This window comes from Melozone crissalis, unplaced genomic scaffold (genome assembly GCF_028551555.1).
Source record: "Melozone crissalis strain CALT ecotype California unplaced genomic scaffold, PUWL_Pcris_2 ptg000033l_1, whole genome shotgun sequence".
Lineage (NCBI taxonomy): Eukaryota > Metazoa > Chordata > Aves > Passeriformes > Passerellidae > Melozone > Melozone crissalis.
This window is the reverse complement of record NW_026535811.1, coordinates 7,820,269-7,964,447: the sequence shown is the minus strand read 5'-3', so window position 1 is coordinate 7,964,447 and position 144,179 is coordinate 7,820,269. Positions and strand designations below refer to the sequence as shown.

The following is a 144,179-nucleotide window of genomic DNA, read 5'->3' as shown; positions in this document are numbered from 1 at the left end:
AAAGATACACTGAATTATGATAGTTTTTCCCCTCGTTTTTAATAACTAGATGGGGCCACTTAGCTATCACTGTCAACTTACCTCTATTTGCATCCTTCCATACCATGATTTCAGTAAGTAGCTTTAAATTTCCTAATACAGGAAAAGGGAGAAAGTAGGAAAATCAAATGCTAGATCAGGTGCAAGTGGGCTATCAATTTGTACTCAAGCACATGGCTGCACCAAAACCAGAGAACCAAGAGCAAGAGTCATGAGCAGCCTGTCACAGGTGAATTTTGCACAGGAGGAAAATTCAAAATTCAAATCCACGATCAAAGTCTGCAGATTTCATCCCTGGCACCTCCAGGGCTCTGGCACAGCTGGGTCACACCACATCTCTTCAGGAAAATGTGGGATCAGAAGCCGGGAAAAGGAGGCAAACTGTCCATATTGAGTGCAAAACCCCCCCAAAAGAATGGTCTGTACAATACAGTGTTTAAATAAGAAAGGAAAGACAGACCTGTGAAATGGATGGTGTTTTAACTTTAGGCTCATCTTTCATATTTAGCCCAGGCTGCTGGTGATTGAAGCTTGTTGCCAGGGTTTATCTTTTACATTTAGGCTACTTCTTAATAACTACATAGCCCCTCCAGAGGAGCATTGCTGCCTTTCATCAGTATACAGCCTCAAAATGGCAATGGTGGCAGCTATTTTCAGAAGGCACCAGGCTAATTAGAATACATTCAGTAGTCCAGAAGCTCCTAAGTCCATAAATAATGACTTGTGCTGGGTAAGGGACAGAATTTGTCCCTTCTGCTGTTGACAAACAGGCTGGGTAACTCAGTTTTGGTCTCTCATTCACAACAGGTTCAGATGGTGAATGTGGAGGGGAGGATGGAGTGGCTGCCTTTCACTGCCTGCCAGTAACACAGACAGACACATCTAATTGGCCTGTTGTCACTCTGCAGAGCTTTCTAGGTCTGGTGTCATGTCTCATGACAGTTTTTGGCTGATGCTTCATGTTCTTGTAAGATGTCAAGCTACATTAGATCATTAATCTTGTGTAACATGGTATTGGACAATGCCACTGAATGAATACAGAGTAGAAGTATTTGCAGTTGTTCTTTTTCCCAGGGAACTCCACCTGGCACTTGGCTTTCTAAAAAATACATTGTGTTGAGACATTGTAAGGTAGAAAGGAGAGTAAGAACCACAATTATGCAAAAATGTTCAGAAACATCAATGACTTGCAAAAAGATTTACTTCAGGATTTGCAGCCTACCCAGGAAATTCTGCATGAAACACCACACTACTCAGGACATGTATTTTAGTTGCTGGGTGAAGGTCATAGGTGCAAGCCAAACTGCTGAAAGAGCAGCTGCAGTGGTGTTACCACAATGATATGCAAGCCACAAATCCTGTTGTTGAAAAAGGTTATTCATAAACTGCTCCTATGATAATCTGTCTATGAAGTTAACTAGGCTTTGGGGGGAGAAAAAAGAACATCTGATACTCATTTCTACCTTCCCAGCATTAACTCACTGACATAAAATGAGATATTTATTATCCTTGTGTTTTTTCCATTTAAAACCTGCCCATATTTGCCATCAGTTCACAGCCATTCTTTATGGATGGTGCTGTAAAGCAGCCATCCCCTCTCTGACGCTGCCTGAGCATTCAGGTGCCTTTTGGTGGGGGTGAATCACAGAGGATCAGCCCTGTTCCAGAGAATATTTCAGGTTGGGAGGAGCCCAAGTCCAGCCTCCTGCTGCATTTGGGGACAGCTATGTGGTCACACCAGCTTGCTCAGGGCTTCACCCAGCTGGGCTTTGACATTTTCTGAGCAAGGAGGCTGCACAGCCTGAGTCCACCTCATCCATGGCCTTCTGTAAAGAACTGGGGGTTCATCTCTCCAGAGAGGCCACCAGCAGTGGCTGAGGGCCACAGGTGACACCATGGCTTTGGCAGGTTTGAGAACCAAAACTGGAAATTTGTACCTTCACTCAGGTGAATAAATTCAGTGCCTGAACTGTTTGTGTGCCCCGGGACAGGAGTGACTGTGCCATGACCACCTTCACTGGCACTGCCTAGCCTGGGACAACTAAAACCCTTCCAAATATAGCCTGGCCGCGTCTGGCAGCTCTAACACCTGACAATTTGCATGCAAACACCCTGGGGCTTACTAATGTAGATATTGGCTATTCCCAGGGCCCTGAGCCCAGGAGGCTCCCAAGCACCTTTGATCAGCTGATATATATTGAGCCTTTTTCTTTTTCCTGATTCAGGACTTTGTTCTGATCAATTCGTGCCTTCTCCACCTGTGAAGATTTAAAAATTAGGAATTAGTTGCTTGATACAGCACTTCTTTTTGACCAATCTCCTGTGTGCATTTATGAAGATGAAAGTTAGTCTGTAGATAATTTTCCAGGGAAGCTTGTAAAACAGTTGGTGTGATATACAGTTTTGTCACAGGCATGGATAAGCACCATCATGTAGCATTTCTTTCCTTATCTGAACAGTATCATTAAACTGATGACACCCAGGGCCATCCAGAGTTCGATTCCTCCCTCATTAGGATTATGATGTTCTCACAGAAGGTGTGAAAAAATGTGATGAAAGAACTGGCTGCTAAGACAGAGAAAAGTGACTTTCTCTGGTCAGACTTTTCAGAGGCACAGGAGACACCCATCTCCCATTAAGGATCAATGCCAATCAGCCAGGAATCCTCATACAACAGCCTGCAAGCTCTGCAAAAGGAGATTCTGCATTCCTGTGAAGATAAAGCTCCATGAGGATGTGTCAATTGCAGGGCCCAACAGGTTTCCCTCCTCTGGTTTGCAGACTTACTTGTTCCTGCAGCTGACCAGGACACCTAAATGCCATTGTCATGATGAAGACATCCCAAATATCTTCATCAGGTTAGTCCTCTCCCCATGAGGTAGCAGGGCAGGGAACAGCCTGGAGCTGAAACCTACCTTGAGGAATAATTGAAGCATAATATCCAGAGATATTATGAGAGAAAGCCACATTGAGATCAGAGTTTTTTGTATTGCATTAGTTTTGTTGATATCTAAACAATTCCACAGATGTGCTCAACCATGAAACACATAAATATGCAAGAGGAAAGACACACTTTGTCAGTAAACTTTATGTAAATGTAGCACAAATATCAGTAACGGGATAAAGGCTTTTTTGTGGATAAAACAGCCAGTTTAGTGTAATACAAGACTTTTGTATTAAATTAGTAGTTTTTAATTATGCCAATCAATTTTATTTCTTTGAAGACTGGTGAAATATTTTTCATATGACATGAAATGAAATATTTTTCATATTTTTCATGACATGAGGAAGAGGAGAGAATTCCTAGCTTTCAGTCAGCACTTGGTGTGCCACAGGAGACGTGCAGTGAAATTGTGGGATGCAGATCCTCCCGTCTCCCTTGCTCAGGGGAGGAGCACCATGGGCAGCAGCAGAGCCCAGCTGCACCCAAAGAGACACAGCATTCTGCAGGAACAGGCAGGATGGCTCTGCTTGCTCCAGGCCAGCTGGGCGCTGAGCCCAGGAGACAACCAGGGAACAGCAACTGCCTACAAAGACATTTTCTGTTGGTTTTTTGTTTGGGTTTTTTTTTTTTCTTTCCCTGCAACAGATCAGTCAGGTTTGCATTATAGTGCCTGTTTCCATGGCAGAAAGCTCAGATTGGGAAAAGCCTGTCCTCCAGGTTTTTAATCATTCTCCTTGTGATCCCAGACAGGGATCCCTGTGTGCCAGGACAGATGTTTTTGCAACCTTCATGATGGACAAAATCACATGTGTTGCAGGAGGGCTGAGACTTCAGCTAAGCCTTGTCAGAAAAGTTTCTAGGGCTGAACAAGATACTGATTTCATACTGAGATAAACGGTTTTGTACAAACACAGCAGCAGTTTCATCTCTTCTCAGTAAACCAAGCACTCCTTGGGGTCTGTGACCCTCAAGTTGCAGCTCTCCCTCAGAGGGAAACTGCAGGATGGGACATAGGGGGAAAGTTGATCAACTGGACACAGGACAAAAAAGACAACTGTTAACTCTCTGCATTAACAGCAGTGCAGCTTTTGAGTCAGTGATGCAAAAGCCCAGAAGAGAAGCAGAACACTGAATACCTCATTAATGTGGCCAAAACAAAGTTTCAGCTATGTTAACTGTAGATATTCCTAAATCCTTACTGTAACAGTTGGTTTTAAACAGAACATCCAGTCACACAAAGCCCAGAGAGGTGCCTGCCACTTTCCCTGAATTTTATTTGTTTCTGCTGTACATATTTTTTTGCTGGAGTTCCAAAAGATTTATTCTTCTGGCTACACAAAACCCACTGACTTCACTTTGCACTGGCAAAACAGAAGAGAAGACAAACAAGGCCAGGAAAGAGCACCTAATTCTATTCTTCAAGTTTTGTCAGGACACCATTTAAAATAACCTTTACATTTGTATACATGCATACCCATTTGTTTACTTGCAAAGGGGTACAGAAAAACATGAGACAGAAGTGTCTTTGTCCTTCCATCAACTACAAAGGGAGTTTAGATGGTGAGATCATCTGTCAGCATCTCTCCCATAAATGTTTAAATATGGACAGACGAGAGTGTCATTGATTATCTGGTTCCTTTATTCTGTAGATTGCAGAGTAGATGAAGAGTGGTTTACCAGGAGCAGCAGTGAGCTCTCAGTGCAGGGCTGGAAAACTCCTCACGCTCACTCAGCCTGGAGCAGGGAACACAGAGGTTGGTTTTGCTGGACACAGTTTCCTTCCCTTTCCACCCTGAATTGCATATTCTTTGTGTGTGTTGAGTCCCCTGAATTTTGGACCCATATAAATGACAAGTAATTAAAACAAAAGGAGCACAAAAAAAGAACATGCTCTAAAACTCGTAGAGGCCAGTGTGCAGATCTCAATGTCTTCAGAGAGCTCTGGAGCAGGCTCCTATGCCTTCAGTGCTGTTTGAAGTGAGAAAATAAATGTGAAGTGATTTACCAAAAAAAAAAAAGCTTCCTCTGCCAATGAAAAAAAAATTCCAACATGTGCCAGCTCAGGAAGTTCAGCTCTTTATGGAGGGAAAGAGCAACTTCTTTCCCTGAGATAAAACTGAACAGAAACTTCTCATGGAAGACTTTCCAACTATTTATTAAAAGCATACAGAACTGATATAATATTATTCAGCTCCCAATCATTGTTTCACCAGACTTCCACACTTTTTGGTTCTGTTTTGTTTCCAGGACTGGGCTTTTCCTTGCTTTTTTCTTGCGGTGGTATCTTTTCCAGGCCAGTTTCCTTCCTGCTGTAGCACTACACGCTGCCCTCTGGAACATCAGGTCTCAGAAAATCCATTTTAATCTCCACTGGAGAATGACAGCACTCTTCATGGAATTTACACTCTTTGGAAACATCCAGAGTGATGCTGGACACGCCTATGAAGGATACTGACACTAGGGATGAGGTTCATATCTTCATCACATAAGGTCAATATTCACTGTTTTCAAGGGATTTCTCAGGATCAGGATTTCTCAGTCTCAGGATCAGGACTACAAATAGGTTGGCAGAATATCTGTGCTGTCTTGGAGTTTTATGGCAGCATTGTCCCCCTGTAAACCTACAGACCAGAATGTGCAAGTTTGAGCATTCAGGCTGCTTCTATTAAGGCTTCAGCTTAAACCTTGTTCATTCTCAGTTTGCCCATCTGGAACAAAATGCCTGAGAATAAAGAAATTGGGAATTTATTCTGTGGGGATATTTTATGTACAGAACCCCTAACTATGAAACAATCCAGTTTTTCTTTTATAATATGTGCTTTCACATACCCTCCACCTTCTTGAACTCCATCTATATAACAGATTTTACCACATCAGAAAATACTTTTAAAATGGTGATTAAAAAAAAAAAAAAAAAAAAAAGAAAGAAAAAAAAAGAAAGAAAGAAAAAAAGAAAAAAAGGGCAGTTTTGTTCAATACAGTTGTTCTGGCCACCACAGAAAGAGCAATTTTTCTGTTAGTACTTCCACTGCATTCCCCCCTCCGCCCCCAAAACCCACAGTGGGATCAATGCATTCTTAAATATGGTGTAGCTTATAAAGCACAGACACAGAACAAGCAAAGGCAAAGAAAAAAGGGAGTGAGGATCTGTTTGAGGAGAGGGAAATCATAAAATCATTGGCTCTGCAGCTCAGAGACACAGCAACAGGTTTTGCTGCAGCAACCCATAGCTCCCAGCAGACCTGGAGTACCTGGAGTCTGCGTGGAATGATGCTGATTACTGCTAATTTTTGTGTTCCTGAAAAGGATACCACACAGGAATGATGCATTGCTACCAAGCTGATCAAGGTATTGTTACTTTATATAAATATGCTATATAAGAATTTCTTAAATAAGTCGTTAATATTATTAAAAATCAGTATTTCACTATTCTAATCCTTAGAATTTACAAAAATCACATGCTTCTCTGGAAGGAAAAATAATATTTGAAACTTTGAGATTCTTTTAAAAAAGCATTGGAATCTTTTTATGCTCTCTTTTTTCAGATGTAAGATTTCATATTTCCAGCTTCTCTCTATTGTCAAGAATGGTTAAGTTATAAAAGCTGCAATTCTGCTTCCAGAACAAATTCTGCTTTCTTTCACAGGATATGCAGAAAACCATCAAATGTAAGATCATAAGGACCAAAAGCACTGAATATTTTTGGCTGCTTTTTTCAAGTGTTCATTGTAGTGTTTTCAATTTTTATTGCATTTTGTTTTTGCCAACCTCTAAAATGTTCCTGAAATGCATGCCATTGTTTTCTCCTCTCTATATTTTTAACCAGAAAGCTGATTTCTCTTTGGGTTTTACTGAGGAAGGGCAGGTGCCTCTAGGAAACAGCTGATTTGTGGAGAGTTGTATGGGAATTGTATAATTGTACAAGGGATGGGAAGAAAGTGCACAAATCTGCTTCTCTGCACTCATAGTTTTGTCAAAAGTCAGCAAAGGGACCAATTTCAAATTGCCACCTCTCTCTGTCACTACCCCTGCCTCAGGAGCAGATCAAAGACTGCCTGCTGAGGAGAATATCCAGCAAAAGGGTTAACCCCACTAATATGATTACTAATAATAAATAATTCATTGCTCCTGTAATGCAAAGTGAAAGAGGCTAAAACCAGAGCAGCACATGGCAATCCCACTGCTTGGAATTTGGCTTGCCCAGGAAGTCACAAGGCTGAAACCCAGAGCAGAAGGCTGAGATGTCACTGCCAATGGACCCCAGCCACCAAAGCCACTGCTGAGCATCTTCATTAGCACATTCCCAAAAGGTGAGATAATTCTACCTGCTCAGAATTAACCATCTTTTGCTGTGCGTGAGGTCACACACTCATTGGCAGAAGCTTGCAATATAAATCTTAGGTAGTTAACTAAATGACAATTGCTATGTATGAAGGATTTTTTAAAAATAAAATCCACATTTAGAAAAGTAAATATAATAGGAGGTGCTTAAAGTTAAGCAAGCTTTAAGAAGGAAATAATCATGGCTCCAGTCTTCCTGCCCATAGAATTGGGGTAACATTACACAGCCATTTTCTAAATTACTACAGGATGTTAAGATGGGAGTCTCCACATTAGGGCATGATAGTGTTATTTTCAATCTCTTTCCACACAATATTAAGTGCAATGCTTCTAAAAACCTGCCCCATCTACACTGCTGCAGAGTCAGGTCTGTTTAAAAAAAAAATAAAGGAGAGTGAGCGATCAAGCACACATTACAGCTGCACCACTGGGTCAGTAAGTGAGAAGTTAAAATAAGAAGTTCATTCAATAAAATATTGATTCTGGAAACAGATTACAGGAAATCATACCATACCACTAACTTAATTTATGAGTATTTATATTGCAGGAATTATACCAATATATCAAACACAATGCCTTCAACCTTAGTTCAAAAGAGAATTTTATCTCTAAGCTTTAACAACAGGGCTGAAAATAATTCAGATTATATGGGCAGCATTTTAGCAGCCCATTTTCATCTTCTTTAAAAGCAACATTCTAATGCATGATGGTTAAGGATCAAGTTGGGATTATGAGGAGAATGTTAAACATATACCAAGTAATACATCTGTTTTGAATAAAAGATGTTGTATAGAGTTCCAGTTCATTTTTTTTTCCAGCTCTTTGCTGTACGTGTTGTAGCTGCTAAGTGAAACCATGCATCAGATAAATACATCACTTCAGCAACAGATTGCTAATCAATTGTCTGACATGTTCTGAAATATGTGGATTAAAAATACTTGGGGCAGAGGCTTTTCTAGTTTGGAAAAGTGTTTCACGTTCTGTTGTGGTTCACTCTTCCACCTCTGAGCTTCTAGGGTGTGCTGCTCTCTCCAGGCTGGTGCTAGACCATTCCCTCCATGGAAATGGAGAAGGAAAGGCATGGTGTAAGGCATGTTCCCTGCCCATTTCCAAGCACCACTGTGAGGGAAAGGCATGGTTGCTGGCCTGTCAGTCTCTGGCCAACAAACAGGTTGCTCCCAACAAGAGAATCGCTAAAATATTCTGTTTGATTGCTGTATCTTATGATTTGGATTACAATATCCAAATCATAAGATACAGCAATCAAACAGAAGGGTTTGATTGCTGTATCTTAGCAAGGTTTAATAGTAGGGTTTGAAGCAACTGATTTTTCAGAAGGTTAATTTACAAATTCTGATAAAAGGATTGTTTTCAGTTTTTTCTTCAATTGGAATGGGAAACTGGAAGCTTGCTGTAAAAAAATTACTCTGTTTGACTCACTAACACTTTCATTTCAATCATGTCAGAAACTTCACATTTCTATGGGTTTTAAATAGCCACCTTATCAAATCTGTTTGATAACAACAACTAGCATGACTAGTTCCTAATATTCAACCAAAAATATGTTGAATATTTCAATACAAGGGAAAATGGGTGCATGTGGGCTCCACTTGTGCTAGGCTGCAGCTACAGTTCCTCCAGAATTCTGGAAGCAGTTGTCCCCTCTTCCCATTTTTGGTATCCTCACTGTCTGCAGCCTCACCTTCTCTTCAGAGCAGCTCTTTGTCAGCTTCCTCATGGGGCAGAGAAGGAGGGCATTGAGGTTTTTATTTCCTGATGAGGGGAAAATAACAGTAGGAACAGCTGCCATACAAAGGCCAAGTGTTTAAGATCAGTGCTCTGGTACTTGTCTCATCCAGACTCAAACACCTCTACTCAGGAACCAGAGATATTTCCCAAGTATTGAGTAATTTAAACTCTATTTGATGCCCTCTACTTCTCATACTGCAGAAAAAAGTGAACAATCACTCCCTCTTCAGCTTCTTCTCTCCACTAACTCCTATTGTGCCATTGTCCAGTGATGTTTTTTTCATGCTAAAGGGCTTTGGTCAATTAATTTTGGTCAAAGACCATCACAGTCACATTTCTTTGTCTGCCACTGCTGCAACCCATCCAAGCTTTCTCACATTCATCTGAGGAAGAAAGAGTAATCAAACAAGTCCTCATACACTAAAGAGTCCTGAAGCTGCTGGCCCCCATGAACCCAACCATTCCTACGCCAACAGGTATCAGGGACAGAAAGCTTAATAAAAACACAATCATCACCTGTCACTCAGACTGATCCTGGGCTCATCTTTGAATATTTCCTCACTGCTGTAATTCTCTGTGGTTTTCTGATAACCTAAGGCAGATGCATGTGATGACAGAAGAAACACTTTGAACCTGATACAGTGTTGGGTTATGGTTTTGTGCAGTCCTCTTGCTGTGACTGTGAAGCAGGCAGAGAGTTCTTACTGTAGAATCTGCTAAGAACCAGAGGAACTCACAAGATCTGGCTGAAGACCCAATTCCTTTCTACTACACAGAGCAATCCTCCTGGGTCAGATTCTTCACCACTTAGCTGCCAGTGCAAGGGCAATAAATACTCAGTGGTTTTGAGGCAAAGAAAATCAAGTCACATCAGCAGATGTTCCTGCACCCAGGGGCAGGAACTGGCACATATAGGAAATGTATCTCCCAGGGGGAAAAGATGGATTTATGGAGTGGGAAGTTTTCAAAGGGGCTCCCACAGTCCAAAGGGACATCTGATAACAGACCTGGCAATGACTCTGGGTGTCTTTGTGTCCCCTTTGCTGTCCCACCAGGGCTGTGTCTGCAGGTGCAGTCCCTGTGAGCACTACAGAGCCACAACAGCAGAGCTCTGCAACAGAATCCAACGTTTGCCAGCTGAAAGAGAAGATTTTATGCCATCCTAGTTACACCAGGCTCTAAACCCAACAGGTTAATCTGGCAGCAGCCTTTTCCTGGCAGCACAGCTGTGTCCACACCGGGAACTTGGCTGGCTGAGCTCCACGGGGCGGGTGGGATTTATTTTATTTTCAGATCCAGGCTAACATCAGTGTGTGAGAAGTTTCTGATGTAGGCCTGTAAGAAACATCTCTGATGTAAAAGCTCCATTACCTCTGCACATAGCAATGAGCTGTCTTGTCCCTCAACTCCAACTACAAAAAAACTTAATTTGTGTCCTCCAAAAAAGGAGGTGGGAAAACTGGTGATGCTGATGGATCACAAGAATGGCAGAAATGTTTATGAGTTTTCTGTGAAAGATGCAGTTGATTTATTCACTAACAAGGCAACTGGTGAATCTTCTTGTTACTGCTGGTATGTGAGAGACATGGCATTGGGACACATTACAGCAGAATCAACTTCAGCTTCGGAAAACAGAAATAGGACCACTGCCATGCAAAGGGGTTTTGGTTTTGTTTTTTTGTTTGGTTTTTTTGTTTTTGTTTTTGTTTGTTTGTTTGTTTGTTTTGGGGGTTTGTTTGGTTTTTGTTGTTGTTGTTTTGGTTTTTTCTTTTTAAATAAAGGTTTAATTACTGGTCTTATAGATGTCATACTTTCAATTCCAGTACAGGGATGGGAAAGTTGCACAAAATTAATATGCATTTAGAAAGGAATCAAGACATCAAGCATTTATGCCAGATTAGGTGTTTACTTGTTAATATTGGGTATCTTTTTGACATAGGCATTAACCTTGCTGAACCAAAAAAACCTCTTGGTATGAAGATCCAGTGTAAGCTGGAGGTCTTACTCCATATGAACTGTTGTCACCAAGTGCAATTTCCACTATCCTTAAGGACCTTTTAGCCTTTTACAGGTACTTTTTTTCTGATTCACTTGATTTAAAAACAAACATCTTTACTGAGAGAAATTCTGTCCCCAATATTACAGATACCTTGAATCAAGATTAGTCCAATATCCTCAGTCAAATATAAAAAACTCCAATACAATATTAACAATATGCCAGTACAATATTAACACTGGGCATTTTAAAAATTTGGAGACTTGAAACATAAAAGGAGACTCTATATTTAGATGGTGCAATAGATATCTTTGATAACCAGATACTTGCACTGATCTGATTTGTATTTTAAATGAAATGTAATGAACTGTACAGGATATGTAGAGCATAAAGTCACATGCCTGTAAAAAGCCTGTTGCATTCCCCAATTTAAAAAAACCCCAACATTTGAAAACTTGATTACTTCATAAAAGCTGCAATATGATACAATAATAATAACTCAGTGTTATGTAAAGCTAAAATCTGCTGCCAAACCATGAAGGCTGCCAAGTTAACATTGACTTGCAGATAACCATTATCACGATGGAAAGCTTTTCCTGAATAAGAACATATTCACCAAAAATGCAGTTTTCACAAATCAAAGCAGCCCTTAACTCATGTAAAATCTGGCAAACACATCTGAACATTTTTTTTCAGTGATGAAAATCCTTTGGCTTTATTAATCAAGTACATGAAGAGCATTCAAGAGCATGACCCCACAGGGAAAAGGCTAAATCATAAGTTGGGATATCTATTTTGCAGTTTCTGATCCAAATTCTCTTAAGAGGAGTTTTTGTCTTTTAGTTCTCCCTCATTGGGCTGCTAGTAAAAGCAGGGAAAAGGAAGAATGATGAAAATTACCATCTGCTCCTATTTATCCAGATATATCAGTGTCTTTTTTCTTTCATGAAAAGTAGCCAGAAATATTTTGCCAAAGAAAGCTATGTTAATGTGCCATTATTAAAATGTTTGAGTTTGATTTTACCTGAACCCATACGCAAAATATTATCTTGGCTGCCAAAACCAAAACACCATTTATTCACCTGTTTTTTTAGATCAGTACCTTTAGTAATGCATTTTCCAGGACTCTCTTCCTTTAGAAAAACCTGTGTTGCACATCCAAAAAAATAGAACGGGATTAAATACAGCAGGATGTAAAATCTCACTGCTGTGCAGGGACAGGAAGAAGAAACTATATTAACAATCAATAACTAGGAGAAATATCACAGAGCCTGGCTTTTACCAAAAAGAACAGGCTGAAGATGCTGAAGCCAACATATTCATTGCATAGAAATGCAGATTTTGATCCTTTAGAAGCTTCACGTCCATATGTAATACCAAAAACCACAGTTAGACTCTGAACTGCCTGGACCAGGCAATAGAATGGACCTTGACCAGCCACTTTTGCTGCAATCAGCATCTCTCAGTGCTCCTTCCTCAACTGCATTTAGCATTAATCCCACCTGATCCACATTAGAGTGAGCTGAAATCCAGAGTAGATACCACTCCCACTTAAAATATAAACCAAAGCAAATGATATTGATATATTTCAGAGACTTTTAGAACACTATTTTATTTAACTAAATGCTCATTGAGAAATCACAGCAAGTAACAAAGAAGAGACACAGATGGAAACCTGTTTTTCCAGAGTTATAGATGCCTTATTCATTTTACTATTTTATTTTCTTTCACGAGTTTCCTGTTTCAGACCTCTTAAGAAAAAGCTGTATTTAAGATGTCAAAAAATCTTCTTAAGAACCAGCAATATTCTCTCTAGGGGTTGTTTTAGGCAATTATAGTTTTACAGTTTCCTCTTCACATTGGATAAAGATCTTGGATAATGTCAGATATTTGGTATGTGGACATGATCTTGGCCCCTGGATATGAAGTTGTTATAGCTACTCTGGATGGTTTCTAAACATGACCAAATCCTCCACAGGATCCTTCCCAAGTTTCATGGTCTGTCTGCAAAGAGCTTCCCTTTAAAAGACAACAGTTTGCAAGACTGTGTGTGTAATGCAGTTTTTCAGGTAGAGTTTGGCATTTTCTTTTGAAAAGAAATATTTTTTAAAATTATAAAATAGGGAAAGGGTGAGAAAGAGATACTATAGCTCAACTAAGAGAAAGCTCATCATCTAACATCACAGGAAGAAGATCCAATTCTTTCATGCAAACTATACAATAAATTCTGGTTTGGTCACAGCAGCGTAGAACTGGAATAAATTCATCAACACTGGAGAAGCTGAGCTTGAATTATACCAGAACAGCTGAGAGTAAAGCCAGGCCTTAAGGGTTCATATTTTGTTCAGCTCTTCTATAACTTACAAAGAATCATAAATCAGCAGCTCATCATCTCTGGAAATATATCGAAAACAATTTTCTTTTGGGCCTAAAAACAAAAGAATGGTTTAATAACCTTTAGATTTAAGGAATTAACCTTGAAGTATGGTCATACTTCAGAATATGGTTTTATAATCTTTATAACATGGAAGAAGGAACATTTTCCAAACTGCATTTCACCCTAGATACTCAGATTAGACTCTGTTCTTTTCCAATGCAAGAGGCAAGAGCAGAATAAATAATGAACAGGGACTGTTGATTCCAAAGGGAACTACAGGGTAGGTTCACAGAGAAGACAAAAAATGAAATTTAGTAAATGGAAAGTGGTTTAGAACAAGCTCTTCAGCAAGAACTACTGCCACTGGGGTTATTACCAAAAAAAAAAGAAAAAATTAAGAAAGGAAGGAAGAAAGAAAACCAACTCATCTTAATAGGTTAGGTCTGCTCTGAGTAGGAGGTTGGCCCAGATGACTTCCAAAGTCCCTTGCAATCTAAATCATTGCATGATTCTAAACAAACTGGACTTTTCTTGTAAACATATTTGTTCAAGAGACTAAAAGAGATTTAAAAATCAAGATTGATTGGATAGGTACTTATTATTACAGCAAAAATTACAAACAGTCACTTACAAGTAGCAAAAATATTACTTCCTCAGAAATACAAAAAATAATGACCCTATCATTTGAGCATTTAAGTAAAGTCTGGTCAGAAAAAAATATAATCTATAACATTTTCGTCATTTTCCCTAAGCTTTCGCACTGATGGAACACAACCTTTTGGTCATGTACATCACTGTTTCTCCCTCAACCACAGCCCTCTTGTTGGATTCTAAAAGGCTCAAGGAAATGATGTTGTTGAGTACAAAATTTTATGAATGTCCTAATGGAAAATGTTTTGCTGTATAACTTCTAGGAAATTTAACCTTACTATGGGATCACTTATAAACTGGGCACTTAATTTTTATTGCCTTGTTGGTTAAGTTAATTACATTATGACTGCTAGCAATTTTTCATCAAAACAAGAGGCTGTTTTACCATATCTTTTACGTTTTGCTTCTCTAGAGTGCACTGGAAAGTATCACAAATTTAGACAGAGGACTGTTGTTAAGTGGTGGCATTTGTGTTTGTAAGTTTAATCCAAAATAAATTTGCCATAAACCAACAATAAAATGGAATATAAGACTGACATTAAATGAGTGAGTTTTGCCACGGTGAATTAGTGAAAAGAGGAATCTTAGAGGTATATTGGGTGAAAACCAGGTAATATGTAAAGTTTAATGTATAGAGTCTCCTATTGCACAAGTGTTACTTGACAGTGCTTTGGGGTTCCTGCAAACACAAACATGGTCAGACTAAACAAAAGTAACAATGAAATAGGCACAGAGACTCTGCTGATGCCAATGTGTGTGTACAGACCCTGCTTCCCTACCCAACCATCCCACTGAGGCCTCTGCTTTTATCACTCTATTCACTCTTTTATCACACTATTCACTCTAACCACAGGCAGAACCCCTTGTTATTTTCAAGGAAGATATTAAGAGTCAAAACAGACCATATTGCACTAATTTGAAGAATAACTACAATAATTCTTCCTAGTGCAGTTAGAATATGCCCAACAAGCTCTGCTGGTTTATGTTGGCACTTTGATGCTTGCATTTCTGTGCAGAGCTGTAACCCTGGGAGCTATTCTGGTATTCACCATGTCCATCTCTGTGCTTTCCCAGTGTTTTGATGTGAAGCTGTTTTTAGATCTGCTTGCAAGTCTCTGGATCAGCAGCACAAGGGAATGAACTGCTTTCGGTGATTAAAGGCAAATATCACTAAACACTTTCAGGATATTATTACAGAGCATTTTCACTCCTCTGCTGCTATTGGCTTAAAGGAGTTTGAGTTTCTGCTGATAGTTATCCTCTAACAGCTGGGGCCACTTTTGACCCAAACACATGGATCTGATCTGTGTGGTACCACCATGGTCCTCAGAGATATTTAGTTAAGATGTTCTTCAAGATCAGGCCCAAAGCATGAAGGAAAGGTCACTCAACTGTTATGAAATGTACAAGTACCACTGTAGAACTGTTTTCTGTTTTCTCTATTTTTATCATGAATTTGTTGGTAGTATTTATAATTTTTTTACTCCTCTGAAAAGACCACAGTTTAAAGCTCTGCCCCAAAGATATATTTCCTTCCAATGGGTTTATAACTTGACATTTTTGCCTTTATTCCCCTTGCAATACACCTTCAAGCATTAAAATATTTTTATGCTGTGTGCATCTTACAAGGACCCACAGGTATTTCCTGAGACAAAGAAAGTGCAGAGACAACAAAAGTCTCTTTTTTCTCCACAGGATATATGCACCCTCACCCTTATTTTTTCTCTTGTTAATCATTATCTACTTCAAAACATGAATTTAAAAGATCAGTCTGTCTTTCTTCAGATGAGGGCATCTTATCACTCAGTAATTGCAAGCTTGGGCCACTACACAAGATGCTAAAAAGACACAAGCTATAAAGACAGTTCTTCCCTTGAAAAGCTTACTGTAAGACATCACACACCCAGAAAAAGACAACACACCCAGAAAAAGAAAGAAAACTGAGACTTGTGTGGTATTTGGCAAAAAATCAGGTAAATTTTCACTTGGACAATACCCGCCTGTTAGGAGGTCACTAGTAAGATGTGTAAGACTACATGAATGCTGCTCAGTTGTACTTATTTGTTTATGCTGAGGGAAAACAAAGCTAATCCATGGAAGTTGTATTCCTGAATGAGAAGACATGGTGCTGGGCAGGGTATCACAGCAGCTCAGGATTTAGATTTGAACCCTGGAGCCCCCATGGATCTGGAGAAGGCAGCCTCTCTGGCCTTCCAACAGTGTAGTATTTTGTGGGTTTTTTCTGCAACTGTTCTCTCAATCCTTTTTAAACCACTGACAATGAGGGAAGAAGTTACAAAGATGAGAATTTAACAGTTCTCCAAGATCCCACAGGTGTGGACTTAGAACATTTGGAGAAGAAGACTGTTTCCTCCTTCTGTGTCCCTCTTCCCTCTTCCCACCCCTGCCTTTGCACACAGTCCCTCCACACTTATGGAAAAATTAGATTTGAGCTTAGCTGTAACCAAACTCTACACTCCAGTAAGGCTCAGCTAAGAGACCTGATGAGGAGATGCTGCTGCTGAGAAACATCTGGGCTTTGTTTGATGCACCCAAAGAGTTAAAATTATTGTCAGAAATACCATAATGTATAAAAGCTGCAAACACCCAACCGTAGTAGTGCCAGACTGCCAAATCGTACAAATGTATTTGTCTCTCTTATTTGTAAATGTTTTTTGAACAGAAATGGCACATTGTAACCACCTAACAAGAAGCAGTCTTTCTGATGACGTTTGAGACTTCTTTGCTCCACTGTATGGACATATTTAAGACTTAAAAGATTTATATTACAAAATAGCATTTTAAATGGCTCAGTCCTGTTCCCAGTAAAGTCAAAGAGGGGGTTACTCTCAGCTTCAATGAAAGTGGCATAAGGGCCAAGATGAATTTAACATGATTTTTTTTCTGCTTTGTTCCAAGAGTCAAGAAGTCTCTCCAAGAATTCTACTCCTTAAAAAGAAGAAGAAGAAAAAAAATCGAGCAAGTTCTCAAGCATCCATCAGTGCCATGGCCAGGCATGAACATCCATCGAGACCTCTGAATGTCAGAGTTCCACCACACACAGTATGTTGGGCACAGAGAAACACAGTGTATTTCCAGGTTTAGGATTGGAAGGCATCGTTGCCTTTAAAAATATTTTCTCACAATATCCAACACACCGTCCCATTTGCTCTGAGACAAAGATTCTCATCTTATGCACATACTTCAAAGATAAAAATCAACACTAACAAGTAAGTGATACAGTCTGATCCTTTAAAGGGATTGGAGTTTGAGGAAAGTCAGCAACCTTTGATTCATTTTCTTTTTTATGATTGACAGATGCTAAATTAAGTTATACAAATGAACAAACAGGCCCATAAATTTTTATATCTATATTTCAATTTAAATAGCGCAAGGCCAAACATTTTTTATCAACTGACCTTTCCCACCAGCCTCCAGAATGAAAATGTTTTTCTTTGTTGGTTTTTATGTTTTATGCTCAGATTTTTTTTTATAATTATTTGGATCATGCATTTTGCATTTCTGCTGATCCTCAGATGTGAATAGCAAAATCATATGTAGCTTCTTGATAAAAGTTTACAGGAAATGTGGAAATGACATATCTTAATATTTACATTATTATTTCTTCTTCTCTTCCTTATTGTTTCTCTTCATTTTTAGTAATTTATTTAGAATCATAAGCTCTGTTGGAGACCTCATCACACTGTTTCTCCTCTAGTGCCATGTTTTGCTATTCTGCTTGAAGAGCCCTGAGTGACCCTTTAAGCTCAAACATAGCCAGACAATTTTCATCCCAGAAATTTATGAGGGACAGCACGGTAATGTCACACAAAGGTGATCCAGTGACTTCATTAGGATCAAGTCAGCATAGACAGAGTAAAGCTGTTCATCTCCTGAGAGTCCTGGTGACTGCTGCAGTAGGGTGAAGGCCTGGAAGAGCTGGGAAAGGGAACTACGAGGACAGGGGGAAAAACCTTACAAACCCAAACCAGAACAAACCAACACGCATTCTATAAGGAAAAAAAAAAAAAAGTTGGAATCCAGCCGTATATTTTAAAAGGGAAAGGTTAGAAAAACATTCAGGGAGAGCGCCCAAAAAGTTAATTTCCAGCAGCGCTTGCGGCAGCAAAGCCTGGGAAGGCTCCTGGCGCCCTCTGGTGTGAGGCGGCAGCAGGAGTGGAAATTTCCTCTGGAAAACACCTTTGTCCGAAAGTTCAGGCAGATAAAATGACTCTCAAGCGTCCCGATGGGAAGAGGGGCAATTTGATCCCCCAGGAGAAGCGTGGCTTGGGGCACAGCTTCGTTTTGGGGTGACGGGGAGGAAAGGCGGGAGGCTGCTTTCTATTTTTATTCTTATTATTTTTACTTGGTTTTCATTTCTTCTCCGGAGTCTCAAGTTGGGCCGGCTGCAATATGAAGAAAGGAGCCCTGAAAGCCGGTGAATGAAAAGCTCGCAGGATCCTCGGGATAATGGCTGCAGCATGGCAAACATTTTTATAAAACAGCAAAACCTCCCAAATCATGCACGCCTGTTTCCCTCCCGTCTGGAGTTTCCAAGGGAGAGAGAGCCTAAACGAGCACGGAGAAGAAATGTTTTCTTCAACACGATTTAAATACTAAAAAGGAAAAGCCTTCGGGGGAAAAGAAAAAAAAAAAAAAGACAGAAAAGGGGGGGGGGGGGGAAGCGCAAACAAACAACAAAACAGAAAAGGTATTCTTGACTTCAAGCACCTTTCCCTTAAAATTGAAGGATGCTCCCTAACCCAAATCGACACCCTTATTTTAATTGCCAGGAGAGTGAGAAGCACCCTCTGCTAGCAGGCTATGAATTCACATTTTTTAACATCTCTTTTTTTACATTTTTACAATCATTAACAGCGATAAGAGCTTCTTGTGAGAAACAAATGCACAAAAGCCCATTTGTAAATGCAAAGGGACCGACAGACGGTAGAGCAAACATCAGGGTTCTTCCTTTAGGTACCTGCTGAGGAAATATACTCTGATTTTAACCCCTAAAATTAAAAGGGGGGTGAGGCGCGGTGTTTATGCCGATTGGAGACAAATACACAGAGCTTTCCAGCTTATCTTCACCAGCTGTTTTTCCTTCATTCCTAGCATCTTCCAGCAAATGTATTTCTCCCAGCCCCTCCCAGGAGACGGGATTTTTGGATTTTTGGCAGGAGCGGCTTTTTGAGAGGGGGTGGTCCCGCGGTGGGGGGGTCTCGGCTGCAGGTGCAGCCACCCCCGGGGTGCCCGGGTGGGACAATGTCCCCATCGCGGGGATGGTGGTGGGGATTCAGCCGGCCCTGCACTGCAGCTCTTCCTCCCGGCACCCTCTCCTTGCGGGCAGCAGCCGCTGGGCTTCTCCCTCAGCTGAGCACAAATTTACCTTAAAAACAAATAATAGGTCTGTTTTATTACCTTTTCTTAAAAAAAAAAAAAAATTCGTTTGTTTTTGAGTGTTTATTTAGTGTTTTTTTTTTTTTTTCTCTTTTTAAAAGGAAGCTTCTTATACAAGTGATTTCACGTCCTGGTCTGACAACGCTTGACAAAGTTCGGGGATATTAGCGGCAAGTCCCTGACTGCCGCTCTGCTCTTTGCATACCAACCACAACACACTTCCATGGGAGAAAAAATGCTAAACTAAACACAATTTATTTAGTAAAAGCCAGCAGATTTCTGTCACGATGCAGGCAAGGCTCGGCATCTATCTTGGTTTGTAGGTATACACGCGTGGTGCTCTTCCACCCCAAGCTCTCCATCGAAGTGCTGTGAAAGAGAAAAATATTCGTATTTTTTTAATTAAAGGACCCATTTTAAAGGCGGCGATAAGTCAAAGCAAACTGTAGCCGAATTCTTGTAGGAAGGGTCATGCGCGGGCGGATTTGTCCTATTAATAGGACACAGGAAGAGCCGGGAGAGCAAACGCCTGCCCTGAACACAGCGTGGGATGTTATTTGAGGTAATAGATTGAGAGCAGACACGAAATCAGCGCTTCGTGGATGTTCAAACGATTCGTTATTTAGCGTTAAATAACATCTTACAGGCGCTCCCCCGGGTTTTCTGCTGGAAAGATGCGGGATTATTTGGAAGCATTTAAAATGGAGAGCAAAAAAAAAAAAAAAAATAAACTGTATCCAGACGACAGCTCCCCGTGGGAAGCTAATCAACATTATAGACAGTAAACATTCTACTGTTAAGGGCTACTTTGCCGCAATTGGTTTTAAATCGTAAACATATAAATACAGGAAATAATTCTGAGACCACATCGGAGTTTACCGGGAAATGACGGGAAAGCAACAGAGTATTCCCGAAACTGTCAGTACCTTTCAGGGAAGCCTGTTGATGCTGAAAGACTGATAGTGGGCAGAAAAAAAAAAAAACCAAACAAAAATCCCGAAACCAACAAACTTAAAAAAAACCCCACACACAACAAACAAACAAAATCTAGGACACCTCCCGAGCCCCAGTGTCCCCGCGTTTAGGAGGAAATATAGAATCTGTTTCTAAAAATCCCGTTCGCTTAATTGTTGCTATTGTAGTTAAAATATTGGCTGACGCCGCACTAAAGATCTCAGTAAGTTACAGACGATCTCAGCGGTTACAGACGTACGGAGCATTTAAAACATGACCCTGCCGATTTAAGAACTAAGCATTTTAGGTAAAAAGGACTCTGATAGCGATTCATTTTCCCTAATTAGGAATTAATGGGTTTTTTAAAGATTTTTTTACAACAGAGACTTCACAAAATAAGATTCCAGTATTTTTGCTTGTATTGACCTTCCTCTTCACAAGCAGTAAAAATGTAGAGTTCAGGAGGTGCTGGATTTTTGGCTGGTTGTATATTATTTTATTATTTTATTTTATGTTAAGCTTTTATTGTTGTTTTGTTTTTCAGTATCCACTTTGTATCCATGTTTATTACATTAGTCCATTACTAAAAAATTCCAGAAGAAACAAAAACAAACCCAAAACTATGGAGGCGACGAGTAGGGCCTACTGTACATTTTTAATTAACGGAAAGACAAAATTTCTATTGACTTAGGGTGGAAGGGAACGAGGCCCTGTGAGATTCACGACAGGAGTCAGGTGTATTTTCCTTTCTCTCCTCAGCCTCAGAGACGAGGGGACAACGCCGCAACCCCGCCCATCCCGGGGCCGGGCTGCTCCGGCCCAAGGGGCACGGAGAGCCTCCCGAAACTCTCCGGGATCCCTCCCCACGTCCCCACCGATCCCTGCCTTTGCACAGGGAGGGCACACGAGTGCCAGGCGGCTGCTGCCCTGCTCCAAGGATCGGCGCGGCAGCGGGAGCCAGAACCAAGCCGGGGGCTTGGCAAATATTCCCTTCCAAAGAGCAGCGAAAAGGGGTTACACTGAATTATCCAGTACAATATTTTGCTTCCATTCACGCTTCAAAAAAAAAAAAAAAAAAAACTTTAATAATCCACTAACTGCTATTATGACCAGTTTGACTTATTCATCACTGCTCCGTGAAAGTTATTATTTATTTGAAAATTCTTTGCGATTTCCAGTTGCTCTCCACATAGCATGCACTACTCGAAGAAAGCAAGAGGGTTCTCAAACAGAAAAATGCAGAGTTAGTCCCTCATTTTGCAAGACGGAGACGCCACTGGGGCTCCTAGTTTCATTTTTAATACAAAGAAAATTATTTTCCTCCGTGCTGAGCACCTTTTTTTTTTTATTTTCCTCCTTATTTTTACCGTGGATTTCCCTGGCAGCTGCTGGGTGCCTTAGGAGAAAACAGGCTACCTTTTGACAAAGGCCTAACTATGGACTTAAAAAGCAATAAACCCTACGATGTCGTTTCAATCCCAAATTCACTGCACCACGCTCAAAGGATGCCGTAAACAATGTGAGCAGTACAGAAACATTGTGGAAAACAGGAATTAAAAAAAAAATTTTTTTTTTTTTTTTAAAAGGGCCTCATAACCGAAAAATACTTTTAGGATATGTGACAGTCCGGAGCAGGACTCGCCTGCTCCGTGGGGAAGCAGAGCCAGCGCGCTCCGACCGCCGGGCTGTGACCGCCGCTGCCCCGGCTCCCACCCGCGGGGGATGCTGAGAACCAAAATCGCCACGGGGGAGAGCCGAGCGTGTCCCCGAGTCCCACCAGTTATTTTTATCCACGTCCGGCCTTTCCAAGCCATCAGATATTCGCTGCGATAGAAAAGCACCCTCGGAACCCAGCCGGGCTCGCAGGGACACACGGAGCCCGCCACCGGGAGCGAGCTGGGCTGTGACATCGGGCCGCACGCTGCCTGCCCTGACCGTAAATTAGCAACAGAAAGAGTTAACTACCTAAACCCGAAATATTGCCGAGATCTCAGTAAAGCAAAGAAAGAAAATTTAAAAGTAACAAAAATATACCCCCAAATACCAGCTTAGGACAGGCGGGCAGCAGCACAGCACTGCTGGCTCCCGGAGACCGAGCTGCTGCTGCTCGGATTACCCTCCGGACGCTCCAACCACGAATGGAAGGAACCTTCCTTCTTTTTTTGTTGTTTTGGATCTTTTTGTTGTTGTTGATTTGGGTTTTTAGTTTGTTTTCTGTTTATTTGATTGTTTTCCCCCCTTCAATGTCCCTTCTTTTTTCTGTACGAAGCAGCAACCCCGACCCTGCGCACTAGGCCTTGCAGAATCTCCCAAAACAGTTTAATAAACGGTAAACCCGGGATTCAGATATTCTGATTGGCATTTATTTATAAAATATATAAAGTACATATTATGTGTTTATATGCGCATGTACAAATATATATCTAAGCTCCCCCCGGCCTTTTTCAATACATCGGGAAAAAGAGTTGAGGTAATGCAAAGTCAGTAACAGGAGCAGCTTTTCCCCGGCTCTGTCTGACAGGCTTTGTCTCTATGTCTGCGTCAGACAGCGCTCAGTCTAAACCAGCCGGATTAATCAGGACGATCCCCGGGCGATCCCGAGCAGCGTGACAAACCGCAGTGCTAAAATTGCTAAAATATGCCCGTGCCACTCTCTGCGGACACCTCGGGGCTGTTTTACGGTGCCACATCCCCGGTTATCCCTCTGCTCGTGAAAGCCGGCCGGGGCACTGGATGCGGGAATTAAAATCCACCATCGCACCCGGGGAAAGTTTTAAATGCCAGGATTCACTGTCCTCTTCACGAACTAAAAAAAAAAAAAAAAAAAAAAAAAAAAAAAAAAAAATCAGGTGTAGTGATACGGTCACGGTCTCATGTTAAAATTGTGAACAATCGGTATGGTTTTCTTAAAAGGGCTAGTATGATTTCAGCAACCTTGTCTTTAGAATACACTTCGGGGGCCCGGAATGTGACGTGCTCGGTTACTCGGGAGGGAAAGGACAGACCGGGACGCTGTGGATGTTCTATTTCGGGGAATTTTTGCTCGATCCAAGGACAGGAGCCCCGGGGGGCAGCAGGCGGTCCCTGCACACAGCACCACGCACACAGTCTCGCCATTTGACACAGCCACCGCTCCTGCGCATTAAACGGGACAGCGCCCGACGGGCTGGGATCACATCCAGGCGCCGCAAAAGCCTTAATCCGGGGCCGCGGAGGAGCCAGGAAACCCCCGGAGGGATATGCGAGCAGACGGAGCCCTGCGCCCACCGTGCCCCTTCAGCGCTGCTTCCAGAGAGCCCAAGATTTTAAGAAACGGAGGAGAGCCGGCGAACTCTTCCAGTTTGTGTTTCCACGCACGGCCCTCCATGCGAACACGAAGGGGCGATCGAAAGGAAGATGTGTGAGGGTGCTGCCCCTCACGGCGGAGACGGCGCTGCGCCTCGCCAGCCGGGGTCCCGCTGCCCGGCACCCGTCCCGCGCCCTCCCAGCCGTGCCAGCCCGCTCGGCCCGCAGGGAAGGGCGGGCTGAGGGCGGCGGGGGCGGTGGCTCAGGACGGCTGCCTGCGGGGGGAGCCTAGAGAAAATGGAGGCAGGCGGGATCGTAGCGCTGAGTGGTTGCATGGCGGCAGCGGGGCGGTCCGAGCTTCATGCTGAGGCGGGAGCGAGTGAGCTTCCCCCCGCCCGTCTGGGCTTAACCGGGACACGACAGCGACACGCCGCCCGATCCTCCCCGGGCTCCGGACATGGCCTCTCACGGCTCGGCCCCTCTGGGGCTGTTCCAGAACGTTCCCCGCGCGCGTGCCTTGCCAGCCCGGCATGGCGGGCCGAGGCCGCCCCCTGCTGCCCTCATGCAGCGGTGGCGGCCCTCAGGGCTGCCGGGACAGTTAAACATGTAAAAATTAGTAATTCTGTGGGGAAAATGTCATCTTTAACGCTTGCAGCATATACGCCTACCCCCGCCTCCTCCCCCCCCCTCCTTCTCCGCCCACCTGCTGAGTGTATAATTTGTGTCAGGATTTTGTCAATTTTTTAATTCAGCAATGTAAATTGAAAGTGCAGAGTGGCCAAGTAAAATGAAGGTTGAGTTAAACTCAGCTGACCGGTGCAATGCAGTTTCTTTTCCCATTTTTTTCCTTTAAAAGTATGTGCCCATTTTATCCCCCCTTTATGGTGGTTTATGGTTCCTTTAAATGGCCCTGAATATCAGATCGCAAATGCTGAAAATGTAAATCCGGTTTGTCTAATCTGGAGTTTAAAATATTCTTGTGATGTCAGAAAGTGATGGCTTGTAAAATATTTTCATTTAATTAGGAAGTGCTAAGAGGATTTCTGCAAGGAAAGAAAATAAAGGCAAGGAAGCTCAGTTTGAATTATTTATGTGCTATGAACTATCATGATTGCTGCTGCAGCTTTTCAAGTACAAAAATGCAGGATTTGCTCGCTTTTCATTTTTAGAACATAATTCTTTAATTATTCAGGCATGCAAATGACTGTGAAGAGGGATTAATTATGCAGGTAATCAAGGTTTTGTTCTACGTTTACTTTTGAAAAGCAGATTGGCTGATACTATGTACAGCGTCGCTGACTTTAGGCTGGTGCACTGAAATACTCCTGTAAGGTATGATAGCAGTTTGGGATTTCATGGAAGCAAAAGGGGTAGGGATGAATTTGTGCCTTGCATAAGCTAAGGAACACAATTCTTGCCATATGTCTAGCTATCCTGCGAGAGAGAATGATCTCCTTCCTCAGGACCAAGTGTTCATCATCCCCTTTCTTCTCACAGAATCATAGAATATTCAAAGTTGAAAGGGACCCACAAGAATCATCAAGTCCAACCTCTTGCCCTGCACAGATGCCCTGACAATCCCTGCACAGGCACCCTGACAATCCCTGCACAGACACCCCGACAATCCCTGCACAGACACCCTGACAATCCCTGCACAGACACCCCAACAATCCCTGCACAGACACCCCGACAATCCCTGCACAGAAACCCCTCAATCCCCCCTGTGCATCCCTGAGAGCGGTGTCCAAACGCTCCCACAGCTCTGGCAGCCTTGGGGCCGTGACCATTCCCGACACCCTCTGGGGGAAGAACCTTTCCCTGATCTCCAGCCTGACCCTGCCCTGACCCAGCTCCAGCTGTTTCAAGGGTCTCTTACAAGCTGTTGATCACTTCAGTGCTTCTGGCTTTAAGGCATGTCAAGTTTGAAAGCCAAGATTTGCAGATTGGCCTGCTTTGGATGTTGCTTAATTATGAGTCCCTTTTGATCAGTTATGGAAACAAAGCCACACTCTACACAAGGCTTTTTTGGTGTTGGAGAAAGGGGCATGTTGTGTACCTCTGTCAAAACAGCTGGATCTCTGGAAGTAAGAAGTAATATTATCTTACTTGTTGCCCAAGGAGAATTATCTTATTCAGAAAATGAGACTGTTTTTTATATGTCAGAGGAACATTTTAAAATGTTAAGGTGAGAGTTAAAGGTCCGTGGAACGGGGCAGCCTGAGTCCTTTGGAGGCCTCATGACTCATTTCATCTTCCTCCCTCCCCAAAACTCCCGTTCCATTGCAGTTGTTTGAGGCATCTTCTGGGCAGCAGGGAGGAGTCCACACCATAAAAAAGGTTATTTTACTTCAGACTGACAAAAATGTGCTACAGTGTCCACCTCATACACACAGCAGCTAACAAAACTTTTTAGCTTCTCCCTGCCAAAATAGTTTCTCTTCAGGCAGCTTTCAATAGCCACTCCTTAAAGCAGGAGGGAAAAAAGCCTCAAACACTAATCCCCACCGACTACACTGCTGGCAGATAGCCAAAAGGAGAAATGGACCTCTTACTTGCTTTGAAGTTTTACTTTTTTTGACTCACTGATGAGAGTGGTAGTTAAGCAGCAGCCGTGTAGTGGCTGTGACAATGTCAGAAGGAGAAGATGGGGTTGGAGGGGAAAAGTCTGCATGTTTGATAACCAGTTACATTCAGTTAGATGAATATCACAATGCAATTAATTACATGGAAAATGCTACAGAAGCTATTTATAGCAAATATAAATTTACTCCTTGCATATAGGAGTAACCTTCTCAAAGAATGGAAATAGTAGTGCTCATATTGATCACTATTGGCGTTAGCATTGGGATAGTGGGGTTTAGCCAGCTAGGAGGAAGACACCTTGTTATGAAAAAAACATACAAGTTCAAGCTCATTCTTTGTTCTGGAGATAAATTCTGCAATGTAAGAAAAAAAATGCTGAGCAAAGAAACATGAATAAAAGAAGTCATGACTATAGAATGTGCAAACTTACGTATTCTGGTGACATGCACTTAAGGAAGAAAAAGGTGGGCAGAAAAAAAGAGAGAAATTAAACTCACAAAAAATAAAAAGAAATCTGATTCAGCCCCTTATTTTGTCCTATGATTAAATGTGAACATGGAGAAAAAGCCCATGCACACAAAGGACACAAGCATCAGTGCTTAATAATGGGATTATGACGCTAAGGTATCATATAATGTCCAGCTTTCAGGGCAGTTTACAGGTGATTTACAGAGTGCTCACCCTCAGGACATGCCAGCCATGGGGTTGGATGCTTCACTGTACTGACACTGATGAACCCATCATGGTGCAAACCCTGTGTAGGTTCCCTGGTGTTGGTGGGACTGCTGCAGAAACTTCCTGCCTAGGAACAGGGTGGGGGGATCAGACATCTCATCATTGCCCTTAGTTCAGTTTCTCAAAGCATTTTTTGCCACTTCCAGCTTTAGGTGAATGGAAAAAGAAAGGGCAAGGAGCTGATCCTCATTGTATAGAGTGAACAGCAACAGATGGAAAAGTAGGAGGCAAATTAATTTTCCCTTCCCTTTCTGGATATCTGTCTGTATTTAATTATCCTGGGATTTTATAGCTGTCAACTGATGGATGCACAGCCTACCAGTGCCTGCTGGCTAATCCACTTTGGGGCTATATTAGATTGGTTGAAAATGACTGGATTAGAATAATATTCTGCTGTAACATTAAACAATAATGGGATAATGAGGAAGTTTACGGAAAAAATATTATTGGTGTCAATAGAAGAAACTGAGTGTCAATTTCTAAGATGTAGATCTGAGTTTCAGTAACATTAGTGCAACAACAGAGAGAGTTAGGCTTGTTCATATGAGACTGAGAATTACATAAAAGGAAAACAAAGACTGAAAAATGAGAAAATAAATAGGATATATGGTCTGGTGGCTTGGTAGGAAACCAAAGACAGGATATTAAATTATGTGTGGTCAGTAGCATCTTGTAGACCCAGATGCAGGACATAAAGAGTGATAAAACAATAAGAATTGGAAGAAGAGAAGTAGAAATTCACAGACCTCTCAAAAGAAATACAAGGGAGTTCCTTTCAATGAGTCCATGAGGTTTACACAGATGAAGATATGCCTTAAGTCATGAGAATTCTTACTGTGTGTGAAGTTATTTAATGATTCATGCTCAAACCAAAACTCAGAATGGTCCATAAAACTGAGAGTGTTTTGACACTGTGTGTCCAGCTCCTTGCTCTTACTTGTGAATAAAGGTTTACTCTTAAAGCACTGATTTGGAATGGAGTAAAATGAGAGATTCTCTGTATATGTTAGCGTATAAGGAAGCTTGTTTTTATGTGTGTGGCTTTTTACTTTTTTGTACTTAGTGCAACAAACACACAGTGGGCCTTTTGGCAGAAGTGTGAAAATTGTTTCTGCACCAGCACTATGCTTTTATCATCCTGAATTCTTTCCTTCAATATATGTCTACATGTCAGTATCACCATTATCTTGTTTGAATTGAGCATGATGCATTTTCTCTAACTGGGAAAGAAAAGTATTTTTTTCATCCAAACTGTTTGCAAACTGAGAAAACGAATAGAATAGAATAGAATAGAATAGAATAGAATAGAATATTTTCCATTGGAAAGGAGCTACAAAAATCATCTAGTCTAACTAACTGACTGCTTCAGGGCTGGCCAAAAGTTAAAACATGTTATCATTGTCCAAATGTCTTAAGGTCTGACTTTGATCATTGATCATCTCTCTAGGAAGGGTTTTCCAGTGTTTTTGGAAACTTCAATGCTTTTAGGAATGATAGGTAAATAATTTTTTTAGTATCTTAAGGGAATGGAAGTAGCCACAGAAATCAGAGTCCCTGAACTTCTGAAAAGCTCCCTGAACAAACCAAGAATGATTCAGGAGTATCAGGAGATCTCATAAAATACATGTGGTGTCTTCAATAAGGTAAGCCTGATCTCCTGACTGGTTTCTCCCCGTGGGAGGAAGAGGTAATTTTCCCTTGTTTCATCCATATTAGTAATTAAACAGATAATTTATGGAAGCCCTCTTAGGTGAGAATATCAACAGCTTAATTGCCTGTAATGAGCCACAACTGATGCAGTCACTGGCATTCACAGATGCTTTCTGAAGCAGTGCCTTCATTACAAATTGTGCTGAAGTGACCAATACCCTGCCCTTTATGTAGAAAAGTGTTAACAATTTTCTCAGTAAAAACATCAAAACATTGATGTTGCTTTTTGCAAGCCATGAATGCAAAGGCCTAGGTCACAGGTTTGGTGTTTGGCAAAACTAGCTCACACATCCAAAGACTGTGGAATATTTATATCTTTTGGCTTTATTATCACTTCTGTCATATCGGCCAAACCTAGTGCCACCTGTTTAGCTTTCCCCAATATTGATACCCCTGCTGATATCCTGCTTTTCTAGCTCAGATTCTTCATTCCTTCAAGCCTGTAGAGAGGGAACTGGCAGGAAAGTCCTCATCTCCTTGCTGAGGCAGGAGGCGATGTGATGGAAGTGACTTTCAATCATTAGTAATGCAGTGATTCAGTGCAGACTGTGACTCAGGCATGTCAAATTCAGCATCCTCAGCCTTCCTGAAGTCATGACAAACCACAGGAACAATGATGAGCTGAAGTAATCTGTGACAAAGAATCAGAAGGCAGAAGGCACCCACTTGCCTGTTGTTTGATTTCTATGGTTGTGTTGTTTTACTGCAGTATCAGCAGTGTGACTTGACAGACTAACAATGTAATACACTTTAAATGGCTGAGCTGGAGCTGAAATGCATTGATCTGTCAGCATCTAAAAGGAAGACCAGAAAAGCCAGTTGAAGGAGAGGTAGTATTTAAAAAAGGGAGCTCTAGCCATGGAAATTGTGAAAGGAAAGGCATCTTGTGGATTCTAGAAATACTACATTTTCTGTCAGATTACACTCTTGAACCCAGATTTCATTTCTAGTGTCAAAATATAGTTATAGATTTACAACAAATTCTTAGAAATACTAAAGAAATGCTGTATTTCCTGTATATTTTTAATAAAATTATTCATTTTATAGAAGTACTTGAATGTTTTTGGTTCCAGAATATTTCTTTCCTGTACTCCTATTTAATTTAATTCTTATTTCCTTCAGTCCTCTTTCCTCTATTTGCTGATTCTCTTCTGCACACCATTTTTCTTTTATATCACCGTTCTTCAATTCTACCTTCCATTTTCTGTTCTCTTGCAGACCCTGTTTCTTGGCCAGTATGTAAGCAGAAATAATAGCCACCCTTAAAGCACTCTAAATATTTATTGTCCTAATCTGATTCTTCCAAAACATATAATTATGCTACATATTGAAAATAGATTGTTCTGTGTTATGACAGGAATAAAAGTAAGATTTTTTTAACAGGGCAAGCTTTCCAAGACCTGACACAGTGCTGTTCTAAAAAAGACAAGTTTTGATTTTCACATTACAAAGGAGAAGTACCCATACAGAAATATGGTAGTTGGAAGGAAACTTCTAGGAAATTGCTTTTCTTAGTTCTTAATTGCCAAAAGTCAGGGGATGCCTTAAGCCAAAAGAGATTTTATATGTATGGGTTTGTTTTTTTTTTCTCCCTACATTCATGCCTCATGGTTGTGGAAGATGCTGTCCATGGGCCATTGCCCATGAATCAATCCAAGTTAAGACTTTTGAAAAGAAGAAGAAATGTAGTGAAAAGATATGATAAAAAGCCAAGAGACTGTATTTAATCAAGGCAATAAATATGTTCTCACTTTATGGCTCACGGAGGCTCCATAGACAATTCCTAACAATCAACTGGAGTTTGAAAGATCCCAAATAGCAAAGGGCAAAAGATTATTTTAGCTGTGGCATGCACATGAACAAGTCCAGAATGACTCTGTGAATAAAGCTTTTGGTCACTTTAGAGGGAATAATTAACCCAGTATAAAATAATTTGTTCAGTATAAAATTCCCCTGCACCTACAGACCCCATGGACAATGTGAACTACTGAGGAACATTCCCAAGAGTGATATTGGGTTGGAGCTATGCTCTGCATTTGGAAGAATGTTGGGAATTAATAATTTACATTCAGTAATCAGAAATTTTAGTTCAGTTATGTGAAACACACAAAGCTAGGCTCCAATTTGCTAACCCTCATACGAACTTGTAGCAAAAAGTCATTGTCTGCGCCCAAAGAATGAAAGAATTTAATTAACACCCTGGGGTGAGACACGTTCATCCTACAGGAACTGTTTGTACTTCCTCAAAGATTCTTCAATTCTTCCCTTTTCTGAAAGCACAGGTAGGGGTGTGCAGGTACAAGCACAGTAGCACCTATTCTCAGTTCCCCCCTTCTTTTAAAAAAGCAGAAAGATAAATTGATTCTAGAAACCACAGACAACTGAAGACTTGCTATGGCAAGGCCATGGCTGAAGACGCTCCATAACTGGTCTCAGCTCTATGCTGGACTTGTTTTGCTCTCAGGAGTGGTGGGTATGGCAGAGCCAGCACCTGCCAGCCCAGTGTCCTACAGGACTGCTTTGGGATGCTCCCTTAGGTGACCTGGCAGCTCTCAGGGAGATACTCGGTGGGGGGAGAGGGTGGCCACACAATGATTTCAGATAAACACGGGATTGTGGAATAGTTTGGATTAGAAGGGACCTTTAAAGGTGACCTAGCCCAACCCCAGACCAAGACTGCAGGTTTCATGCCAGAAAGGTTTAATGAGGGCCCTCCTGTTTTGGGCCCTTGCTCAGGGAGCCTGTATGTGGAATCCCACCTGTGCTTGGTTTGGAAAGCATTTTTTAATGATTTTTATAACACATGTGATGCATGTTAGGGCTGCATCCAAACAATCTGCAGAGAACTTTCAGCCCCAAAGGAGGTGATGAAAGAGGAGAGGCTGTCAACACCCTGTGAGATTTAAACCCTGGTCTCAAAAGATATCTTGTACTGAGTTTAAGGAGACACTGGAGTCAAGCAAAGAGTTAAATCTGTAAAGAGAAGTATGCACTTCTAAACATTTCATAAATTTCTTGTAACTGCACAAAATACCGCAGGGTGCATGTGAGCACCCCCACATGAAGCTGAATTGCAGCCAGATAAAATATCCTGCAGCTTTTGCTGATAATCCTGATGAAAGAGAGGTTTATTGTAATAGAAAGAAAATGTAGCAAAGATGTGTAGATAAGTGACCATTCTAAGTCAGTGACCTGGGGGAGGACATGATGCAGACATTATTTGATGAGTCATTGGAAGCTGTAAAGGGAAGAGTGGCAAACCTTTTCAGATAATTTGCAAAGTCTGGCCATTACATATATATATTTATAAAGTAAATATATCTGATTCTGCTTTGTCATAGAACTGCAGCATGACAACACAGCTAGGTGTACCAAACCCTGATACACAGAGGCAATGATTAAAATATCCATGTAAAAGAGACAAATGTTCTGGAAAACAGATGAAGGTTGAATGAAGAGTAAACTTCATTGGGCGCATCCTTATAAAACTACTCCCTAGAAGTCATCTTCACCTGAGAACCTCTTTACTGGGGCATTTATTCTTGATTTAGGACACTAGAAATATTTCTAACTCCTAAGTAGCCTATGAATGAACATTTATTTCCATTGACTTTACTGTAGCTGTAAATAAATTGCAGACTCTACTCAGTAAGAGTAGTAGATGTTTTTAAATAGTGGCTGGTGGAAAAGACAGCAAGCTAAACAAACCAATGTTCTCATGTTTAGGTTGGCAGCATTAATATCATCAATCCTGTGCTTTCAAAAATAATGTCTGGACTCTCCCTCCCCCCACTTCCATTATTAGATTTACTTTAAAAATCAGGATAATTTTAAATATTGCAATTCTAGATATGCTTGTTTTTCTTAGAAGGCCATAGTTTCTGTGAGCAGTGGAAAAAAAATCCCATTTAGGAGTTTTTCTTGGCATCTCACATGTATGGAATAAAATAATCCAGAGGGTTTCGTTTGTCATTTTAAAACGTCAAGCATTGGAAGGCATGTGATTAGCTTTTGAAATCTAGAAATAATGTACTGTCAGATGTATATAAATACAGATCATCAGAGTAATTTTTAAAAACAACCATGAATAAAATCGAGAGATGATATTTTTATTCCAAACAGGAGCGTTCGTATTCACACAGATTTATCTCAAAATAGTAAGCAGTATACAATACAACAAATTAATAATTTCAATATGAATAAAGCCCATAAAGTCCTTTATTTTTATGAAGAGATGGTTATCAAGTCTGTTAATGAGTTATTCTCAGGAGAAAAATGAGTGTTTAAAGGCACAATTACAAGATAACGAATATGACCTAAGCATAGGTCTGCAATTATGAAGTTTCTTACTGGTTGCTGAAACAAATGGGATATTTTCTTGATATGAGAGGGAAAAAATATACTCTTACATCTGCACTATTTGCTTTTCAGGATGTTTCCCTGACAGGAGACTGCACCAGGTAGCAAGACACAAATAGGCATTTTGACTCTAAACCTGAGATTTCTGGGAAGTGTAGTTTAAAAATCAGAAAAAAACCCCCCAAAAAACCAAAAAAACAAAAACCAGGGTTTTTTTTTTTTTTTCTCTTTTGTAGATGGTTATTTGCAATTATTGGAATGACAAGGTTTTTGGTTTTGCAAGTAATGAAGCTTCAAGGTTTTGTATTTGCATGTAGTGAAAATGCAAGATTTTTGTGTGGCTACATGCAGTGATGCTGTTCTGGTCTGGGGGCAATCACATTTCTTCTCATGACAGAAATGCATTTAAGCATATATCTGAGAGATTATAAGCAATGCCTTTGAAGGCAGTAAGATGAATTGCTAAAGGAGATTCACATGATTAAGCTGTATCACCAGTGATGTAATGACAAATGAAAAAAGAGGTAAGCTCATCCATGTTGTGGTCAAGTGGGAAGTGAGTAATTTCCACAGTGCTCAAATTAGAAGCAAGTACATTTTCTCTCAGTGTGTGGCAATGAAGCCAGAACATGAATGGATGGAGATGAGGCAGTGTAAGTGGAAACCTCCTGATACCTTGGAGCTCCAAATGTTGATGTCTGGCTTGACTGGAAGGGAGAACCATTGTCACATTTTATTTGTCAATTAATGCTCCTTCCCCCTTATATTTCTCTTGCTTACTCTTACTAAGGTGTCCTGTCTTACAATGAAAAGTTCATCTCTGGAGGGTTTCCTGAGGAAGGACTCCAAAGGACTCTGCAACTCTAGACTCACAATCTCTCTACATACAATATCAAAACCAGGATCTGGTAAGGGGACAGCTGCAGGGGTGAAAAACCTACAACAGGACCTGGTATCTTGTATTTACAGGGTTCCCAGACAAGGGAAGGAATGATGAATCTGACTCCATGTTCTTAGAAGGAGAATAAAAATAATTTATTATTAAATAAATTATTATTTATAATAATTTATTAAAGATACTATATTATATTACAGAATACTATACTATACTAAAGAATACAGAAAGGGTACTTACAGAAGGCTAAAAAGATACTAAAGAAAAACTTGTGACTCTTTCCAGAGCCTTGACACAGCTTGGCACTGATTGGCCAATGAGTGAAAACAACTCACACCAGAAACCAATGAAACAATCATCTGTTGGATAAAAAATCTCCAAACACATTCCAAAGCAGCAAAACACAGGAGAAGCAAATGAGATAATATTGTTTTCCTTTTTCTCTGAGGCTTCTCAGCTTCCCAGGAGAAGAATCCTGGGCAAGGGGATTTTTCCAGAAATATGATGGCGACACTGGTAGACTTTTCTCTTTGTCGATTAAAGGGTAGGAAGGTTTCTGACATAATTCTGCTAAGAAGCAATCTTCCCTTGATAGAAGCATTGATAGAAGAGTGCCATGCTCGATATCTTCAAGCTCATCTCCACATTTGGCACTGTGGCCACTTTGGCCTCACACTGAGATACTGCCCTGGTGACAAACACTCTGTGGGTCTCACTGTGTCTGAGCCAAGGGGAATATGTTGCTTGCCTCAATGAGATTTCCAGGTCTAAATAGGAATAAAGGAATAAACATGCCTGTTTATTCATAATATTTCTCTTTTTTTGCAACCATATGTTATTGCTCACCTTCCTTTTTAACTTCCCAGCCTTCTTCTGCAGAGAATTTTTCAAAGTAATGCAGTCAACAAAGAATCCTGTGATGCAAATTGTAGTTCTTAGATGTGTTTGAGATCTACAGTGATGCAATTTCACTGGGACAGAACATCAGGCCAAACACACAGAAGAGTTAGAGCTGTAGTCTTCTCAGGCTGAGTATCAATGCTTATTGGTTTGCAACTCAGAAGCTAAAAGGCATTTTGCCCTGGATAGAGAAGATCAGTTAGGAAGAAAAAACATCTTAACAATGTGCAGCTTTCCTTGTAATATTTACAAAAATTGCAGCACTCAATAGGCAGGCAAAACAAAATTAGTATATAACACAAAACTATTTAGTCCCTTAGCTTTTGTGATTTTAAAGGTTAAGTGTAATCTAATCCCACCATGGTATTTTTTGTATTCATCTTTCAAAACCACAGATAACTAAAAATGTGTTTGCCCATCTAGACATGCCTGAGAATATAATAAGAAAATAGAAATGAGTATGTAGATCACAGCAAAAATCACTTCTGAGTACTGATTTTTCCTTTTGTTGCATCATATGTAGGGCTTACAGGCTTGCTGATTATAGATTAAATTACTAATCTAAAATCATTTTATCTAGAAATCTTGCTAAACTCAGTATTTAGTTTGCATTCATTTGGTATAAGGCTTCTTTAGTAGGTCTACCTTAGGCATGTCATGGAGTTGGGTTCAATGATGATGTCTCACTGTATTGTCTGAAGCATGGAATAAAAGTTGTTCACAAAACTTCTGAATCTACAGTCTCAAACTTTAAGTCTCTGAATTGCTGCCTTGATTAGAAATGTGCAAATGCTCCTTTCATTAGACATTTGCTTCATGGGGACCGGGGAGAACGTTTGTTTCTGCAAGATAGGATGAAAGGACTTGCTTCATGAAATACAGCCAAGAGATAACTGCTCTGGGTGTCCTCTAAACTCCTGGATGCAAACTCCATCTCCTCTGGTCAAACTATGCTTTTTGAAGGTGAAAGGAATTTTGACAGCACAGTGGTTGAAAGCAGAGTCACAGAATCAAAGGCCTCATGCCTAAAAGGAGCCTGGATGTTTGTAGCCTGTGGTAGGATCCTGTACTACTAAATGTCTGTAGATGATTATTTAACCTGATCTTAAATATTGGCAATATTTGCCATTAATGGCAATATTTGCCATTAATTTTGTGTAAATGCTGCTCAAATCCATTTATCACAAGTACAACAATTCCTTACCTTGCTGTCTTTGCAATGTGTTTTTGCACATTTGAAGACTATTGCACTCTACCTGCTCAGTTTGTGTTTCTGTAAAATAAAGCAACACAACCTTTCCTCATGGATCATGTATTTCATTGTTGTAGTGGATCATCTTCCTGTTGTTCACCTCTGGGTCATTTCTAGCTGGTCTGTGTACTTACTGAATTCACTGGCCAGAAGACATTTTCATACATGAATCTGGACATCCTACTGCTGCAGAGTAACAGAACATGTCATGTTCATTCCCATACAACATGCCTGCTTATTCATAATATTTCTCCTTTTTTGCAACATATCTTATTGCTCAAATTCCTTTTTAACTGCCCAACTTTCTTCTGCAGAGAATTTTTCAAAGTAATGCCGTCAACAATGTAAGAAATCAGTTCATGAAGAACAGAAGAAAGAATCTAAAATCATATTAAATCCAGTGCAACAAAGCCAGGAAAGCTTCAGTTATCAAGGGAGGAGTTTGTGAAAAAGTCTGTAAATTCCATTTCATGCTGCTATAAAGACGCGTACAGTACCTCTGCTTGAACACTGACTCTGAGCTTGGATGAGACAAGTAAACAGAAATTTTCAAGCCAGAATTTACCTGTAAATATGAAACACCTGAAACAACTGAGCATGGACAACTCTGTTACTTATTAATCAAATTAGCTGTCTGCTAAACTGGTGGAGGCTTAACAGGCTTGGGAATAACAGGAAGACTGATGGCTTGAGAAAGTGTAACATATTCCAGGTAATGAGATGTAAAAGAGAGGAAAAGAAAAGAGGGAGAGAAAGAGGGAAGAACTGAGATGAAAGCCAGTGGTGATCAAAGATGTGACCAGATGCTGTTTTGCATAATACCAAGTGAGAGAAGAACTAAGAGGGCAGTGGACAGGTCAGTTACTATGTAAGACCAGATTCAAACCTGGACTATGGTGAAGGTTTTACTGACATTAAGTCATTACCATGCCTGATGCACATGCCAAAAGCATAATCTTTTACCAGTTTGGTACTCTTCTGCTGAATCAAAGCTCAAAGACCAGATAACTGAGAACGCATCTCAGCATCAGAATCTCACTGAAGGACATCCCAAGCCAGAAAAAACTCTGGCATCAGAGAGTGGGTTTGGCAGTCTCTTAGAAAGAAGGGATATCTTAGACATAGGAAGCAGGTGGGTAAATGCAGATTTAAGAAAAGATTTCATGTACAAAAACATGGTAACATATGTACAAAATATTAAAGATACTAGTATGTGCATATGCTTAATGTGTACATTTGTTAAGAATGTGCATGAATTGTGTGTAAAATCCTGATCAGATGCAAGATACCTATCTTTGTGTACTTCTCTTTTTTTCATTTTTCTTCTTTTAGTTCTTTTTCTCTCTTTCTTTTTTAGCCCCATATTCTCTGGGTGTTTCCCCTGAGGAACGCTTTTGTGCAATTGTTTTGCTAGTGGTAGATGGGGCCTTCATCGACAACTGCAATAGTGGAGCAACAGTGCCAGAGAGTGGCTGGCTGGGATAAATGCAGCTGGATTTGCCTTGTAGTTAAGCCTTTGGGACTTAGAACAAGGACACAGAATCAGAGAATATACTGAACTGGAAGGGAACACAAGGATCATCGAAGTCCAGCTCCTGGTCCAGTGGTTGATCTGGGCAGTACAGAAAGAAGAGGAAGGCATATAAAGTGTCCTGTCACAGAGTAATCATCTCTTCTGTCTGCATTCCCTAGAAATTTCATGTGATTTACTCTGATTTTGTACACTATTCTTGGAAAAATGCTGGGAAAGATGATATGAGCTCTGACCAACAGTTCCTTTCCCATTTGGTCCTGCTTGCTCAGATTTCCATTTACAGAGCTGTACGGCTGCAAGCTGTTCCCATACTGTGGAGATTGCTTCTCCTTCTAGGGCAGAGATCCCTGTTCATGAAAACATGTAAGCCCCAGGTCAGACAAACAGCACTGCATCTCTTGTGGCACATCCTGGAATAAATGGGACCCATGCCTGGGCCAGTGGCTCTGATTCCCATCAACTTCATGTTCTAAAGAGATGCACACCTAAGCTGCCCTCGAGTACCTGCACCTGATAGTTACCTCCTGTTGTCCAAGCTTTCACAGCCTAACAGGAGACTTCTGAAGGTCACTTGGATTCTCCTCCCTAGATGAAGGAAAAGGCTCTCCAGTTGGAGTGGGGGTAAATGCATTTCTGATGCATTGGGAAAGCTGAAGCTCAATAGGGCTTTGAAATATTTTACCACAGGAGCAACTTTATCAAAAGGCTGTAGGGAGGTGTGGGAAAGGTGTAGTGACCAGCAGCAGTGTGTGTAGGTGACCTTTGCTTTGGCAGGTTTTGGAGGTGTGAATGTTGAGCTTTGTCAGCAGAAAGTCAGTGCAGGAGAAACTGAATTACTGGATTTTTATTGACTATATCCCCTGTTATGCCAGTTATTTTGGATGAGTAATGAATAAGAATTGTGTACTAGAAGACCATTCAGCAAATGATTTCAACCCACATCTACCAATGCTTTTCTATTTAGGAATATTACCTTGCATCCAGAAAGTATTTTAGCATTATTAAGGTGGTATTTGTTTAAAGTGATTCAACAGGCTTTATATATTTTGCACATAAAGTAATCAGGTGAATCTCTGAATACTAATGTGAGAATTAAGCATTTTAATATTCTACCAAGGTTTTTTCCTTAAATCACAGAATTATTAAGTTTTATTAAATCTTATCCTCAGCCTAAGTTTTCAGGAATAGTCCAACTGATATTTGAAGGTAAGGAAACATCATTTTCCCCCAGTCCAGGATCTTCAAATCAATTAGCTGAAGATAGCAGCGGAGTAAGGGTCCAAAATACAGAAAAATTTTGCCCTCTAAACGATGCTACAACCTAGTCTAGTTTCTGTTGTTGAAACTTCTTGAGTTTGCATGAAGTTTTTGCAGAAGCGAATGGGGTATGCTAGCCTGATTGTCATTGAGGAGACGGAGACAATGTGAGTTGTATTTCCATATCCGTGGGATTTGTGACAAAACAGGCACGAGGGGTCTGTAGAGGACACCTGTGACAACAAATAGCTGCGATGCGGAGCCCCTCGCTCCTCCTAACCTCCCTGGGCAGTGAATGCCCGGCTCCTGCTCATGGCCTCACACACGGCCAGGCGTGGGTGCGGAACAGACCTGAAAGAGCAGGCTGGATTTGTGCTCGGGTGCGGGGGCAAAGGGAAGCAGCTCACGGGCAGCTCCCGGGCGCGGCGCTCCTGCAGACCGGGGGGACCGGGCTGTGCATCCCGGCAGTGCCGGGGCTCCTGAGCGCATCCCGGCCCCACGGGATGGAGCCGCCCCGCGCACCCCGGGCCCAGAGCACCGCCGCAGGGTGGCGCTGTGACCCCGCGGGACCGCCCGGGGCCGCCTCCGCCGGGCCGGGGCAGCGCTCCGGACCGACAGACGGGACACATCCCCGGGACAGCGCTCCGGACACACAGACAGACGGGACACATCCCCGGGGCAGCGCTCCGGACAGACAGACGGGCATCGCTCCGGACAGACAGACGGGACAGCGCTCCGGACAGACAGATGGGCAGCGCTCCGGACAGACAGACGGGACAGCGCTCCGGACAGACAGACGGGACAGCGCTCCGGACAGACCGACAGACGAGGCACATCCCCGGGGCAGCGCATCCCCACACAGATCTCCGGGGCACATTCCCAGGGCAGCGCTCCGGACAGACAGACTGCGCCCCAAGGCGCATGCCGTGGCACCCTCCCCTTGCCACCGTTCGGGTCCGCTGCCGCCCTCGGCATCGCTGCCCGCCTCGTCCCGCCCCGCAGGAAACATCTCTCTGTACCCCGCTCCTCCCGCCACCGCATCCCCGCGACTCCCGCGAGAGACACATAACACTTCGTTTCCAAAAAGTTTTCAAAACCAGAATAAAGATTCACAGGTGGCGGGTGGTGGTGGTGGGGTTGTGAATGAGTTTTTGGTGTTGGTGCAAGAGTTGGGGAGGCAGCTGTGGGTGAAGTTAGGAGGCTGTCCGAGACGTGGTTCTGCAAAAGCAAAACATAGAATCAAAGTGTGATGGAATATTCTGAGTTGGAAGGGCCCCACGAGGATCCTCAAAGTCCAACCCATGGACCTGCACAGGACAGTCCCAAGAATCACACCATGTGCCTGGGATTCCTGTGATTCTGTGAAACACGGCCTCATCTTACAAAAAAATTGCTTAAAAAATAATGGGGATGAAGAACAAAATAATCTTTATGTTGGGTCCGGAAAAAAAAAAAAGAATAATAAATGACATTTAAATAGAAGGAAATGGGTGTGAAGGGAAGACTCGGCATTTTTTGAGGACAAATTGTCTGTAGTTGAGTATTGATGACAGTGTAGCCGAGCGGACTGGAGGAGAGCTGGCTGCGTCCGAGAGCCGGAGTGCTGATTATTAAAGAATGAGACTGAGGAATGCGGGGGAAAAGAGCCAAACCGATCCGCAGCAGAGGAATCGGAGCTGGCGGTGCACTGGGAAGTCTCGGCCGCCTTCGTCGCTACTGGGGGACTTGCCCTGAGCCCCCCATTCCCAGCACGGCCCTTCTCTGCCCCGCTTCGCTCCCAGGGACCGGCCTGGGGTCCCTGCCCTGTTCCTGTGGGCACAGTGGGTGATGGCAAGTTGCGGGCAGCCTTTACTGTGGCGGTCTGAACGTGACCTGCGATTTCACACTGCGCCTCTTCAACCACGGCAGCCTGGCTGGCCTTTAAAAAAAATCCTTTGTTTTCTCCGTCAGGATAGATACTTTACCGTGAAGTTCTATGTTCAGCGTCTTCTGCTTGCTTGTCACTGCCTGCTTTCCTTTCAGGCTTTCCTGGTGTGTGTTTAGCCGATTCTCTGTGAGAGATGCCTAGAGCCATCTGTGCTGAGTGTTGCTACACGTATATGAATGTGTGTGTAGGAGAGGGCAGAGGTGCACGAGTTTTTCCGTATCTGTGTAGCTCCCTACAGCCCACAGACTTGCATCGGAGCGCTATTTAAGCGTGCATATGCATGCAGATCTGTGCCTCCGGACAGGCACACATTGTGTAGTAGACTGGAACAGATAATTCCACAGAATGCAGGAATAAACGGAGCAGCTCAGAAATCAGCGAGGAAGAAAAACCGAAAAAACAGAGAGAAAGAAATGAAGGGGAAAAAAACCACAAAAAAAAAATCAGAAAGAAAAGGAAGCCTTGCTTTATTGTTAGTGTCTGAACACAAAGTGAGGTTTTGTCCCACCGATTAATCTCTCTAGGAGCAGCAAACTGACTATCCTGAGCTAGTGTTACAAGCTAAGTGTATCAGTTGCTCAAAGGAGGAAGCATATTCTCTTACTGCGGAAAATCATATCAGAAAATCATATCAAATTTGGTGGCAGACGTTGGTGTCCAGCAGGGTCAAATGGCCGAAGAAGTAGTCTGGACACATGTTGCTTTTTGGGATACAGCTGCCAGCAAGTGGGGATTAACGCCTGCCTCTGTTTGTTTAGAAAGGAAAAAAAAAAAAAAAAAAAAAAAAAAAAAAGGAGAAGAAAAAAATTAGAAAAGTTTAACAGTTTCTTTTGTGAAGTCCGTACATTGCAAACCCAGCCGCGTTACCATACTAAAGGAAATGAAAAAATGCTTCGGTTTGAGAGGACGACTCCTTTATTTCCCTTATTGGATACGTTTCATGTGTTTTCCCCAACACCCCGGCTTAAGGACATGCCTTTTGAAACACAAACACACGCACAGCTCGCACACGCACACGCAGATAAGATATGTATTAGATCCTGACACATGCGGGGTGGAGGGAAGAGCGGGAGAGAGAGAGAGAGAGAGAGAGAGAGAGAAAGAGAAAGAGAGATCCTCCTACCTGGAGCCATAGATTGCAAGATACGTAGTGTTACCTGAGGAAGTCAGAACAAGTAAAAACAGATTGAACTTCAGGGCTCTATGAGGCAGTTGATCAAGATCAGTGCTTGCTCATTCTCTCCCTCAGACTGTCTGTCTTGGGGTTTTGTTTTACTGTTTTGAGCAGCCCTTTCCGTTTTTTCTTCCTCTTTAGCTTTAATATCGGAGCCGGTTTCGGTCACCATGGCTCTGGGAAGAGCTGCCTGTCTGCGCGGAGTTGACTTTTTGCAGCTCGGCCGGCTTTGCTCCTGGGTAGCTTCAGCAACGCTCTTGACTGGGATTTAATCGACAAGATCAGTTCGGCTTTTTGTGCAATTTTTATGGCTCAGTCCATTTTCTAGATCATGCACAGAAACTTTCGCAAGTGGATTTTCTACGTGTTTCTATGCTTTGGAGTCATCTATGTCAAACTAGGGTAAGTCCTTCTGCACGACAAATCTCCTTGCCTTTTGGGTCACGTTAAGTGCGGAGTTGGGAGCAAAATACTGCGGAGGAGCTAAAAAAAAAAAAAAAAAAAAAAAAGAAAAAGAAAAAGAAAAAGAAAAAAAGGAAAAGAAAAGATGTGGTTATTGTTTCTCTCTCCGTCTCCGGGTGTCCCAGCGCCGGCAGCCCCCGAAGCACGGCTGTCCCGTCTCCCCGGTCCCGGGCCGGGGCGCTCCGCCCGCCCCGAGCCTGCAGGGAGCCGCTCGCTGGTGATGACGGATCCTTTTATTTTGTACTGCTTAAGCGAACTTAAATATTATCTCTGGCTTACAGTACCCTCGGAGGAGGAAAAAAAAAAAAAAAAAAGAAAAAGGCAGCCTGACAGAGTTAACTCAGGCGCTGCTGCTGGGACAATAGAGCAGGGCTGAGGTATTAGGCGAAAGGGGCGGGAGGAGGGGAATCCCTGCTCTGAACCTGCGCTCAGGGATTTGGTTTATGCAGGCCTAGACACAATTTGCGTTTCTATCCATCACAAGGACGTGTTGAAATTAACTTGACAACTGGTCCGGCTGCCTCTGCTCTGGTGCTCCCGGGAAGCCGAGCGGGCTCGGGCGCAGGGACCGGCCCGGGGCCCTGCAGGGTGCGGCGGGGGCTCCGGGGAGCCCGCTGTTTGCTCCTCGCTGTTTGATCACCGCAATCGGTGCACGCGGTTATTTTGGCTGCCAAGTTTCGCCCTCTTTCCCTCTGTCTCTCCCCCCAGTGCCTGTATGCCCTTATTAATATTGCTCGTCGCAGTAGGCTGACTTGAGTTGAATTTCCACATTCCTGAGCCCCAGCCGAGTCCTTACCTGTCGAACTACAAACTCTTTAAAGATCCTGTCTTTGCGGGATTTTTAATGCTTTTTTTTTTTTTTTTTAATGATCAAGAATACCTAAGGTGAGTTGCAATCCAAAAACTCGCTCGCTCCCCACCTTGAAATCAATACGGGGAAGCCAAAGGGCCGCTCCCAAGGGCAGGAGAACGGGAGAATTCCCCAGAGAAAGGGCAGGCTGGAGCTCGGCCGGGGCAGCGGAGCGGGAGGGCAGCGAGGAGCGGCCCGGCCCGGCCCGGCCCTGCCCGCCGGGAGCCGCAGCCGCGGGCGCTGCTCCGCGCACGATGCGCGGCGGGAGCGGCCACGGGAGGAGGGGGAGACCAGAGGGAGGGAATCTGCGGGAGGGAGCGCGCCAGAGCCGAGGATTAAGGTTAAACAGCGCGGGGAAGGAATTAAACTGGGCTCCTCGGCGGTGAGAAAGGAGCGGTAAACTCTGTGCAGCCCACCGGGGGCTCTCAGCAAGGGCAGAGCTGCCCCGTTTTCAGGGTGCCGGCGAGATCCCGGAAAGAAGCCGGCTGCTTCCCGGAGGGTTCCCAGCGGGTTTCTCGGGAATCGCATCCCTTTGTGTTTGCTCATTTAGGTGTTTTTGGCACGGCTCTCGGCCCGCCCCTGCAGCCGCAGGTGCCGCCGCGGTGGCCGGCGGAGCGGGGCGCTGCCCCGCGGGGGATGCGCGGGTGCGGAAGGGGCACGGCCTGCGCGCTGCCCCTGCCCTGAGCCCGTGGGGAGCCCTCGTTCCCCCCTGGCCCGGCTGAGCCACACGCCCAGGGATAGCCCCAAATCCTGCCTGCTGCAGACAGCTCCTTTCAGTGCCCTGACCTTTGCGGGGCCGAGAACCTGCGCCGCCCTTTGTCGCAGCGATGTCGGCTCTGTCCCCCTCTAGGCTCGGATTGCCGGGAGTGGGGATGTGTGGTGAATTTGTTGAGGCTGTGTATCCATAAATGAAGCGATGACAGGGTACCCAATCTACTTCAATAGCATGAGGACTTTGTAGAGCACACCCCTTACAGAGAGACAGGCGAGTTCAATAAGAAAACGCTTTGCAAAATGAGGGCAATGGTGCAGCTATTGCTTTCGCTGCGGCCGAAGGGAACAGGGGATTGGGCAGTCTGAAAGGCAGATCTCTCTTCGAAATTGTTTTGGCTGTTTTAGATGGGGATTCAGAGCAAAAATCACAAGAATGCTGTCGCACTGAGCCTGGAAGTGAAACTGAGCGGACATCAGGAACAGTAAAAGCCTTTGCGGAAACCCTATCAGATCCATCACCATGCCTGTAAGGCGATGAGGATACTTCACTTTCTCCGAACAATAGCAGAGAAATTTGCTCTGAGATCCAGGGCTACTTCTAGGCTAGGCATGTGGGATGCAATTATTTCCTCTTTCATCAGCCACTGGAACTACCATTTTGTTGAAACCATATCCTTTGGGTGTAATGATGCCTTTTCTGGTGAGCTCTTTGCTTTGAGAAGGGGGAGCTGAAGGTGGATAAAATGTCTTCCAGGGCATTCTGTCGATTTTCAGCGGGAAGGAGGAGAGAGCCGTCGTGTCAACCACGGGAGTCTTGGCAGGTTTTTGGGTGGTTTTTTTTCTTTTCTTTTTTCTTTTTTTTTTTCTTTTTTTTTTTTTTTGCTGCTGAGCTCGTCTTCGCATCTTAATAAAACGTGCTAAAAGCTCCACTTTCGGTGGCAAACATGACACCGAGGGGAGAGAAACTAACGCAGTACATAAACTGTTGGACGGGCCGGGGTGTTACATGGCAGGATCCCATAAAGAAGCCACTATCTCCTCCAGTCAGGAGGAGAGAGCAGGTCCCACTCAAGCAGTCCTTCCTCTAGGGGATCTTCCGTCGTTCCCGTTTCTATTTCCGGTCCCCCAGATTGCTGGAGAAACAGGGGAGAGGTGAAACATCCCTTAATATTTCTGTCGATGACGTTTCCAGGCACTGAACCATTAAGTATCTGCAGCCTTGCTGACTTCATGTAACCCCCGCGACAGCAGGTCACATCAAACATTGACCTCAGGCAGGATTGAAACAGAAATATTTCCTGCCAGGATCACAGAGCATTCGGATACCGCTTAATTAAGATACCGTTTTAATTATTAAACACGTCAGAAATTAAAAATTACAGCAGTAAAAATTTACAGTGCTACAGATGCAATTAACAGCGGAAGCTCTGGGTATGAGTGATGCGTCTTTTGGAAAGATGAAGTCGTTGGCAATACCCAGATCAGAGATATGGGGACAATCCCCACCCTTTTCCTCTTTATTCTGGAGGAAAAGAAAGGTGACAGCCGGGCAGCTCCAAAGGGAGCGGGGAAGATCCCCGTTTTCCAGCGGAGAGATGGTCACTATGACATGAGAGGGATGCTGGCGGCGGGAGCTGGCGCTGCCCAAGGGAGCAGCGAAAGGTGTCGGCATCCCTTTGAGGGGCGGCAGGGACGCTTCTTTCGTGCCCATCCGAGCCTCGGGCGCGCAGGGATGCGGACATCGGGGACCACGGCCCGTTCTGGGAAGGGGTTCTAGGCAGGCCGGAGCGCTCCGCTTCCCGGGGCTCCCAGGGATGCTGCGGCGGGGAGCTTGAGAGCCGGTCCCGCTCGCCTCCCCCACGGGGAAATTCGCCTTGCCTTTGCGACCTTTGCGGTAAAGGCCAACGAAATCCTGCTGCCCTCGGCATCCGCGGGGCTGTCCGGCCGCGGGGAGCCCGCCTGGGCCGGCCCTGTCCCCCCGGCCCTGGGCAGGCATTGACCGGAGCTCAGCCTCGACGGCGGCAGCACGTGGAGCGCCGGCAGCGGCGGCGAGGCCCCGGCAGGAGACCCCGGGATTCCCGCCCGGAGCGCTGCTGCCTGGCGCCGTCCCGCAGGAGGGAACATCGCTCCCCGGCCCCTCCATGGACAGGTGTCGTTGTGCTGCCGCCACCCCCTTCCCTGCTCTCCCATCGCCCCGACACCGCTCACTCTGGGACTCGTTGTTGCCTTATTTCTCCCGACACTGTGCTTGATGAGATACAACAAACGCCCGGTTCCGCACACAAAGGATCCGTTGTGTTCTTCATCTGGCGCATCTTCCCGGCTTCCGACGTGCCCTTCTGCCGGGCGCTCCCCAGGCTTGGGGTAAAAAAGGATCCGCGGCTGGGAATAGATAGATAATAGGGGATTAAAGAACAACAACAATAAAGCAAATACTTTATTAGTGCCCGCCCGACTATAGTGTCGGCAACTATTTCAGTGTAATTCTGCCCCATTTTGTCCAAAACACAGCTGTTTGTGGGAAAAGGAGCGACAGATGCTGAAGTGCCCGTCTAAGACGTTGCCGACAATACCTGCTTTCCAGTGTGACGTTTGATTGAAGGGAATGTTTCCGTCTTCAATCAAAAAAATGAGTGTGGTTCTCGCTGATATATGTATAGAAACCATTTGGATGGAATTTGCAACGTTATTCTCATCATCATTGTCATAAACTTCATCCTCCTCCTCATCATCATCATTCAGCATCAATAATTTTTCGCTATAATAACCGGCCCGTGGTTTTAGAATAAAAATTAACTCCCCGAAAAGAAAACTGCACGGTTTGATTTCTTTATACGACTTTTCTTCCTCTACACAGCGCATCTGTGGATAAAGTCAGCTTCGACCTGAAAATGATGGAAATTGGCAAACCGTCTTCGTTTCAGGTGGAGCGGGTCAAACTTTGCCAGCACGAATCCGAAGTTTTCCAGTGCCAACTTTTATTTGCATTTTTACAGTTCGCTGTCCCCCTCCTTTCCCCCCCAGACACATCTTTAAAAGCAGACGCACATTTAAAACGCCTATCCGAGGCGGGACAAGTGCTAGAAATAAAACATTCCAAGTGGCTTCTCGTTCTCCTGGCTTCACGCTCAGCAGAGTTGCCCCAGCCGCATGTCTAGTAGGGAAAAGGGCACTGAGGAGATATACATCTCTAACTCTATATATAGACTTGTATGCACACTTAGAGAAGTGTAAATACGTCCATTTTAGAATCTGAAATAATTATAAATAAGACGGTTCTGTGATGTAAATAATCGTTGAAAGGATTAAGCTTCTATCTCTTGATAATCGAGATCAGCGCTTCTGGAAGGGACATTGACTGCCCCAACGTCTGTGCTGAGCTTGCAGATGAAAGTGCTTAAAGCAACCAAACCCCGAGAAGATTTTTATCGCATATTGAGCGGCATACAACGTTTTTGCACCAGTTCTGCCCTTCCCAGTCCATCTGAGGGCTTATTTCGTTGTGTCGCTGGGACAGCTGCACCCATGTTCTGGCACTGGTTAACTGGAGGAGGTGTTACCAGGGCGTTCGGTAACGCCAGGACATCTCCTTCGGCCAATAGCCAATTAACCTGAGACGAACATTTACAGACCGAGGTCACTTCGGAGCCTGGTTCTTGTTCGTTTCAGCTGCATTTCAGTTCAAGTGTCTTCGGTGGGCGTTTATTTTTCGGGGCTCGTTTTCAACGCCCAGCCCCGCTATCCGCAGCGCACGTATTTCACCATCGCTGTCAGCACATCCGAAATCAAGGACAGACGCCCAACAATGCAGAGGAAGAGCGATGTCTCCTGCACGCCCGGGGCTGCTCAGGGCTCAGGACTCGGGCCCGCCGGAGCGGGAAGGGTCGAGCATCTCTTTGCGGCGGTGCCAAGGGGCAGGAATCGCTCGGCTCAGGGGGTAGGCGGGGGAGAGGCGACAAACCTGCCGGGAAACGCCTCTCCGGGCTCGCATCTTCTCGGAAACGAGAGAAGCAGAGGGAAGAGCGGAGAGGAGGAAAGCTCTTCCTGCGGGGGTGGCGAGAGGTGTGGGGAGCCGGGAGCCGCCGGCAGCCGCCCCCCGCTCGCTCCCTACAGCGGCTGCTCCGCGCTGGTCCTTTCCCGAAACCCAATCTCGCCAGGGAGCTGCGAGTGTGCATGTCTTTATTTCTCACTCAGCCAGGCTATGACTACATATATGTTCCCTTTTTCCTTGACTTTGCTCCTGAAATCGAAGCCTAATTTTTAACATCGGAGGGACGACAAGAGCCAAACGCCTTCCGCCGAGGCTGGAGGGAAGGCGGAACCCTTCGGTGGAACCGGGACAGCAATAAAGCAATTAGCCGAGAGTGGGGCTGGAAGCTGCAAGCTCGTTCAGCCTCTCCCAGGGCGAGCTAAGGGTGCCACGGCAGAAGCAGGGAGCTCTCAGCCCACAGAGAGCTGGTAGGGGGGAGTTAAAAATGCCCCACGGAGCGAGAAATGAGCCCTTGTCGGGCGAGGCGTACGGAGAGGGCTCAGCCAGGGAGCACGGATTCATTGCAGCCCCGGCTAGATCAGTGTCTTTCCATTGTCATCCTCCCCCTAGGAAAAAAAAAAAAAAAAAAAAAAAAAAAAAGGGAGAGGGAGAGAAAAAAGTAGGCGGATTGCAGTGACTGACTGCCCAATGGCAGCCCCGGGCCTCAGGAGAGTTACAGAGAGAGAGGGAGAGAGAGAGAGAGAGGCACTTTCTGCCATCCAAATCCCTTAAACCATCCTCATTCCAACACGAGAACCCACTGTAACAACTTCCAACCACTGAGACATGACAGGCAGGAGCCCAGAGGCAGCAGCAGCAGCGAGAGCAGCAGCAGCAGCAGCACACACTCTGCACAGGGAGCAGCATTAGCGCCAGGGGAATACTACACACAACAATACAAACAAACAAACAAACAAACAGACAAAGCCCCCCCAAGCCCAAGGGACTGGATTCCAACTCAGATTCAAGCCACAGCTGACACCAAAAAGGGTGGGGAATTACGACCAGGGGGGGCCAGAAAGGAATAACCAAGGAAGCGAACTCAAGAGTGTAAACGGGATTCAGCCATGATCCTTTTTTCATCTCGCAGTGTGTTACTCTCAGTGTATTACCCTCAGATTTTCCTCATCCTTACCAGTGGGAGTTACCTGTAAGTGATCCAGATTTTTTTTTTTTTTTCCAAATACTGTTTGCAATGCCCCCGCTAGCAGCTACCTAGGGGCAATGCGCAGAGCGAGCAGAGGGAGCCGGGAGAAGCCAGCACGGGCGGCAGCTCCGTGCGGTGCGTGGTGGTGAGGTGCGTGGTGGCGGTGGCGGCGGAGGAGGAGGAGATGCCGCGCCGGTGGCGGTGCTGGCGCTGCTGGTCGGACCCCGGCGGGGGAAGGGACGCACCGCCAGGTAACTCCCGGGGCTGCCCCGCCGGCGAGGCCGGGGCCCGGCGTGCCCGCAGCGGGGGCGGCGCACCTGGGAGGGCGGCGGGGCGACGGGACGCGGAGCGGCCGGCGTCTCCCCTGGGGACTCCGACCCCGACTCCTCCTCCCGCCAGACCGGAGATGGGCATCGCTTCGCGCCCGCCGGGGGAAGGCTGTTCGTGCGCGGAGGTCCCGGGGAGCGCGGGGCTGCCGCAGCCGGCGGCGAGCGCCCGGCCCGGGCGGAGCGTGCCCTGCTCGCCGGCCGGCTGCTTTCGCTCCGGAGGGATCTCCAGCCCCGCAGTTAGAGCTGGCTCCAGGACTTTTTCCTTGTGAGGAAGGGGGTGGAGGTAGGGGTGGGGGAAATGAGAGTCGGTGGGTGGGACTGCGAGGAATTTCGGTCTCTTTTTTTTAATATCTATATCTGTATCTATCGTTGCGGGGGATAAGAAGCGGCCGGGCTAGTCCGTGAGGGCTGCGCAGAGACTGTCCGCCGCCGCTCTGCTGCAGGTCCCCGGCAGGTCTCTGTGCCTCCGGGGCTGGGTGGCGGGGGTGCTGGGCCGGGGTCCCGTCCGGGAGCGCAGCCGGAGCCCGGAGGGGCTGCCGGGGACCCGCCAAGGGCTCCTGTTCTGCTGCGCTCCGCAGCAGAGCCGCGCGGAGAGGAGGGCGCTGCGGCGGCAGGTACCCGGCGGAGGGAGCCGCTGTGAAATCGGGGAGCCTTCTCTCTCCCTCCCTCCCTTGGGCATCCCCCCAGCCCCGGGACAGAGTGCCGGGACGCGGGGGTCGGGCCCGGGGGATTCGGAGCCTGCCCAGGCTGCCGGGGCTGCGGCACAGGGGTGCACCCCGCTCGGGGATGGGGAGCCCCGTCCTGGCATCCCTGGCTCCGCGTTTATCTCGGTTGCCGGGGCCGGACGGATTTCCCTACTCTCCTACCCTCAAGCCGACCTCAGTTTTTTGTGCCCCGAAGGATGCGATTTTGAGGTTCTATCCCCAAACTGTACATGGATTTATATATATTTAGGGTTTTTTCCCTCTGTATGTGCGCACAGGAGCACATGCACATGAACAAGCACGTGTGTTCCTCCGTGTGTGTGTCCGTCTGTTTTCTGTGGGCTGTGGAAAAAAACATATCCCACTGCTATGGGAGAAAATTAGGAATAAACACGCCCATAAAAAGAAACTAAAAGCCTATTTCTACATTCTTAATTCTTAATGAAATGCACATGTCTTGGCCACCGATTTTTAAAAGCGCTTAGATTTATGGAAGCACGTTAGATTGATTCAACCAGAGCTGCCTGTTTCTGTTCACAGGAGGGAAATGTCTGCTGCGTAGGTGACCGATGGCTTGTAAAAAAGCTTGCCGTGCTATCTTTGGTTGGTTGGGAGTTTTTTTGTGGTTATTATTTTTTTTTTTTATACAGGAGGAAGGAGTCGTAATAAATAAATAAATACACCCTTTTAATATAAGCGTAGCCATATTTTTCTCAAAACCGTAGGAAATTACTATCCTACAAAGTTTTCCTTCTATAAATAGTTCAAATCTTAAAACAAAAGTTTGCAACCGCACACCAGATGCTGGGATGCTGGCGGTTTCCCTTGCTGTGTGACATAATTATAAGGTCCGAAAGCAAAAGCTATAGAAGTATAATAATAATACTAAGGCGACTGCTGAGGGGAAATACAAGGGAAGCAATGCCTGCTTTATTTAAAGCCAACAGCTTGTGGATCTTTTGAGCGCTGCCCCGCGACAATGAGAAGTTGTGGTGGATAAATAATGCTCTCTCGCCTTTCCCTGGGCCGTCCCCGGTTCATCCCCTCCGCGGCAGGTCACGGGGAGCTGGACCCGCGGGGCTGGAGCCGAGGCGGCTATTGCAGCCCAGCAGAGCAGAAGCGAAAGGGATCAGGAGGTGAAACGCAACAAAGCGGAGCCCCCAAAGCGACGCCCACCTCCCTCCATCCATCACTCCGGAGGGACGGAGCCGGCTGCTTTCCCGGGGGGAAAACAGCGTGCGCCGCTGGGATCAGGGTGCCCGGGACCCGACCCCCCCTCTGCTTCTCCTCCTGGCACCAGCCACACTTGCTCCTTTTCCAGAGTGTCCCCCCATCCCTCCCAGAGAGCGGGGGCAGCGGCGGGAGAGCCGCGGTGCTGCCTCGCTCCCCGTAGGAAGTGAAAAGAAAGAGGAGTTATTTCAGGGCTTAATGGAGAGTAGCTACTTGCGGTGTTTGTCTGGTGGGGAAATATACTTCTCTGGCTTGCTAATGGTAGCTTTTGAAGATTAAAGCACAGTAGAGTCTGTAGGAGCATTATCTGCTGGTGTCTCTGCCACCCTCGCTCTCCGGAGGGGAGGATGCTTCCCTAGCTGCTGTTTGGTGAGCTCTCAGGGATTGCCAATGGTTATGTTAATTTTCCCCGAGATCTCCATCATCTTTTAGCTGTGGGAACGACTCCTTGGCTTCTGCATTGCTGCTCCTTCAGGGACAGAGGGGGTGAGTTTCAGCGGGCAAGCAAATGGAGTGCGGGGTGTCCGTGCTCCGTCTCTCTTGGTGCAGGGAATGCAGGCCGGGGGACATGGGAAAATGCCCGGTTATTCTGTGAGAAAACCTGGTAAAGAAAAATCCCATCAGATTTTTCTGTATGGAAAAGGTAATGGTGAAATGAAATGGGCACCAAACCTCAGTGTTTTTTGTGCAATAGCTGGAAAGGAGGTTAAGTTATGGTCAGCTACATCCAAAATTAATTTAAAACCCGACTCCTTTATAAAATTGATTTCTATATTTTAAGTGTGCTATCTGATTAAGTCATCTTCTTCAGTGTGCTTGCCTGGTAACCTTTGGCCTGCTGAGGCACTGTGAACTTTTTTACAACCAGAAGAAATTAGTGTCTGCCTCTCTGAAAAAGAAAATTGATTGTGGCTCCAATAGCTGATGCATTTCAATGCTGGACATATTTTGGTAATCCAGTGAAATATTTAAAGTATAAAGCTGCCATTAAATAATATCAGTGCAATTAGCATAAATGTCTAAACAACAGGATTATGCAGAACACTGGCACTGTTTCTTGCAGTGCATGTGAGAGTGTGCATGTGTCTGTACACATTCACATATTCAGCTGCTTCTAAAGAAGATGGGGCTCATTGGTTTTCCATTGGTGCTCCCCTTTCACTGTTCATCTTGTTTAGTGCAGGATGCATTCACCAGCAACATGAGAGACGGTTCAGAAGAAGCTTATTTGGAGATTATCTGCTGGCACATAGATAGAGTTAATTCAGTTATTTGCTATGAAGTGATTTGGAACAACTCTTAAGAGAGAGTGTGTGTATGTAGTGATAGCAGCACAAATGTTCAAAGCAGATACATTTTCTACCACCATAGCACAGCAAATAATTTATATTGGTGAGTATGGATCACTGCTTGGTTAGGAAATGTAGAGGAAGTAAAATCCTCTGCATGTTTTTGCATTTGTTCTGCTGGTGCTTCCACATCCTTACAATTCCGTATCCTTAACAACAGGGCTCCTCAGCACTTGTGGGAAGCAGATTAGAAGGGATGAAGATTGTTCATATGCCTATAGGAAAGTGGTCATGCCTAATCCCTAAAGATTAGGACTGCTGGAGAGAGTCCCTGGAGTTTGATTCTTAATCCATCAGTGCTGGAGGGAGCTGCACAGGCAGAGAACAACCCAGCTGCTCTATGAGGCAGAGCCTTGAAGGGGAGAGTGGGCACAGCTTCATAGCAATGCCAGCCAGCCTGACTGATGCTCCCCCTTTAGCTGGTGCAGTCAGAGTTACACAGGCTGGCCCACTCTTCCCATCCTGGTTAGATCAGGGCAGGATCAAACTCTGTGATTAAACTGCCTGTTGTGGGGATGGAATTGCCTCAGTCACTGAGCTGCAGTGTAAATCCATCATTTTCCTGCTTTTGCACCTTGATCATTTTATAACTGAGGCTTTAGGGGAAGCTTGCTCTCTCAGCCTCTAGTTATGCAGTGTGCAATGCCCAAGGAGAGCTCTGCTGTTATATTCTCCTTTTTATGTGATACTGTAATAATGATTGTCTGTAAGAGGATTTGTAATAGGACTTCCTTCCACTTTACCATCCCTCAAAGATGTATTCACTTATAGACAGAACAGGTCAATCTTCAAAGAGTATCAAGTATTTTCAGGCTCATCTAAAGCTAATGCTTTTGCTCACCAGAAAAGAGAAAGATAAAGGATATTTTTATGCTGGACTGCCATAAGCTTGGCTTATGTGCCTGACACAGGAAATTTCCATGTATTGAAGCAGCTGCACAAAGATGGGAGAATGATTGTGATATGATTTCTTGGTAGCTCTAGGAGGCAAAGTCCAGCATTTCACTGTGAGACCCAGAATAAAATTTCCTGTCTAAAATCAGAGAGCTCTGGTGAATCTGGGACTGGCCACTCCTCTCCTGCCAAGGTCTAGATCTAGCACTGAAGTCCTGAATATCGTTGAATCCAAATGCATTTGGATGAAAGAAACTCTCTCAATCCTTTGCAACAATCAGTTCCAGGAATTAGATGTTTAATACACCTTGAAGTTGCAAGAAAAATAATTACTTTAGAAATTATAAGGAAAGGTGGCAGCATCCAGAATGTGTAGGATGACAGCATGGAATTACTACATATGTTGTATTACTAACATAGAATAAAAAGTGGGTAAAAAGCAATATGAAATGTTCAGATGAATAGGTAAGGATGAATACAGATTTAATGCATATTAAACACCCAACAAGGCTAATCCCTCAGAAGAGAGTCTTTCAAAGAAGGTGTTAAAGAGCTAAACAAAATGAGCAGCAATTATACAGTTAGACTGACAAAACCCTTTCTTTGCAATGAGGAAAGCACCATGTGTGCCTGGCAAAGTGGCATGCTGAGGGTAGAATGGTGGCATCCACTTTGTCAGTGCTTGGGATTGTGTAATTGGGGCTGAAATGCAGTGAGAGAGCCTCCTGACCCCAAAATACAGTTTAACCCTCTAGTCCTCCCAGGTTACCTCAAGCAACTAAAACCTAGGACCAGCTGTAGATCAAAGGAGTTCCACAGGTATGCTGACACTATGAGTTACAGAATTGGTTAATGTTGCAAGCCCAGTTTCTTCAGCCCACAACTTTTGCATGTTGCTCTACCCTCAGTGGACTCTCACCAGTGCCTTTCATGGCTGCTGGCAAAGCATGTCTGCCTGTTAATTACCCGAGAGATGAATTTTTTCAATACAGGTTCACTTGTTGGTTTGGTTCTCATTATTTTTGCTCTTTCCCCCTTGATGCTCCACTGCCTTTCTGTAGAGCATCTCTCCAACCTCCCCCAGGTATGGAACTTGCATAGTGGTGCAGTGAAACTCTGCATGGAAGTGTTCTATGACAGACAGACAGGCCTCTCTCTGTGAGAACCATGACAGGAAAACAAAATCTCCATGACTTTTTTGTTCTGGAATTGTGCCATTTCAAAACCCCGTCAATGAGCTGAAGAAACTCATCACCAAAAGCTTCAGGTTTACAAGCCCAGAATTATGCAGGAGGGTAAGAAAGTCCAGGAGTGTAGGCACAGGAGTACTCTGGAAGAAAAGCCAAGGAAGGCATATTTCTGGAGAATGTCTTTCAGTCTTTTGAGGGTTGTTAGAACCCTCTCTTCTTTTGCCATCCTTGCAATCCTCCTCCAAATGTAGAAAGATCTATTTTCTCTCCATTGTGGATAGCTGCATAGGACTTGCTGTTAACTTCTTGCTAGGACAATTCCTATGTATTTGCATTTGCTACAACACATGCCTAAGGATCATTGCAAATTCTGCATTAGCAAAATTGGAAAGAAATTCTGGATACAGAGGCTTAAATATTTGACCAGCATGTTTTTCTGTCTGTATGCATTTCTGTGACTTCTTCCTTCCATTACTGCCAAAGTGTTTTTAGGACAAACCTTTAGATAACATACTGAGTTGTTTTTTTTCTATGCTTTCCTCTTGGGCTTTCTTTCTAAAAATCAGTTTTCTGGATGGAGCTGAAAGTTTGCTGCCTTATTCAGTTCTAATAGAATATGGGCAGTTTTACTGAAGTTAAGATAGTTAAGGCCAAATAGTTGCTCTCATCATAAAAACATCTTTCTTCCACTGGGATCTGATAATAAGATGATTATCACCTACTAATTATTTTTCAGCAAATCATATCTCCTCTAGAAAATCTCAAGGCAGAGTAAATCAGAGAGTTATTGTATCTTTCTTTTCTGGAAATAATTTTAATAGCGCATACAGTTTGTACCCGTATCACTGTTACAGTTTTGAACATTTATTTTTGTTTCAGCCTATGCCTGTGGATCAGATTTCCCTTAAAGAAAAGGATAAACTTCATGTTTATGCAAAAATCCCACTTAATCATCATGGTGACAGTCTTTGTTCCAGCTCTTTGTCCAAGGGTCAGATTTCACCCTGAGTTCCTAATAAGGAGAAAAAAGACATCCAGTGGTATGGCAAGTGTGCAAGTGAGGGAAGAAGTGACGGTTAGGAGTTTGATAAGTAGCAGAAGAATTTCCCCTGTGTAGTGGCACCAGGTCCACTGCTCCCTGCACATCCCAAAGGTTTTATCTGAAGTAGGGCCACACTGTTACAGGCAGTGACACCATTTTCAAAGGTGATGGAACTGTATGGATTTTACTGGCAGATTTGTGAAGCAAAAGCAATGCTGATGAGCTGAGTCTCCACCAGCATGTACTTGGAATGGACAACAAACGTATTCCAAATAATTTCTTTCTGGATGGCCATCACTGTGCAGAATTTTGGGAAGCTCTTAACTTTTGTCTTTTAAGCTTTATGAGCCTAAGGCTTCTCTGCCCTGAGGCCATATCCACAGCTCAGCAAGCTAATAAAGCAGGAGTGGCTCTGCTGCAGTCAAGGGAGTGACTCCATTGTAATCAAATAGAGCACCAAAAAGAAAGTCAGCACCAGCCTTGTCCTTACAGTATCCATTCTAATGCAGCCTTGATACAGGCTGCTGTTTTATGCAATTTGTAGGGAATCTGGCCATAGTTAGCAAGAACATACAGTGAAGACAATATTAGCAGGAGGCTATGCCAGACAAACCCCAAAATCAGTTCCATGGGCTACTGAAAGAGTTATGGCCTTTGGAATCAGCAAGACCAGACATAAATTCAAAACCTTATTTAATTTTTTGAGGAGAGAAATAAATTAAAAGCCTTGAAGCATTTGCTGTTGCATGTGAAGTATTGCAGAGAAGCCCAAAGCTGGAAGTAAGCATGAGCTAGAAAGATATAAACCACTGTCTGCATGCAGGCAGCGCCTGAGAAATGTTTTGACTTGTATCCAATTAAAAATTTTGAAGTGCTGCAATACTGGGACTGGATGTAATATGCACCTTACTAGTCTGGTTGAAGTGAGACATAATTATCAAATGTGACTACTATTTAATAATAATTTCTTTCATCAGGGGTTGTAAGTGAATTAATCCTACCAGTGTGCAAGTGAATTGGGCAAGGACCATTTCCCTCACTGCTGGGGCGGAGTGCAGCAGTTTCAGCACCCAGCAGAGCTGTATGGATGTGCAGGGCCAGCACCAGTCCTGGCATTCCTGGCAGCTGGGCAGGAAAGCATCTGAAAAAGCCCAAGCACATCTCTGATTGATCTGGACCCCGGCCAGGGCCAGTCCCTCTAAACACTGCACTTTCCCATGGTGGGTTTCGCTCTGAGGTGAAGATAGGAGCGGTCCGAGAGCGAGCCGATGTCTGAGATGCTGAATAGCAGTATCGTGACTGCTGCCTGCCTCAGTTTCCCACAGCTTTAATAGGGCAATAACAGCACTGGCAAGGCTTGAAAGTAGGGGAGGGGCAGGAGAGCAAGAGCTGCCGCAGCACTTTGGAAAGAGAAAACGCAGTGTAAGTGCTGCGTCATGACTTTCAGTGACTCTCCCTCTGACCACAAGCACAAAGGCGATGCGACTCCACTCATCTGGCGTCACCATCGCCCTCTTCACCACCAGCATGGCCTTGGGGAGAGCTCAGGGCTGCTCACTAAACTCATGAACATCACTTCTGACAGCGCCTTCTCCTTCCAGACAGCCGCTGTGGAGGAAGCCCTGGCCTCGGAGAGCTTCTGGCCTCGGGGCTGGAGTGCTGGGCACAGACAGGACACGGTTAAGGGAGTGCTGAGGAGAATGGCTGCATCTCTCATGACTCCTTTGGCTGCTGGCCAGGGAGCCATGTGACTCCTTGGTCAAAAGAGTCCTCTCAACCATGAGACACTTTTTTCCCCCCCTCTGGTTGTACCTTTTCTTTTCTGAAGTTAAAAAGAAAACAAAATGTACCCACAAAACTTTCCACATTAAAGTTATATTGTAGTTCGGTGACTCAGGGTGAGAAATTCAAGGGGAATGAAGAGGAAGGGAAGCATTCCTGAATCAGATCTGCTGTGCTGGGCCTTAAAGAAGAAGATGATTTTGCTGGATGGAGAACAGCTCTGCTGCAGCACAGTGAGCAAGAAGTAAAGGATGAGACTTAAATCCCTTCCCTGCTGCTGTGGACTGCTGCTAAATCTCTCAGGGTAGCTTCAAACCAGTGGACTTTGACGCTATCAAGAGGGCTGAGGGTGGCAGCACAAATAAATATGGCTTCTGATTCACAGAGAATTCCTTTTTCTCCACTCCTATGGCCTAAAGGGTATATCAACTAGCTTAACAGTTTTTGGTTAGCTTTTTTTCATTGGCACTGCCCAGAATAATTAGATTGGCACATCCCTAGTAGACTCCCTGGAGTCTTTTGTTCCTCTGCCTGCTCTGTCTCTGGGGAGCTCTGCCCAGGGTAGGTGCTCCTGAGGGGAGAGATGGGGTCAGGTTATTGTTGTTAATGTCACTCTGGTTATGTTGTAAAAGATGTATCAAAGAGGAAGTTCTTGCACTATGACCTAAAGGTCATCGGACTCTGGATTAGGCTAATCTCTAAAAATTTGTCCCCTAGACAGATCCTTTCGACCGAGAGTAACTTACCTCTAGGCACAGAGCTTTGTAATGTGGTTTGTGATCTCCATTGTTCCAGAGAAGCTCTGCAGCTGAGGCAGAGGCTTGTTCTGCCTTCTCTTGCTAGGCCATGATCCACTAATTGTTGTGTTGAGGTCAGGCTTCACACCTTGAGCTGAGGATGAAAGAGAGCAGGGGAGGTGAGAAGGCCAGGAGAGATGCAGAGGTGATGTGTGTGGCACAGCCTCACCTGGACACTGACTTTAATGTCCCTATGCTGTATTCATGGTCAGAGCACTTTGGAAGCCATAAAGTCTGCACCTCACTGTGACTTTGTGCTCTCTTTGGAGAAGAAGGGCAAAACATTTTGAAAATTGCCAGCTAGGAGGTTTTCCAGGTTTGTCTGTCTCTTTGGGACTCTTGTAGGCCGCACTGAGTGGTTGGAAAAGCTGTGGATGGAGAGTTGCAAGTTCAGGGATGTCCATTAACCAGCAACATGGAATGCAAGCTGCGCCAAGGGTGTGGAGGTGCAGGACAGGATTCAGAAACAACAGCTTGCTCCTTGTTTGTAACTCCCAAATGCTGGCACGCTTCTGAGCAGAGCCAAGGTCTCTCCTTGGTCTAAATACTCACTTTTAAGGAATGCACTTAAAACAAGCATGTGTGCCTGGCCCTGTATGCTCCTCTCCTTTCCCCACCCCAGTTTTGCAGTGTGCCAAAGCCAGTTTCTCAGCAACAAGACTTGGCAGGTGGCACCTGATGAGATAATTGTGCCCCTGGGACATTCGGAGTCATGAGGTGCAGCCAGGTGCTCCTGATCCTTCCATGGGTGTGATTTTCTGTCGTAACCACACCCTCAAGTGCTGTCCTACTGCAATTAGGAAATTTGTTCAGTTTGGGTCAAGTGCTTCTATTAGGGTGCTCTTCACACCTAACATGTGTTGGCATGGAGAAACGTGTGGATGTCCAGGGTCAGGAGATGCACAAGGCTGAGGGGTGTTCTTCCAATGAACAGGGAAGAGATCCTTCCTCTCACCACTTTGATCTCTGCTTATGTCCATATCTGGACCTTCCCTTCATGAAGAGCCACTAATCCGAGCATTGATTCAGGTGCAAATAATGAAATGCCTTCCTTGGACAAGATGCTGCTCCATTTTGTGCGCAACAGATGAGGAACCTTTTAAAAGTTTGCCACTTTTGTTTCCTGAGATTTCCTTTGTGTAAGAAGTTCTTTTAAATCTTAGACATATGAGGGCCATGCAGCAGGACAGATGAAATGCCAGCTCCTTTTTGTAATTTGAAAGTGCCTTGCTGTCCCAGGCTGGCTTGCCTTGCTGTCTTACTCCTGGTGTGGAAGCTAGAGGCTGAATCAGTCACAGCTTCTTATTAAAGACTTGGTGTAGCAAAGCCCAACAGAAAATGAAGTGCTCTGGCTGTCATGGAGGTGAATAGGAAAGGGGGGTCTCCAATGAATTGCAGTGTTCCTTCTCTGTGTCTTTCCTCAGAGCTGTCGCTGCTTGCCATGTTTGCTGCGCTGCTGTAGGAGGCAAGAAATGAGACAGCCAAGAAGTGGCTTGAGGTGCTGCCAAGTCTTGCTCCAGCTTTGGGGAAGCCTTTCCTGACAGTGCACAGAAAAGTTCTTCCAGCACTGCCTGCCTGGCCTGCAAGCAGGGAGGATGGCTCTGTGCCTTCATGCAGGGAAGCACATGCAAGGCTTCTGCTCTTTGCCCTTCTCACTGCATCTGGATACTGCCTAAAGTTGAAGTTTAAACTTTGGTTCCACACAAACATCGCCTGAATAACTTCAGGATTTAGGTCAAAGTATTTTGTTAGGAGAGTGCTGTTTTTTGGAAAGAGAGGCTCGTGCATTTTACCTCTCTAAAATTGAAAACCTCTTTCAGCACTAATCAAAATCCCGCTTTTCTTTGTTATGCCAGATAGGATTTTTTTAGGTGTATCAGATCTTTTTTTACATGATAGTTGCCATTGTATACCTAATTAGAAATCAGCTTTAGCTTTCTGACAATAGCTGGCACAGATTATGTACACTCTAAGACATCTTGTGAGATAATTAAAGCGTTGACTGAAAACATAGCACAGCAAAAGGAATGTTTCTTGAAGTGGAGCCACTTTACAGGTTGGTTGTGTGTGTTTTGTTAAATGCAGCCCAGGCATAACTACCTGACTTGGATGAATAGCCCAGAAATTGGCACCTTATTTTTTAGAAAAAAATATTGAAATTCCCTCCGTTTCTAACTCCTTTTAAAATTAAACAGATGTATATGAATATAGTGCTTGTGAAGGGTGCCTGAAGCACAGCCCTGGAAAATGAATTCCTCTTCTTACCCACAAAACCAGGACAGCACAAGCAGAGGGTGTGTGAGCTTCCCCACTCCACCCCATCCTCATGTCTCATCCATGACCTAGAGGGGCAACCTCTAGCTAGGCACAGGCGGGTGGCTCAGTCTCTGTACTCATTTAATCCTTGGCCAACCTGCCAAGGCTGCTGGAGAGGGTGCCAATTGTGGTGGTGGTTTCTGTGATGTGGAGAGCCATCCACTGGGAACTGGATTAAGACCATCAACTCCTTTCAAATACTCTAGGCCACAAAGCTCCTGCCAACCAGTAACCATTTTTTTGGTCACTACTGACTTGGGTCATGTTTGGATCAGCGATGAAAGGCTCCATATCCCAGTACCAAGCCCCTGAGCCATACAGTTTCCCGAAATAATTTTTTTAAAGAAGGAAAACATTATTTTTTGTCCTAGGTTCTACTTTGATCTGCTGATGTTTAATGTGCATATTGGCACTTTAAGACACATAATTTTCATTACTTGATTGTGGAGGGCTCAGATGATGGGAAGTGCTTTGGAAGACCCATGTGGTGTGATCTAAAATAAGTTCTCAGAGATAGTGGTTACACACTGGCACCACAGCTTACATTATGTTTTGACCTAAAATTGATTTTACACCTTGAAATTTATCTCACAATCCCTCAGGAGAAAAATTGCCATTAAATTGAAGATAAGATTCTCTGTTGCTCTTGTTCTTTCAGAGCTACCTTGTTGTGTGTCAGATCTGGTAGCATTTCCAGCAGCTGTTCCTATTGTCAGTGGCCCCTGTTGGTCTCTGTGCATGCCCTCTAGCACTGAGTTCTGGGAGGTGATTTATTTTTCAGAGATAAAGACTAAATATTTTTGCTGAATGCTATAAAATCCAAGGTTTCTATTGGATTGCATGGCTCAGTAGGGCACAGAAATGGGGCAGAGTTCCAGCTTAACTCCCAAACCGTAAGTTCCTCTCTTCAGCACACCTGAGAGAGGAATTAGGCCCAGCTGAAATAGTTTAGTTGGCAATAAATTATATTGCTTCCTGGGGCTGTAGCTCCTGCCCAGAAGAGACCCAGCCCCAGAGAGCTCTGAAGGTGAGCAGCACGTTTTCAGCATGCCAAGTGAAATGTTCTGGCCTTTCTTGGGTAATGTATAACCATGCAGCGCTGCCACCATCCCTCCCCTGAGCTGCAGCAATTCCTGAAGGTAACTGGGTTTGTTTTTCTGGGGGTAATTTCCATGGAAGCTGGCAGGAGGGCACTGCTTTGATTGCTTGAGTTCCTTGGAACAGTGAGTTACCTGTCTCTTCCCTGTTACACATGGAGGTGATGCTGCTGGGATAACAAAGAAGTGGCTGTAAAGATGGTGGAGAATTCTGAGCAAAATCCATTTGCAGCTGTGGGTATTCGGAAGCAACAAATAAAGGGAAAAATGGTATTTATTGCTGGTATTGTGAGGCTGTGGTAGAACCTGCTTTCTCGCACGCAGGTGAAGTGTCAGAGGCATCTTACCTGTGGTTTATTAGTCTTGGACTATGAAGCATATATCTTGGATTTCCTTTTATTTTGTTAAAAAGAAAATGAAAATATTTTATGTATCCATCTGCTGTGAAAAGTTATCCCTGTTAAGAGAAATAGAGGACGATAAAGAGTATTGAAGAAATTATGTTTGAAAGATTATCTGTAGCCATATAGATGCATATAGCAATAATAATTCTTTAATTTTTTTTAATTAAGTGTGTATCTTCTCTTTTAGAAGTTTCTCTCCTTATTTGGAGCCCTTTATTTATAATTTATCTTTCCAGAGTAGACGCTTCCCTTTTAGTGACAGCTGAGCCTGAAGTTCATGGAGAGCTGGAAGCATACAGGCTTTGGAGAGTTTGTAGTTACATCACATATTTAAACAGACCATGCCACACATGTGGAAAACAGGATATACACAGTGCCCAGCACCTTTTATGTTCCCTGAGTACAAAGGGTTTGTAAGACATGCTTAAGTCTTTCCTGAAACAAGCTCTAAATTTGAGTGGCATCTCAATTTTACTTTTTCCCTTCCAAACCCATGAAAAGAGAACTGAAAATGAATTTTGTCAGAGAAATCTCAGTTTGGGACATATAAGTTTATGTAAATAAGTCAGATTTTTTTCCTGTAAGCTTGTTGGCTGTGAGTGGAGACCAAGCTTGGAGTTTTGAGATGAGAGGTGATGAGGAGTGATGGTGGCATGGGAGGGACAGCCAAGGGAAAGGTCTGTGTGTTCCCCAGGGAGAAAGGAATGGAGAGAAGGGTGGGGTGGAAAAACCCATCTGGAAGGAGACTAACAACAGAAAGGAAGAAAGTAAGAAGTCCATGGAGCCTGGAAAAGGTGGATCTGGAGGATGAAAGAGGCTTTAGGACAGCTGCCAGAGAGGGAGCCAGTTCTTGGGAGGTTCAGCATTCAGCTAAATCATTGCCAACCCGTCCTGTGGGTCCAAGTCATGACCCCATCAGCTGCTCTGAGATTTAACCACCTCACAGCAGCTTTATTGCCCCTGAGTATGAGGATCATATCCTGGAACCAGAGTGCAGGTGGGGCACTGGGGAGTGTGCTCAGGAGGTGAGGGGTGAGCAGAGTGGCTCAGGAAACCAAGCTCAGCCCAGAGACACCCACGGTGCTGCTGTGGCTTGTTTGTCGCCAGAGAGGATGTGAGTGACCATTGCTGGCCAGGGAGAGAGCACAGACAGAGTGCAGGTCGCAGCTGGTTGGTTTCAGCTAGATCAGAGCATGATCCCCTTTTTGAGAGGAGACGTGCAGGAGAGGGAATGTAAACTGTGCTTTGTCTCTTCTCTCTTTTACATCAATAAGAGAATTTGGTATTTGAAGAAGACTTTATGCATGGCTGCTCCACATAAATTGTGCTCAGCTCTACAGCAGCAGGATTTTGGGGTCTCTTGAACTGTCCTAAGGACGGTTTTGCAATTTAACATTTGAGAAACATAATAAGGCCTTTACATGGGTGCACTTTTAAACTTAGAGATTCAGAAATGCTCTAACACTGATGGTCAAAAGAGATGTGGAATAAGGGCTGTCTTCACAGTTTTTTGGTTGTTTTTTGGTGGTTTTTTTTGGTTTTTTTGTTTTTTTTTTTGGTAAAAATATTATTTGACCTGAGAGTCTGCACCTGCAGTGTGTACTGGGAACACAAATCCTTGGTGTGACACTGGTGTGTGAGGTGGAACTCACACAGTCACTGTGAGTGGATGCTCAGCTTTGCCTTCCTCTAGAGCATGAATTAATTTCAAAAGCCAGCTTTCAGGGAGTATAGCATTGCTTGTGTGCAGCCAAACCATAAGGCAGTTTTTTCCCCCCCCCAAATTAAATTCAGCTCTTTCCTTGCCATCTTTAGAACTATTTTCAATATTTCAGCTGACTGGGATCCAGCTTTTAAAAATATATATGGGAGCTTTTGCTTGGCACAGAATAGAGACCTTGGATTTTATAGCGTTCATGCACTATAAGGGCCTAGTTTATTATTTGGTAAAGTGGTTTTGGGATATATCTTTTTTATATAAAACTAAGTTCAGAACAATTCATATTTCACATCTCTCTTCTCTGTTGTTTTCTTCATGGATACAAATATTTATAAAATATTTATAAGGTGTAGAAAGACTCCAGAGAAGGTCTGACTGAGTGGTTTTGAGATATTCCTTTTAGCTTTTCTTAGAGTCCTCTTTTCAAAGTTACACACCATTTTAGTTGAAATCGGTGCCTCATCCATACATATATGATTTTGGTGTGTGTCCAAGCCTGATCCTCAGGGTTTCACTCAGCAGTTTTCACCAAGGGCATGTATGTGTACACCTGAGGCCAGGTAAATGTAGACATAAGGTGGCTGTTGAATTTCATCCTTCTCAGTAACTCCTTGAGATGAAGATTGGTGTCTGAAGAAAGTTCTTATCAAGGCTTGTCTCAGTGCAGCTATGCCATTTCAGTCTTCCATACAGTCAGAGAGCTGTATTTTCTTTTTCTCTCCCTCATCTCTTCCCTCTATTGTTGTTTCTAAAATAAAATGCTTAAGGAAGGAGATAACTGATAGAGAAACACACGAAACTCAAAGGAGGCTCAGAAACCACTTCTGATTCCCTTTGGTGTATTCTCCTATTTGGAATAAACCTCAAGTCAGTCACTTTCCCCATGATGTGAACCCCAAAATACACTTCCAAGGGACCAGGAAGCACCTGGCAAGTACCTGGAGAGAGATTTACTCCCATGTTCAAACACATGCAGGCACACACATGCAGCTGCCCAGGCAGAAGAGCAAATGCTGGCTCCAGTGTTTCCAAGTTGAGAACACATATCTGGGCAAGCATAGGTTATTATAACTCTGGACAGCAAACCACAAAGGCATTCAAAGAATCACCACCACAACATTTTGCAGAATATTATTACAACTGTCACTAGGAGTTCTCTCAGAAATCTGGAAATTGCAAAGGACAAGAATTTAACCACTGAGGAGCAGGGAATTCTCAAAAATTGTCTGGCAGTATGCTGGCATGTTTGACCAGACAGAAAGGTGCTAGACTTTGCTGCTTATGATCCTGGTGTGTAAAGAGGGAAAGTAATGTCAGAATGATACTCATGTGCCCCTCTTCCTTCAAGATCCTATGCATTATCCTTAGTGTTTTCTTGCTTTCCTCCTCTATATTGCACCACCTCAAGCTGGACTGGGTCCAAGGACTAACTTAAATACTCTTCAAAATCTCACATCTCATTAGAGCTGAGATTTTGGAAACAAGTTTGAGTTTTAAGAGAGAGAAAGTAAATGGAGCTGTTCTCATACAACCTGTGCCAGCAAAATACATCACATCAGGATTGCATTTGAATTCTATCTGGGTGGGCATGACCTCTTGTCTGTTAAAAGCCTTATTTTGTGCTTTCTTATATTCTGATAAGATGCATGGCATTTTGTGTTGCTTCAAATTTTAATTTTACAACATGAATCGTTTCCTTTTGTTTCCCTGATGCAAGAGGCTATCAGAAGAGAAGCAGGGATTTGGACACAATGAAAGCTGGCACCTTTGAAACTGGGAAGTTTGCAGAGGAAGGGGTTTTGGTAGTTTGAGCCCTTGGAATATCTTTTAGACAGCAGGTGGAGCAGGGCTGTGTGCAAAGATGCAGAGCTTGAATTCCTTCATTAAATCCCACATCAGCAATGATTGAGGAATCTTCTTCATGCTGCATCCTTTTGAGATGCTGCTTCAACCCAAAGTGATCCATGAGCACGTTGCCTAAAAGCTTTTGGTTGCATTGCTAGGAGTGAAATGATTAAGCACATTAATCACCATTTCTGCCAGATTTCAGGAAAAGCAGATTTGTGATGTTTTTCTTGGACTTAAGGTTTCAGGCTCCTTGTGGAAGCACTCGCAGCCAAAGCAGGGCTGCAGACCCACAGTGAGTGAGGACATGTTCATGTAGCTGGCCCTGGTTCCTGTCTGGGACAGCCTGCCAGCATGTGCAAAGTGCTGCTGGGGGTGTGTAGCTGCTGGCAGCAAAGCCTTGCTATCTCTATCATCATGTGTCCCAGGGATGGCTTCCTTGGAGCCCCACATGGAGACCCTGTGGGTGCTCCTGTTTGCTGGGATGGGATTGCTGCACCCAGAGCAGTTCTGTACCTGCCTTCTGTGTTCTTCTGTGATGCTCTGTGTAGAAAAAAAGTTTTTTTTTAATCCTGGAAATACCTGAGAGAGCTATGAAACTTTATTTTTACTGCTGGTCATGCTCACCTCCCTCCAAAGCCAGGTGTTTCTAATAGTGACAGTTCAGGTTCTTGTCTGTAACACAGAACTGGCACTGTGGAGGTGTGAAAGTGCCCAGTTGTGCAAAATCCTTTTGGCTGGAACTGCTCTGATGACTTGGCCTTTGGTGAAGATCTGGAAATTGAAGTTCAGCTTCAGTTTGAGAGGACAAGAGGACATCAGCCTATGCTATGCTGGGAGAGGTTCAGGTTGGAAGTCAGGAAGAACTTCATGGAAAGGGTTGTAGACATTTACTGCCTAGAGAGGTGGTGGAGTCTCCATACCTGCAGGTGTCCAAGGAACACCTTGGTTGATATGGTAGGAATTGGTCACAGGCTGGACTTGATGATCTGGGAGGTTTTTTACAGCCTTAATGGTTCTATGATCGTGTCCTCTCACTTCATCCCATCCAGCTCTGGGACCATTTTGTTGCCTAGCGTAGTAATTTGCAACCAGGAGAAAACACAATTGTAGTTTTGAAAGTATTAAAACCCTCATAACCTGTAGACCACAGGGTGAATGAGAATGTGTTGGACCAGGGGTGCTTTTTAGGCACCTGAGTCCATAAGCTATGTAAAATTGTGGATTGCTTTAGAGTCATATGATCCTGCAAGGCCTAGAAATGGACAGAAGACAATCCCTAGCTCCTCAGGAGTGCAGCATGCTCATTTCCAGCCAGAATGACTTATGAGAATTACACATGAATCCTGTTGGTCATGCAAGGCTGACCATTGTGCCTGACGTAGGAAATGCTGATTCTGGGGAGAAATATGTTTATGTATGTGCTGGTGGTTTTATAACTGCTGCTTAGGTTTGGGGCTTCTGAGGTGGCTCCAGGGAGCCTGGATTAATGGCTACAAGAGGTGCAGGGTAAATACTGTAGGAGGATTTCCACAGCTTAGCAGCTGATATCACCACAGTGTAAGTGATATCAGTGTCTTGCTGAACAAAGCAATCTGCTGTGCTGGGTTCCCATCCAGGGTCACTTCTGGCCTAATTTCACCAAAACACTGAAGTCTGGGAGTATCCCACTGGCTCTGCTTTGAGCTCAGAGGGAGCATATGTATGTTTAAAACTTTCCACACACACTTTGGAGTGTGTCAACAGCCCAGGCCTGGTGTGCTCCATGGGGCCAGCACCAGAGGCTGAGTGTCACCAGCGGCCACCAGTGACGTGTGTGCTTCAGTCACAGCCTGCTCCCTCGGGTGGGTGGTTGCTTTACCAGACTGTTTCCAGTTACATTTTTTTTTCCCTGACCAGGAATGCTTTGTTTGTCCCTTTCCTCTTTGCTTTCACAGTTGTGTAGTTCTTTTTAAGAGCTGCCTTTAGCACAGGAGCTCAGGCCTCTAGGGAATCTGCCTGCAATCAGCAGAATGGGAAGTGACAAATCTGCATGTGGAATGTGCTGAACGTGTAACGTCATGTACCGTCCAAGGGAGATAGGAGCTCTTCAGGAAATCAGGCTGCTCCTGTGCTGGATATGTGGCTTTCAGCTCTCTGGAAAATTTGGCTGCTAGACAGATTGCCTCTTAATTGTCATTCTCTGAAGCCATTCTTAGCACTGCTAAATCTTTGTGAAGGTGGTCACCTTCTCTGAAGGCCTGAAGAACATTCATTCCCTTGCATGTCTGTGCTATTGCCAGTACACTCAGCCAAAGATGCACACATTCCCTGGCACTGGCTAAAGCCTGCATCCCATCCCTCTGCACTTTTCACAGAAATGCCCTCAGGGCTGCCTCACCACCCCATCCATACACAAAGATGTGGTGTGACCCTTTATTCCTGGTCATCTCCATCTCTGTTCTAGGGGTGGTCACCCCAGCATTGTCCTTTCCCATTCACTGTCATTCCAACATTTGCTATTTGTTTATTTTTAAGCTGGGCTCTACAGCTGTCCAAACTTCTGTCTTCTAGTAGGTTCAATCGTCAGCACCCATGGTGTCATCATCCACCCCACATTCCCTGGTCTAGCAGGAAAGGAAGGAAAGGGGAAACCTGCACTGGCAAGGCCCTGCACAAGACAGGAACACTAAGGCAGCAATCATGAGCATGGCTACTAATCCTGGCTTCCTAGTATGCTCCTTGCCAGGGAGCACAGTAATTTCTTTGAAATCCCCAGAGACTTGTAGACTTAAATGGACTTTGGCTCAGGTTGCCTTTTTTTGATACAATAATTTGCTTTAATGATGAGAGTGAAATTACTTCAGTTCCCTTCCAGTTTGAGACACAGCTGATTGACGGGGAGGGTGTGGAGTTGCAGTAAGAGGGAGGAAGAGGGAATGGTCTCCTTTGAAAGCAGATAAATGCTACCGCTTCTTCTAATTGCATAAAAATGAAAAGCTAAGCCATAAACTAGAGTGCAAGTCTGAGATTACTTGACACCCTGTTATTCAAATGCAGAATGCTGGATGGAGCAGATAGAGGAGCTTAGTGTTGGAAAAGGCACTCATCTTCACTTGTAACCCCCTCTGTGTGTATGAGAAGTCATCCCCAGCCTGGCAAAGGAAGATTAGTGCACACCCATCAGGATTAAAAGGCACGGACACAAGAGACTGTGACACCAGACCCACATGGCCCCTGATCTGTGGGGAGCTGACACCTCAATCCAGCCATAGCCCAGGCCCCTGTATCATGAAAAATTCAAAACCCACCTGTCTGTTATGTGCTGATGAACATGTAAAGGAATCATTTTGCTATGAGAACTGACTTCCCAGTCCAATTAACCCAGTGAAAAGACTCCTGTTGTTTTCAATGAGCTTTAGATCGAGCCCAGGAGTGGCTGATAACACGCACTGTGTATTCCTGCGTGGCCCAGAAGGACAGCAGATATTGCTGCTGATGTTTGGCAGCTCCTGTAAAGCCAAAGCATACCAGAGTGTCTCCTCAGAGATGACTTGCTGTGGAGTGACAGAAAATTGGCCAGGGTGTTAAAATCCAGAGTTGTTTTCAAAGTCAACTGGAATACATATTTGTGCGTTGGATTTTTACTTTGAAAAATTCAATCTGCGGAAACCACAATTGCTCTGTGATAAGAGAGGGGTAAACAAAGAGAAGAACAAAAGGAGCTGTGAAAGGCAATGGCATGTTGCAATCTATTTGAATGTTTATCTGCAGCAACACGCAGAGGTGGATTCACACAGCCAGGTTTAGGCAATGAGGAGAGGTTCTCAAGTTAGGAGTCCAGTCTCCCTGCGTGTCTTCTTAGTTAATGGAAAGACAGGCAGGTCCATGGGGTAATTCAATCCACCTCTGCTCTGAATCATCCTGGGAGGTGTCTGGGGATGGTAGAGGGAACCTGGTGCACCTGGTGGCTTCCCTCAGGTAGGGAAGTAGTGCTGCATCTAGCGGCACTGTGAATGGAGAAAAAACAGGACCCAGTGAAAAAGTGTACCAAAACTCAGGATGTTCTGTAATTCTGTAAAAAGTCTGGTTTTAATTCCCATTAAAATTAATAAGACCTAGCCTAGTTGCCTGAATGCTGAGCTGAAAGAGAATGAAAAGGGAGTGAATGGGATGCTAAAGAGGCAGAGGACCAAACTCTGCTCTGCGCCTGTGATCCATCACATCCAAGGAACCCAAGCAGTGTTGGGGGAAATTCAGCAATGGCAGTCTTTGTGCTGCATGGATTTTTAGGTTGCTGAACCAGAGCTGTAACAGCCCCTCATAAACTGAAATAGTCCTGAGGTGCTGCACCAGTGGCATCCTTCTTTAGGCTGCTGTGCTGAGGAGGGTGACAGCATTGACAGAGACGCACAGTTCTTTGAAAGTGGGATTGTGTATCATACTGAGCTGGAAAGAACAGACAAGGATCATTGAGTAGACCCCCCCCCCAACAATCCCACCCTGTGCTGAGAGCATTGGCCAAATGCTTCTGGAGCTCTGGAACCTGATTGTTCCCTGGGAAGCCTGTTCAGTGCCTGACACCCTCTGGGTAAAGAACCTTTCCCTGATATCCAGCCTGAACCTCCCCTGACACAGCTTCCACTCATACCAACCCACTCCTGCTCCTGAGGCAAAACAGCTTCTCCAGGTTTGTTTTGGTTTATCAGTGTCCAAGGGAGAAGGAAGCAGAGCAAAGGTTTCTCAAACAGGTTAGGGGCTCGGCAGCGCTTTGGGCAGAGGGAACATAATCTCTGGAGCTGCCAGCATGTGCTTGGGACTTCCAGGCAGCGAGGGTGAGTCACAGGGAGGGACAGGGAGAGAGAGAAAGAGAAGGGAGCTCAGATCTGGGAAGGTAGAGAGTGTGGGTGGAAGGCAATTACCATGAAAGAGCAAAGGGCTGCTGTGTGAGTCAATCGAACCCTATAGATACTAATAGTTATCATAAATACCAAAGAGGTTTTAGCAGCCACAGTTTGCAGAAAGTAATAAAAGAAAACTGTTTCCTGTGGTTAGAAGGACCAGAGAGGATGATGTGAGTGGAGGAAGAGGAGGTATCAGGGCTGTGAAGGCAAGGGAAGGAGCATTGCGGGGGATGACATAATGGAGCACGGATTAGCAGCAATTATGTGGCATGGGCACAAGACTGGATGATTAGCTTTTCCAGAAAGATGTTGTGCTGTTTTTCCCCAGTAATCTCTCATTAAATGGGTGCTAGAATGCATGAACAATACAAGAAAACCCCTTCTTATTCTAGTGGTTCTTTTTTCCATAACTAAGTAAGTTTTGCCCATAAAGCATTGCAGGACAGGATTTTTTCCTAGTGCAGCCTCATTTCAGTGCTATGTGTCTTTCTTGCTTTGGTTTTCAGGTGGCAGTAAATGTGAGGCAGTCTGCAGAAACATTTTTAACTCTTGAAGTTTCTTTTTGGGAGTTCTGTCAATGCAGAGATCACTGTTTACTGCTTGTAACATAATCCCTTGCAAAGGCCTGCACTGTGGGGTGCAATAACCCATCAGTGATTAGTTTATCTTTTTTCTTTAGAAGAAAGAAGGTATCTGATGGGATCTTTCTGCATTGAGAGGTGAATAAGCATTATAACAATATTTTTACTAAGGTTTCAGATTTTAATAACAAAACAGACATTGTGAAATAAAAAAGATAGAAGTGCATCTTTGAAGCGAAGACAGCAAAACGATGTCTAGGACAATGCAGAGTTTTCTCCAAACCTTTTACAATTTTATAAAGCCTAAATTTTGGGCATTCCCAAAATTCAGAAGTGGATTTTTTCCCCGTTTTCTGAAGGACAGAATGCAGTGATTTTCAAATGAAATTGTCAATAATGCACCTAAGCAATTTCAACTGTATTGATTTTCAGGTGAAGTATTCCACTACTCAGAATGGATGTAAGCATGGGAAACTCAGCCACAGGTGTAAGTGAGGGCTGTGCATGCAAACAGAGCGGGAAGAGAGAATTTTTATCTGAAATTATAGGAGGGATTGTTATGCATTTGATATGGTATCAAGACTTTTCCTGTTTCATGACATGAAATTTCTGCCTCAGTGATTTCAGATGAAGTGGTGCAGAAGATGCTTAGAAAAGAGGCTGCAGAAAGTGAGGCTACCCTGACCTTCATGTTTCTGTGATAATGTCCTTTTGAACAGGGAGTTGCAGTTGCTATTCAAGTTGTGTCCAGGTTTGGTATTTGAAAGTTGCCATTTGGGTTAAAATTTCAGTCTTGCAATTATTTCTTTTTTTTCTGCCAACTGCCAGTGGATCTTGAATGTGGCTCCCACCTAAGTGTGCATTAGTGTCTGTTCTCTAGTTCAGTCACATATTTCTACAGCATTTCTGCCTCTGGGCATTTACTTCAGTAAAGTGGCTTTGGGCTGTAGGCTTTCCTCCAGGGGCTGTGCAGGGGGAGCAGAAGTCTCCTCTGAGTCACATATTTGAGTGTTGCTGTATGAAAGTTTTTTGTTTTTTTAATGAGAAGTAGGTATTGCCTGTATTTGGTTGCTTGTTCCCAGAATGCGACTTGATGAAATGGGGAATGATCCCAGCTGCAGAAGCAGTCAAAAGGGTCATAAAACAAAAAATGTTTTGAAGGCTGAAGTCCTAAGAGTTGTCAAACTCAACTCCTTGGACCAGTGAATACTTGATAGCTAAATCTTACTGAATTTCTAAGGTGGGAGGATTCATGTCTCGTGTCCTCAAACGGGTATTATGGGATAATTTTTCTGTCATTCTCTCACACATTGTAATGATCATCACCATACAGAAGGTAAGGTTAGACTCTTTCAATAAAATGGAGTTCGAAATGCTTATAAAACCTGGGTCTGCACAGTGAAAAAGGAGAAAGCAAGACAATCCAATTCCTCATCAAGAGAGTGCATCCACCCTGTGCACCAAGTGGATGAGGGGGTCCTGTGGAAAAAAAAAAGTTGTGCTGCTGTAGAACTGCAAGCTGCATTCCTGTGCATGCACAGGAGACAGGTGAATTCAAGTTTCACTGTCAATCCTCGTCCTGGCATTTTCTGACTTGCAAGTGCTTGACCTTATGACCTGAAAATGTTAGTGTAGAGTTGCTTTCTATCACTTGGTATTATGTATGCTTAGAGGGGCTTGAATGGAAAGACTGGCAGAATGAGCTAGGACATAAAACCCTGATGTAAACTTTTTTTGTTTTTATTTTAAGCAACAGTTCTTTTCGTGCTTTCTGAGGCTTTAACTGTATCATAATATATTGGCTCACTCATTTTTAAATTACCAAGTTAATTGAAGCCTGTTAAATCCTAGAGTTTAACAGTTTGGCAATGTAGAGGCATTGCTCAAATTCATCCATCATATTGCTCTAATGACATTGGTATTTGGCTTATTGCACCCCTTTCATTTTGGAAGGCTAATCCTGCTAGTCCTGCTCACAGTGAGGGGATACATCGACTTGGCCTGTTACACTGGACTCCTTTGTGCCAACAACTCAGTAAACAGAGAAATATCTGGATGCTTTTGCAGGGAACAAAAAAATAAAATAAAAAAAAAAAGAAAACTATTTTGTGTATTGCCAAAGAAACAGAAGCATTCACAGGGCAAAAGAAAACTTTGCTGCATGGGTGATGGAAAACCGCTAAGTGATAATTTCAGTAAGTTTGCTGAAGGTTGCACCCTGCTTGCAAACTCTTGATTAAATCCATCCTAGCTCCTAAACCCTTGATCTAATTAAAACAAGATGTATTTTTAGATAGAGATGTTGGAACACACTGTGATTTCTATGGCTGATTGCACTCTGCAGGGGCAGGGGAGGCAGGTGAAGGGCTGGGTGTGTATGAGCACAGCTACGTGTGTACGTGTGTGCCAGTATCTGAAACAAGGTGGAGCTGAGTCTCAGTTGAAAGAAGAAAATCAACCTCAGCAACTTCTGGATTTGCTTTGGAATTTTTTTTTAAGGAAAAAATCCCCTTGTAAAAGATACAGCCTGCAAAGCAGCTTGGCTGTGTTTCCCAGGGTAAGTGAAGAAAGGTGGTAGGCAGTAGAAGCAGGATATTGAGGCATGCATCTGGATAGAAGCATGGTTGACCAAAGTCCATTGAACAGAGATCTCCCAGCTTCACAATGAGCTGCCCAAACTCTGTCTGGAGCAGTATTAGCTGGGAGACATCACCACGCCACAGCTGCTGGGTGGCTGAGGAGAAAAGAGATGTTGTGGCTTCACAGCAGCTCCCCCATGGGACCCACCAGGCCACTTCTGTAACCAGTAGTAATTAACACCCCTATTTCCAGTGTCAGCTCCATGGCCATGGGCAGGCCTGGAAAGGTGAGGGCTCTCCCTCTGAGAGGCCCCTGGGTTGTGGCTAAACTTGTAGAGTGAGCACTGTAGTATTCTTTGAACACACAAAGAGAGTGGGCAGCTGGGAAGAACCTAAAAGGGGGAAAGAGATGGGTTAAATTTGCTCTCTGGCCATTTAACTAACCCACGGAAAAGCACTGAGATTGGTTAGTGAAGAAAGAGAAAGCATCTATATTTTAGGATGCCATTGTCCGAGTCATAGAGCAGAACTGAATTTCATATTGCAGATGTTTCAGTTTTGGTTTTGGCTGTCATTTGCTCTTCTGTGACAAATATGTGCATCTGAATCAATGACTGGAGGCAGAAAACAGAAAAATTCTTATTTTTATGTTTCAACTGGAATTGCTAGAGCAAACTGCTATGGGAAGTGATGGACTGTTCATTTTGGAAAGTGCTCATGAAAAATCAAAATCCATCCCAGCATGTGCTTTAAAGCTGGGTTTCTCAGATGAGTGATTCGTGACCTCTTTAGGGGTCACAAGAGGATTTGGGTGATGCTACAAAGTGTTATGCGGCATTGTCCAGCCCCTTGGCTCCTGAGAGAGAGGCAGTGCAGATATGGGTGTCCTGTACTTGCACCAGCCAAGGCACAGCACCATGAATTCAGTGTGCTGTAGGAACTCAGCTCCTTCAGACCTGTGGAATGTGCAGGAATAGGCAAGGACAGTGAAGCAGAGGAGGTGTGTTATTGCCAAGTGTGGAGTCAGCACCTAAAAGGCCACAAAACTTGTGCTGGGTTTATCCTTGGTTCATCTATGTTAAGAATTTGAGATTTAATATATTCAGGATGTCCTCCTCATCCTTAGTGGGACATGTTTGACCCTTAAACTAGTATTAACATCCTAGGTATGTAACTAACCTGCTAGTTAGTGTTTGTCTGTTTAACATGGCTGAATTGGAAAATTGTCCTTTAGATGGTACTCCTGAGCAGCCTGAAGGAGATATTTCAGATTTGCTGTGCCTACACTCATGTACCTTCTCTGGAGCTGGAAAGAACAGACACAAGTTTGGCAGGAGTGAGGAGGATGGTTTGTTTTAGAATTACTGCTTTGGCAACAACACCAGTTCAGCTAGGCAAAATCTATGGGCAGCTGGAGAGGTAAGACCAGATTCCAACCCAACATCTTTCTTCTGTGCAGATGAATAACAGCATCTACAGCAAAATTGATCATTTAAAAGAGTTTGAAAAGGATGATTTGGATGGCAGAGGGAAGCACTAAAACTGAAGGGACTCTAATGTTTTAATGTCTTTTTGCTGTCAGCCTGCTTGTTACTAGTGGTACCTATGTGAGACTCAGTTGATATATATGTATATTTATATATATTTATAAATATTTTATATATATTTATATATTCTAATTATTTTTTCCAAATAAATTAATGCCTAGCACTCAGTCTGTAGAGTGGAAGAGATTGCAAGTAGAGGCAAGTCACTGTCCTGGCTCACTCTCTGTCTAGGAAGGTAAAACTGCAAAGAAGCAGGAAAGCAGCACCATACAAGGAGGTGGCTCACTCAAACCAGCACAGAAAATCAGAGCCAAGAGCAGGACCAGGTCTTGCTACTTTGATCCTCTATTGGAGTCCCTGGAGAAGTGGCTCTCCACTCCTTATCTGTGGATCTTCTGAAGAATAGGTGAACAAGGAGAGCAAGTTTAGGCTGCTCCTCAGGACCAAAGACTCTCAATATCCGGTACCTACTGGGTTCATCCTTCCCACAACCTGCCTTAGCTTGCAGACATGGGAAGTGAGCTGATGTTCTAGGTATGAGCAGAGCAAGGCCTGAGTCAGGTTATCTGATTTTCTATGAGTCTGTGACTCCAGAGGACAATCTCGGATTTTCATTTAAAATCCTAACCTATGGGATGAACTGGTCTATCATTCCCATGATTTGACATTATGGTCCTAAGGTTGACATTATAGTCCTTTCATTTAGAAGGACAACAGGAATGTGAATGTTGTGAAATACTGCCCTCAGTGTGTGCCATGGAGATTTCTCATGCCATTTAGAAGCAGCAAGCCTCTGAAATGTGGGAAATGCTGGTGCAGGCAACTAAAACCAGCAATCCCATGTCCAGCAACTGCTGGAGCTTGATCCTGTAAAGATGTACATCTGCTGGAAACTCTAACAATTTTCTACAAGTTCCTGTGTGGGTTTTCAATCTCTTCCTTTTATATTGTGCTATAATGGTTGGAATTCTCTCCAAAAAGGAATGGATGATTCTTTAAGTTTCAGTAATCACCAAGGAGCTGAGCAAGAGGTTGGTTGACAAAGATATTGCATGTGGAAGATGTCACTAAGTTAGGATGGTAGGGAGCCAATTAAGATACTTTTCACCTGCTTTTTCATTAAAATTCATTAAAACCTTTGCAAACCAGAAGATGTTTTGGATTAACTGCCACATTCAAATTCCAAACCCCAGCTTTTTGCATAGTTCTGTGCTTCAGTATTCACATCATAGAGTGCCACTTCTCATCTATTGCTATTGCTGGGAATTTCAATCTCTGATTTTTTTAAGACTCCAGGCTTTTCTTTCACACAGGATAGGTTTGAAGATTATTTTGTTTGCCTGTACAGTGTCTCACCATGCTCAAAGGGAGGTTTGGAATGTTTTGGATCCCACCATCAGCTGATGCCAATTAAGAAGAAATGATGGAAACTAACACATTGTAGCCGGGATAGGAGTAGAATTCCTGCAGCACGGCTTAATTCCTTGACAAAGTTGCTGTACACAAACTGTAGAGTCCAGCTTTGATTCCTGGCTTCAGTAACTCACAAGATCTTCTCAGAGATCTATTTCTTCATCTTTTCTTTTTAGTCAGTGTCAGGTTACAATTTGGCAGCTTTCTACATAGCTTTCCTTATAACTATATCCAGGCCAGGGCAGCTGTAAGCTTGCAAGTCAACAGCTTGCAATCAAACCCAAGGATCTCAGCCACCAGGAACACAGCCTGTCAATAGGACAAAAATAAAAGCTGCCCACCAGTTTACCATGCATATTCAGGGATATTTATTTCCACCCCCTCTAGCTTGGAGTAACAGCAGTGTGAAAGTATTAGCTTACTCCTGTGTGAGTTCACCAAATTTAGTGAAGCGGGTGGAATGTGGGTGGAATTTTGGTATTTTGTGCAGAATTTGAAACTCATGAAGATGCAAAGAATTGGTGGCCAGTGAGAAAAGTTATTATAGGCAAATATAATAGAGCTTTTTATTTTCACATTTTTGATTCATATCATGATGAAACTAGTAGTTTGGAATGATCTGAGTTTGGCCAGCTTTGGGATAATTTCCAGAACTCAGAACATGACACAGCTGTTATCTGTCATTGCCTCATTGATAGTCTCTACATAGAATTCAAGGATTTACTGGTAGTGGAACAGGAACTCTCTCTTCATCCTCAGAGAAGTTTTTTCCAGTTCAGCAGTGAATACAGCAATCCTTGCATGTGGGTAGGGAAATAAGGGAGGGAGAATATCAGTTTCTAGAAACTTACCAGAGGAAGCGTGCCAGAATTTTTTTTCTCTCCTTTCGTTCTTGCATAAAAAAAGAACACACCAGCTATATCTTGTAAAAGCTGAACAAGAACCTTTTTATAACTGGAAAAAAAGCCATCAGGCAAACACTGAATTATCACTTTTTTTTTTTTTTAATGTTGGCTATGCAGAGTTTTATTTTTCTCTGCAAGCCCTGTATTTGTCACACTGAGTCATCTGAGGTCAAGCAGCTCAGTCCTCTCTGCCGTAGTGCCCATCTTTTCTGGGATCAGCCTTGGCATGCTGGCACGGTTGGCACTGCCAGGCCCAGCTTGGCTCGGGTGCCCCTGGCAGGGCTGTCAGTGGTGCCTGGCATGGACCAGCAGCTCCTGCAGGCCACACCGTGTCACCTTCCCCTTCTTGGGCAGAGCTTCTCCTGCTGCTGTCACAGCTGGGACCGCGTCATGGACAGAGTGACACTGGGGAGCAGAAGGGTCACTCTGTGAGACTTTTTTCTCCCAGTATTTCCAGTTCTCTCTGGTCTGTCCTAGAATTTATTGCCATTTCAGCCTTGCTGCTGATTCAGTCACTAAAACTGACATGAGTTTAGTTGGCTGCAGTGTGTTAGGACCTTATACTACAAGCTATGTGATCTCTCTTTTGGGCTTACATTTTCCTTCTAAGTGAGGGATTTTTTTGGCATGGGAGACATTTTTATTAATTATGAACTTTTCTCTGTGTTAGAGTTTTGTGCAGTGCTATCGTTTGGACGCACATGATGATACCCTCCTGAATATTTGGCAGAACTGAGATCCCTTCACCTAGGAACTGGGTGTCAGTGTTTGCCTTTCACTGAAATAGCACAATGGTGGTTTTGAGCGAAATAACCAAACTGGATAGGGAACTTACCGTGACAGTTATGATTCAAAAATAGTCCACAGTATAAAAATCATTATAAGGTCAAGTTTCCCATTTGAAGTCTCTAGATCTGTGAATCACATTTTCCTCTATTAGTAAAACAAGGAGGATAATCTCTTCTGTGCATTGTGGATTCATTCATTGCCATTTCTAGAAAGCCTAGTTCATAAATCTGACTCTTTTGCCACCCAAAATTCTTTTTTGGTAGGTTATGGCCAAAATCTATCCTGGCATCACTTCTTCAGCCAGAGAGAACTCTAAGAAACACATAAAATGTTATACCTTTTCTTTTTGAGTTAAACCCACATTCACCTGTACTTTGTATGCAATACATGCAGATAAGTAGTAACTATACGATATTTATGTCCCCAAATGAATCTCAAAACAGTTGCAGCCCTCTGACATGTGTACTCAATTTTACATTCATGGGATTGTCGTCTTGGGCCATAAAGTTAAATATTGTGTCTGAACTTCTAGGTTGAATCATTTGAATCTGAACTGGAAAATATCAGCTCTTTACTTAAGCCCTTTTACTTGACTAATCAGCAGGTTTCTTGCCCCCCAAAAATAAAAAGCTAGGATGGTTTTTATACAAAAAAAATGCAGAAAAACTGTCTAAACAGAAAGAGCAGAGGAATACAACATATAGTTAATACTTACAGGAATTCTAAGCAGGCAATTTTAATTATCTGATTTTCTGTCCGTTCTTTGATTCCCAAAAATGCCAGAGGATTTTTAGCACCACAAGAGATCAAGCCCTCTGTTTCATCTGTGGGAGGCAACAACAAACTGTGGGACATGCATCATCATCATCTGTGACCATCTATTTTCCTTGTGAATGAGGCATTTGGTATCTCCAGAGGAACTGGATTTTGGGTCAGCATGAGATCTCATTGTTTTGTTCTACAACAAAGACGCTGATTCTTGTTAGCTTTTGGGAGTTGCTTTGTGGTGTTTGGATTGCATTATCAGGATCATGCACCATATGCGTTAGTTATCAGATCCTTCATGAAGTTACAGTTTTTCCTACATGAACTAAGAATCCCCAAAGGGGTGATTTTCTTGCTCTCATCTTTCTGTAAGACAGAAGGAATGCTGTTGGTTTTTTTTCCTTTCTGGTGACAGAAAGTTTTGAAGCATAACAAACAAGATGCTTAGGAGAGTTCTGAAGCATGCTTTGAGACGTGGCATTAAGGTATTATAAATAATTCTTTTTTTCCTGAAAGCATGCAAAACATTCTCTTCATTAAAGTAACTGAACAAACACATATGTTGTTCCATTAGTGCAATTAGTTTTTTCCTTTGAAATAAAGAATTTTAGCATTCTGTAAGTATTTTTTAGAACACACTGGATATAAAAGCACTCAGCTTGGGAAACACTGGTCAGCCCAGGAAGAGCCTTAGGGAAGATGGATTTTGAACAGCATGAGCTGTGATTTTTTTCCCCTGTCTGTGGGGTGGGCTTCCCCACACAGAAAGGCATATTGTGTCTCATGGTCAAATTTTCAAAATCAGTGAGAATTCTGTTTACCCTCCAAATGGGTGGCCAACTCATCACAAAGAATTGTCTGTCAACTGAGTAGATTTGTGAGAGGGGTGAGCGGTCCTACTTACAGACTGAACCCATGACCTCCTAATCCTATCTCATGTGTAGTGCCTGCCAGACTGTTCAATGGGCATTAGACCTGGGTGAACAATTTGGACAAAAAAAAAAAAAAAAAAATGGAGCCATTCTGGGGATTAAAGATCTGAAGAAACCAAAACTGAGCTCTCAAAGTTACTCTGGGCTTTCAGCTTCCATTCAGTTTTATTTTATAGTAATGTCCTTCCAATGCTGCATGTTTGTTCTGCCATGGCAGTAAATTTTCATCCTGGATCATATAGGCTGTGCTAGGAAAACTTGAGGACATGGCACAAATGCTTTATGTGTGAGGTAGGGAAACCAGAGTCTAATGATTCACGGTAATGGCATAATGCAATGGTAATCCAATAAAATCAGGCACTTTGATTTTTACTAGGGATGAAATTCTCAGAAGTTGGATGAAAACACTGGCTTAATTCTAGAAGTGTTGCTGGATAGAAAGTTTTATATCATCCATACTTTATAGAAAAGCCATGAATTACAGAAAATTCAGAAGCACTGAATGATTTGAACTGTAAATCTTCACTCTAGGGTCCCTTGAATGTACAGACTGGCCTAGAAATTAAACAAAGGGTGACAGAATTTAAGCCTGCAACTGAAAGATGCTTTTCCACCAACATGTGTAGCTCCTTACAAGAAAAACTTCTCTGGCTTTGTTTGGAGACAAGAGAGAATGACTTTGGCTGGAGGTGATGCCACCTCATCTCAGTTCTGGTTGGAGCAATTCTCATTCTCCTGAGCAGTTGCTCTGACTCTCAGAAGTGCAATGAAACCAAAACACATCAAGCCTACTTTGGCTACTCTTTATTGTGAAAATTGATTCCTATGCTGTAGTTCCTCTCAATACTGCACCAAAATTTGGTGTAGATTTATTCAGGCTGTATATCAGTGGGAAGCAATATATCCAATATTTTTAAGACTCTTAATATAGGTGCTTTTAAAACACAAGCTTTGTGTATTTTAGGTGCTTAGTGAAGATACTTTTACTTGATCTGTCTCAGACAGTAAAACCTCTAATGAAAATATTAAGCACAATCTAAGCAAATTTGTTTTCTATACTTTTTGCCACACTTCCCCTCCATCTGCCCCATGTTCCCAAAGTCAGATGCTGACTCCCAAAATCAAAGGAATGCTCATAACTGGACACTAATTGCTGAACTGCTGCTGTTCCACTAATGAGGGGGTGAGGCACAAGGATTCAAAATCATTTTGGGTTTTACACAGCTGCAATGCAGTCCATGCAGGAACTGAAGAAGTCAGGAGCAATGGTAATTCACTGTAGAACGAGGACTGAAGAGCCACTTTAGGTCTCAACTCTGTTTTACTAAGTGGAGCTAGAGAGGTGGAATGGCAAAAGCAGTTATCTTGTTTTTGTATCCCTGAGAGGAGAAGATGGGAGTGTAATTCCTTTCATCACGTGTAGTTTATCTTCTTGTGCAGAAAAGCTTGGATCAGTGGGAGAGAACATTGAAAAGGGGGATAGAAATGATCAGAAGTCTCATGCATGAGAGGAAAATTTGAATGAGGGCTGTTTTGTTCTGCAGAAGGTTTATAAACGACTTAAAGGGCTGTGCAAGGCCTCTGGGGACAAAATATTCTGTTCCCATTGGGTATCAGAGAAGAAACCCTGATCTTTAATTGCAGAAACTTCCTAGAATCATAGAATAGAAACATTGAAATATTCTGAGTTGGAAGGGACCCACAGGGATCATGAAGTCCAACTCCTGGCCCTGCACAGGAGAACCTCAAGCATCTTACCCTGTGCCTGAGTGTTGTTCAAATGCTCACTGTGGGGAATGGAGGGGGCAGGTTGCAGGCTTCAGATCTTAGAGAACGTCTATGGCCACAGCCCTTTTAAAACAAATTCATCTTCTGAGCATGTTATGATGTGGAAACCCAGGGCACTGGGAATATTTCTCTATCTGCTCTGGGGTGCCCTGACCCCCAGGGGAGCACTGACTTTGACCCTCATTCATGGAGAAAGTTTCCCAGACTTCAAGATAGACTGGAATCTACAAAAGTGTGAAATGGATTATAGAGAGTACTGTAGGTGATCACTCGATGAGAAATTGAGGTTTTGGGATTTTTAGTATGTTGTGGATGGAAGCAAGATGAAGGGCACAGGGTGTCATCCTGAGTTTCTTCTTCATGCTTTGGGTTTGGGTGGCATTTTGTAATTGGGCAGAAAAGTCTGCATTGCAGCTCTGTGGGATCAGTTATTGGGTTAAAAGGGGAAATAATCTAGGTGTCAGTTCTTAATTGGATAGGTTAGTCTTAAAAGACCTTGTAACAAGAGATTGTTGGCCATTTTGTGCTTTGTTAAGGAAAAGGTGCCCAACTCACAGTAGTGAGACTGTTTTACTGGTAAGAAATAATAAACACCTGAGTCTAAACATGAATTGCTGTCTCAAGGGCCTTCAATCCAGACCCAGAGACACCAACAACTGGTACCCCCACACTATAGTGCTTAAAAGATATTTAAGTCATAGAGTTGTAGGAAAATTTGATGATTTCTGAGCTTCCTAATAGTCTGTGATGCTGCTGTTAGCTTAGGTTTGTTTTCTGTGGAACAGATAAATGTAATTCAGACAGAAAGCTGGCTTCTCTGTAAATTTCTGTTTTACCTAGGGGTAAAGAGTTAAAAAGATCAGTGGCAAAAGAATGGTAGCATCAGGGAGAAAAATGAGAGTAAGTATTTGTTGGCAGTGAAAGGAGATTTCTGTGAGAGCGTGGGGCTGGCTGATGATGGAGACTGGACTGTGGCTCAGATGTGGCTGTTAAGCCAGGCTCAACCTGCTCTGCGTGCTCACTGGCTGATGCTGTGTGTGCCACCAGCTGCCCATAGCCCTACAGATTGCACATGACTCATGTTGGTAGAGCTGTTTTAGTACCTCCTCTATCTGAGGAGGAATCCCAGATAGTTCTCATCACTTACCTCTTTAAACCTTTTCATTCTTTGAATTACATGGCCATAAAGAGAATTTTTTTTTTTTAAATTATCAAATTCAGAAAGAGAACTGCAGGCAAAAGGAATTCAAGATGCTCATAGTCAGCAGCATCTTCAGCTTGAAGGCAAGAAGCAGCTAAATCGGGGTCAATGTGCCACCTTACAAAAAGGCAGGTAAATGCCTGGGTGTGTCTGACTGACAGTGTGTGTGGGATCTCTTGAGAGAGGCTTTCAGAAGGAGAAGTATTCCATCCAGCTGCTTTCACAAGCTTACAGTGATTTTCAAAACACCAAGGGCACACCCAGCACGGGCCACTGGGATAATAACACAGATGCAAGATTTTTATGGCTGCACACCAAATTTAGAAACTCCCTCTAGAAAAACAACTCAAAGTGACTTTTGCTAATCCTTCTGAACACCTGGAATAGCCTCAACAGGCCAGGGAACGGGAAAAATTACTATGTGGTTTAGCAGGCCTCTTATATCACTCAGAATTAAAATTTTGAAATAAGTAGCTGAAAGAAACCTTAGACATTCATAGATAGCCCTGTTTGGTGCCACATTATTTTGTGCCAGTGTTGACAGTTCAGATTATAAAACAGAGAGTTGTTGTTCATACAAAGCCCACATGCAGCACACAATAATGTTTTAAATGCTTGGAAATCTGCATAAGAAATAAACTTTTATATTCTGCAGTTTCTGAGGGATTCTCCCCTTTTTATACACACTTGAGATTTTCTCAGACTGAAGCTATTTTATAGTAATATCCAACCTTTAGGTACAGATTTGAAGGTCTGATCAAACCCTATTTCCATGTCTAACCAACATGTATAATCTCAAATGGACAAACTGTCTCATAACTTCAGCAGGGTAATTCCTGAAAGGAGCTAATAATAAATTATCTATCTGATGGATCAGAATTTGTCTTTCCATGATCACCAATAGCCTATGGGGAGTTTTGCTGGGTTGAGGGAATGCAGGCCTGCAGGAAGTGCCAAGCAGTTTTGCTTACAGCTGGTGTGGTGGTACAAGCAAGGCTGCAAATAATTTTCTCATCAGGGAACAGACTCAGAAAATGAGAGACAAAATTAGTTGACACACTAAGAGACTATAAAAATATATTTCCAAGTGCCATTTGCTATTTTCTTGAAAATATGTTGCATTTTTTTTCTTTTTCTTTTCAATAACTATTAATTAAAAATATAGAAAACCAACCAAGTGCAGCATTTCCAACGCTGCATTTCCTTTGCAACTTCCTTAGTGTAACACCTCTACTTTCTTAATTTATTTTGGGATCTGGTGTTCAGCATGACATCTTTGTACAGGGCCATATTCTGGTACATTGACTTGGGCTGACTTGCAGTTAACACCAAATTTTCCATGGAAGCAAACAGAAATACATGATCAGGAAAATACAAAGGGTGTCAGCACCTTGAAATCTCTGATAGACCTCTTGTGTTTTGTAAGGTGGTCCTAAAATCATTTTCCTTCCTAAATCAAGGCTTTGCAGGAGCTTAGCTGAGCTATGCAGGCTGAAAGGGACTTTCAGGGCACTTTTGCTTGAAAGCCAGCCCAGGGAGGTCATTTAAAGTTGGGTGTCCAGCCCTAGCACAAACCTGTCCTGGGAGCAGAACCTGCACCCAGGCAATCAGCCTGTGCCAACCTGAGCAAGCTGCTCCAGTGGAAAGGGAGGCCCTGGCACAGAGCAGCTGTGGCTGCCCCATCCCTGGCAGTGCCCAAGGCCAGGCTGGATGGGGATGGGAGCATCCTGGGATAGTGGAAGTTGTCACTGCCTATGGGAGGATGTGGCACTGGTTGGGCTTTAAGGTTCTTTCCAACCCAAACTCTTCCATGATTCTGAGGAGCAGGATCTGTTTCTTTTTTGAGGTGATGTGGAAGGTGCATCCTGTCCTTGGTGCTGGAGATGCAGAGTAGCTGTAATTCAACCCATGTCTCTGACAGAGGCACCTCTGCAGCACCACCCAGCCTCATGCAGGCTCACCACCCATGTCTGTTGGGATATTGCAGTTCTCCTGTGAAGGAATAAACTCTGACATTAAATAGAAAAAAAAAAATTAACATGATTTGAGACAAGAAAGAAAACCCTTATTATACAGTAGTTTGCCATAAAAACTCTGGAGGACAGTGAATATCCAATGAAAATGGAAATGTAAATTTGCTAGTACAGCCTTTACAACAGGACACATGAGGCCTGTGAGGCATTTCTGTTCTCTGTGAGTCTTTTGTTGGTGTAAAAATGCTGAATACAGGTAAACTACAGATGTAACAGTCTTCAAGATATCCTGCTGCTAGGTATCAAGTGTTGCCTCACTGAAAAATTATTAAAAATTATTGCAGTGGACCAGTCATACAGCAAAGAAGATATGTGTCAAAATCAGCTTTCTCTTGCTGAGTGGACAGCAGGAATGTTCAGGAGGCTGGTGCAGGTTGCTGGTGCTGATCTGTGAATGGCATCCCAGGCAGTGTCTCCCCTCCTTCTGCTGAAGCCCAATGGTTCACAGCAGCCATCCAGCTGGGCAGGGTATGATCCAAGGCTTTGCTGGTGTTCCCTGATCACTGTGGCACAGAGGGATGGGGGGCACTCCTCTCTCAAGCAGGCATTCACCCCAAGGCAGGCTCAGCCCTTGTGTCGGTCATCCCTCAACTCACCCATTCCCCCTGGCCATGCTAGCAAACACACTGTGTGGAATATCAGGCACTTTTTTGCTGAGCTCCTCCGAGAAATCTCTGCCTTTCATTTGGTGGGAGTGAACAGGTTTGTGTGCAGCCCCAATGAGGTCTCTGGTGTTGAGATAACCCCGAGGTGTTAGAAAGTCTCTTTTTCCCAGTCCCAAGACTGAAGAAGACAGAATTTCTTGGCCCTTGTTCTCAAGGTTGTTTATTTGTTCTTATTTAATACATTGTCTTTGTGACCTGCTGAGATCTGTCCAGCATGTTGGTTCATGGCACACTGAATGCCTTTGGGGTGGTGTTATCTTTTTATACTAAAAACTACATGTACATTACTTGCAATAATTTTCCAATACCTATCACCTATGTTAGACAGTCTGTCTCTACTCTAAACCAATCCAGAACTGTCACCATCATAGCTGAGGATGGAGGACACGAAGAAGGAGAAAGACTGAACATGCCCAGATTCCTCCATCTTGCCTCCTGAACCCTCATTCTAAAACCACCAAAATTCTACATTTTCACCTGGTGATAAATTGACCATCATTCTACTCAAACTCTTGTTGCTTGTAAACCTTCACACAAAGTTGGTAGTTGTTTCCATAGACTAAAATCCAAGGCACAGGTGTTTTTGACTCTGTGCCAAGGTCTCTGAGCCCCTGCCAGGGTCTCTCATCCTCCAGGGCAGCCAGAGGGATGTCCTGGGCTCTGACAGCCCCCAGGTCTGGAGCCCAGCAGAGGGGAGGGCACACAGGGCTGAGCCACGCAGCCTTGCTGGGTTTCCTCTTCAATCCCACATGTGCCCACCATCGACTTCCCAAAGCCAGGGTGGAAAGCAAAACTGAAAGCCTAAACAAATGCATATGGCATTCAGAGCCCAGGACACTCCTGCCAATTTCTGCAACTGATACGCACTCAAAATATTTACTTAGGAATTCTTAATTAAGTCAACCATTTGGTAGTGGTGTTCGGTTTCAGATGTGTCGCAATGCCACCACAAAATACCTCGGTGGCTCCTGCTAACAAAGAATCCTCTGTGTGGATTTCTTTTTTTTTTTTTTTTGTCAGAGATGGTGGGGTAAGTTTTCTGTACAGTGTGCCAAAAAGCTGCACAACTCCTCTGCTGTTAATGGGGTTCGTGTGGCTAAATGCCTTCGTTCCTTGCTGAAAACAAGCCCTCTTCCCAAGAGCAGTTTCAGGTGAATGTCAGAAAGCAGAGCTGGGGTGGGATCACAGTGACCCTGCAGTTGTTATCCAAGGGCTTGCAGCAGGGCTGGTTTGGTGGGAAGTGTGTGCTGGGCTGTTGTGCAGTCAGGAATGCAGGTGAGGGATGGTGCTGGAAGAGAAGACGTTCTTGACACCAGTCCTGAGCGCCAATAAAATGTAATTTGCCCAGGGAGCACAGATTGGCAGAGAATTTTTAAGGCAACTTTTTAGTTTTTTTAACCAAAAGGTTAAAATCAACTTGATTGTTTCACCTGTATGCAATGTGTAGTTGGTTTAATCTCTTATTTCACATCTTTTGTCATGTATTTGTCAGAATAGTATATTAAGCTCCTAGGAGGAATACCAGTACTCACCTGTGCCTGTGCAGGAGCTTGGGGACAATTCCGAAGATTGGTCAGTTACTGCTCTTCATCTATAAGTAGACAGTTCTCTTTCATAATTTTATCAAAATTCAGATTCTTTTAACAAGAATAAAATTTAAATTTTTTCCTCTCCTGTGCTTGTACAGCTGTCCATTATAAGGATTTACTTTATATATTTTCCACTCATGCAAAGACTCTGTAAACTGCAGTTCACATGATGACCTTCTTATATGTAAAATTAATCAGAAGTTGGAAGGACATGATAATATTTGAAATCAATGAAATTACTCATGCTCAAGTTAAGTGAATTCTTGCTTTTGCAAACATAAAATGGAGACTCCAGCAAGCCAACCAGGAATGAGGAGTACATTTCTCTTCCAACAAGCAGTTCTTAAAACTCAAGTGGCCTTCGTGCCTAATTTCTGAAGCATTTCAAAGACCTTTACTTTTATGACTCACTTAGAATATCTAATAATTTCCATTTCACTTTGTGAAAAGGGGAGCTGGAGTTGCTTAGGTGCTACAGAGGAGATACAACTGTAACAGGAAATACATTTGGAAGGAGAAATTTCTCTTTTTGTGATAGGATTTATCTGTCTTTGCATAAGTAAGCAAGCATTATTTCAGAAAATAGGCTGAAACTTGTCTCCCACCGCCGTGTTTTTCTGCTTGCTGTGACACTGTCCTAGTTATTTTTTCAAGTGATCTTGAAAAAAAACCCCTGATCTTTCAGAATTCTTATGCAGAAACCAAGCCCTCCAAATTCTTGTTCATCAGGTGTAGTATGATGGAAGTTTGAACTGCAAGGTCCTATCCAAGCCCAGCTCTGATGGGTTTTTTTGTTTGTTCCTGCGTGGGTTTTTTGTTTGTTTGGTTTTGTTGGGTTTTTTTGGTTTTTCCTGTGTTGTTTTTTTTTTTTTGGGGGGGGGGGGAGGGGGGAGGGATTGTTGTTTTTGTTGTTTAAATTTGGGCATAAGTGTTTACAAATATTGCTCAATTTCAGTGCTGGTGTTTCCCTTGCGTTAATGGCATAGGCATGAAGAAATGTCAAATCTCTCCTTATGCCAGGCACTAATGACGATTCCGTAGGAAATGTGCCATTATTCCACTCACTCTGTTTATCTGGATAAGCCATGTGGATGGTGTTTAATGGAATAGCCCATGTGGGTGACCCAGCAGAACACTCTGAGCCGTGTGGAGGCTGTTGTGGTGCAGGATGGTTGCAATTACTGTAAACTGCATCAGAAATCTTAACAAAATGCCACGCTCAGGAGTTTCTGGTGATAAGAATCAAGGCAATTTGCACCACAGAGAAAGATTAGATGAAAGAGGATGCCAAAATGTGGCATGGAGGATCTGCCTTTTGACAGCTATAAATTGGAAAAAAAGAAATTTAGCCTTCAACCTGCCAAGGGGCAGGAGCTCATCACAACCCTCCCAAATGTGTGATGGATGCACAAACTGAGGGAGGCCACAAGAAATAGAGGAGAGGAAGCTTGAAATGCTGTTGGGTGCATTTCTTTAATAAAAATAAAGCTTTCCAAAACCTCAGTTTCATGATTCAGCATTTCTTTTGGCAGTGTAACAATTTAAAAGTAGGCTAAACAAGGCTGAGGGAATATGCTGGTAAGTTCAGGCCAGAGGGGGGGAAGTTTCTGGAAGTAATAGAAAAACCAAGACCCCTTCCACCCCCAATAATTGCAGTTTAATTGTTATAATACATTTCACAAGCACACAATAATTATAATTATAATAACACAAAACCCTCACAATACCTTCTGAAGCAGGTATGACTGTGCTTATTTCCTGGATGAATAAACCGACCCACTGTATTAAAATATTTTGACCAAAGCCTGCTCCAAAAAACAATGGGAGCCCAAAGAATATATTCCTTAACCTAATTATGAGACTGCAGGGACATGTATGAAGGAAGCAACTTAGCTGAAAATTATATGTTCAGAGGCTGTGGCCAATTCTTGCTTTCCTTTGTTTTGAAAGTCGTAAGGTTTTTGCTGCTCAACTTGAGAATAGTTGGTGGAAACTGTGGATGCCCAGCAGTTTAAAAAAATGATGTCAGGAAGTTTTTGCACAGTTTTATCAATTTTTTAATTTTTGAAAAATTGTTTACGTAACACACAAATAATTTTTAGGTGTGAGTTTTGCTAGTAAGTTGGTGGCATGGCCTCAGTAACTTGGTGACCATCAGGCAGCTACAAGACCAGAACTGGGTGTCTTGTGCATGTGCCAAGCATCAGATGGGATTTTGAATGCCTTGTGCATGTCTCTTTCTTAGGAGACAACCACAGATTTGCTCAGGGCTAGATTTTCCTGGAAGGGTCGGTGTCTGAAGCAGCAGTGGAAATGCGATTCCAGGTGGGAAGGTCTTGCAGGAATCCTGGGCACCTGGTCTGTCCCAGGGAAATGGGCAAAGCCAGGTGGAGGAGATGGGGCTAGAATGGGGCACAGCATTTTAGTACCATCAAAGAGCCTCTGTTTCTGTATTAGGCACATCATCTGTTAAGGTAAAATGCTTTCCTTTGTATTTTAATGAATATATTCAGGATGTCTATCCTACTTTGTGTGGAAAGTGGATGAAGTCAGAGAGAGAAAAGCTCCATGAGCTTTTGAAGAGCCCTTTTATTTTCAATATTGAAAAGTGATTTAAAAAAAAAAAAGAAAGACAAAAAAATGTACTGATTTTCAAAAATATACTGATTTTCAAAAAAAAAAAAAAAATGTACTCTGTGATTTTCATTACTTTCTGAAGCCATAACATTAAGGTCATAAGCCACTGTAAGGAGAAACTTGTCCCTGTGTTAAACATAATATTTTTTTAAGATTATAACATCTCTTCGAAAGTCCTAATTTAAAGGCATCACTATTTAAATTTTTTTTTTTAATTTTAAAGAGGAGAAATACTTTTTGCCAGAAAAAAAAAACAACCCTGAACTAAAAACCTGCATGAATCTCAGGGACTCTCTGACTCCAGTTGGTGCTCCAGCTTTGTTGCTCAGCATCCAGAGGAACACAAATTAAAGCTGCAGATCCAAGCACTCCTGCTCCAATACTGAGAGTGGTCAGACTGAAACTACTTTTTGTTCTTACTTCTGTTTAATAGGCAGAACACAGAGAACATGCACATACTGGGTGATGCCCTTATTTCTGTATCCATAACCCCCCTGCACCGCCATAAATAAAAACCCACCAGTGGTGAATTTTTCATGGACTGTTAACTTTGGAAAAAGTGCAAAAATACCTACTAAAGGCAGAGTGGATCATCATGGAATATCCATTCCACAGGAATAGCAGTATTTCACCCTCTTTGCTCTGGATTTACTGTATCCTATTAAATTGACAAAATTAAACACTCTGATTTAATTGAAATGCAGCATTTATGTAACTTTGCAGTTACCTTGTGATGAATTGACAAAGTCTTACATAATTCTTTAATTTTGATTAGTCAGCATTTCCCCAAGGGAGCATTTCCAGTGGGAAATTTTTAACACTATGATGAAAGGCCTGGCCTGGTGTTCAAGGTGGGAAGTAGGATCATGGGCAGTCTGTCTGTCTGTCCAGAGCCAGCTGAAGCATCTCCACGGGCCTGGAGGGTATTCAGTAGATGTGACCAGAGGCATCACTGAACATGTACCCATGTTGTCCTATTTTTTTCAAAATATTACCATTTAAAATGTAGGCTGTAAATATGTTGAAAAATGAGCCTGTAAAGATGTTGAAAAGTGAGCTGGAAAATGAAAAATAAATGTTCTCAAGTGAAAACATATGGCAGGTGCATGTTATATGCAAACTTCATAATGAATTCTGAAAATATACTTGAGGAATGAGAACTGCAAATGTTTCTAGCGTGGATGGCACATATTAAGGACAACTCCTATGTGCTCCATGATGTTTGCCAGATCTAAAAGCACAGTTATGCTGGTGAACTTCATTAATCATTCAATACCCTGAGCGTAACAATGGGCAAGAGAGTTGGTAGTGCCAGGTCATTTTCTAAATTGTGCTTAATATTTTCAAATGAGGGGTGAATGAACTGGCTACAGTACCTAAAACATTAATTCTGAACCTGCATTTACAGATTTGTGGATGATTGCTTATCACTATATTTCGATTTTAAATAAGTCTTTCTTTCCACATCTCACAAGCTAATGTCTGGAAACAAAAGTGCCAAAATTAAATTTCTTTGTTTCTTCTGGCACAAACCAGATCAGGAATTACTGCAAGATTTCCAGGCTGCTATACCAGACCAGAGACACTGTGCCAAGTTGGCATAATTACAGGAACTCAACCTCCGACCCTTCCCCTTTTGCACAGCACCCCGCCAGCCACACAGCAGCTCCTGCTCACCTCAATTTGGTTATAACACATCTTTCTGCTTTTCTCTTCAGAGCTTTATCATCCGTGGTGGCTTTAGGAGCTAACATAATCTGCAACAAAATCCCAGGCCTGGCCCCTCGGCAGCGCGCCATCTGCCAGAGCCGCCCTGATGCCATCATCGTGATCGGCGAAGGGGCACAGATGGGAATCAATGAGTGCCAGTACCAGTTCCGCTACGGGAGGTGGAACTGCTCTGCTCTGGGAGAGAAAACGGTCTTTGGACAAGAGCTTCGAGTAGGTAAGGGTGTCTCTGTCCCTGCAGTGCTGTGGGGATCTGTTTGGGATGGTTTTCTCTTACCTTTCCTGCAAACGTTCATAACTTGGAGTTCAATAGGGCAATTGTGTGTTTCCACTCAGTGAAAAGTCGCTGGCAAGAGACATGGAGTCTCCAGTGGTCTGTAGATGGAGTCACTCGTATCTGTGCAAATTCAGGCCCAGCAATGGCCTCAGTGCCTGCACAGCCATCCAAGGTCACAGCCCATGAAAAGAGTATTTCCAACTGTTGTCTTGTTACACGTTGTCATGATAGCTGTGGTGAATATTATGGCCAATCAAAAATTAACTAAAAGCAGCTCAGAAAAATCCCTCTGGATGGATAATTCCAAACAGAAGACTGGGAAAGGCAGGGGGACAACTTATGAAGGAGAGATACTCATAAACAACAGAGATTCTTGATCTCTTTGTGCTGGAAACAGGTAAAATTGTCAGTCCCCTCATGATCCCATGTTTCAGCTGCAGGCCTGAAAAAACATGGGAATTGGATATAAAAGAAAGTCATGGAGGAGCAGTTGGCATCTTATCATACATGCTGAGGGAGTGTCAGCCAATAAATTATTCTTTTTTCAGACTTCCCAGAAGTTTAAGTAATGGGAGAGTCCCAAATAGTTGATGGAAGTACTGTGCGTGCAACACAGGCCTTCCAATATGTGGCAATGATACATTTTAGTGTTGCTATCATACTGCAAAGAAAATACTGCAAGTGATTTGAGGCAGGAAACATAGTCAAAGAAAATAATACATGGCCTTGGCCTGACAAGCTGCTAGCTGGCAGAAGTTAGATCAATACCTTTTCATTTACCCTATGTCTGGTATTATTTCACAGGGGAGATTATGTAAATTTTTTTCCAGCACTGAGGTCACTATTTTCCTCATCACCCAGCTGGGTATCCTTAACTTATTCCTGACCTTTCCCCTCTCCCCCAAGGGCTGTCCACTCTCTGCTGTTCTGGGTTAGGATAACATGTTGTGCTGTGGGGCTCTCTCAAGGGCACTCAAAGTCATACCATCCAGCTTCTCAGTGGGGTTGTAGCCTTTTCTTCTTGTAGCCCATTTTTCTTTGGGTGATACCTCTTACGTTCAATGGTTTGGGTGAGTCTTGTGCTTCCAATACAGCTGAGTGTTCTGAGACATAAGATCTCATTAATACTGTATGAAAAAAGGCATAACATTTAATTTCATCTGTGCATAGAGGTGTTGACTCACATGGTGCTTTGGTTGTTAGTGGTGGTCAAGGTGTCAGGGTTTTTGTCTGACACCCTTGTGAAATGAATGCCAAAAACTGAAGTAAATTTGGGTCAACAAAGGAATGGAATATTTTTTGAAAGAACATCCAAATCTGAGAGTCTGGCTGAGGTCTGGGTGCGTTAAGGACACAGTGGTTCATCTGCAAAGTGTTGTAAGGGAATAAATCCACTGGCATTGGGCAATTGACTTAAATTTGCAGAGGGTCTGTCATATTCTGTGAGCTTTACATTACATTCTCAAGGCATCATATTCAGGGATTAACCTAACTTTTGACTTCTACCTTCAAATTTAAATGAGCCAGAAAAAAAACTCTTGTGACTTGTCTTGACTGATAGAAGCATGGTCTGGTCCTCCTTGGCTGGTATTACGTTTGTTTAATTTTGGTTTATAACTAGAATTACCTTGCTGTCAGAAAATATACATTTGCCAAGCATTCTGTGCTTCTTCATGCTCTGTTTTCATCTGCCAAAGCTTGCAGGCATGCCCTGACCTTAGATAAGTGAGTTGTCTCACCTTCTGTGAGATCCCTTATGGCCTGAGAAGGGCCACTCTGGAGGGTTGTACAAGGATGGGTGTCATCACAAAGCTTTCCAGTGAAAAGGCTTTCACAAATTCTGCTCTTCTCTTCAAGCTGAGGATCTTGTGCTGCCTCACCATCTTCATCACTGTGTTTGTGGGTAGCAACCCTCTTCACCAGAGACTCCTTTCATCCTCCAAAACTTTGCAAATGAGGGCACTTCAAATGCCTAAAGAGGACAAGCTGTAGTTGTGCTTTCAGTCTCAATGTTTCTATGCAATGTAAGAGCTACAAGGAACAGAAATTATTTGTCATTAGGATGGACCAGCTATCAGGCTGGTCAGACTATACAAAGTTGGAAAAAACGAGGGTTTTCTTGAGCCACTGTTCAAGCCATATTTGCCAAAATATTAACCAGATTCTTGCCCTGTTCACTGAACCTGGGTGGTTTCTTGCAAGGTTGAAAGGACTGAAGTGGAATTTGGTGGGTTCAAACGCAGATGAAACTTGGCTGTTGCAGCTGAGTTCTGCTCTGACATTTGTTGGGTGTGAAACCACACAGACTCTAACAGTTGCAGAAGGTTTACATGACCCCTTCCAGCAGAGCCAGATGAGTTCCATGCAGGTCTATAAAGGATCCCATAATCCAAAAGTCTTTATTTCTTTTATTACAGGGGTAGCACCCAGAGATGATGAGGTCAGTATTTAGGAAAAGGATAGGGTTTAGGAAGTAAAGTTATTACACTAGCAAGGGGGCAAAAGGTAAAAAATGGACAAAGAATTAAAAGCCCAACTACTTGAAAGTACAAATATTCACATGTGTAACAAAAGACGTGTCTGACACAGAAACACTAAACCAGCCATTCAGTTCTTTCTGAACACACTGGAGAAAGGACTAAAACTAAAAAAAAAGACAGGCATGTTTTTCACTTCACCCCAAAGGAAAGCTTTGTCCCAGAACCACTGGGGGAGATGAACACGGAAGGTGGGTTATTCAGGTCTCAGGTAGGGAGGGAAAGTAATCAGTGATAACATATTAGTCTCTTGCTCCATGGGAAGGAGAGGACCTGCTCTTTAGCTACTGACCAAGCCTCTACCACCACACTGACAAGCACAGAGTTATGGTTATTCTAACTTGTATTTTGATGCAACACTCCCCCTTCAAAACTCAAAGCAAACACTCACCCAACATGAGGTTTCTCCAGCAGATGTATTTCTGTTTCTACCATCTCCTCTTGGGTGCCTTTATGTTCTAACCATGCATGTCTTCCACCCTCCACCAAGCCAGAAGACATGACACAGGGACACATGTTCCCCCTGGTGATTTCCAGGGATCCTGCTGTGCCAGGAGAAGTCCTCAGTTTATTAGCTGAGCTCTAAGATGGATCAGTGAGGAGTTATTTATTCACAGGGGTACTTCAGTGAATGAGGGCTGCACCACCAATACAGTACATGGAATCTATATTAAAGACAATTGAAATAGTCCAGGGGATGGAATAACAGTTGTAGAAATCATGGGGCGTTCATGTTGATGTGAAAGATTTATAGTGGCCAGACATAAAAGTGACAGAGAAATCTAAATTACTAGCATGAACAAAGGCTATAGCATGGGATGAACTTGCCAAGCATTGTGTATGCATAGCTTAATTTTGTATATTTATAGCTGGGAACTCTTCCATAGTCATTCCATCCCCAAAGAAAGTCAGTCCTGCTCTTACTCATGCTGTCCTTGTACATTTTTGTATTTGTCACCTTATGTTGACAGTGGATTATTGTGGCTAATCATTTGTGCATTGACCCTTTTCACTGGAATGCTTTAAACTGAAGTGCTTGTGAACAGGCAGCTCTTACCAGTGCTAAATCCAGGGCAAAACTGAGCTGTTCTGGTGTTTTGGAAAATATATCTGTCAAGATATCCGAAGTGATCTGTACCTGTCTTCTTTCTCAAACTCATGATGTGGAAAACGAGCATGATTTAGCAATATTTGGTTGTGTCACTGGTGCAGTGGTTTGGAAAATCATTATATTGGACACCTGACAGGGAAATATTAACAAGTATACTAAACCTAAGGGAGTTCTGAACTTGATTTTGTTGTTTGGGGTTTTTTTTCCTTGTTGTTTGTTTTTTTCTGGTTTTAATTTTTTTTTTTTTATTTAATGTCTTACCCTTTGTTTTGATCTGTAGTTTTCTGGTGTGTTGAAAGGATGCCTCTGAAGGGAAGTTACAGCTCTGCTTGCCAGGGGAGGTTTAGGAGAAGAACATCTTGAGTAGTTTCCTGTCTCTTCCCATTCATTTAACTTTTGATCCACTCTCCAGGCAGAAAGGGGGAGGGATGGGAGAAAGAAGAACCCCACAGTTTAAGCAACCAACAAAATCTGTGCATGGATTTTATTAACTCCCAGGTGAAGGAGACTTTTGGCACACACAATCAGAACATGAAGTTCAATTTCACAGCTCTCTACAAGCATGCACTTGTACATATGCACACATAAACCGGGAAAAGGATGCATAATTCCAAACAGAACACTGGGAAAGGCAGGGGGACAACTTCTGAAGGAGAGATACTCATAAACAACAGAGATTCTTGCTCTCTTTGTGCTGGAAACAGGTAACATTGTCAGTCCCCTCTTGATGCCATGTTTCAGCTGCAGGCCTGGAAAAATATGGGAATTGGGCATGGAAGATATCTGAGTGATGGAGTCACAGAGGAGCAGTTGGCATCTTATCATACATGCTGAGGGGGTGTCAGCCAGTAGATTATTCTTTGTTCAGGCCATATATAGGCTAAATTAAGTTTGGATTCCACATATGAATCCAGTCATTTTTATTCTGGGCTACGACGATGGTTTAACCGAGATGCCAAATGTTCATAAAAACTTCCTACCAAAAATGGGAGGAGTAGGGAGGCCCATTATTCTCCAAAAATGGATATTTGGGTCCAAGCAGATGGATTAATCTAGCACAGTAGTGTCTAGTGTGGTATGAGTTGGCCAACTTGGGAAGCTTGGCTTTCAGTGTGAGCAGAAAACTTGGGATACATGAAGACAGGCGGCATTCTTAGAAATGCTTTACAACCATAGCTGTGCTTTAATGCTATCAGCAAGTCAATAAAGGGAGCCATAAATGAATCCAGACAGCTTGCTAAAGTAAGTACATTGCTAGCTCACTTTTTGCCTTTATTTTCTCCTGCCATTTCTTTCTCTGCTACTTTATGTTCTCATTTTCAATTTTTTAAAATCGATTTATGTTGTTTGTTATATGTTTGTTAAGGCTTAGTGATATTCATATATCAGTTTGACTGTATGTTTATTATTCTAACATCTGCGTATTTATTATGGGAAAATCTATCTTTACGAACTTGCACTATATCCAATAAAAACAATATGGGGGAAAAAGAGGAATTGTACAGCTGGAAACAATTTGGAGGGGGAAAATGAGTTGGAATTAGATTATTTTAAATATGATACAGAGCAGGGTACACACTTCACTGACGGAAAGGCAGTAATTATCTTTGTCATAGCAGTAGGTGCTATGATTGGTTTAGGCATTTGTCAGCTATGGGAACCTCAATTGCACAGTGGCTTTTGGACCTAAAGTGGAAACATTTGGGGATTTTTGTTGTTGTCATGTAGCTTGGGCCCAGACAACAATGTTCTTTGAGCATTCAAGCAACAGAGCAGAAATAAATCTGTTTTCAGTAATTTGAACTGGATTTCTCTGTCGGTGCTAGGATGTAGTAAAACCCTTCCAGTGTGAGGGGTGGCTTCTGGGGCATGGCATCAGCTTTCAGCTCCTGGTGCAGCAGGCTGTCTGGAATTCCAGGACACAGGTGCACAGGATGCACTCAATAGGCTGCAGTCTGTGCTGAGGATGTGTGCAGCTCCAGAAGATGATGTAGGACCAACACAAACTGTGTCTTTATTGCTCATGTCACCAACTTGGAGTGACTGCTGGTGTCCATTTTCCACGTGGAGTCATTGCATTTGCCTGTTTGATTTAGTTAAACTATGAATACCATGGCAAACTTAATGATCTGTGGCTTAAGCAAGCATAACTCTTAATAGAAGGACAGTGTTGCATAATAAGTTGGATATTTCTTGGTTATTTGGGGAGGGAGAGTTTTCTCATTATTAGCCTGAATGAAAGTAAAACCAGCTAAAAAGACATGCATGATGAACATCCACCGCCAGCAGCTAGGTAAGTGGCAGGCAGTAAAGAGACAAAACCCCCAAAATCTGTGGAATTCCTCTGCATGTTCATTTTGCAGGAAAGATTTACCACCCTGCAAACAGTCACTGCAAAGCCTCCCCTTAAAATGTCTCAAACAGCGCCTTTATTTTCACAACTGGCATGTTGTTGCTGGAAGGAGAAGCCAAAATATCTTAACCTTAAGGAGGTCCAATCTATTTGTTCTCAGTTATTAGCTATATATAGTAATATATATAGCTAGTAAGTATAATAATATAGATAATAATTATATTATATATATATAAATAATATACTATATGTACAATAATACAATATATAATAATATATATCATTATATATAATATATATATTATATAATATATATGATATATATATTTATATATATATAATTAAATTATATATATATATAAATAATTATACTATATATAATATAGAATATTATATATATAGTATAATAGTATACTGCTATTATATAGTATTATATATTCCTTGTAATAGAAGGATTCTGGTGTGTCAGGGACTGTCCCAAAACCCTGTGTGCTGGTCTGAGTTATTCTACAGGCAGTGAGAATAGTGCTCAGAGGCAGCTGCCTTAGCAGAACAGTTTCCTCAGTGCATTTCATCTCAGCTGAAAGCTGAGCACTGGGGAAAAGGGGTGATAATGCAGCAATAACAAGGCAAAGCATGTGAGAGGGCATTTCAGTTTGCATTATCATCTTTTGGGGGAAATTGAGGAGTTGGTTCAAACTGTTCCTACTTTCTTACTGTTGAATGTTGGATAAGCTTTTCACTATCACAAGTAACAAGGTAAGACAGTAACCCAAACCAGAATAAGAAAATAAACCCTCCCAGCTGGCGGTAGATGAGGTTGTGAAGGAGCAGTAAAAAGGTTATGAAACCCTGAAGGTGCTAAGAATTTATACTTTTTAAACTGAGGAGACAGGTTATTGTGGGAGTGGAAGGTTCAGACTCTTAATGCCTGTCACTTGGATGTTTTTAGAAAAAGAAAAATATCTTTTTATTCTAAGAAAGTACTGCTGTTTTAAAGAAACATCCTAGTTTGATGGGATGGAGGATTCCCAGCTTGGTGAATCATTTGAACATTTGGGGGTGATAATTTCTCTGTGTTTTAAAAATTTCTTAGATGTCAGAACCTCAAAATTAATCAGGGAGGCCTTAGTAATGTTTTCAAAATACATTGTAAATCATAGAGGAAAAGACAAACATAAATGAACAGTACCATTTGTAAATTATGAGTTTACCGAAGTAAATTTTGTTTTACTTTACTAGAAAAACTGTCAATTTGCCACATTAATTTTATAATATTTATTTCTTTGCCTCCCTATAAAAGAAATAAAAGCATATATAGTCTACAGCATATAATAATTTCCAGCCATGGACAGACAGATGTTTATATATCTCAATTTATCTTCTCCACTCCCTTGTCTTTTTGTAAGGTTTTACTGTTCAGTTCAAGTATAGCTCAATTGTATTTTCTTTTCCCTCAAGGGCCCTGTGTGTGAAGAATAGTATAAATTCTCTTAAATGAAAATGTTCTTGTTGCCATTTAAATATTTACCTATTTGGCAGCAGACTTTCTTTAAAAGGCAGATATCCTTATTCCAAACACAGCACTAATATGGTATTACAATTACTTGGTGAACTGTGTGTGGCTTGCAGCTGGATGGGAAATGGTGGTTACTGATCTGAATGAGATCTGGAATTTCCATTCTAAGGAAAGGGCTTTTGTTTCATTCTGTTTCATATAAAAGTGAAGATTTTCTTGGAACAGGTGCTTTTCTGTAGACATTTTCAAATTTAAATACACTGACATACCTGACAGTGAGCAATTCCATTTTTGTTTTCAGAGCACTTAATTTTAAATTTGCTCCATGCATTGATGTAAATTAATGCCAAGAACTGTAACCTGGGAGACTCAAGTCTCTGGATCTCTGCTCTCACATGCTTCCATGGGTTTTCTGGGATGTAAGGGCCCATTACCCTGCACAGCTTGGTAGGAAACATCATATGGAACAACACACTGTCTTCCTGTGACCCTAAACCTCAGATCTCCTGAAAAACCAATGGACTGACATGGGGTTTAACACATCATTTCCATGGCTCAAAACTAAATGGACCTTTTTATTGTATGGAATTGCTCCATCTAAGTGCCAGTATGGAAAATAAACATTTTTTGGGGGAGAGGGGTGCATACTCATAAGTTTTGGCATTTGATCATCCTCCTTGTGTGCTTGGGTGTGGTGGAAAGAGGGCAGGAACAGGTGATGGGGCCTTGGGTCTGTGATGATCATTTCCTGCTCAGCACAAAAATCTTCCTTTTCTCTTTTAGCTTTGTCTCTATCTATTCAGGATAACATTTTCCATATTGCTTTTCTGGTTTCTCTTGGGATGAGTCAGTCAGAGGTCCTGTGGAAAAGATAGTGTACAAATTCTAGGCTATGGTTTAGCTGAATTCTGTACCAAAGTTTGGACACAGGGCCAACTTTGCATAACAGCTTTAAGATTGGCATTTCCTTACTTCCAAGTGCCTCCAAGGAACATTAATGCTCATGTAGTGTCATTTTTTAATATTTTTATTGCTGAGTATAAATGTTCCATAGCATGCTGACTCATTAGTTACTTCTGCATCTCAGTCCTATTGGTCAATGACTTAGAATGCAATGCATGCTTAAGACAGGAAGGCAAATGACATTAAAAGTCAAATAAAGTGGGGCTGGGCTCCATCCAAAAGGACAGGGGCCAAGTTCTTGTCCTATTGCTGTCAATAGAAATTTTGCCAAAGGTTTCACCAGAACCACTGAAAAGTCTCGTGGCTTTTGGTTGTGAGCAGAAGTTGAAAGTGAAGCTGAACTTCATAGAGGGATTCAGCTAAACCCCAATTAGTTAAGTGACAATCAACCATGCATCATTTGACTTTTTAAGTACAGAGCAACTTTGCAAAGAGGCAGGTGCTGCCAAGCCTTGCCATGAGAGGGGAAGTTCTTTGTGGAGGGTGACAGGGAGTGCAGGACAGCACCTGCTGCTGTCTGATGCCTTAATACCTCAGGGTTCCAATGGCTCTGGAGATTCCCTGAGCTTTACTACTGCGGTTAAGTGTGTTGTCAAAATCTCTTCCCTAGAATTACAGATGATAGGTTTGGTCATCTAGTCCAACCTCTACACCAAGCAGGACAGGCTAAACATAACATTAGAGTTCAGAGTTACATGTGTAGCAGCATCCCTCCCTTTCCTCCTCTGTTCTTAGGGATAGGTTCTGTTTGGTAAACGATCTGTTTCTAAATTGAAAAGTTGAAATGCAGAGAGAGGCATGTACAAGCATTGCAGAAAACACAGCGTTTGTTATCTGCACATTTTGGTCTGCAAACAAATATTTTAGCATTCAGGATTAGACCACTGATCCATGCAGTTTGCCATCGTGCCTCCAGTCACGAGCAATTTCTTTTCCTAACAAAGTGGCTGGTGTATTGCAAAATATTACATCTGACAAATACCTCATTTTCTAATTGACAAAATTTCCTTCGTGCGTATCAGGCCTGACCTTTTAGCATTGGATTAAATTGTGCATGACTGTAGTTTATTTCTTACTGATGTTCAGACTGTGAAGAATAATATTATTGTTACTGATAGAAGAGGAAAATTAAAAAGAGAAATAAAGCAAGCAAGCAAGAGGACTCTATAATCTGTTATTTGGAGACTTGAAAAAGTGAATCTAGCATTTTAAAGCAGTCATTCTCTCAGTATTCAAGCTGGGAAATGACTCCAGCAGTGCTTTTTTTACCCAATACATGCTTAACTTTAAACCTTCCATTGTAAGTGCTATTAAAGAGGCTTTGAAAGCCCCTTTTTAAAGGCAGAACCAAGTGGTTTGCAGAATATAGAAGTCATAGTGAAAGAACAAGCAGAGGATGAGTCCTTCTGCCCATCCCAGATCCACTTGGAGTGGATCATGGAGACTGCTTTTAGCCACAAGTGTAGTTTGCTGCTATCTACAATGCTCTCTCCGCTGCAGAGGTTCAAACTCCTCTTCTGGAATTGTGTGAGAAGGATAATTCCTAAGGCTTAGCAGGTGTTAGTTAAATGGGATTGAATTACTGAGGTGCCTTTTTGGTTTGCTCTCACCCCAGACATCTCTCACTGGTGCACTGGGAGAAGGCTCTGCTCTCTCTGGATGGAAGCTCAACAGAAATGCACAGAACTGCTGTAGACTTGGCAGCTTTATTCACATTGCTAAAACAAACAAATTTACTCATGGATCATGACTATTTTTACCTGTTCACTCATTTCCTCACCAAAATGTGGAACCTCATATTCTGTCTGATTCAGCCTCCAGCCACTTGTTCAGAAGAGATCTCCATTTTCAGTCCATCAGACAGGGTCAGTGCAACCCTGCAGTTCCTGGGGGGAATGGCACAAGAGGCTCAAGTGGTTTCTCTCTGCTGCTGAATTAAAGGGTTTCAGACAACAAAGGCAGAAAAATGAGGAGCCCCTTCCTCACTTCTTTTCTTTGGTCCAGTTTCACATCACACAGCTCCAGGCATTTGCTTGAGATGTCCGAGATAGGAACCTAGTCAGGCTGTTTTCCTTGTATGGTCAAAGAACAGGGGAAAACACTTCCAGAGGGTGATTTGTATCTTAATTTGACTGCACAATGGTCCCTCTTGCCTATCCTGGGAGTTTAGACTCCCTAAATACCTAAATTCTCTTTGTGTTTGAAATTTTTCCATCTCTATGTATGTAGTTCCTCAGGAGATCATTTGGTCCTCTCATAAAGCCAAATCTGCTCTCCCAAATGGCAGACATGGAAACTTGATCCCTATTTAAAATCCTACCAATTCTCAGTACTCAATCACCAGTAGTACCTGCAGAAGTTGTCTTAGCTGAGGACTTTTAGACAGATAGTGGCAAAACCCAAAAATGAATGCTGCAACCACAGGCGTAGCTCCACCGCTGCTCTTTGGAAATTTAAGAATTGGGAGACCAAAATTACCACCAGATGGTGCACCTATTTAGCAAGTGACAGAGACATGTTCCACAAAAAAATGGAAGCCACAGCCTCCAGCAACCCACCAAGTAGCTTCCCCTGCTCTTTATTCTCAGTTGTGATATAAATTGAATGTGTTTGAAACATGGACCTGCTGGTCATACTATCCTGTTACACTTAATATGGAGTGTGTTTTCAATCTTTGTAATGGAAGCCTTTCAGCTGTCTGGCTAGGGATGTGAGGAAGTGGGAAAGAATGAAGCAGACCTATAAATGCATATGAAGGGAGAGGGAATGAAAAAGGGATGGGCCAGAAGCAGGAAAAATCAGTAATGGTGAAGGGCAATGGCAGGATCCAAAATCCAAGGTGGATCCAGCACAGAGCACTGGTGCATTCCTGTTTTTAGCTGAGGCAGTTCTGGCTATCAGTGGTGGGCACCTGACAGTGCATTTTTGAAGGACAATCTTGATGTCTACGTTTTGGAAACTTGCTAATGCCAGTACCCCAGACAGAATCAGACAGGGTATTTCATTCAGGGCATAGTAAAGGTGGTGAACTTTCCTAAACAGTCAGGTGGGTTTTATTCTCTGACTGCTCCCCATTCCTAAGCATTTGGGTCCTCCATACTCAGAGCAGGATTAGCACAAATCAACAAGTATATATTTTCTGCCATATCTGTCACAATGACAAAATACCACGTGATTCTTTCAACCATCAATACACTATCATGTGTAGTACATGATCTGGTATCTATTTCCATTCTACTCTACTTCTTGCTTTAAAGAAAATTCCAAAGTAATAACTAGGTTCCTGGCAATCCTATTTCATGAACCTCACAAAATTTATGCAGAAAAAATTATTGTGTCTCATTCCTTTGCTTAGGTGGGTCTTTTGCTGCTTCCTGTTGTTATAGTGTCTTTAAACTTATGGCATAAATAGAATTTAGTATATTGCTCAGAATGATTAACTAGATTGTTCTTTTAGTTACAACTTCACCAGTGAAAATGAACTGGAAATTTCCTGAGTGAAAACATTGGAATATTCTTTAACTCGAGAAGTATTAATGCAGAATGGATAAAATAATTTTTCATTCTCTTTATCTAAGCTGAGAGGAAGGAATCACGTTGAGAAGCTCAATACCATTCCCTTCCTATCCTTTTTCACACTCCTGTGTCTCCTAGTTCAATGTAAGAGCAATAATTTTATGGTGAAAATGTGGACCAGGAGAAAATGGACTTGTTCTCTGCTCCCAGCTGTGCTTTTTTGTGTCACCTTGGGCAAGTCACTTCATATCTCACTCTCTGGAAACTAACAATGACTAATTTCAGTGAGGAACTGAAATTGTTGGGGATTAATGTCCACTTAGACATTTGGGATATATCCTCAAACAAAACTGGTTGCTCGTAAAGTCTTCTTACTCAAAGAGGAAAGAAAAAGGAAGAGAAAGAAATATCATGGAGGAATTTGGTCTTCTAAAAAGTGAGTCCAGGCCTAAAAAAAAACCCAACATAGTGAAAAATCCCAGTAGAAGAGGCCTAGTAGGATTATTAGCTCAGTTTGCAGGAGAAGTTTGAAAACCTTAGCTAATTGTCCACTCAAATTTCACAACGAGAAAATACTGAACTGATGTTCAGTACTTACATGTAACATAAAAGGGACAGAATAAAGCCCACAGGGAGAGTAAACTCTGGTTACTTTTTGTATGTGTGCTGTGATTCCTTGAGTAAATCTTCCTGTCTGTGTTCTCTCTTTTTCTAGCTACTGGTGCACATCCTGACACCAGAGATGGGGCATTAACACTTTTTCCCCCTCTCCCTTTCTCTTTCTCCTTGCTGTCTCCCATTTTCTTTCACTTCAGCAGTTCAGTAATGCTGAAACCAAGTTCCTTTCCCTTTTTTTTGCTTTCTCCTTGTCTACTGATCAACCATCTTGATTATCACCCTTTAGTATTAACCATAGTATAAACAGAAGCACTGAGCAGGAGATTTAGCTGAGTTTTCCCTGCCCTATTATGCAACCAGAGGTTCTGCAGCACCCCCTTCTTGTTTGTTTTCTGGGATTAGTGGCAATAATCCGCATACTGGTGACATAGTGAGGCATAAGCGTCACTCAGAGGAGGCAGGACACTGTGTTTTGGGAGACCCTGGACTAGAAAGGATGGGCATGGAAAGTTTGAAAGGTGGCAGCCTACCCTCAGAGCTGAGGGGCAGGGAGATTGCTGATGGGGTTTTGCACATCATGAAAGCACTTCCATGAATACTGTCTTCTTCTTGAAGCTGGATTCAAAGTGTCTGCATGGAATATCTCACACAGCAGCATGTGCATGCTGTCAGTTTGTGTTAAATTAACCAGAAGGACATGACATCATGTGATAGACAAAAACACTGCTTGGTACCATATAGCCCAACCCAGAACTTTTCACGTGAAGCATTTGTTTTGGTTTGGTTTTAAGACATTTGCCTTTCTAACTGGTCCATTTTAATTAGAGCTGAACCTGAACCACAAACGATAGATTTGAACTTTCCCAGAGTTCAGCGGTGTTCAGATCTGGCTTTTGGTTTGGCCCATCACAAAGACAGGGGTCAGCTCCAAAGTTCAGATCTGGAAAGGAGCTGCTGGAAAGTGGGGGGCTGCAAAGATTATTTGGTGAGACCCATTTCTCATGGGTCTCACTAAATTCATGGGGAATTTGCAGTAGAGACATTGCTCGTGGGTTTTAGGAGCAGTTTCACATAAGCAGCATCTCAAAGACTGGTATTAATATCAATCTATCTATTGAAATACTCATGTGCAGCAGAAAGGTCCCTGTTCCTCCTTTTCTGGTCACAAAGCCTGGTCTGAGGCTGGAGTACCTTAAAAATGTAGAAATTTTTCTTCTTGTCTTTTTTTAAAACTCATAATTCCTTTCCAGGGTATACTGCTTAAAACCAATTGACTGTGGGCTAGAAATTTGATAATTTAATTCTCATAAATTTTAGTTTTTTCAGCAGGTAGTTTGCAGGGTTGTTATGGCATCTGCCATTTGTCAGTCTCTTGCAGGTTTGGACCCCCATTTTAGGGTGAGCTCTCTCAGTCCATGGCAAGACACAAACTTAACACAACACAAATAATAAAAAGCAACCACTTGTCTGCTAGATCAGATAACCTGACCCAGTGGGGTCAGCTGGAGAGGCTCAGATGAAACATTGATTCAGTATCTGTTGTAAGTCCTCAGAAGATTCAGATAAACCTTGCTTGTTTATGTGAATCTTGTCACTTCCCAACTCTTGTAAGGACCAGAAACTCCAGAGCTGAAAAAACAGACTTTGCTCTTGTGATGCTTCCAGACTCATTTTGCAAACCAGAGAGGTTTGGATCAGAATCTAAACTTTGTGTATTTATCCAAACTTCTCTGAGTTCTTTACTCTTTTAAATCTCTTTCATATGTGTGATCTGTGCTGTGTCTTGCTCCCTGGGGTTACAAATGGGACTACAAATTAAACACCAAGAAGGGTGGACATCATTTCTTGACCCTGTCTCTCCTCCCAGCAAGATGCACAGGCAAGCCAGATGTATCAGAGAGGTGAATGCAGCCACACAAGCAGTGTGAAAGAGCATTTGGAAAATATTTAAGCAAATTCAAAAGCAAGTCTCAACCCAGCCCTTCCATCAGAATTTTCTCATTTGCTTTCCACAAGCTCTGAGCCTGGAGGGAGGACTGCAGTGACTTGCAGGGTCTGCTGCAGCCCAGGGGATGTGACCTCTGAGCAGAAAGAGCAGAGCACAGACACAAGCTGGGGCTGCCAGCCCAGCCCCAATGCTGGAAGGGCTGCGTGGAGTGGGCTGAAGCCAGTGAGGCCCATTTGCTGCCATGGGAGATGTCCAGAGTGAGAACATCCCAAACAGCCACACAGCACTCACTGCTGCCTCCCCTTCCACACTCTGCCCCGCCAAGAGTGCACCAAACCCATGGAAGCCCCCACACCTACAGGATGGGTCACCTGTGACAGTGCAAGTGGCTTGCTTGTGGAATCTGACTTGCTGAGTTGGTCCTTTAAGGTGTCCTGCCGGGCATTAGAAACCATGGCAGGAATTTGTGTGAGCTACAGATTTGTAGGACAACCTACCTACCTTCATCCTCCAGGAGACAATCCAACAGCAGTTCCCAGAAAATGCAGCAAGAACCTCTCTGCTGTGTTCCTGTGCAGAATTCATACAGAAGAAGAAAACATTCTGGTACATTAATTGACACAAATTTTTTTTTCCTTTTTTTGGTCAAACGTAAGTCTTTTTTCTATGTCTATGCACTCCTTGAGAAGAAGGCCACCTTGAAGAGTAGAGTCACCAGACAGGAAAGCATAACACTCTCTGTGCCAGGAAAGTGCTGTCCTGGGCACACCGGAGCTGTTTCTCCATGACCTGAAATATTTTTCAGACCTCCCAGTCTGGCTGTCACCATTTCTCAGTTTGAGCAGGATGTCCTCCATACTCACTGCTCTTACCATGAAATGTTGTGTAGAGCAAGGTATTTCCAGAGGTCATTATTTCACAGTTATTTGACATAATGCTCATCTTGTGTTGCTGTTGCAGTGAGAACTAAAAGGTCAGTGGTTGTTCCATTTCATGATATTTGTCTGGATTTAGATTGAAAGTCTGAAAGAGAATTTAAATACACATTTATTTATTTATTTATTTATTTATTTATTTGACCCTTCCTAGGTCACATAGATGCCTATTGTATGCGATTCAGTTTAATGAAAGATACCGCTGCTCTTCATAAATCTTACTTTAGAAATGTCATGGCAAAATAGAATTAGTACTTTATATATAAACTCATCCTACTTCTGTACTTGACAGAACCAAGTTAAATGATACTGAAAAAAAACCCTAAAAAATACACTACAAGAAATTATGTTCAGAAGAATATCTTTTTTTTTCTAATCAGTGAAAGCAAGAATCTCCTTGTTTTTCATTTAAAGGAATCTTTTTTCCCCAGTCAGAATATTTTAAGGGTGGGCTCTCCTTTTCTAAAACCACCATGTCCCTCCAGCAATTACACTAAGATGATTGCTGCCAGCAAAGTTGGAAAGACTCACTGTGCAGGGAAATCTGGCTTAGCTCTGATGGGATAAGTTTAGACTCCCTTTCCCTGCATTTTCTGCTGCCAGTTTCGGGGCTTCCCCATGCAGCTTGATACCTTCTGGGAGCCTTACTTTTTTGGTTTCCAACTCTCTCAGCTCTTGGTGAGGCTGGATTTTTGTGCCAGCCACATGGAAAATGCTATGTGGAAGAACATCTGAAAGACAGGCTTTTAGAGCCAACACCCTGTTGCAGATTTAGCTCTGGGTGATTAGCTCCCTATAGATGTAAATTATTTTGTATCCCATACACATTAGTCTGAAAGCAGTATCTCATATTTGATAAATGTCCTGGGCTACCCTTGCTTTGTATGTGCTCCCAAAAGGAGGTTTCTACATTGATTTCTTTCTTCCTATCTATCTATCTATCTATCTATCTATCTATCTATCTATCTGTCTATCCATCCATCCATCCATCCATCCATCCATCCATCCATCCATCCATCCCTCTCAAACATTTGTGTGGGTTAACATAAAAATTGAGTACAAGAAAAAAGTCTATGCTGACAAGCAAAATATCCAAAATATCCAGCTTGAGGTTGCACCTATCTCACTAGTAGTCAAAAATGTCAGTTCCAAATGGGGATGTGGAATCCCTTGGTATCTCTCTGAAACAGAACAAATAGAACCTCAGAAATTCTTCTGGGAAGACATATTAGGTGGTTTTTGGTCAGTTATTTTTTTCCAAATTAAAAGTAAAGGCAGGATGTGGATCCAAGCCAAGAAGGTACGGCGTGTGAGGATGTGTGTGAGTGGGAATGTGAGGAGTGGACTCCTACAGCCATGGCTTTCTCTGGCAGGCACTGGGATGCTGAGCATTGCTGTGTCAGATCCCTCTGTGTCTCTGCCAGTAGATGTGCAGGTCAATATTTTATTGAGCAGTGGAGGAGCAGAGCAGAGGACTCCCAGTCCCATAACTACTGCTCCTCCATGGACATTCTCCCTGGCTTGAATTTGTATTTCAATTGTCGCTTGAGAAGATTCCAACTGAATTACTGCTATCTCCTCACAAAAAGAATCCAGCAAGAGCAGGTCCTTCTGTCCTCTGGATACATACCTTACCCTCCTCATGCCTCTGTGAAAGAGAGGTAATTATCTCTCCCTTCTCTTGCCCTCTCCAGCTGAAAGATGTGTCTCCTTAAGGCAAGGACTGCCTCTTGCAGAAACAGGTTTGTGTCTAACGCCAATTTCATCTAGGTATCGCTCAGATATTTGTAATTCAACAATTCTGGCAAAGTGGCATTGACCTATTCATAGGCTCTGCACAGAACATTCAGGTAATATTCATGATTTAACTAAACTATCTCAGGAAGCAAGATCAGAAATTTTATCTGCAGAATATACAGAAACCCATCCACAGACACTCTGGCATGCCCAGATGTAGGAGTTTGGTGCTTACAACAACCCATAATTCAGTGGACCCTTTAGAGGATTATTTAACATGTCCCTACAGCAAAGGACAGATATGCACAGTGATTTAAAAAAGAATACAGACATGACCACTGCCCCTGGGGATTCGTTATCTGGGCTAGAAATGACATAAGGTAGTAGAGGAAAAGATGGTTTGATGCAAATGGCAATGCAGGTTTATTTTTATAGAGGTGCTCTTCAACACAGTGCAATTATGTCAGATCACTGAGATTATTTAAATTAATTAAAATACTGACCCAGCAGAAAGTCCACTGAGAAGGTCTGATGCTGCATGGTAGTGGATTTTTGATACTCATGAGTAGATTAGAAGGAATATAGACAGATAGTGAAATTTGTGAAATGGGATCCACAGCAAAATCAAATACAGTCACAAAATTACAGAATAATTTAGATTGGTAGGATCCTACCTTGAGTGCATTCATTCTGAACTGATCCACTCATGAAAGGCTCAAGCCTCTAAAATCTGTGCACATGAAAATCTCAGGGGTTATGGTAGCCACCTCCTCTGCTCTTGTATCTCCTCAAAGAGAGCATGAAGTTGACTTGAAAGCAAATGTACTTTAAAAGTGTGATTGGTAGCACTGTCCTGTTTTCTTCTCAGGTTCAGAGTGGAGGTTTCTTTTCTGCTTGGCTTTTTCCTTCTTTTCTACTTCTTAAATCCAAGTGGACAATGTTTTTCTTGCTGAGCCCCACACAGGTACCTCAGAAACCTTTAACAAGCCATATTAGAGTGCAAGAATACTATCAAAAGCAAACCTAAAAAAAAAGATAAAATATGTACCCACCTAGTTATAGATTCCCTTCCCTTTTATCTAATTATTGGACTTATTTTTCTCTGTGAAATGCCCTTTAAAAGAGAGACTGTAATGCATTGTCAAATCCTACATAAAACTGTTTTGAACAGGTTGAGGCAGTAGAATTATTCAAATAGAATAGACTAGAATAGATGAGAATAGAATAGAATAGATGAGAAAGGAAAGGAAAGGAAAGGATGAGATTGGAATGGAATGGAATGGAATGGAATAGAATAGAATAGAATAGAATAGAATAGAATAGAAGTGTATAACACATCTGGTTCCTCACAGGCTCATTTAATTTAAGGACACTGGTACATTTCAGAGCACAGTTTCTCTGGGATGCCTTCAGGATTCCATGCTTTCTGGCTAGGGGTGCAAAGAACTTTTTCAAACCCCAGTACACTGCAAGTTGTCTCCAGCTGAGCTTCCACACACTGTGACATATCAAACCTCTTGTCATCACTGAAAAGAAAAGGCACCAAACATTCATCAGGGAACCATTGAGCGCCACAGTGGGACACCAGCAGGTCCAGAAGAGAGCACAAGCAGGAGACAATCCCTCTGCTCCAGCCCTTGTTTCCCACATGCTGCTTTGATAGTATTAGCAGCAGCTTTGTGGAAACACAGCCGTGTGTGACACACAGAGGCTCCTCTGAAAGGCACAGAGCATCTGGGAACTCCCTCCTTGTGCTCCTCAGGCCATGCTCTCCTGCACTCTTTAAATGTGTGCTCAGCACCATGTTCTCATTTAGACAGAAATAAGCAGCGGTGGTGGTTTGGGACCAAAAACTCAATTTCACCATTTTCTCTGAGAATGCTTCTTAGGCCTGAGCTGGTAAGAAATATTTGTTATGGCAAATGTAGTTTTACAGCAGAGAGCCCAAAAATTTCATATTTCTCTGGGCACTGCTAAAGATCTTTTCAGAGATTACAGCAAACTCACTAACCTCACAGAAACTGTCTCAGAAAACTTCACCAAGGGACATGTTGCCAAAAGACAGTAAAAAACATAATAGAATTATGCTCACTAGAACAGAAATGCTGACTATTGTTTAAGGTTGCCAGGACTTAACTGAATAAATTAGGGGGTTAATTAACTTTAAAATCCCTGTAAATCCTTGGAAGACTCCTTACAGAAATCACTGCGGAAAGTAACACCAAGCCTTTAGAAAATACCCATGACATTCAAAAAAGGTTTGAAAAAATGTGAAAAGGAGAGGCAGAGTATCTCTTTTTAATAGATATGCTTTCAAAATATATAAAGAGTGACAGCAAGAAGCTGCAAAAAGGCTAGTGTGAAATAATTCTGGCTCATGCACAGCACATTTCTAAAATAAGATTTGACAAACCCACATGAGCAACAGAAAAGAATCCAGTTGACAGAGCAATTCTAAGCTGATGGCCAAGATCCTGGCACCTTCAGTCATAAAAACTTAGTGGGAGCCTGGAGATGAAAAATGCTGAGTAAGAGAAGGATCTGTAAATAAACCATTATGTCATATCACTACACATGCTCAGCCTTGAGATCTGCAATTTTCTCTGTCCTGGCCATGTGTAATTGAAAATAGATACCACAGATGGCCTAGGAAGAAGCTGCTGTAATCAGCCCTGCTCTAGCTCTAGTTCAACTACACAGACCTGTATGGATGAAACAAAATTAAGCAAGATTATTTTAATTAGACTGTAGTATAAAATAAGGGGTTTAATGAGGAAAAGTGAAATGAATGAGCACTGTAAAGAGAACATTGCTGAACATGACCATCAGCAGGTTCCATCCCTGAAAGTCCTGGGACATTCAGCCAGCACCACATTCATTGTTCAGGAACACTTCTGAGCACAGGTGCTTCAAAGGAACCTCACAAACATGGATGGTTATATGGATGGTTATAACTTATTTTTTTTTTACAGGAGGCTACACAGAAATCAATGAGTTAGCAATAATTTGTCAGTGAGTAGAACAAAGGCTGATCCACTGCCCAGTGGAGTGGACTCCAGAGGAGAGTACAAACCAAGGATAATATGAAGAAGTCCAAGCACTTCTTGCCTCAGACTTCCCTAAGCAGGTGAATGATGAGGTGTTATAAACTTTCACCATCAACAGAGGAACCCTCTGAGCTTTAGAGAGCAGAATTTGTCCGTGTTGATTGCTTTCCAGTTAGATGTCCCTCATCTCAGAACATTTAATGGAGTGAGTGGTTGTCCTTGCAGCCACCAGTGCTGAAAACTAGTGGAGAGCTCTAATTAGGAAGAATCAAAAAGACAAATGTGTGGCCTTTGTTATAAAAAAAAACAAAAACCAAAGCAAATCCACCAAAAACCTAAAAGAAAGGAATTGTAGGACCAATCAGATTAACTTCAGTAAATGAAAAAATATGGGAACAAACTTCCATTTGTAAGCTCATAACTAAGAACAGGGACATGTGTAAGAGTCAACCAGGAAATGTCAAGAACAAATCACATTAAACCAAACTAAATTCCTTCCTTCTTGGGCCACCCAGGGCCTCAGAGGCAGAGCAGAAGTAGTTTATACCATTCAACTTGGACTTAAAGGGAGCTTTTGACCCTACTTTATATGACATTCACATAAGAAAAATAAGAACTTGCCAGTTGCTTACAGACCATCTGGAAATATCTTGGAGGGTATTTATTAAAATGGAAAGGTGTGCTGACTGCGTTTCTTGTGACCTGTGCTGGAGCTGGTACCAGTCAGGATTATACTCTTGACTTGACCAAGAGAATATGGACATTGCATTTGCAAGAGAATGTGCACATTGAATTTGTGAATTATATTTTGTTGGGAAGGACTACAAGGAAGCTGGAGGAAGTTTGGATCAAAATTGAACATGATCATGGATAAGTGATCCAGAAAAGAGGGCAAAAAGCCTTAAAGCAAGGAAAGAGGAGGCAAACCAGGAAGGCAAAGATCTGTACATGGGAATGATCATCTGCACAAATGCAAGATGAGAAACATCTGGTGGCAGAGCAGCTGCACAGAGGACAGCTGCAAACTGAGTAAGAGTCAAAAGCGTCCTGCTGCTGTGAGACGAGGAATGCTGGCAGGAACCAACAGGACTCCAGCACACAAGGCACATGAAGGGCTCCTTCTGCTTTAACCCCAGCTGGGGCACCCTGCCACATCTCCAGCACTGCAGCTCCATCAGCCAGCTGGGAGAGCAGGGCAAGGGGCAGAGCCCTTGGGGATGCTGGGCAAGAACTGATGGTGCAGCACATCTGGGAAGGGGTGGAAGTCTTTGCACATTTCAAGGCTGCTGCTGGAGGGGAGAATAATCTGTTTGTGGCAGCTCTAGAGAAAGAAGCAGTGGGTTTGCACTCAGAAAGAAGTTTCAGGTTAATATTAGTGAAATGCATACCAGGAGGGGTCCTAAGGAGTTGGACTAGACCCTGAAACCTCCTCTACTGAAGATCATTAAGAACAGGAACAATTAAGATTGTTCAACAATAAAAGCTGTTGTGAGGAACATCTGTCTTATTAGCCTATGTCAGGGTTGACAGAGCAGAGACCCTCCTGGGTTTTCTGCTCCTCTGCCTTAATTTTTCTGCCTGCACCAAGTGGTTTCAGTAGCCTTTAGTTCTGACATGTAGCTCTGGGTACAGAAAGCTAGAGGGACAGAGAAATTAAATTAAATTAAATTAGTCCCTGCTTTTATAAACCAAGAAGCTCAAAGTTAATTACACTGAAAATGCAAATAAAGGGTCTGCTCCAGACAGTGAGAAAACTCCCTCTGACTTTACTGCCCTAGGATCAAACCCAAAATGAAGAGCCTGCACTATTTTCCTTGACAATTGTTAATATGTGTGTTGAATAAAATACAAAATTACAAAGGAAATAAACTTGTCTGTAAAAGTCTTCATCCAACACTACTTAGGGTGCTGTTGTCTGAGTTGTAGTTTACTCATCCAGATGTATCTATTGTCTTTTGCCATAAAAAATGACTCAATCTGTCATCATCTTACCAGACTTGTTAAAAAGGGTAGGTTTGTCAAAAAAAAAAAAAAATTAGTTATTCTGTGGTTCATTTCTTTTTGCCATTGACCTATGTTGTATTGTGTCATATAATCAATCTGGTGTCTTGTGCAAGTGCATGAAAAATTTGTTTTGTTTAATAACAGTGTTCATTACTTTCTTCTATCATTGCTGATGCAAGATCTAGGAAACTGCTGGCCAAACACTGTATGTTGTGCAGTTAAATATTTCAAGATAAATTACAGTTCTAATGGCTGACATTCAGTGGCAGCCTGATTCATCCAGCTGCTGACATGAGTAATTTCAGGGATGATGTGTGCAATAGCAGAATTCTCATCTAATTACTCTGACAAAATAGATGTCTTGCAAACAGCTGTGGAACAGTCCAATCTTTAACCCTGTGCTCACAGCTGGATAATTGAATATGTGTTTATCCTATGTGATTCTCAGCTGATTGTGGCTCCAGGCTGGAAATCCTCTGCTGAATCTGTGCACGTTGGAGTCTGGTAAACTACAGCAATTGTGGAACTTGTCAGAATTTCCACATCAAACCCTGCTAAGTTAAGTGCTCAGTTAGAAGTCTTAAATTTAGCCAGAAATGACATCTAAAAGAGGGGTAAAACACAGGCTACTCCATGGCTCCAAGGACAGATAAAGGCTCCTCTCTGCCTATCAGCCAGAAGACAAGTGCTAAGGAATCAGTGGTCCAAAATCTAATGCCTGCATTGCTGGCTATTAGAACACTTTTAAAGTATAGCTCTCTGTTAGAATGCAAATAAACTCAAGAAAATGGCAATAACTCAGATTGGCAAATGACAGACTCCTCTGATAGCCTGGCAGATTGCTAGAAGTGGCCTTGAGCACCTTCACCAAAGAAAAAAGGCTTAATTTTAATTAATACTGGCAGTAATCTCCCTTTGGAGTTATTAGATTAGACAGTTATCAGATCACATAGTTACTAGTTCATGTTATACTCATAAAAACATCCCTTCTATGTTTTGGGAATAAAGTCAGAACTGTCAACATCTTTGACACCAAGGCAGGCATTTCTAACAGAGAAATGGACAAATCCAAGGGTTGCAATAAAGCCAAAGCAGTGTCTTTTCCACCAAAATAAAAATCTCAACAGAATTTTTCTGGTCTATGTGAAAGAAAACTTTGGAAGTCAGACAAGATTTTTTCCTCTAAGAAACTGAGTGTATACAGTGCCAAATAACTAGATAATCAGGATATTCACTGGAAAAAGAAATATGCAGTCCCAAATTTGGGTAAACCCCAAATCTGCTGCTACTTATATCTTCATTTCACGAACATTTCTGGAAAGGCCTGTCTCCTTTTTGTTGCAGACCAAGAATATTTTTGAAATCTCAAAAAATTCCGTAAAATGAGATTATTGTTCTCCATTAAGGTATCACAGCAATCATTACTTAAATAGTTTTAGCTGCCTGACAAAGAGTTGCTTAGAACTGATTCCAAGTGATGACATGCTAATGAAATCTTTGTGTACAGCAGATATTATTTGAGCACAGAGGTTCCCTTCCCTCCTCCATCAGCAGTTTGTGATAGACTCCACTGATCCTGGGACCTTAGTGAACTGTCCAGGAACACTAGAGAAGTTTTAGAACTTATTCTAGTTTAAAAATACCCACAAAACTTTAATTCTTAGCAGGACAACTTAACTTGCTAATTTCTGAGACCTTCTTATTTTAGAGCTGCATTGAAACAGGAGAGTAATCTCTTCAGAGAGTCAGTCTGGTTTCCATTGGATATTATCCCATGACTTGAGAAAATTCCATCACTGCTGCTAGCTCTCAAATGGATAAAGGAAAGATATTTTCCTTTATTGTTGATAATAGTCAGGGGTATAATGGGAATGAGGGAGAGGGAAAGGAAGATAAAGACATGAGTTTCTTTCATTTTATAAAACTGACCTAGGGGAGCAACGTGTAAAAATTGACAAAGCAGGCACAGACTCAGTGGCTGTAATAAAATGTCTTACCATGTGCTCTGGAGACATGGGGAATATATTGAGCTGAAACACAAAATATGAGCAACTGTCACTAAACCTCTGAGTAAATGATCTCCTGAACTGTAGGTCACAGCTGCTGTGTTCCCTCACAGGAATTAATTTCATCTTGTTGATAAACCTTTCTAGATATACTTCAAAGGTATCTGACCAAAAATTTCCCTGGGTCTGGTTTTGCATTGTTGTTTACCCTCATCCTGAAGAAAAGCCAACTGTATCTATAAATGTAGCTTCTATTACATCTCATACTTCCAATATTTCCATTTATAGATTAGAAATAGAATTTTTTAAAAAAAGAAGAAAGAAAGTAATCATGCAACTCAACAGAACACATTAATAATTGTAAACACATTATAATTTTTGACACATTAATAATTTTAATTAAGAATTTTAAAAGAAGAGTCCCAGATTTGAATTTAGCTGGCAGGCAGAGAGGAGAGGAGTGAATATCAACATGTGAAGATCACACTAGGAGCTGGAACAGTGGTCCCATAGCTGGTTTGGATTGCTATAAACCCTCAGAAATTTCTTACAGACCACCAGGTATCGTTATCATCAAGCTTTTAATTGAAAACACTATTTAAAATAGTGTTTAACATGGCTCTGTGGGTTAGCTGTGAACCCTTTAGCGTGGCCTCCTGGACCACCAGTGTTCTGCAGAGCATTTTTGGGAAGCACTGAACCAGACTGCACACATCGTACACCCCAACAAAACACGGCTGGGTCTGAAACAGAGGCACTCCTGCAACTGCACCATCTTCTCAAATAATGCACATGCCAACTCAACCTTCTTGGGAGCTGAACAACACAAAACCCTTTTGTTTTTTTCCCTACCCAAAGTTTATTTTTTATTTCTTTGGAGAAACAAGCGAATGGTGCCAAACCTCCGTTTCTGATTGTTTCTTGCAGGATCTTCCTCATATCTGGCAATGGTGTAATCTTTCAGGAAGCTAACTGTGAAAATAAGAAATATAAATTCCCCCCACACTGTGGAGTTATCATTCCAGAATAATTATGAGATCTATGAATCCAAAAATTAAAAAATTAAAACTAGCTTCTAAGTTGGTTTTATTTTTTTTTCCTCCTCTGAAAAATTTGTTCTTTTTTTTCCCTTCCCAAATCCACTAATGATGCTAGAGCTCTGTGTGTGGTCATTAGAGCATTTCAGCAACTTTCTGCAAATTCTTTACAGTTACTCTTTGCCTGCAGCAGTACAGGATTGTCTGTTTATTACCAGAGAAACGCACTGAGGAAATCAATGAGAAGGGAACTTATGGGGAAAGAATTGAGAAGGGAACTTGTGTGGAAGTGTCATAAATAACAGCAGCAAAACACCTCGACCCAGCCCTGTGTGCAGTCAGTGACAGAGTGGTCTCACACAAGAGCAGGGATGGGCTGCATCTTCCCCTGCCACCATTCTGCCTCCTTGCACCTCACAGGCACCTCAGGCAATCAGTGTAGAAAGGAGCCTTATTCACCTCTCCTCATATTCACCTTATTCACCTCTCCTCATGCACTCATTATCGACAGCTGTTGCATGGAATTGGCAACCAGGAACCTTTGCAAGTAGCAGCATCACAGAAAAAAAAAAAAAACACCAAAAAAACCCCACCCTAAAACCCCCAAAACAACCAAAAAAGAACTCCTTTTCTAAACCAGCTATTATTTCAAAATAAGTCTGTGGTTCCAGGACAGTATCTCACCTAATCTGGAGAGAAAATAGTGCTGTCACAGCACTTCTGTGCCCTTTGTATGCTCAATAGCCACGGTAATGCAGAGGTTTGGGTCAGAGTGGGAGTGGGAAAGGGTCACTTCAACAAAACTAATGCACAGGAGAGGTCTGCAAGGGAAAGGGGGAATCTGCCTTTAAAGAAAATGAAACCTACCCAGTTCTTGTCTCTATAGGTCTCTCTTGCAGTACTTTACATTCAGCATCAGTAATGGATGCTACTGGAGCATCCATTAGTGTTAGATAAATAATCATCCAAAGTTAGATTAATAATCAGTCCCATTTGTGTCCTAGGATTTTTTGTTTGTTTGTTGTTATCTGAACAGTTCTCTTTTTCCATGCAGTGCCAATGCTTAGGGGTAGCTGTCAACTCACTTTTTATTAATCTGAAACACATAAACTTCAAGCTTGCAAACCTGACTAGACAGTGTGAAAACAAATCCTGTGGCCTCACCTCAGCACTGTGCAGATTCACTGCCAAGTTCCCCTCTGGTGAAGGGGTTTGCTGGGACTATCCCATGCCTGCATACCTGGGGTAATTTGCCCCGAGCTGAGCCAAGCATCTCAAACTCGCGTGGAATTCCGTAAGATGAGAAATCCACCCTGAGGAATGATGCCCCTCCTCACCTCACGTTGCTGCCTGACCCCCCTTGCTGTAGATGATGTGTGTGTGTGTGCTTTCTTCAGCTGCCTTTCTGCCAACCCATCAGCTTTTGGCTTCTCTCCACAGGAAGCAGGGAGGCCGCGTTCACCTATGCCATTACCGCTGCCGGGGTCGCGCACGCTGTCACGGCCGCCTGCAGCCAGGGCAACCTCAGCAATTGTGGCTGTGACCGAGAGAAACAGGGCTACTACAACCAGGAGGAGGGCTGGAAGTGGGGAGGCTGCTCTGCGGATATCAGATACGGCATTGAGTTCTCCCGGAGGTTTGTTGATGCCCGAGAAATCAAAAAGAATGCACGGAGGCTGATGAACTTGCACAACAATGAGGCTGGAAGAAAGGTATTCCAGAAAGGATGAGGGATGGGAACTTGTGTGCTGGAGGATGGGGGGGAGGCTGGCTTGGTGGCAGGAGGCATTTCCTGAGAGCTCACCCCTCTCTCTGAGAGCTCACCCCTCTCTCTGATGTTATCCCGCACCCACATCAACCCATCTGTTCACCATTTTCCTCCGTTTCTTTTTACTCAGAGCTGGCCATGTATATATGGTACCTATAGTACCATGAATTACAGGTACTCCTGTAAAAATTTCTGCTTCCTAAGCCTTCTTTCTAGCCCTGATAACAGAGAGGACCTTGCTGGATCTGTTTAGCTGAAAATCACTGTTTTTCATCCAATTTGCAAAAATCTAACAAGGGATGTCTGGGCTTATGATGGGACAGAACTGCATTGCTCAACTTCCACAGCACTTCCAGATATTTATTCCAGTGAACCCCAAATCACTTATTTGACCCCAGCTCTAGTGAAATACACATAGTAGTACACAATGCACTTCTTAGCAGATGCACAACTGTCTCTTTGTAACTACAAAGAGCTTCAGAAGAAGAAGTTTCCTGTCTACAACCATGACTGAATTGCTTCTCATGGTAACAATAAACATCATGCATGGAGCTATGCTGATTTGTGTTCACCAATACTCATAGCTGTCAAAGCTTGTCCTTTAAAAAGTGTAACAAATCTTTCTGCATCATATATACTTACCTCAGGAGAGATTATACCCCTGTGTTGCAGAAAAATCCAATATACCAATATGGCAATCCAATAAAATCTACCTTCTTCTCTAGTCCCCAAAATAAGACTGAATTTTCCTCCTCTAAACCCATGTGTGCTTTCAGTCCTGCACTGGGCAGAGAGAGTAGAATTCTGTGGTAACAGAAACAATGCAATTATTTTACTGCCTGGATCTTGTTTGCTAGCACAGTTGCATTGGCCATGCACTGAAACAGAGGGTTTTGTATGGGCAGGGGTTCCCTGGGATGGAAATGCTACATAAATCCAGTGTGGTGAGAGAGGCATAATCTCAAGTGTAGAGAGAGCATGGGTACTTCAGTGATGGTTCACACTGAAACAGCCTTGAGGGCCACAGTGTTTTTTCCTAAAAATTGCTGCCACAGATATGAAAGAACTTCATTCAGCAATTGACATTGGAAAATCAGCTCCAGGTGTGATCACCTCACTTAGGCTGGGAATTTCAGCTCAGCATCACAAATTGTGTTTGGAGGCAAAACAAGATGGAAGTCAACTCTTAAACTTGCCAGGGAGGATTTATTACTGCTAGATGCATTCCCATCCCTGCCTAAAGTGGCATCCTCTGTGCTGTGTGTGTGCCACCCCCATGGAGATCCTGAGGCAGGTCCTGCTTGGAACAGGCCACACTCTAGATGTGAAAGGGGGACAAAAGAGCAAAAGGAGATACTGAGATGGAAAACAGTGAAGTCCCAAGGACAGAAAGAGCTCATTATGTGAACCAGGCATTGATCATGGGTCCCCCAATTCTAAATACAGCCCAGTAACCACCAGACCACATTGCTGATTCTTATGAAGCACATTATATTTTACTTTTCATCAGAATTTCATAAGCAGATGGACATAAGCAAACCAAATAAATGTATGTTTTTACAGATACTTCTGGTAGCAGAATTCATGCAAATAATTTTTTTTAACAATTCTAAATTTATTTTCAAATGTTCTTGCAAAAAACAAATGATACCACTTTCATATTTTAAGAAAGGAATACAAAGGTTTGCAATACCAATAATATATTTTTCCCATTTTAAAAAATAGAAATAATATTTTGGAATTTATTAACTTTTTCTGCATTTTTCAGCAGTTAGTTATACCCATAGCTGTTCATTAATTCATTGTATTACTTTCAAAAGCTAAGAATGACTGAAAGGATTTGGTGTAGTTTTTTGCTTTTAAGTATAATCCATAAAATGCAGAGGAATGTGCTAATATAAAACATGGTTTTGGGGGTCAAGTTTAGAAATAATGTTGGTGTTATGATATATATTCCCTTTAATTGAATATTCAGAGTTGTACAGCAAATAATATTTAGTGATATTGGTTCTTCTGAGATAATTTGCTGCTTGTATAAATTAGACATTTTGAATTCAAGTCTGACTGACTCTCTGGACAATCTGTTGCATTTTTCAGTAGTTATTTATACCCATAGCTGTTTCATTATATTGCTTTCAAAAGCTAAGAATGACTGAAAGGATTTGGTGTAGTTTCCTACAGAGATGTCACAGCACTTTTCACCATTTAAAATACCCTGCATTCACATCTGTAATGGTAAGGCCTGCAGCTCTTTTTTAGTCATTCCAAATTGACTTTTTGAGTTAGCTAAGAAGAACAACTTTTAGCCAACAAATATACTACCTTCCTTTTAGTCTTCTTTTTGAATCTCAGAGCCTTCCAAGTCAGAAACATGAGGAAAAAAGGACACAAAAAGCTCCCAACCGCACATCCAATTGTTTCCAACTTGCTCTGAAGTCAGTGGTAGGCCCTTGATGACCCCACTGAACATCTCCCACGTGGCCAGAGGTTCATTGCTGGGATCATTAATCAAGACTCTGGCCACCAGTTTTGCCCCCCCAGCAATTATTTGAGTGCTCTTTTATACCACCACAAGGACTTTCTCATGTGCCCTCCGAAATCTTGCCCATTCTCCACCTTTTCCAGTACTTGCGCCGCACATACCTGGGTGTCAGTGGGGTTTGTAAGTACAGCAGTGTGGCTTTAATAATTTCCCTTTGTTGCGATGCTCTCAAAAGCTGGCCTTCACTGCTGGTACTTCAATGCTGCTAAAATCAGAGCCCAGAGGAATTCTTCTTTGTGAAACAAGCAGCATGCTGTAAAAATAATTGCACAAACTTTGCAAACAGATGAGGGGAAAAACAGTCTTGGGGAGGTCTTTTACTTCTGTTGAGATGTTCAATATAACCCTCTAATAAATGATCTCATTGGAAAAAAAAAAAAGACATTTAGGCTTCTCAGGGAATTTCTGATGACTGCGGAATGAATGAATGCCCTAATTTCCCCACACTGCATCCTTTATGGCTCTGCACTGAATTTCTAAGAATTGTTTCAGCTAATGGCAGGTTTGCAAAGCTTCTGCTAAATTTGCGATAGGAAGCGCCAGTGAAAAAAAAATCATAATCTCGTCATTGGTGTAATTTGGAATAAATAAATGCTCAGGGATTCCTGGTGGCACAAGACTCTCCTGATGGAAGATTTATGTTTGGTGGCAAAGCAGCACTGCACGGTGTGAGAGAGCAGAGGAACAAAATTCCCTGTCAGTTCCTAAACATCTGCTGTGATTTGGGATGGAAAGAACAAGTGTGGTACATGAAAACAAGCCCCCAAAGGAGGACTAGTGTAAGTCTAAGACAAATGTTACTGAAAGAACGTTTTGTTGCAAATCTGAAAGATTACAGAGAGATCTGTGGGCAAAACTTTGACAGAGTAATGAAAAATTAAATACCAACAAACCAATTCAGCTTTGATGCTGTTTTATGAGACAACCTTCTACCATGTATTTTTAGAAATAAGTATCTTTATACTGGGATAAATGAACTCAGAGTAACATCTGGGAACACACATCATTAAGCTTAACTTTTTGTTGAAAGTTTCAAAACAATGACTGTCTCACACGGGAAATCTCATTTATAAAAATGGAGGTTTCTGTTTGTTTTTATGGGGCGAGTTAAAAGAACAAACTGACAAATTGGTAGCAGATTGCAGCTTTTACCAAAGAGTAGAAATGTTTCTAACAGTTTATCAATCAATTAGGCTCTTACAACAGACAGTGACTGTGGTTATGTGGAGAGAAATTGGCCCTTCCAGAAACACACCCATCACTCTGACTGCCAGCAGCTCTGCCTGACACCATCCCAATATTTACTCCTTTTGTTACACCAATGGGGTTTTCCTGCTGTTTTTTTTTTTTGTTTTTTTTTTTTTTTTTTTTGGAATGCCGGGAAGATGACAACAGCTTATTTTACATATGAAACAATAAGAGTGTGGGGAAAAAACAAATAATTCAGGCTCTCTTCAGAAGAGATTTTTCAATTATTTGGGACAACATTTCTACCTAAGACATTTTTTTTCTCATAGTTTCTGGTGCAATAGGCCTGTGGTACTGGGAAGGGATTCTTTTGCTGACTTCCCTTGGCTGTAGAACTGCTAATGAGGTGATTTGTTGATTACCATTAATTACATATATACATATATAAAGATACAAAATTTATAATTATAATATAATATAATATAATATAATATAATATAATATAATATAATGTTATGTTATATTACATTATATTTACATAAACATTTATAAATATAAATATAAATATATAAATAAATATATAAATAAATATATATGGTGTGTGCACATAATTATGGATATTTATGCATATTTATGTAGATGGTCTGTGCATACTTTGTATAAGACAGTGTTTGCTCCCTTCACTTCATGTGAAGCACTGTAATTAGTCAGCTCATTCCTGCAGGATGCACAGTGCCTAATTTGCTGCAGGCTGCCCACACTGTCACCTGACAGGATGTAAAGATACGAAGCAATGCCCAGAAAAAGACTCTGAATAAAATGTTCTGAAGTCACAGTGAAGGCTGAATCCCAGCTTCAAACGTGAAAGCCATCTAATTTTATGCTGTTATAAGCCTAAAGTATTCTTTAAAATGTGACTTTGTTTCCTAAGTCATTTCAGGGATGCAAAGAATGTTACTTTCCAGGTTTTACAGCCTCGGGTCTATCATTTACTGAAAGTTTCTTTCTCTAAAAGTGACAAATTATTTCACTACACATCCCTTGTGAGAACCTTTCTTTCACAAAAGAAAAGTTTTCAATAGTTGTGCTTCATGCCATATTTTCAATCTTCCCACTTGAAGTGATTTGCAGTCAGTTACATAAATCTAATTTCAAAAATTTTGGTGTTACAGCTTGGGTATGTTAGATGGATAACTAAGGACTTATCCATGTGTCCTGAGTATGCAAGCTTTTGTTTAAAATCTCATGAGGATAGATCTCCTGCTTCCAGTTGGGCTGGATTTGTTAGCTCATTTTTTTCTTCCAGAAACACACCCTAACACAGACTGCCAGCAGCTACATCTGGTACTACCCTGCTTTTTGAGCAATTTGCTTTAAAATTAGAGGGGGCAATAGCCAAATATTTTAGGACTTGCTAAATGGTTTTATTCAAGAAGTGTGCATGCCCATGCATACCATGTAATGCATGCAAGGCATGTATCAAACATCCAGTGAAATATCACTGCACGACCTCAAACCTGACACATCTGTTCTGCCTGACAGAATAAAACTACCAGTGAAATATTTTTAACTATTTCAGGTGATATTTTACCTTTAAGGTTTACAACAAATTCCTTAGAAAACAGAGTGGAACACTGCAAGCACGATTTGGGGATGGTGAGGAGGATACTTCTGAAGGAAATAGTTTTGCAACATTTTACTCTATTAAGAATATTCAGAATGTTTTAACCAATTGCAGCAGTTTGTTGCTTCAAAATTTATTTTCTCTTCTCCTAGAAAGTAGAGAATAAACACTGATGGCTAAGGCTATTGTTCATCCTCATAACAGCAGGGACATCCCTCAAATGGGCAGCAGGTCCCAAAATGCTGGGTTAATTTTCCTGGTGGCCAAGAGGAGAACTTGTGTAAGGAGTGCAGTGGGCTTTCCTCAGTTTTTCAACACATTAAGTGGGGACTTATGGAACAGAGAGGCAAGTGGAGGGCGGGAAGAGGTGAATTGATACCCCCAGGCACCCCTGATGGTCCCCAGCCCTGCTCACTCTGGCAAGTGGCAGGGAAAATCCAGTTCATGCTGTGTCTGGACAGAAAAGCAGAGGCTCCCTGGTCCCATTAAACTAAACAACAAGGAAAGCAAGGATGTGACAAGAGGAATAAACACAGTAACTCAGTTCCCCATCCCACAGAACATAAATTCTGTTGTGATGCTTGATGGAACAGCTTCACAGAGGAGCAGAAAGAAAGCCATGCAGCTGAAGTGCCCTTATTCCTCTCCTGCTGGCTCCATGCTCCCTCTTCGCAGGAAAGGAACACAACCCAAGGAGACACACCATGAACTGCTCAATTTTGGGCTCTGTGATCTGCTGTTAACAAAGAATAATTTCAGGACATTTGTATTAGAACAGTAGCAAGCCATCAGCTCTCCTGGCTGCAGCTGCATGAACACCAAAGAAGTGGTGACATCTTGTGACCAGAATTTGGTAGTTATTACCCAAAACAAAAGTTGATCACTTGCATATTTGATGAGGCAAAACTCCTCAAGTCTTTTATTTCTTTTTGATGCTTCAGTCAAAAAGTTATATGGATTTTGTTACATTCAACACTTGGTCCAACAATGTGCATTTCCCTTAAGGAAAACAAAAACCAGCAGAGGTAAGCCAAAACACGTGCACACACAAAATGTAACTATTGTTTTTTTATATATATATCTATATATCTATATATCTATATATCTATATCTATATCTATATATATATATATATCTGTATCTGGTGTTATGCAGTTGAGTCTAGATATGGAACTTGAAAAGGTGAATTTCTTTTATTGCACATAATTGTGTTGTATTTGTATGTAACTATTGTTTTTACATACATATATGTACTATTATTTATATATTTATTTATTTATTTATACATATATATATATATATATATATATATATATAATTTATAGTTTTTATTCAAATAGGATTTTTACTATGTACAGAAACTGTATCTGATGTTCTGATGTTATGCAGTTGGGTCTAGATATGAAACTTGAAAAAGTGAATTTCTTTTAATGCATATAATTTTGTTTCATTTTGGTCTTCACAAGTCTTTTTCTACTTAACTGGCAGCAGGCAGCCCTCAAATTGCATTTTAAATGTATGATTTGTATAGGTATAAAAAATGTGGGATTAAGAAAGCTTTAGCATTCTATTTCACAATTCATTTAACAAAGTAGCAGTAGTTAGAAAATTTTACTTGGCAAGATCATACTGGGGTGGGATGTGGAAAAGGGACCTGAGAAATGTTCCTATGATTAATCTGAGGCAGCGCAGCCCAACGATGGGAATTTCCTCTTTGGGAGGTAGATGTTGCTGTAAACCATTCAAGATTAGATATCAGGCACTGACATATGACAAATGAAACTGCTGAGAGAGTGGCTCATTGGAGCTAATGATTTTCAATCTTTAATTAAGCACCTAGCTTGGCACAGTGTCTTAGATTTGAGTGAATAAGTACCTTCAGGGCTCAGGGTCAGAGCTTTGATGGGAATTTTCCTCAGGAAAGCTGAGCTGGAGGGACTTTTAGGAAGCCAAATGTTAGTTACTCTTCATTCAGAGCATTGAGCAAACAGGGTCAGATCCAGCCACCTTTTCCAGGTCCCATGGCACCTCCCTGGCTAGTGGGAAGCTGCTCAAGGCACCACACAGAGAGAAATAAATTCCTCTGGAGGGCCAGAACATGCTGGCCTGTCAGCAAGGAAGGGCACTCTGGATGGAAAGAGGGGAAAAAATGCTGCTCAGAATCTGCTTAGGTTGGGCCTTGTATTCCCTGAACCTCCAAGTCTTTGGGCACAATTTTATACCCACAGCTGACTGTGGGCACACAAATTATAGCATTCAGGAATTTAACTACCTGATGATTGGGCCTCTGCTCAGAGTTGTAACCCCAAGCATTCCACATTCATGAGAGAAGCCTCCAAAAAAATTTAAAAAACCTGCAAGATTGGCCTCAGGAGCATGAATTAATACTTTTTGAAACTTCTGATTTTTTTGAGCCTGCATGGCTTTCATTTGCAAATCCTCCCACCTTCAAAAATAGTGGGAATCTTTGAAAAAACACAGCAGTGAAATCAGGTTTCTGCTCACCAAAATGAATCACAAAACTGGACCTTCAAGCAAAAAAAGCAAAAAAAAAAAAAAAAAAAAGTCTTGATATTTTTATCAAGACTTAGGATAAAGTTGCTGGAAATTGTACTATAGAGGCTGTGACGTAGTGTCTATAAATAATATATATAATGTATGTAATAATGTACATAAACATCAGCATCTCAACCAAATACACACAGGCAAACAATTATTATACAGACAGGCATAGATATAGATATAGATATAGATATAGCCATAAAATTAAAATATACATTTCCAAAGATGTCACCCAGGACACCAAAATGGATGATGTCTGTCTTTCAGGATCAATGACACTTTCTAGTGTATCAGGGAAGGACATCAGAGGCACCTTGGGACAGTGTTGAAGTCACAGAAGAATAAGGAGAACTCATGAACTTCACCTCCTCCCACTCTTAGCAAGTTACTGACTTGGCTTTTTCAACCAAAATGTAGACTCCAGAAACATATGTAGGGCATGACAAAATATGGACCCTTCAGCAATATTTACTGCTCAGGGAGGAGTACAACTCAAGAATGACAGACAGATCCCATTGTCAGTGCTTTCCTGGAAATCCTCAGATCCTTGTGCTCTTTGCTGGAGGTGTAAAAGTTGCATCCATCCATCTCTTGTCATGGATTTTGCTGCAGTTCTTACAGCTGCATGTTGAGAAAGCTGTAGGAATGGGTTGGTTTCAACAAAACCAAACATTTTTCAGCACAGCTTCATGTCGAGCACAACTTCTAAGCATGTTTTAATACCTATATATATATACAAACACGTCTAAATATCAATAGATTATTTGAACCCAGATTTATGCAACGGGATTGAAATCTTTCTTAGGGGTCTTTGGAGAAAGACCTTCTCCATAGGCCAGAAATGGATACAGAGGAGACCCTGGAGACCCCTAAAAGACCCCAGAGTGTGTCACAGTGCATCCATCTCCTCACTGCCACTGAAATGCTGCTGCTGCTGCAGAAGAAGGTGGCAAGTTTTCTCTTCTGTCAGTATGTGAGACAGGAAGGTGATGCAGTGCATTCCAGTGTCTACAAAAAACCCAGCTCCTCACAGCCTTGCTGATTTTCTTCTCTTAGAGCAGTTGCAGCTATAGGAATTTCTTCCCCAACTCAGTTTCCCTTCCTGGGAAACATCTTTTCTGCCCCTGATAGGATAACTTGACTTTCACCCTGGTAAAGCCTGTGATTCCAGAAGGTCTAAGGTATGACCAGGCTGAGGTCAGACCTCAGCAGGGGCTGCAGCTCCTCCTGAGGGGAACAGGAGGGGCAGGCCCTGAGCTCTGCTCTCTGGGACCAGGGACAGGAGCTGGGAATGGCTGGAGCTGGGTCAGGGCAGGGTCAGGCTGGAGATCAGGGAAAGGTTCTTCCTCCTGTTCAGGCACTGTCAGGCTCCCCAGGGAATGGTCACGGCCCCAAGGCTGCCAGAAGTGTTTGGAAAATGCTCTCAGGGATGCACAGGGTGGGATTTTGGAATTGTCCTGAGCTGGACTTGAAGAGCCCCTTCCAGCTCAGGATGTTTTATGATTCATGCATAGGTTGCTCAGCTATCTCGTATTTGCTACCATATGTTGGTAAGGGAGAATCAAATCCAAATATTCTCTTTAATACTGAAACCCCAGAAATTTGGGAAAAAACAAACCATACAATTTAAGTGAAACTCAAACAACTCAGGAGGGTGCCCTCTATTTGCAGGGATAACCAGATCTGTACAGCTTTTATTTTAAGGCCAGTTTCTGAAGCAGTAAGCATTTTTTACTCCCTCCTACTTCATTATGCCATTGTACTCAGATTTCGGCCCTTTTATCCCTTGCCCATTTCAGTCATGTTCTGGGATCTGCAGCGAAACCGCTACAGGAGATGGTCTGCAGCATCAGTAATGCTTCCAGACAAGCTCCCTGGCTCATGTTTCTTTGTTAGCATCCCGTTGCGAAGGGGAAAGATCGGCCTGCTTTGTTCTTAGGCCCTGATTTTCATAAGCTAATGATGACTGTGGGTGTAATTATGGTCAGCCTTAAGTGGTAACGCAAGGGCAGGAAAACAGAGAGGCGCTTCCTTGGGGCTGCCTTCCCCCTGCTGCACACACGGGGCGGGAGGATGCTGCTGCCTTCCCCCTGCACAACCTGGCCCAGTGTCCTGGTTCAGGGCAAATTTGGGAGAGAACCCCCAGAGGGGCTCCTCTAGGAAAGCAGATTCAATCGGCCCCTCCCCACAACTGGTGTGGGAGAAAATACCTCCTTGGAGAAAAGTGGAAAAAACCCGTTTATTAAACAATAAAACTTAATGAATAAACCCCTTGCTGCTCCAAAAGAGATGACAAACTCAGAAAGTCCCCTCCCCCAGTTGCAGTTCAGCTCACTCAGTCTCTTGTCACTCAGTCTCTGTCAGTCCCTCCAGTGCTGGAAATGCCACAGCCCAGGCCCGGCCCGGTGCCCACAGCTGGAGCTGCCGGTGCTCTGCTGGGTGTTCTGTCCAGAGCAGGGTTGAACAGGTCCAAGGAAAAGGGAAAAAGGAAAAAACCACAGTCCAGGGAAGTTCTTTGCCTCAGCTAGCTAAAACTAAAAGCAAAGGAGAACCCTGTCCCACTGTCTGTCCATCCACAGACAGCACAGTCCAGGGGCAGGGATGTGGAGGAGCGAGTGCAGTGTCTGAAAACAATCTGTGTGCTTCTTCTCTGGCCCCTTCACTCTCTGGAACAAGTCTTAAAGGTGCAAAACTTATTATTTAGCACAGAACAAGACAATTGGGGATAAAAGCATCATATAGTCAACCTAGGACACCTGGGAAGGAGGGATGTGCTGGGCGTGGCACGGCTGGGCTGCAGCAGAAACAGCAGTGTGGCAATGGGGCATCAATCTGAGCTGCCACCCTCAAGTTTGTGTCTCCTCTGACTCTGAATTAAATCCCTCTGGCTGAACCTCCTCTACAACAGCAATGCATTTCTCTTGTCTCATGGTTAACAGTACTCCGTTGAGCAGGAGAGAAGAGAAATGCATTGCTTTCACTCCTTCAGTGAATTTTTTTCCCTCTAATGCTGTGTTATCATTGCCCTGGTGGAAAAATAATGTATCTGTGGCTGATTGTTTGCTGAATAGTTGGACTAAATACTGCAAAAATAAGTGCTGCTTTTTAAGGGGATGGGACATTCTGTGTGTGGAATAGTTGGTAAGTTTACCACTGGTGGTGTTGCTATAGGTACATAGGAAAAATCTTTAATTGTGCAGTGAATATAGGATCATAAAATGGTTTGGGTTGTAGGTGACCTTAGAGATCATCTAGTTTACAGCTCTCTGCATGTAGGCTTGTTCAGTCACACAGTAGATACTGTTCTTCTTAAGCATTCTTTCATCATTACTTAAAGCAATTAAATATTTTGAATCTTATACCACTTAACCCCTAAACCCATTCTTGTTTTCTGTTTTCAAAATGAAAATGATTTGAAAAAAATGTGAAGTCCCCTGTGGCTCTAAAGATATGTCTCCTAAAACGTAAGTAAATATTCTCCAGCATTTGGAAAAAGAATGGAAATGTTTTCCCCAAAAAAAGACAAAACACTGTATTTCCAACCAGGTGCCACTTGAAACAAAATGTTATGAGCATTGTGCTGGGAGGTGAGAAGATTTATAAGCATTTTAAAGCATATATAAGCATTATAAAGCATAATTAGAAGCATTTGAAAAATTTCAACCAGCAGTAACGAATATTCATATGAACTAAACAGACTGAGGTTCAGGCAGGCTTGCGACATTATTTTCCTGCAGTAACAATATGCAAACGTCTGTACACATAGGTTCTCGAAGAAAGAATGAAATTGGAGTGCAAGTGTCATGGAGTTTCAGGTTCCTGCACAACCAAGACCTGCTGGACCACGCTCCCTAAATTCAGAGAGATTGGATATATTTTGAAAGAGAAATACAACGCCGCAGTGCAAGTGGAGGTGGTAAGAGCCAGTAGACTGAGGCAGCCAACCTTCCTGAAGATCAAGCAGATTAAGAGCTACCAGAAACCCATGGAAACGGATTTAGTGTACATTGAAAAGTCACCCAACTACTGTGAGGAGGACGCTTCCACGGGGAGCGTCGGTACCCAGGGACGGCTGTGCAACCGCACCTCTCCCAACGCGGACGGGTGCGACATGATGTGCTGCGGCAGGGGCTACAACACACACCAGTACACCAAGGTGTGGCAGTGCAATTGCAAATTCCACTGGTGCTGCTTTGTCAAGTGCAACACGTGCAGCGAGAGGACAGAGGTGTTCACTTGCAAATAGCGGCGCCGTGCGCGAGCAAAGAGCCGCGAGCGAGGAAAGTGGAGTACAACAAACAACGACAGCATCGTTTTGCACATCTGATCCTCCTGGGGGAAAGAACCCCAGCCAACACCACAACAACCACTCCCTCCCCACAACTACCTATTCTTCTAAGGATGGTGCATTTTGGCTGGCTGGCTGTTGTAACTGCTTTGGAAACAAGGGCAACAGGATTAAGGTGATGTTGACAACCACATGAAACTTTCTTTCTGTCTCTCTCTCTCATTTTTTTTTTTTTGAAACTACAATCTGGGTGTTGTAGAGGTCTCTTAGTGTTTTAAATTATACATATCAGAGAAGCTGATTGCATTGCAGCTCCCATGACATTAAAAGAAAACGACATTTTCTCCTATTTTGCAGCAACAAAACTGTCTGACCCTGTGCAAACAAAGACTTTTTTAAGGAAATGAAATCTTCACTGCCTAGAACACAGCGTTCTCTCTGCAAAAACCAAAATTTCTAAGAAAGCAGATAGAGAGAAAACAACAGGTAGGGAGCAAAATGTATGTCAGAAATACTCCACTATCAGTTTGGAATAAAATCCCAACAAGCATTCACAAAATTACATCAGCTGCCAGTGACACTGGAACTCTTTGAATGAACATTAAAAATAATTATTTATGGTTTTAATAGTATCGAAAAATTCTAAGCACTAACGGGTAGCTATGTCTTAATTCTGTACTAAATGTAAACTTATTGGAACTCTGACTGTATGACTTTTGTATTTGGTTCTGCCTAAGTTCTTCAATGCTACTGATCTGTTGTCACTCCACTATTAGAAAGCTGAATTACTGTAGGCCTTAAGCAATTGCCAGAACTGAGCAAAAACATGAAACTTTGGTTACCAATGTTTGATATTGACTTTTACCACTTGCCTCCTGAATAAGAATGACTTTTTCAGACTCAGGCCTGAGGTGTGGAGCACCTGCTCACAGCTCCTCATAGGGAGTTTTAGGATACAAAGGTGTGCTTCAACAAGTATCAAAGGTTCTGCTTTGACAATGAATGCACTGGCAGGGTCTTCCAGGCATTTTGTTTCCCTTTAAGGGTTGAAAGTTAGTATTTTCAAGACTTTTAAGAAACTTATGCTCAGTATGCACTCAGAAGATGATAAAAGCCTGGCAGCTGAGCTCTAGGTTGCTGCAACCTCTGAGCTGTCATGGCTTCATGAGCATAAGAAAGCCAAAATTTGGGTTAGTCTGTGTCGTCATTATTTTAAGGTTGGCAATAGAGTACCTCCTGGTAAGCACATGAATGTTAAAAGAAAGAAGCTCACTTAAAGCACTCAATCCTAATTCCCACACGTTTTCCCTATGAGAGATTTTAAAAACAGCCTCAGATATTTTACTGCTGTAAAATCTAGTGTTTTAACCCCAAGAGCCCAGATATGCCCACTTAGAACACAGCCCATTTAACCATGTAATTGTTTGCTTGTCCCAAGGGTCCCTGCCTGATTTTCTGAAAAGTTGGATTAAAAATTTCCTGACATCTGCATATCTGCATTTTTAGCTTTTGTTTAATTTTTGTTCCTTATACTGAGGGGCTGCAGAGCCATGAGCCCTCCCCACCTAACATGGAAGCACTTGTCCATCCACATGGTACTCTTGGGGCAAGGGGGACCTGGAGCTCCACCAACTCCTGTGCTGGATATGTGAATGAGCCAGAATTACCTCTGTAATTTGTGGACCTGTATTATCAAAAGTAACTAATGATTTGGGGACCTTCATTTGAACACTTTCTGACCCCAAGCACTTATCCTCTGAAAATCAGACCCCTTTGATGACTCACAGAGCAATGTAAATTTGCCTTTTTTTTTTTTCTTTTGATTTTGCTGTTAATTTCTAAATACCAGCCTTGGCATGAATGAGTGCAACTTCACAGAAATCAACAGGGGCCCCCAAAATACTGGATTAACTCCATGTAATTTAAAGTCCCTTGGACTCATGGGTATTGTTGTTGAATTATAGTGATGATACTGTACTTTCACTACATTCTTGACAGGAAGCAAATAAAGCTCCCAAACACAGTAATGCACAGTCTTATGGTACTAGATACTGTAAATTTATTAGAATAGTATTTGTTAAGTACAATTGAGGAATCCAATTAAGTTATATTATTGTATATCGTTTAAATGTCTATAGAGTATTTTAAATTATTGTGAACTACACTGCGTTAGAGAAAAGAAAAAAAGGAAAAAAGGTTATATATTATAACACCAACACCACTCCAAAAAGTGGACCAAAGTGACACTTTCTCTCTTCCACAGCCCTATTTGAAGTAGCTCTGTCTGCTACTGTGAGACCACTGTAACAGTCCCATGACTGGGTGAGCAGTCTAGAATGTAAAGTTTCAGAGCATCCTACAAAAGCTTTGCTCATGTGGAGGTGCAGCATTCCAAAAGGTGCTGTACGGCACAAAGCAGCGGCTGGCAGTGGGAATGCTTGGACTTTGAAAGATGTCCCATGGAAAAGCAGTTCTGGTCAGAAAATACCACTACCTACCACTAATATTACAAAACACTCCCCAAAGTGATGACTTCTAACAAAGGTGTCTGTGAATAGAAGTGGGTTACACACAACTTTTATTTTTAAAAATGTAGTTTGGTGTCAAAGACCTGTGACAATAGAGGTTGGAACATGACCAGACACATGTGGTTTAACCATACCTTAGCCATGACAAAACTCAAAATACTTTATGTTATTAAAGAACTAAAGAGCAAAGATCAACTTGTTTACTATGTTAATGTTTTGTGGCGAGCAGAAAACAAAAGATGAAATGTGTTTCCATTAAAACTTAATTTTTTCCCCTTTCAGTTCTTTTTCCTTTTATTTATTCTTTGTTAAGGGAAAAAAAAAAGGCATCAGGGACTTATGAAAAGACCATTTGTGTACAGGCTCCTCCACGTGAGAAATGATAGGTGAATTCCAAGTCCTAAACAGTTTTTGTGTTTCAGGAAAAATAGTAATTAACATGACTATGTGTGGTATCAGTCTTGAGCCATCTACCTACACCAGTGCTACAGAGACACCAGCCCCGACAATGCTGCTACCAGAGACTTTAGCTGGCTACAATAAAAAATGAATTTTTTGGTGGAAGAAAATAAATGTTTTGTGATAGAAATTTGGCATCTAACTCAAAAATGGTTCTTGACCATGAACCTCACATAACAGATCAGCAAACAGAGAGGAGTAAGAGCTGTAGAGGACAAGGTTGAAGGTCCTGACTTGGGCACTTGAGGAAGTTCCAGCTTACTTAAGCCAGCTATGGACACATGTGAAAACCCTACCTGAATCTGAATCTGAAGGATTCTACAGCATTTACCTTGGCTAGAATAGTTACAACCTCTTTGATATTGAGAATTCTGTCTTCCTATACAAAATCTAAAGAAACTGTACAACTTTTGCTGTATTTACCCCTCAGGGAAGGTATCCGGATACAGATAGTGCTATAGTGAAATTCTACATGAACTGAGTCCAAAATAACTTCATTAAAAGGAACTAAGTTGGCCTGGGTTTTACAGTAGCATAAGTATGTACAGTATTTTACCCACGCATGCCAAAGAAAACACTGCACCTTCTTTCTAATTACATCATGGGAAACTTGTTCATAGAGCTGCAGGAAGTTTTTATAGCACATGGTAATATTACATTTGTTTCTACGATGACATCTGGAAACTAGATGAAACTCATCAAAAGCTTTGCAAATCTTTGTAACAAATCTAAAGCATGTTGTAAGCAGGTCACCTAAAGTTTTAAACATATTTCCTTGGGTCTCTTTGTCAGTTGAAGACTAAAACCCCAAAGTGATTCTGAAAGTGACAAATCCCTTATAGATCTTCCCTTATAGCAGCTTTCCCTTGCAAATGACTCAGTGTGGCTTTCATTATTGAAGGCAAAACTGGCATTCAGCAGAAAATGCTTTCTATGAAGCTGATTTGCATTCATAGCAATTTTCATAACTGGACAAGAATGACTGCACGTTTCCTTTCCAGCCCTTCAGAGCTTTTGTTGCAGTGACAGTTCCCACAGCGAAGGCGGTGCAGTAAACGGTACAGCAAAGACCCAACATTCTTCTCTCTGAGTGATGGCCACAACAAGATGTGGGATATACACAACAAAAACTATGCCTAAGGAAAAAAAAAAACATCAAAGTTGGAAAGGCAGGGGAAGTTGTAAGCAATTTCAGTTTGTGTTACTGATATTGTAAGAAACCTCCTGTGTGCTAAACAAACCGCATTGTAGGCTGAACTTCACCCACAAGCTCATTTCCCCTCAAATCCAAAGTCCCTGTCTGCATGTCTACACATTCAGACTTCAACAAGCCTACCCAAAGGTTGGCAAGTATTTCCTTTTTCGTGTTTAATCTGCTATTAGGAAATGGTAGGGGATCATTTTCTGGCAGGGAACGTATAGCCGCAAATTTAAAATTTGCATCTCATTTTTAAAATGAAGATTTAAGTCTTTTCCCCCTGCACAATCCTGCAGAACAGATATGTTCTGTTAAACATATCTGTTAACAGAGAAGATTTGGTCAGTGAAGAAAGGTAGTTCACATAATACATGGTAATTGTTTGCAATGTGTTCCATAGAGCACAAAGACAGAGGGAGTAGTACTACTGTAAACTCAAAATCTTTAGTCCTGCTCTTTTTACTAAAAGCAATATATTAATTATTAGCTGTTTGGACACCCCTGTGTGAGTCTATTTTGATCATCCTTTTCAGAAATTAGTGGTATGAAAGACCAAAAAATTGCAATATTAAAGTTTGCTTTGTTTCCAGGTCCTCTTATTTTTGATGCAAACAGATCCTCAGATAATAAAAAAACATCTTAATGAGACTTAAACTTGCACAGGTCATAAAAATGATCAAGATATTTGTTTCATAGGCATCCCAAACAACTGGCAACCACACCAGACACTGGAAATGTTTGCATCTAAAGCCAGCTGTATGATTAGCCTCTGCCTTCATTTGCCCAGCAATTTAGGGAAAACCCTGCATTTTAGATCCCATACAACTAAAAGGAATTCCCAAGAAGATTACAAGATTTTGATCTTATTGTTTAATTCCTGTGGCTGAGAATGAAAAGGGGCATTCCCTCAATCTTTGGGTAAAGGGAAACCCAAAGGCATTTTGAAGGCTATTCACACCACTCAACTTAAAGGACTAAAAGACAGGCTGAGGGAAGTGACAGCCTCTCGGGAGTCCCTCTACAATAGGGAGAGCAATCTGGCTCCAGGGGGGCCTCAGTTCAGCTCCGACAGACCTTCTCCCTCTCATCTGGAGAAAACCTCTAGGAAGACAAGGCTGGATGATTTAACTGCTGAAATTAAACACCAAAAATTGTATCACGGGAATGAATTTCTGTTTCCCCTCTACCATTTGCCTTAATGGCTCTTGGGCACCAATTCCATTTTCCCTAGGGTTTTCTTCAGTGCAAGCTTTTTAATTTTATATGTTATGGAATAGATGCTCCATCAGTGAAATTTGCTTTGCCTTTGCTTTTTACTGCCACCCTCTCCTCTCTTCCAACCAATCTCCAACTCCTGGTTTAATGCATGGACTATCTCCCTGCAGAAATTATTTCAAAGAGAATTGTAAGCAGTTTCCTACAAAGCATCTTGTTTATGATTTTGAATTCTTCTAAACATATAACCTGTCCAGAGAATGCTTATTCAAGGGGTGTACATTTAATAGTGCCATGATACTGTTGTGGACAATCCAAATGGATGTTCATAGGAGTCCTCTCCTGGTTCTTTCACCAGAGTGGATCCAGGCTGCACTGAAAGGATATCACAGCAACTGCATCCCAATTATCTGCAGGGATTGCACCCTGCCATTGCACCCAGCTGAGTCCAGCTTCCAGGTTAGGCTTGTTCAAAGGGCAGTGAAATTTAACAATCATGTATTTTCAGTAGTCCTAGACATAACACAGAATTTTCCGCAGTGCTAAACATCATCTCAGCACTTTGCTGAGGTAAGTATTGCATTCTTTTAAGACAGAAATATACACAGAACAGGAGGTTTAGGCTGGAGATCAGGGAAGGGTTCTTCCTCCTGTTCAGGCACTGCCCAGGCTCCCCAGGGAATGGTCATCACCCCAAGGCTGCCAGAGCTCCAGGACAATGCTCTCAGGGATGCACAGGGTGGGATTGTTGGGGAGTCTGTGCAGGGCCAGGGGTTGGATTTGGTGATGTTTTTGGGTTTACTCTAGCTCAGGATATTCTATGATTCTATGACACTTGAAGGAATTAGCAAACCCAGAAAGAGGGAGAAAAGGTAATCCTCAAATTGTATCTTGTATCCCAAATAAAAAGCCTAAAATGCATGTACATTATCCATGTATTTCCATGCACATGTATAGATACATGTAAATACATAAAAATACATATGTGTGTGCATATCCAAAAAATACTGCAGATATTCAGAAGAATTTCTATAAGCTCCTTCCCCAATTTTCCTTTTTCAAGGGGAGTGGATTTTATTGCCTCCTACTGAAATATAGGGATACAAATTTTCTATATTGTCTTTCATATATCTGTGTTATCAGCACCCAGTAACTTCTGATAATACCTCCTTCTTTTGTTTGTAGATTTTTTTTTATTAGTAGGTCTTGGTGGAAAGCAGAAGGGGAATTGGATCTAGATGATTTTTATGAGCCTTTTCTAACCAAAACTGTGCTGTGATTCTATGCTTGTGCACTTGCTAAAAGGGGATGTGTGTGAAACCACTCTCGCTACACCCAGTCAGGAGCAGAAGGCAGCCTGATTCCATTCTAAATCCCTTGCCAAAGGCCCTGCACAGGCCAAGAGCAAGGGCTGAATTCAGAGATCCTTGTTTTCAGTGCTATTGCTGGCCCCACCTGCCTGGCTCCTGCAGCCCACAGGAGCGACAGTTGTGATGAATATACATTTATTGGCAAGCACCTCACAACCCTTCCTCCTTATCTCTCTCCTTAAGAGATAAGCTACTTAATATTTGCCCCTGGCTGATATCAACAAATGTGTCATGATATGCACTTGATCTGCACCCGTGTTAACCTTTTGAGCAGATGCAGGCACTTTCAGTCAGAAAACCATCACTGGTATGCTCTGTTAGCACATTTACAGTAATGAGTCAGATGAATGCTTTCTGTTTTTAAAAGGCCAGAAGCAATGCAGCGGGACAGGTTTGTCCACCCACTGCATTTTGTTCCAGCAATTCTGGCACTGAGCTGCATCTCTGGGATGAAATAGTCTAAGGAAGCCAACATGCCAAGCTTGAAGAGTAGGGTAAAGTAAATATATAATGGCGTGGGAAAAAGTCTTTTGTTTGTTAATATTAGGTGATATAGAATATCTGTTGTTCAGGACAAGGAACCACAGAGTTGTTGGATTGTGTTCAACAGTGCCCAGTTGTCTTTGTTTGGTGGGTAAATTGCTTTACTCTCTGCGCATGTGCGCACATGCAGAGGGACTTGGGAAAGATTTACTGAGCCAATGCATTATAAACTTTACTTTTCATGAAAGAAACAAAAGAAGAAGGTGTTAGGGATAATCCAAGCGAGAAGTACCTGGAGATGGGTCGCGGCAGCACGGTAAGAAAATATGTGCTTTGGAAATTTCAGCTGACTACCTAATCCAAACCACTCCTGGAGGAAGGAGAAGGAATGAGGAAGTCAGTTTGTGGTTACCAGCTCCTCTGGCTGTGATATCCAGTACATAATTATTACAGGGCTACAGTTCAGCCAGCTTTTGACAAAAGAACTACCAAGAGCTTTCTCTGCATGTTTTCTATTCAAGTGTGTTTAGTCATAAATACTTGGTTCTGATGGCATTTTCTTAGTCAAACAGAGCCACTCCTAAGCATTAATGTTCCTGGTATAAGCCTCTGGTTTGTTATTCAAGCTGAAGGTCTTTTTACAGAAGTTGAATATCTTGGACTTTTTCAGCCGTACTAATTTTGGCTAATTACATTCCTAGCACTCTACATCTCCAAACCCTTTGCAACACTTCCTACACTCTCTGCTGAAATGCTTCCATGAAATAGAAATCATCACTGAGATTCTCAATAGAGTTATAAAGCTAATTTTAGAAAAGGAAAAAAATGTAGCGAAAAGGAAAAAAATCTAGCAAAAAGGACAATTAGGCCACAACATCAAATTTCTTTGTTCCCAAAAACCTTATTCAAATTCAGCTTCTCTAGCCTTCAGGATCATAAACCAGAAACTCCTGGGTTTGCAATGCTCCCATTAACTTATCCAGAGGTATCCCCATTTTATCTGTAAATATCAACTTTCAGTCCCAAAGACCTGGAAGAAGAAGCAATGAACCTTTAACAATCCCCAGTGATGCCATTTTATGCTTTGGCTGTATTTGTAAATTTAAAATTAGAAGATAGATGTGGAAAATGTTAATTTTTAATCAGTGCATATTTTTTCAAATAGTATTATTTATTAAAGTGAGAGCTAGAACTCTTTGTGATTATTTGCAATTTTACAAGCAGATAATGTCAATACATCCCTTGGGGGATGTTTTCCTGAAATGGAAGTTAAGATTAGTGAATTGAATGCCTTCTACTAGTACTTGAACCATTTTTGTAGTTTTTGATTCTGCATTAGAAAGTCATGTATACTTCAAACACATTTAGTGAAAGTATCAGCATTGTCAATTTTTGGGTTTGGTAATTCCTGAAACATTCTCCCTATCCTTAACTACCCACTAGCAAAGAGAATAAACAGAAATAAATTTTTTCAAAACCCAGCTAAATGAATGCTTTCCCAAGGACCTGCATTCGCTTTCCTCTAAAAACATTACCCTCAGTTTTCTGATTAAAGCCTTTTGCCTTCAAGAGCTGCCTCTTTTCCCTAGGTGGGTTCACTTGAGCTTCTTTTTTCCACTTCAGCTTTTTAGTTGGCTACACCCCCTCCCAGCCTGATACCTGTTCAAATGTCTCTACTCAAGCTGAGACAGATCCAAAAGGCTCTTGCAGAGGGTGTTGGCCACCATCCTGAAAGCTTTTCTGCTGGCACTTCAAAGCACTCAAGTGTTTGCCTGCTCCCATCATCTCCAGCTGAAAGAGGAGGGAGCTGAGCTTCCCCTTCCACTGTGCAGGACTGCAAGGGGAGACACACCAGCCTGAGGAGCAATAAATCAAATCAGCTCCAGATCCTGACCTGAAACCTGTCCAAGGTGATGGTTTTCACCAAACCCAGCTCTGGCTCTAAGCAAAGCCAGACTAGAGGATGCTATGAAATAAGTCTGGTGTGCCTTTCAAACTTCGCAAAAAAATTATTTGGAGGCAAAAGACAGATTAGTCAAGACCAAAACAGAGTTATGATGCATCTCTCAAATTCAATATAAAACTAGAAGACTAGGGAGTGAGGACATTTTTTAAGGCAGGCTTCTTCAGTGTCCTAATTTTTGCATCACTTTAAGTATATATTTAATACATTTAATCTAAAAGCTTGGAAAAAAGGAGAAACAACATACAGAAGGATTTCACAAATACCAGACTGAAATTAGTTGGCTGGTCCAAACCAGACCTTGTCTTAAATCAAGGGAACTATTAATTTTCGTGCTTCCTTGGAAAGAGAATAATTTTCAGGATTCTCTTGTACATATGTGTGTGTATATTTGTGATGGGAAAATCATTGTACTCCTAGTTAAGGAGCAAGTTAGCTTTTTGAACATTTCTGTCCCAATGCAGTTGATAATCTTTATTTCCTCCAACTTTTGTGAAAACCTTGACTGGGTGACAGTATAGTTTCATATTTCAGTTCCAAAAGAAGATAGTCCTGTATTTTTCCCCTCTCTCTAATTTTTCTCAGATATATTCTGTTATTGTTATTCTTCCAAATTCAGATGTGCAAATCAAACAAAATTGGAGTACAGCACCATCTTTATCTTAGAGAAATATATGAAGCCAAACGGTGTTAAAAGTACTTTTAAAAGATATTAAGATAACTCCAAAACACAGAAACCAAAATTTAAATAGTCAAAGTCCACCAATAAAACAAAGCCAGGCTATCATATTCTGCCATAGTTTTAAAATAAATACAAGTGATTAAATAGGAGTTTGCTGGCCTGACCTGGGATGTCATTGGTGAAATATTCCCCAAAGCCTGGGGTAGTTTCCCCTTTCCTTTACTCAGCAGACCCCAGTGAAATCCAGTGCTGAGGTCAGGGGTAGCAGAGGACACCTTGGAGAGATCAAACTGAGCATGGAGGTCAAGGAGCACACGGTAGGTGCAGCAAGGCACAGACTCAGCAGGGTTTGAAAACCTCCCCACAGCTATTTGTGGAACACAGGAACACTCCTACCAGCAGCCACACCACAGGCAATCTATGGCTGGAGCTATTTTCAGTCATTTTCAGTATTTCCAAGTGGAAGATGTTTGGCTTCTTTGCACTTCTTGGTTAATGACTGCTTCTGCATCCTCTGGGGGAGAGGAGGGCAGAGGGCAAGACTTTGAGAGATACAGGAAAACTGATGGGAAACTTGGCGTGGTTGTTCCTGCATCTCGTGGCACCAGCTCAGGAGAACACTTGGAAGTCATTGATGGAGAAGTTCTTTAAGACAGGGAGGGACAGGATGCAGTCAGTGCCCAAGCAGAGCTTCCCAAGTGATCCTGCAGCCCTGTCACAATGATAACAGCCCTTTACTGAATCCCACATTATTTAACCTTATTCTTTGACTCCTATTTGTTTCCTTGGTGCTTTCCCAAAAGCCAAGTGTCTTTCTTTTCCAGACCAGTAACCAAACAGTGCAAAATAAACACGCTGCCTGTTGCTAGACAGCTTCAGCGCAGGCTGAGGAGTCACTCTGAGCGTGGGTGACGCAAACAAACAAGTCTTGCCCAGATGACAAAGCAAATATTCCATTGGTGTCATTTTGACTGTGGCTTGTGTCAGGAAATCAAAGGCAGAGGGGACCCCATCTGCTCAGGGGAATGGGCTGGGATTGCTGCCCTGCCACCTGCAAAGAGCCATGGTGTGGAGCCAGGAACCAGAGAGGTGAAATCTCAGCCTCCAGCACACCTCCATGCTTTGCCTGAAGAGATTGAGTTTGCATACTCAGGGCATGAATAAAGGTGAAATTTTCTGAGCTATTTTAATGTAAATACAGGCGTATCCACAGCTAACCAGCATGGGAGTTCATCTGGGATGGCTGCCAAGGAACAAATTTAATGCAGTGTGTTTCATTTACTGCTCAACAATGGGTAAATGGCACTCTCTTGCTGTTCCAGAGGCGTACCCACTGCTGTCTACGTGTCTGCCCACAGGTGCTGTGCCCTGTGAGCACTCACAGCCTGCTAACATAAATCTCTTTGCTCCTGTTTGCTTCCCTCTTCCAGCCTGGCTGCTAAAGCCTATCCCAGCTCCCAAGCCAAACAAGTACAAACAGAGCTCACAGAGTGAGCAGCAGCAATTAGAGCTCGCCCAGGTAGGAGCAGAGCTCCAGCCAGGCTGGCCCCTGGCCAGGGAGCTGCTCCAGGGAGCTCTGCTTCCCCAGCCAGGCAGGAGGAGGGAGCAGGAATTCCCTTCCTGCCTCCCATCCTTCCAGAGCTGTGCCTCTGTGCTGGTGTTTCCAGCTGCCAGTGGACATTCACGTGCCCCTTCTTAAAATTTGCCTTCTCTGCAACCCCATTAAATACTTGTAGTAGCCCCTTTTCCCCCTTGACCACTACCTGTGACTAGCAAATAAACTGCTCTTGCAGTGAATTTATATGTTATTTGAACAAATAAGAGCAGCTCCCTGTTGGTTTTGGGAAAAAAAAGGTGAAAATTCACAGCCAAATCTTAAACAGAGAAAATATTTTGCTGTTATATAATAAAAGGTGGAAAAAATAAAGCCATTTTAAAACATCAAACTAAGATATTTTATCACTTTACGAGCTTAAAAATAAGCATGCACAGAAGCATTTTGCTGAGTTGCAACCTAAATATTTTTTAACTTCTGGGACAAAACCTCCAGTACAGTAATGATGATGGGGAGCAAAACCATCTGCTAATTCTGTAAGTTTTTCTTTCCAGGATTTTTTCCATTATTGAGTGCACACATTATGAAAGGAAATACATTCAGCTCATGCAGTTTTTCCTTTGGACATAGACATGGGAAAAAATAATAATCACATGGTTCAGTGCAGTGCTCACCAAACTTGTAACTTTCTATTTGCTCTCCTATTGCTGTGAAACAACTAGAAGTGCATCCCATATATTAGCATACAAATAGTGTATATAATTCAGTGTAAACTGAATTGTTTATAAACATCAAACATTATTTATAGTGCTCACACATGTTACCATGGAAACAAAGTAATTGCTATACCATTAGGACCCAATTTCTCTGTGCAGTGGGAGAGAATGGCAATTTATCTGCGTCTGGGTGGTTTCACATTGCTGCTTGTGGCCACAGATCCAAAGCATCTTTTGGATGTGGAACTAGTTTTGATTAAAGGAGAAAGATTAGATCAATATAAGAGATTTGAAGCAGAAGAGCACATGTAAAAAGGCTGCAATTATTGCTCAGGAGTGATGTGAGCTATTCAGGGATGGGAATTCAAAGGCAAACGGAGGAATTTCAAGCCCAGTCAAAGGTCACTGTAGGCCAGTGTTTCCCATCTCAC

General features: G+C 42.5%; 1 protein-coding gene across 2 annotated transcripts; it reads left to right on the top strand.

The window, feature by feature from the left end:
* Positions 1–42,393: 42,393 nt before the first annotated feature.
* On the top strand, positions 42,394–131,823 carry WNT7B (Wnt family member 7B). Of its 2 annotated transcripts, none has more exons than XM_054281981.1 (4): positions 42,394–42,464; positions 91,990–92,216; positions 119,048–119,319; positions 131,058–131,823. In XM_054281981.1, the coding sequence occupies exons 1-4, from the start codon at positions 42,394–42,396 to the stop codon at positions 131,535–131,537; spliced, it is 1,050 nt and encodes a 349-aa protein (XP_054137956.1). In that variant the 3' UTR covers positions 131,538–131,823. The 2 variants fall into 2 exon arrangements, with proteins under 2 accessions (XP_054137956.1, XP_054137955.1); XM_054281980.1 differs by lacking the exon at positions 42,394–42,464 and adding an exon at positions 49,186–49,268.
* Positions 131,824–144,179: the final 12,356 nt, after the last annotated feature.

Bases quoted from the DNA above. Each gene is read 5' to 3' on its own strand.
- WNT7B (XM_054281980.1), top strand. From the start codon at position 49,186: ATGATCCTTTTTTCATCTCGCAGTGTGTTACTCTCAGTGTATTACCCT. The intron at 49,269-91,989 runs GTAAGTGATCCA...TTTTCTCTTCAG, and splicing joins CTTACCAGTGGGAGTTACCT to AGCTTTATCATCCGTGGTGG. The intron at 119,320-131,057 runs GTATTCCAGAAA...CTGTACACATAG, and splicing joins ACAATGAGGCTGGAAGAAAG to GTTCTCGAAGAAAGAATGAA.